At 34.9% G+C, this 144,179-nt stretch overlaps 6 protein-coding genes and 2 pseudogenes across 18 annotated transcripts in view; 7 read left to right on the plus strand and 1 right to left on the minus strand.

The window, feature by feature from the left end:
* Positions 1-2,181: 2,181 nt before the first annotated feature.
* Positions 2,182-3,369, plus strand: LOC148252949 (uncharacterized). Its single transcript, XM_088208492.1, has 5 exons — positions 2,182-2,241; positions 2,344-2,415; positions 2,825-2,932; positions 3,018-3,086; positions 3,310-3,369. The coding sequence occupies exons 1-5, from the start codon at positions 2,182-2,184 to the stop codon at positions 3,367-3,369; spliced, it is 369 nt and encodes a 122-aa protein (XP_088064618.1).
* A 1,512-nt stretch (positions 3,370-4,881) lies between these two features.
* On the minus strand, positions 4,882-19,459 carry BUG22 (cilia/flagella-associated protein). Of its 2 annotated transcripts, XM_022038698.2 has the most exons (7): positions 19,284-19,458; positions 18,793-18,892; positions 18,652-18,721; positions 18,502-18,533; positions 8,881-9,122; positions 5,330-5,566; positions 4,882-5,232 (listed from the first exon to the last, which is right to left on the minus strand). In XM_022038698.2, exons 3-7 carry the CDS (start codon positions 18,702-18,704, stop codon positions 5,224-5,226), a joined length of 573 nt encoding a protein of 190 aa, XP_021894390.1. In that variant the 5' UTR covers positions 18,705-18,721; positions 18,793-18,892; positions 19,284-19,458; the 3' UTR covers positions 4,882-5,223. The 2 variants fall into 2 exon arrangements, with proteins under 2 accessions (XP_021894390.1, XP_021894391.1); XM_022038699.2 differs by lacking the exon at positions 18,793-18,892 and having other exon boundaries at positions 19,284-19,459.
* A 16,203-nt stretch (positions 19,460-35,662) lies between these two features.
* LOC110812016 (3beta-hydroxysteroid-dehydrogenase/decarboxylase) lies at positions 35,663-47,511 on the plus strand. 8 transcript variants are annotated; one of them, XR_015813216.1, is made up of 15 exons: positions 35,663-36,053; positions 36,171-36,268; positions 36,409-36,649; positions 36,772-36,861; positions 36,966-37,099; positions 37,588-37,758; positions 38,729-38,854; positions 39,066-39,145; positions 39,667-39,865; positions 40,668-40,773; positions 41,430-41,604; positions 42,078-42,234; positions 42,663-42,729; positions 43,799-44,023; positions 47,026-47,144. XR_015813216.1 is itself a non-coding variant. In XM_088207190.1 (14 exons), exons 3-14 carry the CDS (start codon positions 36,421-36,423, stop codon positions 47,169-47,171), a joined length of 1,680 nt encoding a protein of 559 aa, XP_088063316.1. In that variant the 5' UTR covers positions 35,664-36,053; positions 36,147-36,268; positions 36,409-36,420; the 3' UTR covers positions 47,172-47,511. The 8 variants fall into 8 exon arrangements, 6 of the variants coding, with proteins under 6 accessions (XP_088063316.1, XP_088063318.1, XP_088063315.1 ...); XR_015813217.1 differs by having other exon boundaries at positions 45,017-47,120; XM_088207190.1 differs by lacking the exon at positions 43,799-44,023 and having other exon boundaries at positions 35,664-36,053; positions 36,147-36,268; positions 47,026-47,511.
* LOC148252950 (peroxiredoxin-2E, chloroplastic-like) lies at positions 45,318-47,120 on the plus strand (annotated as a pseudogene).
* Positions 47,512-54,279: 6,768 nt separating the features above from the next.
* LOC110812022 (BRCT domain DNA repair protein) lies at positions 54,280-88,197 on the plus strand. Of its 2 annotated transcripts, none has more exons than XM_088207787.1 (10): positions 54,280-55,146; positions 55,587-55,675; positions 55,870-55,972; positions 74,984-75,246; positions 75,461-75,592; positions 75,853-75,975; positions 76,159-76,287; positions 77,797-78,014; positions 85,422-85,575; positions 87,710-88,197. In XM_088207787.1, exons 1-10 carry the CDS (start codon positions 54,939-54,941, stop codon positions 87,926-87,928), a joined length of 1,638 nt encoding a protein of 545 aa, XP_088063913.1. In that variant the 5' UTR covers positions 54,280-54,938; the 3' UTR covers positions 87,929-88,197. The 2 variants fall into 2 exon arrangements, with proteins under 2 accessions (XP_088063913.1, XP_021894373.2); XM_022038681.2 differs by having other exon boundaries at positions 54,281-55,146; positions 55,584-55,675.
* Positions 88,198-103,690: 15,493 nt separating this feature from the next.
* On the plus strand, positions 103,691-105,171 carry LOC110826173 (cytosolic sulfotransferase 15-like). The gene has a single exon (XM_022056775.2). The coding sequence runs from the start codon at positions 103,761-103,763 to the stop codon at positions 104,835-104,837; it is 1,077 nt and encodes a 358-aa protein (XP_021912467.2). The 5' UTR covers positions 103,691-103,760; the 3' UTR covers positions 104,838-105,171.
* Positions 105,172-108,316: 3,145 nt separating this feature from the next.
* Positions 108,317-116,716, plus strand: LOC148252951 (cytosolic sulfotransferase 15 pseudogene; annotated as a pseudogene).
* A 19,486-nt stretch (positions 116,717-136,202) lies between these two features.
* Positions 136,203-144,179, plus strand: part of LOC110826172 (sterile alpha motif (SAM) domain-containing protein) — a 12,222-nt gene continuing 4,245 nt past the window's right edge. For all 4 annotated transcript variants that reach the window (XM_088207958.1, XM_088207960.1, XM_088207959.1 and 1 more), the window contains exons 1-4: positions 136,203-136,997; positions 141,208-141,396; positions 141,738-142,115; positions 142,454-142,517. In XM_088207958.1, coding sequence (XP_088064084.1) covers positions 136,263-136,997; positions 141,208-141,396; positions 141,738-142,115; positions 142,454-142,517 — 1,366 coding nt within the window. In that variant the 5' untranslated portion in view covers positions 136,203-136,262. The remainder of the gene's footprint in view (positions 136,998-141,207; positions 141,397-141,737; positions 142,116-142,453; positions 142,518-144,179) is intronic.

Genomic DNA, 144,179 nt, shown 5'->3' on the forward strand with positions numbered 1-144,179 from the left:
GCGACGGCGCCACCGCAAGCGGCGGTGATTCACCTCGGGTTGGCCGTTTTTGGCCGTTTCCAGCCGAATTCAGCCACACTTGCATCGGTCCCTGCGATAAAACAAGCCTAGGGCCCTCGGGGGGCTAAAAAATACGAAAAACCGAAGCTTATCGGCGGCGGTGTTCTTGGGTGCGGCGGCTCTCCGACGGGGTTCGTGTTTTGGTAATTTGGCTCCGATCAACCTGTAGAGAAAAGAATGGTGATCACGGTGATATAAAAATTGTATCAAACGGAGGCCGGGAAGGGCCTCATCAGAGGCAAAAATCGAGGAGGGGCGCGGCGGCGCCGCTGGGTTTCGGCCGTGTTTTCCGGCTGTTTGGCCGAGAGTTTGGCTTTGATTTGGCCACAGGGGAACTCAGCATTGAAAAACGAGCTGGGGGTATGAAATTTACCTCGATCGGCAGTCAGAAAACTCCCCGGTGCGGCGGCGGGTGGCGGCGGCGGCTGGCTCCTCCGGCGTCTGGTTCGTCTTCTCCGGCGAGGGCTGGCGGCTAGGGTTTTTGTGGTCAGGTGTGGGGGGTTTATTTATACCCTTTGCCTTTTAATCACAGCCGTCCATCTTGATTTAATCTGGGCCGTCCATCGCGATTAAATCTGGGCCGTCCGTACTTGATTGAATCTGAGCCGTTCGTGCGTGTGCATCTGGGCCGTCCGTGCGCGTGCATCTTGGCCGTCCATGCGCACGCTTGATCTGGGCCATCCGTGTGCGCGGGGATGCATCTGGGCCATCCGATCGCGCGCACGCGGATCGCCCACGTGGCCCGTTCCCGGGTCGGCGTGGCCTTGCCACGCGGCAGGTCCTGGTTGGCCAGGGCTGCTGACTGGGCCGCTGACGTGGCTGCTGACGTGGCGCTGAAGGGGTACAATTTTCCTAAATTGCGTTTTGACCCCCGTTTTCCGATTTTCTTTTCAAAAATACCCCCATAATCTAAATTTTCACATTTTTTTTCTAAAATCAAATTCAATTAAATCCAAATAATATTTTTACCCAATTTTATCATTATTATTATTTTTTTTTTATTAAATTAAATTAAATTAAATTAAATAAATCAATTAAAATTCAAAAATTATAAAATAAACTAAATAAAATAAATTAAAAATTAATTATAATAATAATAAAAATGATAAAATTAGTGGGTGTTACAAAGGGCCTCATCGGAGGCAAAAACTGAGACAACCCGCGGCGGCACCGCTGGGTTTCGACAGCGTTTTTCGGCCAATTGGTAGGTGTTTTGGCTCCGATTTGACCACATGTGGGTTTAAAATCGAATTCTGAGCCAAGGGGAGAATTTTTATCTCGTTTGGCGGCCGAAAAGTGCTCCGGTGCGGCAGCGGGTGGCGGCAGTCGGCTCCCCGGCGGCTGGGCTGTCTTCTCCAGCGAGGGCTCTGACGGCTAAGGTTAGGGTTTGGGTGTGGATGAGATTATTTATAACATTCCGCTTTTAATCTAAGCCGTCCATCGCAATTTAATATGGACCATTCAATCGCGATTAAAAAGAAAATGAATCTAGACCGTTCATCGTGATACAATCTGAACCGTCCGTGCGCGATTCAATCTGAACCATCCATGCGCGTGCAATCTGGGCCGTCCGTGCGCGCGGGAACGGATCTCAGCCGTTCGATCGCGCGCACGCGGATCGCCCACTTGGCTCTCTTCCACGTGGCTTCCCCGCGTCAGCGTCTCTGCCACGCGGCGCGTTCTGGTTGGCCGGGGCTGCTGACCGGGCAGTTGACGTGGCGCAATTTTTCTAAATTGTATTTTGACATCCGGTTTTCAAATTTTCTTTTAAAAATACTTCCAGAATCCAAATTTTCACCATTTTTTTCCAAAATTATTTTCAATTAAATCCATAAGAATTTTTTCTCATTTTTATTGTTTTTATTATTATTTTTTTTATTAAAATAAATTAAATTATATTAATACTTAATTATATTTATTTAGAATTAATTAAAAATAGTACAATAAAATAATAATAATAAAAATAAAAATAAAAATTCTTGGGTATTACAAATGAAGTTTTTGATTTTCTAACCATTTTCTTTTCTTCTTGTTAAATTGTGTCTGGTCGGATAAGTAGAAAGATTAGAAAGTTTATGTTTCTACTTATCTGACCAGACACAATTATTAGAAAGCTTACTAATGAAAGATTATGGAGGTTCTGGAGAAGCTCTTCTTGGGGAGTTGCAATTTACGTTTCTGGTATGCACATGCCAATATAACCTTTTCCAAGTTTAAAAATATTTTACCTTTTTCCAAATTCATTCAGTAATTTACAGATTATAGAATGTAGTAATTATGCAGATGGGGCAGTCACTTGAAGCATTTCTGCAGTGGAAGTCTTTGGTTAGCCTTTTATTTGGCTCTACTGCAGTAGTAAGTAATAATGTTTTTAGATTTCCTCATCATATCTATTATTATATTTGGCATTATATATTAAGCCTTAGAAAATTTTGTTGGTCTCTTTGGGTGCACATGCATATATATACCTGCAGACAGCTGCTTCATTTATTTATGCCGGTATGTATAAGTATTAAAAAAAAAAGTTTCTGTTGATCACAAGATATTGAAAGCTTCTGAGCTTCTATTCGGTTTGGTTCCATATGGTCAAGGATTGAATGCTGACATGGCTAGGAGAAGTATAATCTGGAAATTTAGTATCTTGGAGACATGTAAAAAAAATTTATTTCTTGGTCCCAATGGTTTATAATTAAATGGTAATCGAAACAATCTTATAGACAGAACGACCATTGATATTGGACGATTCATGGGTTACCACTGACAGCTTTCTTCACCACCTTTGCAAGGTATTGGCTCTGCTGCTTTCAGCATGGTTTCTTTGCTTAACAGTTTGTTCAGTAGATTCGATTACCTATTTGATGACTTACTATTTGTTTCCTTAGACTAATATTTAGTTACTTTAAAGTTGCAGCCAATAAACAAACACTCTATTGCATTATGCATGGAATAATCATTAGATTAGGTTGCAGGATTTCTCTGCACCAGTAGAAGATGCTTCTGCTGTTAATGGAGATCTTCTATCATCGGTATAGTGCCCTAAGTTGCTGTTTTAAGTTATCAAGACTTGTTGTTCTTCTGGGGAAGCCTGCCCTGGCTAGGCCCTCCATCCAGCTTAAAATCCTCGTTCATCTGGCAAATAAAAGTGTAAAACATTTGGTTTTCTTTAAGCTAGTACAGAGAAGTGAATTGCCTTAAAACTTCCTGTAGATATAATATGTTTTATATCTTAGACTCTGTCATGTTGAACAGTTTGCTCCTGTGGTTGAGATGCTTGATGATACAAATTATGAAGAAGCATCTCCAGCTTGAACTAACACTCTGAAGTCAGTCCACTTTTTTAGTTAGAGAAATATCAGAGTGATATGAAAAACATTTGGACTTTGCACCTTCATCATTTTGTAATGAAGATACTGCAACGATTAGTAGAGACAGTAACTATGGAAACTTTTTGTGTAATTTTTGGAACCCAAAAAAGAAGTGTATGGTAGAGAAAAATGCTGTATAAAATAAAATAGGCTCGGAAAAAATAATGTAGTAATAAAAATATTAAAAAATCAAATGTAAATATTATCATTCTCTTTTTTTTTTTTTTTTCGTCATTGAAAAATTATTTACAAAATGCCAAAACTTTGATGATGAAATTCATTACATTACATTACAAGATTATGAAGTAAAAACGTGTTTGGTTTAATCTAATTTGTTTGATAATAATTTGTGAAAAACTTGTTTCGTAATGACAAAAGTATATCGCATTATTTATTAGTGAATTTTTAAACATATGATCAAATGATTTTTTATCACCATTGGTCTTTTAGAATCTTTCAGAAACTTGTATTTATGAGTTCATGGATTGTATACTGAAATAAATAATAATTTTGTAAAATAAAGAGATGAAAGAGTTGTGTAGAGTTAAATTTGAGGCTTTAACTTATATACAATATAAAAACTACAGACACTCTCTTAGATTCTTGACAAAATATGTGTAGATTCGACATTTATCTCTATTAACATGACAAATGTTAGATATGTATATACAGGATAAATATATATATATAATGTGGAGTTTATATGTTATTTTTTAAGAATCAAAGTATGCGTTTGATTAAGTGCATTTTCTCTTTCTTTTTTTTTTTTTTTTTCCCCTTCTACTTTTATATTTCTTTTATTCTGCTTGTTTGCGTATGCATGCACCTTAGACTGCCATCTGTCTTTGTCTATGATTACCTGATGCTGCTTTTAGGATTCCTTATTATAAGGGCATCTTTAAGGTACCAATTGCCGCTTGGAAGGTTGTAGCTTGAAGATTCAAATTCTTACTGAGACATTGTTCCTGGGAATGGGATGACGAACCTGACAGCATATCCATATTCTATATAGAGCATGTCCATTTGTTTAATATACTTCAAATGGTTGGATCTAGGAATACTCATGTCTCTTAATTACTGACACTAGTGCTAAAGTATCCCATATGTAGGTAGGATTTAGAGGTTGGAGTTCCTATTAATTTCCTTTCCCAACATGACACAAGTTCCTTAGAAAAGGCAAATCCAGCTATGCAGTCACTACTTCTAGGATCTACGATTCTACCAACTTCAAGCATACTATTTTACCATAATTGTATCGTGATTATTTTATATCAATCCAAAGGCACCAACAAACATTCGTTTTTCCTTGTATTTTCTCTGCTGTCAAACTACATTAACTTTGAAGAGGGCCAATTTTCATCTGACTTTATTACTCAAAACATAACTTGTGTATGGCAAGAATGTTCTCAGCAAGGTGCCAAAAGTTTGATAATGAACCGAATGAACTCTGAGACCATAGGCAATCAGAAAATCATGGTCATTAGCCATCTTGAATCTTGGCCAAACCATTCAAAGATTCATATAAACAGTTAGCTAACACATAATTTCAATCCTGGCCTCTTGGCCAAGTGGTCATCACTCCCACCAGTTTCCGACTGGAGAGAAAGTGATTTCAACTTTACCACTACCAAAAAGAACTTAGGTTCAAGAAATTCCATCTCATGACATTAGAATACTACATGGTCCTACAAAACGACTCAAATGGAAATGTTTAACTGACAGAGAATATAAAAGACACGAATCCAAGATTTTCCTGAAGTACAGAATTATAACAACAATCCTCATATAGTGAAATTCGTCATGCTTTCTGCAATCAAAAGATTGGATAAAACGAGAATTAGCTTGTCATGCAAGATGGAAATATCTAGCAACAAATTTTAACTTGACTGAGTCATCACTCTTACCTGCACTGGAAGGTAGAGCTTAAATTCAGGGGGGAGTTCCTCCTCTGAGTATAGACGTTCTGAGAAATAAATTCTTCTCAGGCGGCAGTTTGCATGAACCTGAACTCGCAATGTCTCGACGTAGTTGGTTCCATATGCCCTTCTAGTAAAATCAGACAGATTCAACTGGATTTGATTCCAACCTTCATCCATCCTCAATGGCATGGTACATATATATGGCTTAGCTCGAGTGACAGCCTACAATTAATTGATTTATTTTTCATTAAAGGAATTACATAGGTGCTCAATATTGTTCTTTATAGAAAATATTTTTATGAAAAAATAGGAAATACAATAAATAGGAGAATAATCTACCATCCAAAGAAGAGAAACATACAAAATATAACAAGAGAATAAACAAATGTGCCAATACAAGATTGCCACCCAAATCCTTTTGTAGCATGGAAAGGGGAAACCACCAAAGAAACTGTGCACTTTTTGCCCAAAGAAAAGCAATGCACGCAGTCCTCTCAAGAATGTCATTAACAGAACAAGGGCACTGATTGAAAACTCTCGTGTTTCTCTCCAACAAAGCACCCATAATCCAAGCAAATAAAGCCCCTAACCCCCAAAAAGAAAATGTTCCTTACTCCTCCCAAGCCATACAAAGTTGAAATGAAATTCTCCAAATTGTTGGAACGAACCAACCCAGGTCAAAGAAAGAGAAAATTCACTCCGAACCTTCCGAGCTATCTCCAAAAGAGAAATCCATTCTGACCCTTCCGAGCTATTTCCCAACGGAAAACAAGTGACTGTTTGAACTATTAAAGCAAGTGAAGCAGACATTAGAGGAAAGAGCAATATAGGGGGTGCACCTTGGCAGCTAGGGATGGCAATTTAGCCCCACCCCATCGGGTACTTGATGAAATCTTCCCAATAAGGGTTGGTCAAATTGTTCTTAAATGAGACAGAAAAATTCTCAGATCTGTTCCAAATTGGGATTTGGGTAGGACTCCCCACCCTGCCCCATCCCTGACCCCAGTAAATAAAATGATATTTTAAATAGTATACCATATATAACATTTTTTATATTTATGGAGTCACTACAGTAAATATATGTCTATATACATACATGCAAGTTAAAAACTCAAATTTAACACTAAAGCATTCTCTCTAGACACTTCTAACCTTCACCACCTTCTCCCTTAACCCCAGCCCCAACCATAAATATACTGCAGACACATCTGGTCAATTTTTTCCTTCTTCTTCCCCTTCTTCTTCAAGCTTTCTTCTTCTTCGGTATGTTATTTTTCTTCTTCCGATTCAACTTGCTGGCTGCCGCCTCTTCTTCAGCACAGCCAACTCTTCATGATATCCTGCATCACTTCTTCCCCTCTTCATCAGCTTCAAATTCAACCATGGAATATCTCAGTCATACGAGTACAAGAAAACTAACAACCAAGCTTCCATTAGCAACACTACTTTTTGCAAACAAGTGAGTCCCATCTTCAAGCTTTGTTCAATGAACAAGTGCAGAACTAATCATCAGCTGTTAATCCCAAACACTACCATCACTGGCGCTGCTCTACCTGGATCTAGCAAAAACAAACAGATCTGCTTTTTTCTTAGAGAAAAACATATTGTGTCTTTCTGCTAGTTTTAATGTCGCTAGATCTGGTAAAAATTGATGTCGTTGGTGAAAGGCACAACAGATCTAAAAGATGGAGCTCTGTTCTCTATCTTGATATAAATGTTTGCCTTCTTTGTAATGTTTTCCTTACTTCCTACTTTCTTCTTGTTGTGGATTGAGAATATAAAATCAAAATTATTTCTTTAAAATTGGCTCGTTCAATTTTCTGTATCTAATAATATTAATTCATCATTTCTATGTGATTAAGTTAATTTAGAATGTAAACAATCAAAGAAAGAACTGAGAAAAAAAAAATTCATTTATTAGCAAAGAATCCCCATTAGTATATGGGACATACAGGTAAGGAGAAAATCCCTGTTGGTGAATCAGGGTCAAGCTCGGGAGAAACATTGGAAAGTCAGGGTCTGGGACCAGGAGGTTGGTCTGCTCCCAAACTCTTTTCAGTTCCTACCTGAAGCAAATTTTTTGTATTAAATGTATGAAGTCTACTGCCCAAATAAAAACTCAATTTAGAGGGGACTTTCAATTTCTAAAAGGTAGACAGAAGAACTGTTATGTGATTGCACTAAGACAACCAAAGAAGGATTTACAAGTACAAGCCTCTGAAGAATCAAGGTACCAAATTCCATAATCAGGAATAGATGTAGCTCGAAAAGGTTCCAGCGAAGCTACCACAGAAATAAGATGAAGAGTTTCTTAGTAATTCAAATTTCTAAGAAGGCAGGGTCTCCAAGAAATATGATTCTCATGAGCAGTGATCAATAAGGGAGCACTGGCTAATACGTAAAATGTGAGCAAAAAGACATGTAAGTGGTGTATCCTCACCCTTATCTTCCCTCAGTTGTTTATTTTTCAGTGAGGGCAGGAACTAACTGTGCACCAATCAAGTCAATATGTCATCTGGTGATGTTACCATTAAGTGTTAAGCTATTCTGCAATTTCCTGAAGAAGAAGGTAATCACCATCTATGGTACCCTCTAAAAGGATGCATAAAAACATTGACAAATTTGCAACATTAAACAACAATAAATAAAATAAATTTGACTCCCTTCTCATTATCTTCTCAGCCACTTCTTCCGATTCATCACAGAATTCTCCAATAGCAGCCTACATCCTTAGTTTTTCTGACAAAGTAAACCAAAGCTTGCCAACTTGATATCATCTCATCTCATCTGTTTAGGCTTACCTAATGGTTTTTTGCTTAAATTAACTATGAGCTCAGGCAAATAGCGGTATATATTTTCTTCAAAATTAGGTATGGAAACCAATTCTTGTGGATAGAGCAAGTTTTGTAGAAATTCACATTGTATCTCACTTATCAAACACACCCAACATTTGATGAGAAATGACTCTAACAAGGGTGGTAGGCAATCAATCCAGGCTGTGATTTGTCCATGTTGAAGCACCAGCCAAAGTCATGCGACTTTCACCACAACAGATAAGGAGACTAACTTTGAACTTGATCATTTATTTTGAAAAATAAAATCTGACTTACTTGAAAATAAATGTGTTCCTCAGAGAAAAATAAAGAATAAGTGAGCCAACAAAAAAGATGAATCTATGCAACATTATAACCTGGAAAACAGAGCACAGACTTTTCCATTTTGTAATCAGATCTAGTCTGATAGCTACAAGTTACATGCATAAAAATATTCATAGCTAATGCCCAAAAAGGACAGAGTGCCTTAAGATCCTAGGCATGAAAACAAATGGTCTTTAATGCTCAATCAATTAGAAGTCACAATGAAACCAGCAATGTGATAATTCATTCCTAGGGAACAGGCATAAACCATACGCAAAAGAACATATTCCTCACTTACCATTTACAAACTTCCAAGGGGACATATGCAAGAAATCAAAATAAAAATACAACTCAAGAATTAAGGATAAATACCAAAGAAACATGGTCAAACTTACAGACTTGAAAGTTAGAAGCGCGAAAACGCCGTCGCACGTTCTTATCATCCAGAATCTGAACCTCAAATGTGAAATATTTTGCCAGATTCTTCACTATCATGACCAAAAATGGGAGTTTTATACCAAGAGTTGCGGATGGATCAGCAGGACATGTAATGTATGTAGACTGAATATTGGATCCAACTATTTCAAGTACATTGGATTGAATGTCTTCATCATGAGGTCGCTTTATATGACCATTGACAACTGCAAGAAACTCGGAACAGAAGAAAGACAGCACATTCAATAGGCATAGAACAAACAGTTGCTCCATGTCATATCAAGTAACATAAAGATATTATCAAAAAGCACCTTTCATCTCTAATAATATAATATACTCCATAAAGAAAGGACTAGTTGGATGTACACTCACCAACTTGGAAATTTGCAACTTCCAACATGAGTACCCCAGTAAGAATGGGATACTTTTAACTCAGAGTTCTTTGAACAGTTGTGGAAGTTAAAAAGTTTGCCAAGATGGTACTATTTATCGTGTGCTGTACTGGATATACATGTGCAGCACAAAGCAATTAACGTGTGGGAGAAAAGAAAGACAAGACAGAATTTAATATGATCCCACATGAGTACATCCGTGGATCAACATGTGAAGTTTTCACTATGAGGAACTTGAATTCTACAACTAAGGTTTTTCTTTCATACAGTGGATGAAGGAAAAATCCAAAAATACAGGAACACCTTCTCTATGCCAAAAGTACCACATCTATTAATGTATGAGCTCAGAACTCCTCGTTCTGCAAAAAAGCATGGTACCATCTAAAAATCTCTGGAAAAGTTCAACTCACAAATGCTACAAAGCACACAATGTACAGGGCCAGTAAGGAGCCGTGGTTCAGGCTTATGGAAGTGGATCAGAGTTGGCAAGGAGGATAATTTTAGATGCATCCAGTTTAGAGTGCAGCCTAGACGAGCAATGAGGTTTTAGAAGAACTCCGGGGGAGGCTCCTCTTTCTGCTTGTTTCAAATCCGTTCGGTATTGCTAGATATAAAGGAGATACCACATAGTGCTTCTGAATGAGATTCAGTTATTTCTATGGGATATCTGGTACTAATAGTTTGTCTGACAAGTTAATTGTATGAGATACAACTAAAATGTTATATAATAATTAATTACAAAGTTATCACAATTATTATTTCACAATGATAAAAAAGTAGATTTATTCAACTTTATCATTTGCAGCTACATGTCAATGTTCAAATTCATAAAATGATAAATGTCCCATAAGCTTTACAATAAAAGTATGATTATGATGAGTTTATAATAATGAAACTTTCTTCTAAATACTATTTATAAAATCTGTCATAACATTAATGTGACTACAGATTATAATGGACATTGTATCAGGATAGACTAGTACGAAATATCATATTCAACCAAATTGAAATTTTGCACCTCTTCTTTGCCGATGACACTATTTTTTTGTCAACCTGACATCAACTCAATTTTAAGTCTGAGATGTATCCTCCTCTGTTTCGAAGCTGTCTCCAGCTTGAGAATTAACTATGATAAATCTGAACTTGCGGAATTTGGTCATGATTGTCCAGAGCCATCGTTTGCCTTGGTGTTGGGATGTAAAGCTACTAACTTGCCCATTAAATACATGGGTACACCCCTCGAAATTAAGCACAAAGACAGCAGCTGCTAGGAGCCAATCATTGCCATCTTCCACAACAAACTGACCAACTGGAAAAGGAAATTTCTTTCCAAAGGAGGTAGGCTGACTCTCATTCAAAGCACTCTCTCCAATCTTCCCATCTACTATCTCTCAGTGCTCAAAATTCCGGTCAATGTGGAAAAAAAACTGGAAGCTATCCAAAGGCGTTTTCTTTGAGGCGATACTGACAATAGTCATAAATACCATCTGGTAAATTGGGATGAAGTTAAACAGCCTAACAAGATAGGTGGACTGGGCCTCAGATATCTCTTAGCTCTTAATAAAGCTCTTCATGGCAAATGGGTCTGGAAATTCTGGAATGACAAAAACATCCTCTGGAAAAACATTATTGAATGTAAGTGGTTCAGTAACGGCCTACATAACCTGACCAAATAAGAAAACAGCCTTTTGGAAGGAGTATATGGAAAAACTTCATGCAATATAGCCACATCATTGAGAACTGCTCTACTTGGGTCATTGGCAGAGGAAACAAAGTCCGATTCTGGCAAGATACATGGTTTGGAAATACCAACTTCCAAACCCATTTTCCTAGCATCTTTGCTATTGCAAGAGATAAATATCCGCTGGTCGAGAGCGCCTTTGAGGGGAATCTATCCTTTACCGGGAATGTGGTGGTTAGTCGTAATTTACAAGACAGGGGATTAGAGGAATACATGGAATTAAATCAGATCCTTAGCACCATTCAATTGCGCAACAGAGATGATAGACTCAACGAGAAGCTGAACAAAAAAGTACTTTTTCTGTCACTTCTATGTATAAGTATCTGGAGGATTTCTCTGCTGAAAATCAAACTCTTTTCCCCTATAAAATGATTTGGAAGACCGCAGCACCACCCAGAATTTCTTTCTTCGCTTGAGAAGCAGCCAAGGAACGCATTTTGACTTTAGACAATCTAATGAAGAGAGGTTTTCACTTGGCCAACAGATGTACACTATGCAAAGTCAGCTCAGAAACATGTAGACACCTATTACTATGGTGTCCTATCACCTATGGACTCTGGAATGATATCTTCAGCCTTATGGGGATTCAATGGGTTATTGCTGGTTCTGTGAAGGCTGAGCTCCTTGCTTGGGAGGGTATTGCTGCGTTGAACAAACATTACAGCCTAATACCGCTATCAATTTTCTGGGTTGAATGAAAAGAAAGAAACAAGAGTTTTTGAGTCTTGAAAGGAATTTTGCCAACATCAAGAATAAATGGTTACATCTCTTCGGTTCCATTATTTTGGGGCACAACCTTGATAGTTTGGATGAATTTGGTGTCATTGTATATATTCTTACTGATTTGTAAATTCACATTTTGTCCATGGGCAGCGCCCCCTTGGCTCCCACATCAATACATTTCATACTTTTCTCTAAAAAAACGTCATATTATCAGGGAGTGTGTATTCACATTAAACATTACCATGGATGACATGATTGTAGTTGTATATATGTTTGCTTCACGAACAAGTTCACTGGACTAACTCGAATACTAGCTTCTTCAAATATTTACTACATGACAAGAATCTAATTATAAATAGTCATATAGAAATTATTTCTTTGACTCAACTCTACCACAGTTGACTTATACAAAAGAGTCATGTTTGGTACTATGAAGTTTTGGATCACTTGCAAAGGCCTTAATCAGAATAGTCATTGGGAATTTGAAATAGAATCATACGAGCAGTAGTTTCTCAGAATATTATCCTCCAGTAGAATCTTCTAGAGAATTCAAGAAATACACAGCCATGCTAAATTGAAGCAGGAGTTTCAAAGAATAAATTGATCTAAATAACATATTATCATATAGATTGACCATTAGGTTTTGACACTGTACATCTATGTCCTTCTAAGATAAAGGAGCTGGAAGGAATGTATCTGCACAGAAATTATTATGGAGAAGTACTTTTTCTACCATACCATTTCAAATCTTCTAAGGGCTATGATATATTGCCAGACGTAACTCATGGATCAATATAATCATGTTGACATCAAAAAAGTTGATTGATAAACCTAATGTCAGCTAGATGATTGAATATGGATCATACACTTTTTTTTGAAATAAAAGCAAAGTATTATTACGCACAAAGTAGCAAAGGGGTACCACCTGTATACAAAATAGTTACAAGTCTACCAATTGGTCAATGACTACACCCATATCATCCCGATCTTTAATATCATAACCCAGCAAAATAGATCCAAATGTGCGAATCCATCTATCTCTAATGTTATCAAGGTTAGTCTCTACCGCCTCAAAAGCCCTAGCATTTCTTTCTTTCCAAATCACCCAAAAAATAGTAAGTAGTACAAGAAATAAATGCTTCCCTTTTTTTATACACAAACCCTCCTAAGCACAAAATTCATTACTTACACTACCCGCCATAACTAATAACACCTGTTTATCAGCACATTCTCTGTTCTTCTAAGCATGTCAATTATTAAAATCCGCTCTTTAGCCGCTTCCCAAGCAAAAAAACAAATTCTAGGAGGTGCTTTAGATTTTCATATTTGCTTGAAAGGGGCTGTTTGGTTGTTGTTCTCTCTCATAGTAAGAAATTCATGGTATGATTATACAGAGAAGCCCCTCTTTTTGTCTAACTTCCATACTCTTTAATCTTATAGAATTCATCCTAATTATGAAATGGAGAAATTTTGGAATATTGTATCAAGAAGAATCTTGCAATTAATGATATGATTAATTAATTTTCAAGATGAAACAATATGATTAAAGAAGATATGCTGAAAAATTAAGTAAAAGTTATCTGATTAGATTTGGGTCTTACATTAAAATTATTTAAGTGGACTAGACCCTTTTAAGACAAGCCCAGAGAATGATATAGTGTCTTCAATCACTTGGACCCAATATTCCTTAACTAGACATAACCTAAAATATAGAATTAATTTTTCTTTTTAAATAAAAGAGAGAAAATATATTAAGAGGTGGCACCAAGGGAGTGCTGCCCATGTACAAAAGCTTTACAAGAGGGGTATGTTGAGAATTGTACAACAACATGGCTGACCACCCCAAGGGTCTCTTTAAATACTGTTTGTCACTATGGAACTAGGATTTTGAGAATAATCTAGTAATAGCCATGTTTAAATAATTAAAGAGAACAGATCAAATTATACTCTTAATGTGATAAGTTTCTGGAATTTGATTCAATCTCTTAGTCTTGAATTTGAAGAATTAAATGGTCCACGCAAGAGGGGTATGTTGAGAATTGTACAACAACATGGCTGACCACCCCAAGGGAGAGACTCTCTTTAAATACTATTTGTCACTATGCAGCTAGGACTTTGAGAATAATCTAGTTATAGCCATATTTAAATAATTAAAGAGAACAGATCAAATTATACTCTTAATGTGATAAGTTTCTGGAATTTGGTTCAATCTCTTAGTCTTGAGTTTGAAGAATTAAATGGCTTTGAGTCCAGACATACGAGTAAACCAAATTAAGAATTTGATTTAGCAAGAAAATGAAGAACACGACTCTTAGAGAAACTTTTTCTCCTAGCCGATTGGCTTGCTTTTGGGAGAGATTTTCCCACAAAATGATTGCCTCGAATAATTTTATCCTGGGGGAGTTTTCTAACTTTAACTTGATTCCAACCTCTCCCACTTGATGCCTAAAAGTAGGTCTTTAATCTTCACTTTCAGCATTTTTGAAGAATCAAGGAATCAACAAAAGATTCTCACAAATTTTCAAGAGTACGTTCTTAAAAAACTTGGTAAATTTGGGATTGTGTAACATAAAAGCGGGGCTTTGCTTAGGCTGCTGAAAAGTTAGCTTGAAAGAAATGTTAGTTTCAACCAAAAACAAGAGAAAAGTTCTCTAAACTCAACCCACAGCTACGAGGGAGGAAGGAAAAATTCTCCAAAAGCTCCAGTTTTCTCCCTGAGGTTCTTTTCAAACTCTCTATTAAAAGGTATGAACACATTTATTTAATTAGATTAAGTTTTGTGTATTCAAATATATGCATGATTCGACAAGTATAGTCATCCCTAGTAAATGCATTTTAAGGTTTTTAATGAAAACAAAAACTTGATTTAAGTTTAATATGACCCAAAAGAAAAATCAAGAAAAATCTTGAATTCCACTACCCCTATCATGTGGCATTATTTACTTACAATACCGATCTTATAGAAAATGTTCATAACTAGGGAGGTAGTTCACTATCTTATCAATGCTTAGTTACTTCCAAAGTAGATCTTGAAACTAATGACCATCCTACAAGGAAATTAGGAAGGGTTTTTAGTGTTTAGTCCTTCCATCTTGAGTGCGGATCCCTTACTCATGAGTAGTTTCCTCGGGAACAAGTTTTGAAAAGCAATGCCACTGTCTAATTGCTTTTTTTCATGACTGGCAGCTTGGAGAAGGATTTTTACAATTTAAAATCTTAGGAAGAGAAGGAAGGTTATTGTTATTAGGTGCTAGATGTTAAATGAACTGAGACCCCTACTCACTTGTTTTGTGCTCTCTCCTATTTCTCATTTTTAAGAATAAACATGAGAGGCTAAGATATCCTTTTTAAAAAAAATAAGAGAGGCTAAGATATCTTATTGAAGCCTTTGTTAGAAAAAACCAAAATAAAAAAAAAATGAAAAGGACCAAAATGAAACACATGGATGATCACTAGCTAATTTCCTTCCAATCCCTATGAAGGAAAATAAGAGAAATATTTGAGAATGTTCCATGTGCCCGTGCCCATAGGGAGACCAAAAAGGTCGTCTTTGCCCATAGGATAGCATCCTGGAAGTATCAATTACCAAACACCCGATGATTTTTTTCTAACCAAATTGTCCATAACCCTGTGAACAATGCACCTTGTCAGAATGGCTTTGCTTTCTTGCATACTCCCACCCCACCAACACTGGAATTCATAAAGCATTTCAAAGGAGGGAGATATTGTCCAAGATATGCTATATATGTCAAACAACCTTGGCCATAGTTTTCAAGCCATCTCACATGAAAGAATAAATGGTTATGTGTTTCCTTTCCTCTTAGACACATCACATAGATATCTAGAAATAGAGCTCGATTAGACGTAATTTGCAACAGCTCATTGTTGTTTAACCGATTTAGAATTATTGTCCACATAAGCACCTTCATCTTACAAGGAACCTGAAATTGTCATAATGTCGCTGGTAAAACAGCTATGGTAACAATCAGGGTCTGATAATATGGTCAAAAAAGGATTTACAAGTGTATGTATATGAAGATTCTAATATCCATACCGCACAATCTGGCTGTTGGGACAGCTAGAAAGATTCTAATAATCTCAAAGGACTGAGGAGCTCATCGATTTCTCTATCATTCAGGCTGAAAAATGGAAATTCTAGGTGGTAATACCTTTAATGAGGCATATAAAGTAATTAATTAGTGCCTGATGGCACAAGGAAATATGAAATAGGTGATGCAATTGTGTAGTCAAGGGCAGTGACCCATCCAATGTTTCTCCCATAATAAAACTTTGTAACCATCTCCCACTTTACCTTACCCAGGAATAGGTATAACAAACTAGAGATAGCTCTCATGAGCTTTGGTGCTAGATGGAGCTCATGGCCACCATATCCCATCCACTCCACTGACTCCTATTGGTACTTTTTAATCACTCTGTGTCACAAGGAGTTTGGTTCACATGGAAAACGCCATAAACACTTAAACAATAATGACAAATTCTTCCCAATACCCAAATCTCCAAAAGGTTTAGATTTACAACATACCTCCCAACTCAGAAAATAACTGCCCCCCTCTTCTCCAGCTTGCCCACAGGAATTTCCTCATCATCTCAGCGATCTTTATTGATATTTTAAACAATGACAGGTAGTATAATGGAATATTAGATAAACAATCCTGGATTAGCGTTACAACCCTCTCACTTGGCCCAGCTAATGTTGCCACAGTCGATTGCCACAATTGGGATGCTCACAGTACCATCCACCACATTTATTATTACCAATCTACTTTTAGTCATATTAATCAGAAGCCTTAAATTATGCTCAAACACCTTCACCAACATGAGCTTAGTAACAATCAATTTATTATCATCTAACAGGAATAAGACTGTTGTAATCCACGATTGGAGGTATGACATCTCCACTCTTTCATTTTCAAACATAAAACCTTCTATTACCTATCTTTTCTAACCTCTAGCCAACAGTTAGCTCGGAACATCTACTACTAAGGACAAAGAATCATAGAGAGAAGATCTCCTTATCTTATACCCTAAGTGGCCCGAAACCACTCTTGGGTTTTCCATTCACTAGGGTTGCAAAGGACACAGATGACAAACAAAACTGTATCCATATTCTCCACCTATTTCCAAACCCTTTCGAGACCATTACCAACTTCAAAGACCCCATTTCAACCTATCATAGAGCTTCTCAAAATCTAATTTTACAACCGACCTTTCCTTTTTCACTCTATGCAGATGTTCCACCGCTTCATTAGCTACGAGGGACACACCCAAAATTTTCTCTCCTCCCCACATGCACTCTGGTTTGCTTAGATTGTATCATCCAAAACGTCGTAAATCATAAGGATAATGCCTTAGTTATGACCTCGGATATGAGATAAATAAAGATTGAGTTCATACTTCCATAAATTCTCCCATTCAAATAGAACTCTTCAAACCCTTCAATCAAATCATCTTTTGTAAGGTCCACACATGATTGGAAAAATGCACCCATAGACCTATCCAAGCCAGGAGCTTTTTTTTGTACTCATTATCCAAATAGCTTCACTAATTCTTTCATCACTGAATGGATTCTCTAATTGTCCTGCTTGGGCTACAACAACAGGCACCAATTGATGCCTTCTAGAAACGGCCAAGATACTTCATGTTTTGTATATGGATTCCGATAAAAGCTAGTGATTTCTCGCCCGATTACTACTTTATCTCGTTGTACACCACTCCCTTCTAGTCTAACTCCTTGATCTCACTCCTCCATCTTCACCAATTTACTACCCTGTGGTACAACCTAGTGTTAGTGTCTCATTCTTTAACCACTTTACCTAATTTTTTGCCTCCAACTTTGCTCCTCTTTGAATATTACCTCCTCAAGCTCATTTCAGAGCTTGGAAAAACGTCTCATTTGGCTTTAAATACGTTACTCTCTGATATCATTTTGTCCAATCCCTTTATTTCCTCCAGGATTTCTTTCTTCCGCAATCCTATATCTCCAAACACCTCCTTATTCCAATTCCTAAGTTTATCCTTCAGAAATTTCAACCTTTGGATTTGAATTTCTTAATCTTTAGTGGATTATAGGGCGTATGGTGGCAACTGAATTGAGGGTGTGGCAAGTTATGAAGGCTAATAGATGCCAGAAGAAGTTGATATCCCTTATTCTATTGTCTACCCTTTGGGATATATGGAAAGAGGAACACTTTTAAGGATCTTTCTGCCTCTTTTCATAAAAGCATAGATTGCTACTTTCAGACTCCGATGCTCTTTTTAGGAAACCTGGAGATCTCATTGATATTTTTGACTAACTTGTAATCTATCTTTTCCTAAATGAGAAATAGCCCCCCGTGCCTTGTTGATATAATTTTCTTTAAAAGGAAAAAAGGAAATTGTAGACAATCATCCAAGCACATCTCACACACTTCTGTTGACATCGATCAAGATAAGGTTCAGAAGGTTCTTACTTTATCCACGTTAAGAAGAAACAACCTTAATAAAAAAGCAGTAAAAAAACCTTGGTTAAAAACCTAGATGACGATCAAATATAGATGAATGCACACTATGAAAAGTTCATAACGTCATTTCAATATTTCAAAAAATTAAAAATGTTTCTTTGCATTCACACCATATCATAGAACATCTAAATAGAAAAAGGAGCAGTACACTTCTGCTCCAAAAGCCAGCACAATAAACAACAAAATACAAGCAAAGAAAAAAAATCACCTTCTTTATCCCATATCTGCAATGGTTTGCTCCTACAAAAATCCAAAAAATATATCTATATATAAATAAAAAGGACGCATACAAACTTGATAATCAACTGAAAATATCCCAAAAAATAAATAAAAAGAGAAAAAATAAAAGGAAAAGTACCCAAGACTGTATAAAATGGACAGGAACCCAGACTGAAAAGTGTTCTTGAACATATTCAGCAGTGATAAACCTGGGGTGAAAATCCTCAATAAGTCGTCTCATAAACAAAAGCAAAGCAAAGCAACTCATTGTATCACTCACGTTTATATGTTTTACCGATAGAACTCCAATTAATTAATTTAACCAGATGCCTATCTTGTCTCTTTCACTGATGCTTGCGAATTTGGATGTAGTATTTACCCTGGTTAGAGACATTAGAATAGATTATAGGATTGCAACATGTAAATTTTACGAAATCATTGAGAATAGCTCCAAGAGAAAGATTTTAGAGAGGAAAAAATTCTGTAGATTTTCTAAATTTTCTGACAACTTCATCCGATCCCGAAATTTTACACGCATAGTTCCTGCTTCGCGTTTGAAGTAAATTTATCAGGTGAAATAAAGTAAAAAGGAAATATAATTCAAATAAGACCAAAAAGGAAAAAAAGAAAAAAGCGTCTTATGAGAACCCTAGGCGATGTTTCTACCCAGAAACAGCTCTCATAATTCAACTCGATCAGATGTTTCTAACCAAAACCAGGAAGAAGAAACAAATAGAAATCGTAAATGACTTTCAGTCCATATCCCCATACCAGTTTGTTTATCTTGAAACGAATTTGAGCTTTGTCGATGAGACTTTTGTTTCACAGTTTCCTATCTTTCCTGGCCCGAAAACTGTTCTAGTCTTCACAAGTTTAAGAACCTGGCGTTTCCACTCCAACACGATCCATTTAGGAAAAATTTTTACGCAGGAGGCAGTTTCTTCAAAAAAAAAAAAAAAAAAAAAAAAAATTTATCGTATTTGCCACCACCCCTATAATATAATTTATTATTATATTTAAAAAATAGTATAAATATTATTTTATATAAATAGAAATTAAATAAAAATAAAAATAATTATTTTATTATCATATTTTATCTTAATTTTTAGTAAAAAAATTATACAATAAATAACATAAACGAAATATTATAGTTTATACAGTTTATAATTCAGAGTTTGTATTCGATTAAAAATTTCACTACATAATATACTATCGTATTAATTTTATTTTTATATTTAAAATTTATTAAGTATATAATTTATAATCAATTAGAAATAAAATTACATTTTTCTATTTAATAAATTTAAATAAATACTTATTTTATGTTAATATATTTAAAATTTATATTTTTATATATCAAATTTTTAAATAAATACTTATTATATATTATTATATTAAATATAAAATTATTTTAAATAAACAAAATTGCCACACATTAATTTTCAAGTTTTTAATATAATGTTATATTTATATTAAATAATCGTAATGTTTTATTTTTTTATTTGTACATAACTCACAGTAGTTTATAATTTTCTAAAAAATAATTCTATTGTATAATATTAAATTTGATTATAATATAAAACGAGTAAACATAATTTTCTTTGAGAACCATTTTACCACAAAATTGATGGAGAATAATTTTCTAAGCTATCATAGATGGGAATGAAGAAGATACTCCTCACTTAAACCACCACATTATAACTTAGTTAGCATTTTATTTGGTATTCTAAGAGATGCCAATGCTCAATACTTAAACCCTTTAATTTCTCAGTGTAGTTAAATAACTTTCCATATAGTATTTTCTTGTTAAAGCCACATGCATCATAAAACTTATCAAATGACTACAATCTTCTACCATCATTATTCCACTTTAGCAATTTTGTCTGTCTCTCTCTAATTTTTAAGTTTTCAATATTTTGCACTACTAAATTTATTTATTCAAACATCTAATTATACCGTAATATTTTATCTGTTTATGTTTTCCGTTTTTTTTTTTTTTTTTTGTGTTGGTAATTTTCTTTTCTTTTTTGGATTTGTATATATTTTTCCTCTAATTTAAGAGATATTTACAAAGAAATATCTGAAAAGTTGAAAACATGATAGAGTTTTAAGAGAGAGATTTAGAATATGGGTTCTTATTCTTCTTATTCACTATGATTTAGAAACTTGAGGAGAGAAATAAAGGGATGCAAGATTGAGAGGGAGAAAAGCTTGCGGTGAAGAGCATTTCTTTAGGGGAGCTTGCTAAAAGTTGGAAATAAAACCAAAAAAAAAATGGTCTCAAGAAAAATCGAAGGTGATGAAATGATTCATAACAAATATAATTATGGACTTATGATCATATAGTTACAAAATATTGTTTTCATTTTATTTTCTTTTCCCTATAAAAGAGTTATGAGTTCTCAAACATATATATGTGGAATGGGCATGAATATTTAACTAAGAATTAAAAGCTTAAAAAATACAAAGCCTCAACTCAAAAAACGAATGATGTGCCATATAGTTCTACTTGATGTGCTCTTTGTACAAAATATTAGTATTCTTTCATTACATATGAATAATCCTTGTTGTTATGGAATCGAAAATAAGGGTGGAATATAATCTTTTTAGTAGGATATAAGACAAGATATGAGAACTGGAGGACCATCATATTAGGGACAATGCAATTAATTAATACCATGAATTTATTTTATTTTATCCTTATATTTTATGTAATACCCGGACTCGAAATTTGACTTAAAATTAATTTTAAAATTAAAAAAATATATAAAAATATAATTTTTATATTTATAAATTTTTATTTAATGTAAAATTAGGAAAAAAAAAATAGGTGGATAATAATATTGAAAATAATTTTAAGAAAAATAGGTGAAATTTAGGTTCTGATAATATTTTTGAAAGAAAAATTGAAAATTAGGGTCAAAACACAATTAAAAAAATTGCGTCATGTAGGACCGCCCAGTCAACACCCCCGACAAACCGGAGCGCGCCGCGTGGTAAGGCACACTGGAAATCTGCATGGTAAGGCACACTGGCAATCCGCGTGCCCGCGATCGAACGGCCCGGATGCATTCCCGCGCGAGTGGACGGTCTGGATCCGTTCAGTCCTCAGGCACGATTGGACGATCGCGATTAAATGCGATGAACGGTTCATATTGGTTTTCTCTTTAAATGCGATCATACGGTCGAGATTAAATTGTAATAAACGGTTCAGATTTATTTCTTCTTTAAACGCGACTGAATGGTCGAGATTAAATACGATGAACGGTCCAAATTTAAGGGAGACGGGTATAAATATCTTGCATCACACCAAACCCAAACCCTAGCCGCCAACCCCCCCCCCGCAGAGAAGAAGAACCAGTCGCCGGAGAACTGACCGTCGACCACTGCCCGCTGCCGCGCCGGAGCCACCTCCGACCGCCGTAGGCAAAACCTGAAATCGCCTCTGATGAGCCCATTCTCGTTTCCCGTTTCGTACAATTTTTCCACCATTGTGTTCACCATTCTGTTTTCTAAATGTTGACCAAAGAAAAACACCCAGCAGCAAAGGTGAGCCGACGGAGCCACTGCACTGAAAAATTTTACTGCCGGTAAATTTTTGTTTTTTGACTTTTTTGGCCAACCGGTGCCCCCTAACATGTTTTCTCAACATGATACGTATAAAACCGACTGAAAACGATCAGGTCGAGGTAAATCACTGTCGTGGACAACGGTGTCGTCGTCGGAGCACGGCAGTGCCGCCATACTAGAACTCTGAAATTGGCTAAGAAAAGTTTTTAGTACCAATTTTGGATTTTTTTGGGTATTTTTAGGTACGTGAAGCATGTTTTAATCTCCGCATGAAAATTCAAGAAATTTGGGAACCGTTAGTAGGTGCAGTAGAAAGTTCGGTATCTCGGACACCAATTCAGGTAAGAATCTTTCACCTTATTCTCTGTTATGAAATTGAAGTTTAATTATCAATAATACGGTATTTTGCGTAATTTAGAAAATTTTGAGAATTAATTACAGGTTACTAATAGAGCGAGAATCATTTATTTATTATTGTTTATCATATTTGACCGATTGTTTGATTTTGCAGCTTTAAATGCATGATAATATACTCGAATTGGTAAAATAATTCAGTTGTACTTCCTTAATGAATGTATTGTTTATCTTGCGTTGATTTATGATTAAATTGTGAAACTGAAAATTAAATATAAATGAAAAATTGATTGGTTAAGTGAATGAATGAATGATAGCCTTACTGGATATCTTAGAAAATGGTGGACGGACCGAGTATATAGAGAACTCTACCGTGAACGTCGCCTCATACGAAATGGGGTATCGAAGATTGGTATTTTCGGTACTCATATCGGACGAGATATGGGACAACCTATTTCACCCTCATACCGGACAGAGTATTAATAGATATTATTTTTAGCACTCATACTGGACATGGTATGAGAACCGCCGGTTAGTTGACAAGGTTAGATGTTGCTCCACGCGTAGTGGTACATCCCTATAGATCCCCATGGATACCAGTAGACAAATAAAAAGAGAAAGTTGTTATTCTTGCTTACTTCAATATGAGATTATAATGTTCTTCAAACTGTTATCTCTATTGGTTGGTTTTTGAAATCTCGCAACGATAAGTATGCAATAAATAATTTTATTTATTATAATTAAATTTACTTAAATTAAAAGCTCTATTAGTTGTTTTTATAATTTTTACCAACCTTTATTTTCTATATCGGTGAGTAGTGTGATATTCTTACTGGGCTAGTGTAGCGTACCCCTTCATTAACTATTTCAGATCCAGAGGATCAGGACCCAAATCCTGATCAACAAGAGGGTTGAGAATAGTTCACCATCTAAACTCATTCAAAAGCTAGTGAAGGTCATCCTAAGATGCTCAGTTGTCTATTTTTCGTTTATTTCTTTAATTTTCGTTTGTTCTTTTAGAAGGGATATTCTCGTAACCCTATTGGATATTTAAAACTATTGTGTAAGGAATGTAAATCCTAACTCTATTATTCCGCTTCTCAATTTATGATTTTATTTTCTTTTAAGTTCTGAACTGTTACAGTTGGTATCAGAGTCGCATTCCTCGGAACCATTCATTACACAAAAACCTTATGAAACACCAAAAATAATGAATTATCACTCAACCATTCCTTATGAAATGCAGGTATAAATAGATGAAAAGAGGAAGACCCTCACTAAACCGAGCAACCCGGGAAGATTCACTTCGAGAGGATATTGACTGACTATTTGAAATGCTGAAGAGACTCATTGCTACCCAGCAGATCCGGGAGGAAAGGAGGGAGCTACCTGACCCTCTCCGGCTGCCACAGTTTGAGCCACCACTGCAGCGGGAGGATCCTGAGCCACCCCAGTACGATCTTTCTCATTCACAGTACTATCTGGCACCACTACAGTATAGGCCGGTGTCCCAACCGCATCACCCCGAACTGTAACAGTACAATCTGGTGCCTCTGTCGTATCATCCAGTACCACTACAAGGTCATTCAGTCCATTCTCAACACAATCCAGTCCCTCTTCTACGGGACCCAGTTCCTCTCATGATGGACCCAGGCTATATTGAGATGTATAAAATACTAAATCCATCTACTTTTGTAGGGGTATCCTCCTTTGAAGAGGTCGAGTACTGATTAGCTGAAACAGAGAAGACCTTTACGACTTTTGGGGTGATTCCCAAACAGAGATTCATACTTGCTACCTATATACTGGTGGGAGACGTAGGCCACTGGTGGCAACTCAAGCAGGCTACCATGCCCGTTCCATTAACTTAGAAACAGTTCTTGATAACCTTCAATGCAGAGTACCTCCCAGAGCATCTCCGATATCTGAAGGAAATAGAGTTTGCACACCTGGTCTAAGGTGATATGACTGTATCAGAATATGCTTGAAAGTTCCTAGAATTAGGTCGGTATTCCCCTGAGAGCATGATGGATGAGGGCAGAAAGGCAAGAAAGTTCAAGTGGGGCCTCCGTCCTGAGATTAGACAACAGTTGTAAGTGTTCAAACTTAGTACTTACTTAGTCGTTCTAGCCAAGGCACAACTAGTGGAGAGGAACATTCACATTTTTTCTCCAGCATTAGGGAACCTCAAGCCCTCGGTTTCACACCACAGAAGCACCCATTGTACCTGTTCAGGAGAACAAGAGACCTAGGCCAGTGACTAAGGCTCCTCCTCAAATTCTGACAATAAGACGCGGTAGGACTTACCAGCACTGTGACAAGGATCATGGGAATCGACCTTGCTATCACCTCAACAATACTTGCCGTATATGCGGAAGTGCCCAACATTACGCGAGAGAGTGTCCGAGGAATCAGAATCAGGCTAGACCTCCTATTTAGGATAGGGCTTATAACCTCACTCAACAAGATGTAAAAGCCAACCCATATATAATACATGGTACGTACACTATCTGTAATCATCTTGCACACGTTTTGATTGATACTGGTGTCTCACATTCATTTATTTCACATACGTTTACACCAAACTTGAATGTATTACTTGAAAGACTTGATTCTATGTTGTTTGTGTCTACTCCTGGGTATGTTATATACAGAGCCTGTATAATAGATATAGCAGATAGAAAATTAAATGTGGACTTTGTAGAGATTGACATGGGGGACTTTGATATAATCCTATGAATGAACTTGCTAGCGTCGTATCACGCCACCATATATTATTTTCATAAGAGACTTGTATTCAACCATTCTAATGAAGAGTATCTATAAATTAATAAAGTTTTTTTAACATTATTCCCTCATGACAATTTTTCTATTACTAAGTGTTTTAACTCAGCTGTTTTCTCTAACTAGACAAACCTAAGAAAGAAATTTGTATTCAAGAGATTCTGGTAGTTCGAGACTTCCCAGATATGTTCCCGAATGACCTACCCAGACTGCTAGTGGACATAAAAATTGAATTTACTATAGATCTTCAGCCAGAAACCTAACTTATTTCAATTGTCCCTTACCGCATGAGTCGTGTGGAGATGGATGAGTTGAGGAAACAAAGCAATAAATTGCAGGATAATGGATTCATCCAACATAGTGTGTCATCTTGGGGTGTTGGAGTCACATTTGCAAGGAATGGGGATGGGACGTTAAGGTTATGTATTGGGTACAGATGACTGAACAGAGTTACGATCAAGAATAAATACCCCATCCCCAGGATTGATGACCTTTTTGATCAATTGCAGGGTGCCTAGGTCTTCTCCAAATAGACTTGCGTATAGGTTACCATAAGGTAAAGATCAAGGCAGAAGATATTTCCAAAACAGCTTTTCGAACCAGGTACGGACACTATGAGTTCTTGGTCATGCCATTTTGGACTAACCAACACACCGCCATTTTCATGGATTTGATGAATAGGATTTTCAAACAATTTCTGGATCAGTTTGTCATCATATCTATCGGTGATATGCTGATCTATTTAAAAAGTAAAGAGGAACACGCTCATCATCTGACTCAGGTTTTGCAGGTTTTCAGAGAAAAAAGTTGTATGCAAAGTTGAGTAAGTGTGGGTTCTAGTTCGAGCAGACTACCTTGTTAGGGCACATCATATCAAGGAATGGAATGTTAGTGAACCCTGAAAAAATTGAGGCAGTGCTCGGTTGGAAGAAATTGACCTCGACTAAGGAGATTTGTAGCTTTCTAGGGGATGACAGATTATTAACGCAGGTTTGTGGAAGGATTTTCTAGCCTAACTGCTCATTTGACTCAGCTCACAAAGAAGAACATCAAGTTTGAGTGGGACGAGAACTATGAAAGGAGTTTTTCAGAACTAAATAAGCAGTTGACTACCGCACCTATGTTGGCCTTGTCGAGCGGGACATGTAGATATAAAGTTTATAATGATGCCTCCTACCTAGGGTTGAGTTTTATTCTGATGCAACATAGAAAAGTCATAGCTTATGGGTCAGACAGTTGAAGAGTCATGAGATAAACTACCCCACCCATGACTTAGAACTTGTTGCGATTATCCACACCTTGAAAACTTGACACTATTACTTGTATGAAGAGACTTTTCAGATCTTTACCCCATAAGAGCTTGAAATACATATTCACTCAAAAAGGATCTCAACATGCATAAGAGACGATAGATAGAACTCCTCAAGTACTATGATTGCAATATCTTGTATCACCCAAGTAAGGGCAACGTGGTAGCCGATGCACTCAACAAAAAAAGTACAGATATATTAGCTCACATAATGGTTTCAGAATATAGGGTAATAGGGGCTGCATAACAGGTATGACTTCAGGACCTGAAGAGAGTTATATGTTTGGCCTACCTGACTGTTCAACCTGAGTTGATTTAGAGAATAAAGAAAGTTCAATCTGTCAATTCCACCTTAACAGCCCTCAAGAAAGATGCAGAACATGGAGTAAATTTAGAATTTTGAGTCTTTGCTGATAGGTTGCTTATATTTCAGGACAGGGTGTATGTTTCATGTGACAATGAGTTAAAAATGGACATCATGGCGGAGGCTCATAGCTCAAAATTTTCCATACATCCTGGAAGTACTAAGATGTATCAAAGTATTTGACCCTAATTTTGGTGGAACGGGGTGAGAAGAGAGGTGGTCGACTTTATTTTCAAGTGTCTGGTGTGTTAGTAAGTCAAGGAAGAGCATCAACGCCTAGGCGAGCTACTTCAACCATTATCAATTTCAGAGTGGACGTGGGAACACATCACAATAGATTTTGTGACAAGATTGCCTAGGGCACGTTTGAGACATGATGTCATTTGCATAATTATTGACCGGCTCACCAAGTCTTCTCACTTCTTGGCCATCAAGATAACCGACCCTTTGAACAAGTTAGCAAAAATGTATATCCGGGATATAGTAAGGTTACATATAGTGCCAATGACAGTAATATCTGACAGGAACCCTAGGTTCACTTCTCGATTCTGATCTAGTTTTCAACAAGCCATGGGAACGAAACTATCCTTTAGTACCGTATTCCACCCTAAGACCAATAGACAATCAGAAAGGACGATCCACACACTGAAAAATATGTTTCGAGCTTGTGTTCTTGACTTCGGGGACCATTGGGATAATCATTTACCTTTAATAGAGTTCACTTACAATAACAGCTACCAAGCAAATATTGGCATGGCTCTGTACGAGGTGTTTTATGGTCGCTCATGCAGATTATCGATCTGTTGGAAAGACGTGGGTGATAAAAAATTCTTCAACCCAGATATTGTGGAGGAGACTACAACCAAAATAGTTAAGATTAGGAAGAACATCCAGACGGCTTAGAGCAGACAGAAGAATTGCGCAGTCACCCAGAGAAGGGATTTGGAATTTGAGAAAGGTGATTAAGTGTTTCTTAAAGTCACTTCTTTTAAGGGAATCAGTAGGTTTGGTAAGAGGGAGAAATTAAATCTCTAGTTTATTGGGTAATTTAAAATTTTAGACAGAATTAGTATCATCACCTACAGACTAACACTACCTCAAGAATTATTTAGGATCCATAATGTATTTCATGTGTCCATGCTACGTAGGTACAACCCGGACCCCTCTTACGTCTTGGCCCACGACCTCCTTTCACTTTAGAAAGATCTGTCATATAAGGAGGTACCAGTGGGTATTGTTGACTGAAAGAACAAAGTACTTCACAACCGAAAAATTTCATTTGTTAAGGTCTTATGGCAGAATCACACATAGAGAGAGGTCACATGGGAGCTAGAATCAGATTTCAGAGCCCAGTATCCCCAACTTGTAACACCCACAAAATTTTTTGTTTTAATTAAATAATTAATAAATATAATTTTTATTAATTTATTTCATTTCATTGTATTTTATTTTATTTAATTTGGGGTAAAAATGAAATAAAATTGATGGAAGATTAAATCGAAAATAATTTTGGAAAAAATGGGTGAAAATTTGGGTTCTGGATATTTTTGAAAAAAAAATTAGAAAACAGGGGTCAAAGTACAATTTAAAGAAGTTTCGCCACGTCAGACGCCCGGTTAGCAGTCCTGACAAACCAAGACGCACTAAGTGGCAGAGGCACTGATGCGGTGCCACGCGGGTGATCTGCGTGCCCGCGATCGAACGGTCCACGTCCATTCCCCCGCGCACGGACGACCTGCATGCGCTCCCTCCCAAATGCGATCGAACAGCAAGATTCAAACACGATCAGACGGACTAGATTTAATCGCGATAGATGGCCCAGATTAGATTACGATGAACGACCCAGATTCACTCTCTTTTTAATCGTAATCGGACAGTCTAGATCAAACGCGATGGACGACCCAGATCAAAAGTGGATAGATATAAATAATCCCAATCCGCACCAAATCCTAATCCTACCTGCCAGAACCCCTCACTGGAGAAGACGACCCAGCCGTCGGGGAGCCGACCGCCACCACCCGCTGCCGCACCAGAACCTTTTCCGACCGCTAAAAAAGGTAAAAAACTTCTCTTTTTCCACGAAATTCAATTTTAAGCTCACCTATGGCCAAATCGGAGGAAAAAGACTGGCCAATTAGCCAAAAAAATACCAGTGAAGCCCGATGGCACCACTGTAGAGAATTTCATAAAATGCCTCCGATGAGGCCATTCTCGATTCCCGTTTCAAGTACTTTTTCAACTGTTGTGATCACTGTTTTCTTCTCTACAAGTTGACTGATACAAAACACCCAATCACAACGTGAGACAGAGGAGCCACCGCACCGGAAAGTCCCACCGTCAGTGAGTTTTAATTTTTCATATTTTTTCGGCCAACCGATGCCCTTTAACTTGTTTTCTCACAGGAATCGATGTAAAATTGATCGAATTCGGCCAAAAATGACTAAAAACGGATGACCTGAGGCGGACCGCTGCCGTGCCAAAATTCTGCAATTGGCTGAGTGGGCCCCAGGGACTGATTTTGGTTTTGTTTGGAATATTTGTAGGTATTATTAGTGCATTTTGATTCCCAAAAAAAAATTTAGGGAAACTAGGGACCGCCCGTAGGCGCGATAAACAGCTTAGCTTTTTGGACTTCAAATCAAATAAGGATCTCTCACCCTATTCTCTATCATAGAACTTAAGTTTAAATAAATAATAATACAGTATTTTGTGTGATTTTATCAAACATGCATAATTAATTACGGATTGCTAATGGGCTGGAATTGGAAATTATATACTGTTGTTGTTGATTGTTTTTACAGTTTACCTGCATGATGGTATCTTATTTTTTTATTTTATGGCTTTGAACGCATGTATGGTTTATTTACGTGTTTACTGTTGAATAAAAAAATGAAGTTTAAACGATAAAGATATTATATGATTAAATGATTAGATGAAACGATACTCTTACTGGATATCCTGGGAGATGGTGGACGGACCCGGTACATAGAAAACCCTACCGTGAATGTTGTCTCATACCGGACAGGGTATGGAGACTTGATAATTTGGCGCTCATACTGGACGAGGTATGGAGTCAGCCCGCTTCACCCCCATACTGGATGGGGTATTGAGGTTTGGTAAATTGGTGCTCATACCGGACGGGGTATGGGGACGACCCATAATTGAGAATGATAAATAAAAGGATTCATGTGTAGCATGAGCATCCCTATGAACTCCCATGGATACCAGCAGGCTAGTGAAAAGAGTGGTAGTTATTGTTGGATTTATTGATAATGGATATGCATTTATAATATGTACTATGATGGCTGATCATGCATGAAATATTGGTCTGTATGATATTATTGTTCTTATAGGTTTTTTTCCATAAATTCCATTATGGTAAGTGAACGAGAAATGATTTTATGATTGATAAATGAATTTGCTATATTTAATTCTCAATTAGTGGTTTTCGATTTTATACAAATCTTTACTTCTGTATTGGTGATGTAGTATGATATCTTTACTGGGATAGTGTAGCTCATCCTTTATTTAACCATTTAAGATCAAGAGGACCAGGTCCCAGAGCCCGATCCGCAAGAAGATTGTGAGTAGATGCTAAATATTTTCTATTTTCTGTTTGTTTCCTTATTTCTCGTGTTTCTTTCAAAGAACGAATTCTGTAATATTGTTTAGTACTTTTAAGTTATTGTGTAAGAAATGTAAACCTTAAATTTTTATTTTACTTCCGCACTTAAATTATTATCTATTTCCTTTATATATTTTCGGGGCCGCTACCAACTGTTTGATTGAATGAGAGAGAGATAAGTTTAAGAGATCAAATTTCTTTTAAGGGGGGAGAGTTGTAATACCTGGGCCCAAAATTTGGTACGAGATTAATTTTAAAATTAAAAAAATATATAAAAATATAAATTTTAAATTTATAAATTTTTATTTAATATAAAATTAGGAAAAAAAATAGGTGGATGATGAAATTAAAAATAATTTTGGGAAAAAATGGTGAAATTTTGGGTTTAGAGTGTATTTTTAAAAGAAAAATAAAAAATTGGAGGTCAAAACACAGTTAAAAAAAATTGCGCCATGTAGGACTGCCCAGTCAGCAGCCCCGATGAACTGAACGCGTCGTGTGACAAGTCTTACTGACTCGGTGCCACGCGAGAGGCCACACTGGCAATCTACGGGACTGCGATCGGACGGCCTTGATACATTTCTGCGCGCGTGAACGGTCTGGATCCATTCCCTCCTCAGGTGCAATCGGACGATCGCGATTAAATACGATGAACAGTCCATATTCGTTCTCTCTTTAAACACGATCGTACGGTCGAGATCAAATTGCGATGAACTGTTCAGATTCATTTTCTCTTTAAACGCGATTGGATGGTCGAGATCAAACCTAATGAATAGCTCAAATTTAAGGGAGATGGATATAGATATCTCACATCAAACTGAACCCAAACCTTAGCCGCTAGCCTTCCTCATTTCTCCTTAGAGTAGAAGAACCAGTCGCTGGAGAAGGGAGCCGATCGTCGCCCGCTGTTGCGCCGGAGCCACCTCCGACTGAAAAAAAAAAGTAAAAATTCTCCTATCAGCTCGGAATTTGATTTCGAACACCCCCATGGCCAAGTCGGAGCAAAACAAACAGCAGATGAGCTGAAAATCGCAGGTAAAGCCCGACGACACCTCTGCAGGCAAAACTCGAGTCACCTCCGATGAACCCCTTTCTGTTTCTCATTTCGTGCTATTTTTTCACCACTGTGTTCATGATTCTATTTTCTACAAGTTGACTGAAGAAAAACATCTAGCCGCGAAGGTGATCCAGCGGAGTCGCCGCACCAAAAAATTCTGCCACTGGTAAGTTTTTATTTTTTGACTTTTTTCGGCCAATCGAGACCCCCTAACGTATTTTTCCATAGGGATAAATATATAACTGGCTGAAAATAGCCAGGCCGAGGCAAACTACCGCCACAGGCGGCAGTGCCATTGCCAAAGCACAAGGATGCCGCCATACTAAAATTTCGAAATTGGCTAGGAAAGGTTTTTAACACTGATTTTTAGTTTTTTTAGGTATTTTTAAATACGTGAAGCGTGTTTTAATTTTTGCAGAAAAATTCAAAAAACTCGGAGATTGCTAGTAGGTGTAGTAGAAAGTTCGGTGTTTTGGACACCGACTCGGGTAAAAATCTCTCACCTTATTCCCTGTTATGAAATTAAAATTTAATTATCAATAATACGGTATTGTATGTAATTTAAAAAATTTTGAGAATTAATTACAGGTTACTAATGGAGGCAGAACCAGTTATTTATTATTGTTTGTCTTATTTGACCGATTGTTTGATTTTACAGCTTTGAATGTATGATAATATACTGGAATTGGTAAAATAATTCAGTTGTGTTTCCTTGATGCATGTATTATTTTTCTTGCGTTGATTTACGGTTAAATCGTGAAACTGAAAATTAAATGTAAATAAAAAATTGATTAGTTAAGTGAACGAATGAATGATATCCTTATTGGATATCCTAGGAGATGGTGGACAGACTAGGTACATAGGGAACCCTTCCATGAACGTCGTCTCATACCGGACGGGATATCAAAGATTGATATTTGTGGCGTTCATACCGGACGGGTATAGGGACGGCCCGTTTCACCCTCATACTAGACGAGATATTGAAGGATGATATTTTTGACGCTCATACCAGACGGGATATGAGGACGGCCGGTTAGTTGATAAGGTTGAATGTTAGTCCACGCATAGTAGGACATCTCTATGAACCCCCTTGAATACCAATAGGTAAATAAAAAAGGAAAGTTATTATTCTTATTTACTTGAATATGAGATTATGATGTTGTTTAACTATTGTCTCTATAAGTCGGTTTTGAAAATCTCGTAACGGTAAGTATGCAATAAATAATTTTACTTATGATAAATAAATTTATTTAAATTAAGAGGTCCATTGATTGTTTTTTTTTTTTTACCAACTTTTATTTTCTGTATAGGTGAGTAATGTGATATTCTTACTAAGATAGTGTAACTCACTAATTCATTAACTATTTCGGATCAAGACTCAGATCCCGATCAATAAGAGGGTTGTGAATAGTTCACTACCCGGACTCTTTCAAAAGCTAGTGAACTTATGATGCTCAGTTGTCTATTTTTCGTTTATTTTTTTTATTTTCGTTTGTTCTTTTAGATTGGACATTCTCGTATCCTTATTGAGTATTTAAAACTATTGTGTAAAGAATGTAAACCCTAATTTTATTATTCTGTTTTTGCATTCAATTGTTTCTTTTTAAGTTCCGAACTTCTACATTTAAAATACTACAAGATTTTTTTTTCTTTGGGGGCATTTCAAACATAATGAGTTTTTTTTTTTTATATTAAGTCTCTATATATTTTATGTTGAGAAATTTCTAATTGTGGCTTTATACATTAACATCAATTGTAAAATATGGCTTTTGTTTAAATATTATCTATTCAAAAGTAATCAATTAAATTATTAATGTTATTGGACTTTTAAATTATCTCTTTTAATAGCATGAGCTTTGTCCGTATAAAAATCTAATATTTTTATTTTATTTTTGTTATAATATTTTAAAATAAAATAAAATAAAATTATATAAGTAGATTATAGTTTTTAACCTAATTGAATTCATGCTTCATGATTGAGTGAAGTAAGAGGTTCTTTATGTGAGGGAAGAAAATTTTAAATGTGGAAGACTATTAACCCAATCTACAGTGTACATATCACAACAAATTCAAAGTTTTTGTATTATATATTATTATTAGTTGCTGATGATTTAACATGAGATTTTGGGATTATGGTTCTTCAAAGTTTTTCAATAATTTATTTCCATTATGAATATTTTTTTTTATAGGCTTTTTAAGACATTTCACATTATGTTTTATGAGCTTTTGAGTGTCTATTCATTATAATTTAAATATAATAGTGTAAGCAACAAATTAATTACATGGAATCTAATTATAAAATTATTAACATAAATTAATAAAATAGTTATATAAGGATATTTAATTTACTTATGGCGTAACTTTATTCGAATAATTAAATACTGATAATTATTATTTTTTATTACACATACATCTAGTATTAATTATACCATTTCTAGAATAGCCAAAGGAAAAAAAGTTATCATAATGTCAAAGAACACACCATCTTATATTCTTACACAGCAACCTTAGAAGTTATTTTCTAATGAATATGTAGAGAGAGAGACACACAAAATATAACTAGTCATCTAGCACATATATCACCTTGTACGTTATTATTAATGAAGTTGTAGTAGTAATAATAAATAGATGGATAGTTATGGGGGACATGAAGCATTGACGTTAAGTGAAAAACCAAGATTGACAAAGCAGGCCGCTTGGATTCTCGCAGAAGCATCACCCTGAAAAAACTTTCGTATAGCACCGTCCGCCGACGGCCGTGACCAGCTGCTAGAAGATTTACGGACGCATTGACAAGTGAAAGAAGGTTTCAGAAACGTGTTAAGTGTTTGGAGAAATCTTAGACCGATGCAGCATGTTAGTGGCGGAGGTGGACAAAAAAATAAGCGACGACAATTAAGAGAATCTGCACATGACTGGACGCTGCTAGCCACCAGAAAACACTTGGGATCTCTGACAGCTTTACTTCTTGTTGCTGAAAAAACCAACATCAAGAAAACCATCAACATCATCTTGTACTTCATCTTTTCTGGTTAATTATCGAAGTAAATCCCCGTACATATATATATAACTCATTTCTAACACACACACACACATATATATATACACATACATACTCACCGCCGTATAATTCCCTCACGAGTACCACACTATCTTGGATAGAGGTTTGGTTGAATTGAAAGCTTAACTAGCTTACTCTATAAACTTATGTACAGCTAGCTCTCTAATATTGGAGTTGTATTAGGATCTTAATTAGTTTCTTTCATTTATTGACAAGGAGTTAGGCTGGGTCTTTATTGCATGGTTGATTATGAGCTAAAAACTGAAATCATAGGCTCTTTCCTTTTGTATAATACTATATGGTAAATCTATTAATGTCATTTTGACTTGTTTACTCAAAAAAAAAAATCGTATGAAATTTAGATAATATTGTAGAAAAAAATATATCATTTCAAATGATATTTTAATAATAAAATAAATTTTATAAAATTGTATTTGGACTTTTAAAGATTGTTGGTGCATATTTTGGATGAAAGAACATAAAATTGAATAATAAAAAGTAACGTGTTTGATATGTATAGATTTGGATGGAATGAATTATATGTTTGATTACTTGATTGTATTTATGATATAAGTCTTTTTTAGAATATTGCAAAATTATACTATTGATTGAAAATTAATTATTGTAATATTAATATTTTTTAGAATCAATATTCAATAGATAATAAGATATCACTAAAAAAAAAAATAGTTAAATTTAAATTTTGAATTAGAAGAAAATATAATGAAAAAACAAAAGACAATTTTTTTTTTATTTAATGCTAATCGATTTTAAATGTTAAATGGCAAAATGCTTCATGCCCAATTAATATGAGAGCAAGATATATATATATATATATATATATATATATATGTATGCACACATAATTATGGTGTTTGTGGATGGAGAGGAAAAAAAAGATATTTTTAAAATTTTATCAAATTAAATTAATGTATTTTAATGGATCAAATTAGTTACTTGGAACTTTTTAAAGAAATAAAAGTTTAATGTACTTGATCCTTTTTTTTTTTTTTAATGGAAAAGTTCTGTAATTCACTTGTTCCCAAATGCTGCGGAAAGACCGTCTGATTCACGGACTGTGGTTTTCTGAGTCTCGGTTTTAGTTTGTTTGATTTGCCAAATTTCCAGAAAGAGAAAAAATAAATAAATAAAAACAACCGTACAGCTAATGCAAACAAAGCGCCCGGAGTCCGATGGCGAAACAGAAAACCAGTTAACCTCTGCCGTTTTGCATTTTCCTCACATGGCTAGCTCATCTCTCCAATCCGATCTCTCTTTCTGACAACTCTGTAAACTCAGAGAACGCCTTCGTCTCTTATTCTCGCTCTCTCAGTCAACCCAAGTCCCGTCCCGGTTCTCTCCCCTCTCTCTCTCTCTGTCAATCCGCTGCTACCGGAATTATCTCACTGCCATTCAGGTTTGTTGGGCTACCGTTCCTCTTTAGTTCATATATAGTGTTAATGGCATTATTTGGTAAATCCATTCAATTCATGATGGCAACTTCTTGTAGTTTCTCTTCTTAATTTCCTTGTAGGTACTTGCTCAAGTATTAATTGCCAGCTCTAGTATATCCTGTTTGTTGATCGGGATCCATTATCGCAGAGCACGAGAGTAAAAAGAACACAAGAAAAGGTAGGCATATAAAATGAACATTGTTATCACATCGACTAAGAAGATTAATGGATTATGAAGAGATCAATATCGTACACCATTTTTTTGCACCTGCTTTTATCACAAGCGATTTCGAATTTCTTATTTCCTGATTTGCACAGCTCAGTGAAGCAATGTCGGAGGAGAGATGGTGCGTTGTAACTGGTGGGAGAGGTTTTGCAGCGCGGCATTTGGTGGAGATGCTCATTCAATACAACATGTTTTCTGTTCGCATTGCCGATTTGAGCCCTACCATCCAGCTCAGCCCTAACGAAGAGGGAGGAATCCTTGATGAAGCTCTGAAATCTGGCCGTGCTCAGTACACATGCACTGATCTTCGAAACAAAGCCCAAGTCCTGAAAGGTCAAATCCTTCGTCAAAGTCTATTCATGCTTAAAATGCAGTGCCTGTGTTTATGTACTTGTGTAGTGTTTTTCGATGCATCTGTTGCTTTTGTTCATTTTATGTTGGTTCTTGTTCTACAGCATGTCAGGGAGCTGAGGTTGTGTTCCACATGGCCGCTCCAGATTCGTCCATCAACAATTACCAACTCCATTACTCTGTTAATGTGCAAGGTAGATGATCTGGAATTGTGGCTGTTACCTTTGGGGAATGATTTTGGTGTTTAGTCTTTAGATTTTGCTTTCAAATTTTGACTATCTACTACTCTTTTTTGTAGGGACAAAGAATGTCATTGATGCTTGCATTGAACTTAAAGTAAAGAGGCTTATCTATACAAGCTCTGCAAGTGTGGTTTTTGATGGGATTCATGGTATTTTTAATGGCAATGAATCATTGCCATACCCGCCCAAGGTCAGTGAACTCATCAATCTTCAAGCTCAATTACTTCTACTTACTTTTAGCAGTGTTTTGATGCTTGGGCTTTTGTTTGTTTTAGATGCACTTGGAAGAGATTAAAACTCCTCTAGTTGTTTCTTGTTATTGCTTGAATTATATAGTCAAATCAAGCACGCTAGTGATTCATTCTCTTCCATTACTAGGGATCTGCTCTTTAATATTATCCATCCCATAAAGAATGTAACCCTTGCAGGTATTTTAGTTTCTTCATATGATGTCAATACTTAAAATAATTCATTGGCTTGCTCATCTCGTGAAGTTGTATTGATTTACAATGCATCCATGCACCCTGGCATAAACATGAACAATAACTATCAATTCAACATCTTCTTAAATAAAGAACAAGACTACCAATTCTCAATATCTTCCTTCACTAGTGACATTAAGATTGTTACCACGTTTCTTTTTATTCTTTTTAATTTTATTTTTGCCTACTGTTTCAGCACTATGATTCATATTCTACTACCAAAGCTGAAGGAGAGACACTGGTTATCAAGTCGAATGGTATTAATGGGCTCCTAACTTGCTGCTTACGACCTAGTGGCATTTTTGGTCCTGGTGATAAGCTATTAGTTCCATCTTTGGTTGCTGCAGCAAGGGCTGGGAAATCTAAGGCACATATTCACTCTTTGTTCAGTTCGTTTCTTTTCTCCTTTTTAGTTATAGTCTTAAACAAACTTCCTTAGTCTATTGTGTTAATTATCCTAATGTCTTTAACTCTGTCATAATTATCAAAATTTAAGATCATCAGAGCTTGTTGGAACTCTCTAGTGTTTATCAGATGATCATTAGACCATTCTGCCTTGAATCCTATAAGTCATGTCAAATCTTGGGGTTGTGTATTCTCTGTCAATATACATGACCAGTTTTATCAATGAAAAAGAACCATTCTCAAGGATTCAGAAATTGCATCTCTGCCGATGCATTCTAACATTTGGTTCTATCTCTATCATTTCAATGTTTTCACATTTTCTTTATTCATTGGTAAGAACGGCGATCTTTTTCTAAAAATGGTCTAATCTCTATCAATATGTCTGAAGTTTTATCAACGGAAAGAACTATTCTGAAGGATTCACATATTGCAACTCTGCCGATGCATTCTAACATTGGGTTCTATTTCTGTTATTTCAATGTGTTCGCATTTTCTTTATTGACCAGTAAAAGTGATGACTTTTCTTCTGAAGTTTCAGATAAAGTTTATTCCTTAGGTGACATATGGTAACCGAAATGGTGGGCATAGAATAGTTACTCGAATTTTTGTTGGTAACATAATTAGCATGTCTTTTGCATGGTTATGAACTCCATAGTTAAAGGAGCTTATATCAGCAACTTGTTGTTGGTCTTGTGAAATCTTTCACCATTTAGCTTTATTTATAGTCAAATATGTTTATTAAATAATTTATTCTTAAACTGCACTTTAAAACTTCAATGTTCTGTAAGCACTCCTCTGAGTATGATGCTAACATCTAGAATACATATATTATTGTAAATGTTGTGGGTCCATGGATACCCACTTTATATTTTGTTCATAGATCCTTTTCCTAAAAAAAAACTCATTTGTACTATTTTATGTTTTAATGGCAGTTTATAATAGGTGATGGAAATAATATTTATGATTTTACTTACGTTCAAAATGTGGCACATGCCCATATATGTGCTGAAAGAGCTCTCGCTTCAGATGGCATAGTATCAGAGAAAGCTGCAGGGCAGGTACTAATTTTAGTCACTTGCATATTCTTTTGAACTCTTTACTTTTCTATTGAAAGAATGAGTATTATTGTATCTGAAAATTATATTGATTATTTCTAAAAGACTTGGTTTTTGAATGCAATATAATTGGCATATTTAGAGCTAAGAGATATATATTCTCTACCTGTATTGAACAATTTAGTTGACAGGCATACTATTCTCTCTCATGCAGGCTTTTTTTCTTACGAATATGGAGCCAATTAAGTTTTGGGAGTTTGTCTCACAAATTCTTGAAGGACTTGGATTTGAGAGGTCTTCTATTTCTTTCCCCTTTCGATTCATATGCATGTATCTAGCTCTGGATATGTTTACCTCCTTTCTTGCTACTTCATGCTATTTTTTATGCTAGGTGTTCATACTGATTGGTAATACATCTACTGTTTATCTCTTTTTTCCCTTTTTAGGGGAACTTCTCTTTTTTTCCCCCTAAAATTTCTGAGTTCCACTTTTTCACTGGAGATGATGAAAATAAAGGTGTGCCCTAAGCAAAATAAACTTCAAAAGTTTAAATGATGATTGTATCTTCCCAATTATAGCTTTCTTTTCTTTTTCCTTTAACATGTAAGTGTGACTTGGACTTTCACATATAACAGATAAACTTGGCACTTTTTCCAATTCAGATGAATATGACTGATGGTTATATTGCTCAATACAGAGGATTCTTGGCCCAACCTGCAGTCCTTTTCTTTTTCTTGCTTTGATACGGTAGATAAGATAGGCTATGCAACTGTTCTTCCTCATTCTCATTCTGTCTAGATTGGTGTGATTTTCAGGCCAAGAATAAAGATCCCTGCCTTTGTCATGATGCCAATTGCGCATTTGGTAGAATGGACATATAGGCTGTTGGGCCCGTACGGAATGAAGGTTCCGCAGTTGACACCATCAAGAATTAGACTTCTCTCTTGCAGTAGATCTTTTGATTCATCAAAAGCCAAAGATCAGATCGGTTATATGCCCATTGTGTCTCTTCAGGTTTTATAAAGTTTTTGGAAATGATTGGAGATACGTTTACTGCCTTGATATTCTATGATGTTTAAGGTTGTAATAGGTTGATATTTTGGTAATTGACGAGCTCTTTAGGGATATTTTATTTTTTTTTCAAATATGTTATGTTAGATCTGCTGACATTCTGAGGGTTGAGGACCTGTCTCTGTGGTTCAAAATTGTTGTCTGAGAGGTAGTCCTCATGAGATATGGTCCTTCCTAATGAGTAAGTTGCACTGTTAAGTATATCTAATGACAGGTAGTCCTCATGACATCCTAATGTGATCCCTTTAACAGTTTTTAGGTTTTATGGAAAGAAATGAATAATAGAGTTTTTGAGTGTGAGGAAAGTAGTTTTAGGTTAAAAGATAGGTGACTGAATTATTAGGTCACGACATTATTAGTCATGAAAATTTTGGGAATGTCGTTGAGACACTAACTTTATTGTAAATCTTTTGTACATGGGTGGTACGATGTTAATATACAGCTTTTTATTTTTTTAAAAAAAAGTTGCACTGTTAAGCAGACATATTGACAGGTCAGGACAAAGATCTGTAACGTAATGTTGTTCAATGATCATTTTAGTTTTTATTTAGTACAATTAGAAGTAAGATTGCATTTACATCAGCCTAATAGTGTTGGCTGATGAGCAGTTCCATCAACTCAAGTCGCTTCACAGGAAAACTAGTCTAGGCACCAAAACTATACTCTGAATTTCTATTAAGTATTAACAAATTGTAAAGTCACGATTGATTATTTATTTGGGGTAACTTGATATGTTAATCTGCAGGAGGGTATAAAGAGGACAGTTGAATCTTATTCACACTTGAGAGCTGAAAATCAACCTAAGAGAGAAGGTCCATCTAAAGCTTTGATATGCCTTGGGAGTGGTCAGAGTATGAATCTATATTTCTTCCTCACTACTTTATGTTATCATGCCTTTTTTTTGGCTCTGTTGCATCCATAGAGCACATAATGGAATTCAGAGTTGTACAACTGTTTGATCAGTAGGTTTGTGGACTCCATTACAACAAAAATATCATATAACTAAAAGATGCATTAACAGGTGTAAAAAGATTAACTGGTTAACAATGATCATCCAATTGGGTTAATGGGGTCAGAAATTTTCCTAGAGGGTTTGGCCAAGCTGTAAACTAATTTAGTTCCACCTACTGGTATGTTTCCACCAACTTGTCCTGAGATGGTGCTATGAGATGACACAAAGAGGATTAGGAATGGTCAATCTCAGAGGAATCTTAATATTATACTTATGGGAGGCTACCTCCTTTTACATACAAAATTGAAATAAAACAGCCAATTGTTGGTTGTAACCACCTCTGCAGTAAGTTTTACTCTGCCATAACATAAGTGAGTATGGTTTGGCTGATAAGATTTATTGATTCAGCATTAGAAGTACTTACATGGCACAATTTAAATCATCCTATACATGTCACTGTCACTATCCATTTTAGAAGAAAACACTACATTATTTTTATTCATTTATTTGTATCAATCCAGTCATCTGTATCTTATTGCTGATGCCTTTTTGCAGTTGCTGACATGCTTCTCTGGAAGAACAAAAAGCAGACTCTGACAGCAGCATTGGCTTTGATCATAGTTTATTATAACTTTGTTGCATCTGGTTATACAATTATTACTGCATTTTCAAAGCTTCTCTTGGCAACATCAATCTTCTTGTTTATCCATGGCATCTTACCCGATAAATTGTATGTGTGGGCCATCCCTCCTTTGAACTATTAATATGTGAAAGTGCAGTTTTCTCGTAAAGTTGTAGAGCTCTTATTTAACCTAACGTCTAGTCCTATTTGATAAATGTATCTGTCTAACAAATTACCAAAAACTTTCTTCTAAAAACAAATCCAAATTGGTTCCTTTGGTTCTCGACCTAGAGAAATTGTCAATTTTGTGTAGTTTCATTTAACACTAGGTGTATCAATGAAGGATACATAAAAGTATCTTGATATTGGTCCTGGCTCTATAAAAAATGAGATGCTTTCAGATTGCAAGCATCATTGAGCTTTTTTATTCTTTGGGTAGATAATCCTCTTAAAAACTGAATTATAAACTTATTTAAAAAGAAAAAAGAAAACTGAATTATAAATTGTCCCACTTAGCAGAAGTAAATTGAAGTATGGAGTTCGTAATTTCTGTTTTATGACAAAATTTGATACTGGTGCAGATTTGGATATACAATTGAGAAAATTCCCATCTCTCATTTCCACTTATCAGAAGATTCATCACACCAATTTGCTCTATCAGTGGCCTCTTCATGGAATACTGGTGTTCAAGTTTTACAATCTCTTTGCAAAGGGAATAATTGGACTCTATTCCTCAAGGTTTTTATCATAATCTCTTACTCTTTATTTGCATTCTTGGAGTTATTTATTTGGATAAATTAACAGAAGTCCTTTGACAGTAAATATGTCTGAGTAACAATTTCTAAAAAGAAATATAAAGCATAATATTTTCATTATTTTTCCAATGCAAAAAATTTAAAAGAAAAAACCACAATAGGATCATGTACACTCTGTATTTTATGTACACTTGCTGTTGCATTTTTTTGTCATGTTAGTTAAAACCATAATGCTTTTATTTTTTATCAAGCAGAATTGGTTATTACATTACTGGTTTTCTTTTTATTACGTGATAGTTATATGACTGTCACAGGGTACATATTAATCTGCTGAAACTTTCCAATTCAATTTGCAAAATGATGTATAATGTTTGTATTTAATCCGCTGAAACTTTCTTGGAAATGGAGCAGGTTGTGTTCTCTCTTTTGGTTCTGAGTTTCCTAGGAGCTATATCATTTCGCAGCTTATTTATTATAGGTTTGTTCTCTCTCTCTCTCTCTCTCTCTCTCTCTCTCAAAACAGACATGCACACAGAATAACCCAAATCTCTCATTCACCAGTACTATGAGCAGAGGTTCACTAGTACTTTTCCTTTTGGGTCAGACTCACGCATTGTGGGCAGTCTTTGGGATTTAGCAGAAACTCTTAAATGTACAGAAAATCAATTTAATCCATTCGGAAACAAAAGCCGTTTGTAAACAAATTCAAAGAAGATGCTAGAATTACAATCATTTTCCGGAGAAAAATTAACTAAAAGAAACCAAATCTTAAAAAGTAGTTTTTATCGTTTTGATTCCTTTTCCTACTCTTTTTTGGTTGGTTTTGGCCTAAACATAGGTGGCACTCATGTTCCTAATACATTTATGGATTTCCTGTAGACCTCCAAGTTTTGAAATGATTCTTATCCGTGAGAATATCTAGCAACAGATGAGTCTTGTTGAGGTTTAGAGAATGTTATTTAGATTATAAGAATATCTTAATGCTGATTGATGTAGGACAAGTAGCTCCTCTACTAACCTAGAAATAAGGAAATAGGTGAGAGTCAAGAATAAAAACAGACTAAAGGGCATTGATAAGGAAAAAACATAGGAAGTAGCATATTGAACAAGTTAGATTAGACAAAATAATGACAAAAAGAATAGACACAGAGAGATAACAAGCCCTAAAACAAGAATTCTTAACTCGTCCTTATCTCATATTTGTTGTTGATAGTTACTGGGCCTTTTGTAGGCATTTTTTACTGTTAAAGAATATATCATATGTAATTAAGAGAATTAGGTTAAAGGGAGCTAGAGGAAGATACGTCTATGTAATTAATTGTTTATTTCTTTTTCTATTATTGAAAATCTCTATATATAGGTTCATGATATTTAATAAAATACACATTTAATCATTCTTAACATGGTATTAGAGTTTTAGAAGAAAACTGTAACCCTCTTGTACAAACTCTAATCGGTCTTCATTGCCAAAATAAAAAAAGAAAAAAAAAAATAAGGGGGTAGCCTATATTGTCGGCCACCACAACCCTAACTGCTGGCCACCACAGACCGACCACTAGCTACGAAGATCGGCTTTTATTGTTGGCTCCAGCCCCTCCACCACGTCTCCGCCATGCAACCAGCTGTGATCCGTGTGCTAGCCGTGACCACCATCTCTTGCAGCGCATAGCCTTAGCCGCTACTCCCTGCAGCCGCATCACCCCAACTGCATGCCGCCTGTGCGCCGCCACTGCTCCTCTTTGCCCAGCCACGCCACAGCCGCTGTCCAATTGGTAATCTCCTCCATTTGGTTTATTTAATCAGCATATATTGCTCAAACTTTTAAAATCCTGTTGGAGATTATGTCTCAAATTACTAGAACAAATCTCCCCATGGAAAATTCAGCACGAATTTTAATCAATCCAGGCAATCTATCGCTTTGACGGTAAGAACTATTTAGATTGGTCCCCAGTGATTCGAACCATCCTAAAGGGAACAGGAAAAATCACTTAGTGGGGTAGCTGTGTGTGGCTGGAGCTTTCAGGCGCCTTCCCTTTTGGAGAGGGAAGTAGTCCTTTCGAAGGCATAGGGTGATTAAAAGCTAGCTTTTGGGGTGTGGTTGGTGGGGGATTTAAGGACGTGGTAGTGTGTTGTTGGTTCATGCTTAAGGAGCATATGGTTTTTGCTCTTAGGTTTGGTAGCTGAGCACTGTTTTCATCCAGTTTAGAGTCGAGGGTGCTGTATATTTCAGACGTAAAATCTTGCATCCATTGGTCTAGGCTCTTTATGGATTCTTCAATCTGGCTACCTTTTGTGAGTCCATCACTACTGTCTTCCTTTTGTCTTTGCCAGCTTCACCAGTGGTGAGGGTGCATCACCAAGTTCAGTTGACTCTAATAGCAAGTTATCAGACTTGTGATTCATTAGTTGGCCAATGGGCCTGAGTATGATAGTCAAGGGAAAAAGAGATAGAAGAGGGAAATAGAGAGTAGAAGACTATAGAGGGAAAAGGGGGAAGAAGGATAGATAAATAGAGAGAATGGAATTTGTTTAGATATTTCTTATGCTTCCTTTAGTCACAAGGACAGGTATTTAAGGCAGTTATTTAAGGAATACCTTAGGTACATTCTGTTAGGACAGCTGGTATTCCAGCCTAAATTTGCTTTTTTTTTCCTGCGGCTTCTGGTCTTGACTTTTTTTTAATTTTTTTTTTTTGTGGAGAGAGGATTTTTTTTCTGCTTAATAGCATGACATAGAAAACTGGACTCTCTTTCTTATATGTGCAGAAGGTGGGGAAAAAAAGGAGGGCTTGTACTAATTAATGTAAGCTAATAATAATTTAGTTTATGTACTATTTATTTTTGTTGAAATTAGTCTATACTTTTATTTTAATTCAAATTAGTCCTTATAGTTTTAAAAAAATTTTGATTTAATCTTATTAACTGTTAACACTGTTAATTAAGTCATCACGTAAGGCATTTGACATAACATTTAAAAGATTTATATATAGATCGGCTCATACTAGTCCATAAGCTAAAAAAAAATCTATCAAATTCCTACCCTAATTTTCCCAAATCCCCATGACACATCCTGACCCTTCTTCTTCCTCTTCCCACCCTCTCTTTCTCCTGCTCTGCGACCGCTTCCTTCCTTGTCTCCTTTAAGTCTCTCTCATCTAGGTTCTCCCTCTCTCCTCTCTCTCTCAAGATCTCCCCTCACTGTAGCCAATCTAAGCCCCGCTCTTTCTCAACCAAATCCCCCGGTGTCTTTGCTGCCATCTCCGTCGATGACAAGCTCCTCCACCACTCTCTCCCACTTTAACTCATCTGGGGAACTTCAAACCATGATCGTCTCTGCCCTCACAGCTGGAAACAAGGCCATTTTTATCCGCAGTGTTGGGCACATTCAACCCCACATGCCCCCAGATGTGGGGTGGACACCATTGCCTGCGTCTCTATGAACAATGCATTCATAATGGAGGCATGGAAGGAGAACCTAGGGATCAACGACACGGTGTTGCTATTGTCATATGGAACAGGGAATTCATGAAGAAGATCAGGTGCGAGCTAGACTTAAGCGTTAAACTAGTGGGACTGGGGGTCAAGTGAAGGAGGTATGCGCTGTTGGCGGAGGATGGAATGGTGAAGGTCCTGAATTTGGAGGAAGGGGGGACGATGGGAGGAGTAAGAAGGAGAAGAAGAAAGGTAGGGGTGTGTCTTGGGGATTTGGGAAAATTAGGTTTAAGGGATTAGATGGTTCTTTTTGTTTAATTTGGGGATTAGTGTAAACCGGTCCACATAAATTTTTTTAATGTCATGTTAGATGTCACGTGACATTTAACATGATCTTTAACTTATAAATAAAGTAATTAAAAGGTGTTATGTGTCGATAAATTTGACATGTGATACTTTAATTAGTAGTGTTAACCATTAGTAACATGAGAGATTAAATTAAAAAAAATTTAAAAGTAAAGAAACTAATTTGAACCAAATATGAACTAATTTGAATAAAAATAAATAATATAGGAACTAAATTATTATTTTAGCCAACTAATGTCGGGCAAGTAGCTCCAATACTATCTTGTAGTGGAGGTAATTTAGAATAAAAGAAATCTTGGTGAAAAACAGAAAAATAGAGAAAGATGAGAGAAATTTGGTGATTAAGGTGACAGAAATATAAAAGTAGTAGGCTGCACAGGATAAGTTATAACAAGCAGAATAAACAAAAGAGATAATTGGTACTAATCCTAGCTCAAGAATTTTCGGTTCATCATTGTCTCTTATTTATTGTTAATAGTTAAATAATTGAAGAGGAAATCAATTGCAACCGCTATTATTTTTTTATTTCAAAAAAAATATTAAAGAGGAAATCAAAGGATTCCATTGCTTAACATCTAGCCTAAGTTTCTAATAACTTAAAAAGTCTACCTAAATAGGTTAAATCAATTAAAGATACTAAATTTTCAATAAAAAAATAGAGGATTCTGAATAATAATAAACAATATAATTAAAATGTTTCTAGACAATTTATTCTAAATTAGAATCTTCTTGTTCTATATCACTAGTTGTGTGTCAGGTTTGTTTACCCAATAAATTATTAATGTCGCCATCTTCCCTCTTATCTGAGCCATTGGTACGGAGGTGAGGTTCTTCCTGCCTGCCTTGTCTATTTTCTTCTTATTGCAGCCAGCTTTGTCTACTTTCTTTTCATTGCACCAATTGATTGACTTACATACTGTCTTTGATTTAATTCTTTAGAATTAATGAGAGGTGTGTGTGGGTGCATAATAATGCAGGATTTCCGATTGCGTTTTTAGGCTTCTACTTGTACGAGAAAAAAGAGCAAGAAATTGATGCTATGGTCTTGAATGTCCTCACATTGGGATGCAAATTGAAATCTGATGCTGCTAGAAAATTCACTTCTTTCAAGAAGAATGACTGATAACTAGAACTTCCATAGTAGATCATGACAAGCATTACAACAATTGGGTGCAAATGTTTGGAGCCTTTCAACTGCCTGAAGCTGTAAGCGAATATTATGTATTCTACCAGCAGATGAAGTTTGATTCAGTTTTTTTTTTTTTTTTTTTTTTTTTTTATCTTCACATTGTACATTGACTTTTCTTCTGTCTCAATCTCTTCTTGCTTTAATTAATGAATTAGCAAGCATGTGTTTACCTTTTGGGTAATTGTTTGTACAAGAAATGATGGAAATATTATGAAAGAATAATTACATTTGACAATATGATTTATTTCATTAATAAATAATTTTTTTGAACAGAGTTTGCTAGGATTCAAATTCAAACCATTAGCTCTATATTATACCATTTGAGCAACAACTCCAGTTTGTGATTGATTTGGACTTTACTGGCGATCAATGTGATTTACAGAGGAGATGCAGTCTCTGCATCTGTCTTGACATTGTTAAGTGTAGGTATACTTATCTGGCAATACGGTGAACAAATTTTTTTGCATTAAAAATAATGTAGCAGACCTTACAGTGTGAGCGTCTGATTCAGTCCCGTGCCAAACCATATAACCAAATATACACTTTTATGTCAAATAAAAATTACACCTCTTTCTAATTTTCCCAACTCATGAATTAAATTTTATCGAATAATAATCAAAATTTTAAAACAAATATGAAATATAGAATTTGTTAATTTTAATATGTGTAATTATTTATTTATTTTTTTAATAAAAAAAATGTTAATATAGAAAGAGCATCCTAGTATTCTCAGGAGATTGCGTCTCCTTCACCCGACGCTCTACTTCTCTGTTGTAAAGAAACCAGATGCATATGCATTCCAAGCATTTGCTCATAACGGTGTCGTTTGCACCAAGAATTTAATAAAATGGGGCCCAAGAAGAAAGAAAGGAAATTGTTTAGGGCTATAATTTAAATCTAGAACAAAGGAAGAGATGGGCTTGGGTTGGGAGGTTAATTCGATTTTTTATGAATTTATTTAATGAAATTCATTTTTTAAATTAATTTTTCCAATAAAAGTAAATAAAATAAAATATCAGGATAAACTTGAGGTATGACACCATCTTATCTTGTGTAGCCCAGGGAAGGAAATTGACAAAAACAAGTAATAATTCCTTATGTCATGGAAATAGACATGTATGTGCCAAGACATTTTTCCTTAATCTGTAATCCGCACTACACTCTATATTGATTCAAACACACAAAAAAAAAATACATAATCTGTAAATAATAAATATGTATACATATATAAGATGAGAAACGTGGCTTCTAATTTAGCTATCTCATCAAGTAGAGTCAATATATCAATGAAACTTCTTTGTATTTGATCACAATGTTTGAATAACTTACGTATAACTTTTGGAAAAATATAGAATTATAAGAAAACTATATGTCATATATATATATATATATATATATATATCTCCCTAATTACAGATAACTGTTTATCAAAATATTATTTAATGCATGGAGATGCATGCATCTCTGTCATGGTAGTAACTAATTATCATTGCTGTCTTATTTTTGTATAATTAATTATTTGATTTGGAAGTAGCTTACGGACAAAGTGGGGTCTATTCTATTAGTTCACAGATAAGAGTCGTTTTCAAGAATTACATACTGAAGTTGACTCCTATATATATATATATATATATATATATATATATATATATGTTACTCTATTTTTATTGTAAAAACACAGGGACCCATTTATAAATATGCTATAGTTGACTTGGTATATTAAGCAATCAAATAAAATATTACATACTTTTTTAAAGAGATTTTAATGCTTTGTTTAATAACTTTGATCTATATATGTTGACTATTTCTATATTTATACCTATATAGAAAATTGCATGTTAAGAAAATGATGTCAAGTGAAAGTTTAAAGTAAAAAAAAAATTAATTTTTTTACATGTTAAATAAGTAATATCAAAATAATTACAAATAATAATATAAAACTTTTTTTGGAAAAAATTATGAGTCATATTTTTTGGCCAACATACATACATTTACAATCAATTCTGATTTCTAATTATTGTTATATTTAATGCTTAAATTAATTCAACAGAAAAAATTGGTTCTGAGTCCCATCAAAATAAATCGTACGAGAGACCCTCAATAAAATGTATTCATCACAATCATTTTCGTTAAAGTAAGAACGTGATCACCCTTTTTCATATGTGTGTGTGTGTATATATATATATTTATTGATGATTTGTGTTATTGTATTTCAGTATAGTATAATCTAATTCAATCCTATCGATGCAATAATTACAGACAAAAAAATGTTATGTAAATATGACAATAATTATCAAAAATAAATTATTACATTATTTATCATTATTTTAAAACGTCACTTGAGATTTTTTTAGCATTTATTTCTAATAATTATGATCTCCATATATATATATATATACACAAACTGTGTTGCCATACAAAATAATTTAATGATTTTTAATGCCAGTTTCATAATCAAAATGTCATTAGGATTAAAGAATTAGTTGCTTTGCTAGAGAGATTTGAGCAATTATACAATAATGTCCTTCCAATTGGGTATAAATCAGGCAATTTTATGAAGAACTGAATTCAAAAAATTTTAAAGGTTGCAGTATTAAGCTTAAGAAATTTAGATATATTAGTTGTTAAGCTGTTCTCTTGGAGGGTAAGGTTCCTTGTATGGTGGCTTTTGTTTTTTTCTAGGCTTTGTTTGCATTTTTCAACTTAAGTTGTTATTGCTTAAAAGAAAAGGAATATTCTTTTACTAATTGGTAAAGCCAATACACATTAGTTTATATACAACCACATAGACATGGAAATTAAATAACATACAAAATTAAACTGTCCTGTAATTTTCCTCATTAATATATACTTTTAACAGTCATCTTCGATCATATGAAAAGTAAAAGAATAGAATATAGAATTTTGGTAAATATATTTGTAAGTTGATATTGAGAATAGACAAGCATGAGCTTGATGATCCCATGCGAATCTGATCTATAATAAAATGATAATTTATTTCAATGTGTTTACCATATTTATGAAAAACTAAATTAGATTCAATATGAATTGTAGTGTGGTTATCACAAAAAAGAAGTGCAGGAGAAGAAATATCTACTTTAAAATCTTAAAGTAGTTAGTAAATCCTTATTCATTCACTCATTGTAGAAGTCATACTTCTATATTCGATCTCAATAGTTGAATGTGAAGCATAGATCAATTTTTGATTTCCCAAGATAATAGTGAGTAGTGAGGAAAATGAAAAACTTAGAAATAGATATTTGAAAATCTAAGCAAGTTGCCCAATCTGTATAAACAAATACTCTAAGTTTTAACAAATTTATGGACGAGAAAGGTATACCTTGGCCCCAGTTTAATTTTAAATGGCGGAGAAGATGATGGACAATAGAAGATGAGGAATCCTAGATTGAAAAATATATTGACTCAACCTACGAACAACATAAGCAATATTTGGCCGAGGAAGCACAAGATATAAGAGCCATTCAATAAGTCTTTTATAACTTGTAATTTAGCTTTCATGGTTTTATACCAATGAGAATTAGTAATTGCTTGCTTGTAAGATTGAGACTCCAAATTGTTAATTACTGCCATGACAAAAGTTTTGGTTGATAAAGAAAGATGGTTATACCTAAGATGATAAGATAATTGATATAAAGTAGAAAATTTAAAAATTTCAGATGATCTTTGTAAAATAAAATTACAACGATAATCTTCCAAATAAGAAGAGACATGTACTGATATGGAAGATTGTCTCACGAACAATCTTGCTTCCTAGATGGTGCATTATTTTTGTTGTTTGTATCATGAAGAAGACCAATTATGGTTACTAGTTTCTACCAAGTGATTGACAAGTAATAAGAAATCATTTACATTCTTACTTAAAGCTAGATTTGAAAAATTATCTACCCAAACATCTTCACAAGAATTTGAAAAGGGAAATAATTTTCATGATAAATTACATCTTTTGAAACAAAGATTTGTTTTATTTGAAAACAAATAATTTATACCCTTTCACCTCCTTTGAAAATCCAGGAAAAACACATATTTTAGCTCTTGGATCATATTTGGTTATATAATTCAACAAAGTTAAAGTAAAAGCTAAACAACCACAAACTCAAAAATAAAAATAATCCACAAATTTATTATACAATGGTTCATATGAGAATTTACTATATATAAAAGACATGAGAGTTCTAATAATAAAAAATACTATAGTAAAAATGCATTTAGTTTATAAACAAATTGGAATCTTAAATTGAAAATAAAGAGCTCAAGCATAATTTAATAAATACTGATGCTTTTGTTCAACTACAGAATTATGTCATGGTGTATCTACATAAAAAAATTGATGCACAACTCCCTTTTCATATAGAAAACCAGTGAAGGCCACGTCTTTAGCATTATCGGATCTAATTACTTTAACAAAAGTCTTAAATTGATTACTAACCGTATTAAATAAATCATGGATAACATCAAGTACATAAAATTTATTACAAAGTAGATATATCCATGTGAATCTAGAGCAAATTTGTTATGAAGTACCATAATGAATTCTTAAAGCTTAAAGAAATAAAGAGATAAATACATACACATGAGACATGTGTTGTTCAATTGCTCAGAATTCTGTACAGTTATAGCCAAAATCCCTTGACAACACCACAATTAGCTTTTAATATTGAGAAGAATCAAGATTATGAATAAAATACCAATATCATGTTGTTTATCCTCATGATGCGCCATAGTTTGGTTAGTATTTTCAATTCCTCGCTTTTGTTTGTACTTGTAACGAGGTGGATATTAGTGTATTTCATAACATCTTACTATTGTGTATATGTGAATTTTATAGTTAGTGCAACGAATCGTTCCTTTTTATGATTTTTGACAACATCAAAACCTTCTTTCTTGAAGTCATTAACTTTTATCATAAATGCCATTTTAATAACTGGAGTCAACTTTATTAACTTCAAGTTTACAGCTCGCTAAGGTCTTTTTAGATCATAAGGAAATACCTACTTTATTGGTGGAATCAGGTTCAACATAAGTAATTTTTTACAAAAATGAGAAAAAGAATCATTAAGTTCTATGAGAAATGATATAATTTTTTCCATTTGAAAGTAATTGTTCAACTCATTGACTTCATTGCATATACATTTTCTACGTGAATAACTTGACCTAAATTTACTCAGTTCTTCCCATAATATTTTCAACTTTTTTGAAATACATGCTAATTGAGTCTTGATTTTGAATGTTATTGATTAAACCATGTCCCAACTGAAAAAATTTGAGGATCTTTACTTTACTAAAAATGATTTCAAATACCACTCTGTATTTCACGAAATAATTCGGGCAATAATACTTGTTGAAATTTCTTTAAAAATAGACTTCAAAATCTAATGAATTATTATATTGTTGTTACGAATCCAAGAATTAAGGAGATTTAAGTCCAAATAATTTGGTTTAAAAAAATAAGGATTGAATGGATCCTTGATGGTTGACTTAATGTTTTATATTTAAAAAATGATTCCTTGTTTCTTTTGAGAAGAAAGGAAATTTTTTCCCCGAGATATAGACACAATTAATGCTTTAACATTATATTGCTTAAAAGAGAGAATATTTTTATTAATTGGTAAAGTGAATACAAGGTAATTTATATAGCTACGTAGACATCAACTAATAAAGTATAGAGAATTAAATAAAGTGCAAAGCTAAATTATCCTCTAATAAATATTTTTTTTATATGTAGATTTGTATTAGTTCTTTATATAATATGTTCTTGAAAATAAGCTTCGCCAAGAAGTGAAGACTGAGAGATGAATCAAATAGAAAGAGAGTTGCCTCTTCTTCTTGAAAAAGAAACTAGGAGATGGGAGGAAAAAAAATACTAGAGGGACATAAAAAAAAAATATTTTTAAAGAAAATGATACGCTGAGTATCTTAATAAATTTAAACATATTAATTTAATATATTTTACAATAAATATTAGAATTAAGGATGATAAGAAGATTAGTCTAGTATGAATCTTATCGAACTCAATTTAACTTTCCTTAATAAAAAGTAAATCCAAACTTTCTTTGACCTCATACGAGTTTGAATTTTTTTAATTTTTTAGACCGTATCAAGTTTATTAACTATCCGATTCGAATCCAATCTGGTTATTTTGTTATATTAATATAAATATAATTATATCTATATTAATAAATAATTAAAAATATATTTTTAAATATATATAATAATATATAAAAATTATCTTTATCAATATAAATAAAATTATATTTATTAATATAATATATTTTATTTATTAATATAGATATAAATATGTTTGTACTAATAAAAAAATAAAGAATACATATACATGACAGATTGAGTTTGAACAAGTTTTGAAAGGTTAATCCGAATTTACTCCAATATACTCTTCTCTTCTTGCCAATTGAAATTCGAGCTGACTCGAACAATTTAGCAAAAAAAAAATTATATGAGGTTAAATTCGAAAGAGTCAGATTAAACAGATTCAGTACAAAAATATTATTTTTACCTTGAGAAATAAAGTTTTTATAATGTAATTTGGAATCTCAATAAAATAAATTGTATTTTTTGTAATATTCAAATGCAATCACAATTTTTTTTAGAATAACACAAATCTAAGTAATGTTTGAATAATTTGTTATATTTAAAAGAATAAAAGAGTTCCTTTAAAAAATAAGTAAAATATTTATAAGCTCTCAAAAGTTCTTTTTTAAATAATTTTTAAAGTAATTGTCCTAAAAGTATAAATTAATTTTAAAACGTTGTTTATATTAAATTTATACTTAAATGACTTATAAGAAAAAGCTTTTTTAGAATTAAAATAAATCAAAATCATCCGCCTAAAAAATGGTGTTAGTGCAAGAGCGTCCTTGAGGTGCGATGCAGATGTTGACCGACTTAGGTACAACATTGTCCTAAATTTGAACACGTGTCATGGTACATTCGTAATTCCATCAAAAGCAGATACCCATTTTGGAGATTATAGAAGAAAAAGGAAAATAAAAGAAAGCTTTTGATTTGAAGTTGAGCACGGGATTCATTCACTGCTGAAAAAGAAGAGAAAAGAAAGCACAAAAACTGCCTGTGCTCATTTTGCCATTGTTCTCTGCTCCTCTCTTCTCTGCAACTTTAAATCCATGGTGGCGATTCTTGTTTTCTATTTTTGAACGCCTCAATAAAGCCAAACCCAAAAACCCAAAAGCATAAACCAAACTACTCTCGTTCTCTCTCTCTGAGTCAAACAGACAGAGAAAAGAAAAGAGTGCCTTGTTCAAAAAAATTCGACTTTTCTCGGAGCCTTTTGTGTTGAAGATCTTCAAAATTCTCAATTTGTCTCTAATCCGTCTCTCAATTCTCCTTTTTCTTCTTTTACCCTCTCTTTGGTCTTCAATTAATTCCTTTTGCTCATAAAAGTTTCTTCTTCTTATTCTCTCTGACTCTCTTTGCTCGTTTTCTTTCTTCACTTGCATTTGCGTACACTGCCATTTGTTTATGCCGTTAAACTCTCGTCCTCGTTTTGATTAATTTTGCTCACTTTTTTCATTTTCGAAATGTTCTTCCTGCCTATTAATTGTCCGCTTTTAATATTTATGTGATGATTCTGTTCTCTCCCTACTGAATGATGGTTAAGTGGGTTTGTGTAAACTCTAGCGCTCGCGATTTTAGCAGGAACCAAAAATGGGTGGTCTTAGGAGAGTAGAGATAATTGAAAGCAAAGGTTGTTCGAGGCTTTTTGTTGGGTTATCTTCTTCGGTTCCTTCTTTCAGGGGTCTGCAATCTTTTGAACCGATGACTCCTGCTCCTTCATCTGTTGAGTCTGAGTCGGTGGTTCGTTTCAACGGTCCGTTTTCTGATTTGGTTATATGTGTCACCGGTCTATCCAAAGGTATAGATATATATCACACCTCTGTTTATTTTCTTTTGAGATTTTGATTCTGTTCTAATATAGGTTCCTTTTTTCCTTTTTACACTTTAGGTCAATTTCTTTACTATTCATTATACACTTTATTCCTTGGTGTGTCTTAGGTGTCAAATAAAAAAGGGTCAAGAAGATAAGCTTTGTAATTGGAATTATTTGAGATTTTTGTTTGTGAATCCATGAAATTTTTATGGAGATAGGTGCTTAGTCTCTGACATCTAATGACCTCAAGCCTAGCTGTTTTTATGCTGTTGTAGTACGAGTTGTTTCGTTTTATGTTCTGTAAAAATGCTTTGAGGTAGCTTACGAGAAGGGAAGTACTATAAGTTGTTTCATTTTGTGAAATAATGAGCACGCATTATGCAAGCCTGTTTTTATCTTCTTATATTCTGATTTTCTTTCAGAAGCGAGGGCACAGGTCAAGGAAGCGACAGAAAGATTAGGTGGTAAATACAGTCCCAATCTTCATCCCCAATGTACCCATTTGGTGGTTCAGATATCCTTATAACACTTGCTAAAAGTTATATAAATTTTAGTATCTTGTCATGTAGTGTGTGTGATGTCTTATACGGATCTTATTTATTTCACGAAGCATATTACAGTGGAGGCTTCTCACCATCCTGAACAGATTTTGCTTGCGTGATCTTCTTGTTGGTGCAAGATTTTTGTGAATTCTTAATCCTTATTTACAGCTTTGCTGGACGCAAGTTCGAGCATGCTTTGAAACATGGAGCAAGGAATGGTCTCTTTGTTGTTACACTGGGATGGTTTGTGGATAGCGTCAAGAGAAATGGTAAATGCAAAGTAAATTTTTTTTGTGGATGATAAAGATAGCTTGTAGAATTTTTAAGCTTGGAAATAATGCTGGTTGACACATGTTGGCTGCTTACTATCCTTGGTGCTTGTGCTATTCATAGAAATATTATGTTATTGGAATGAGTTTGTTTTAGAATATAATTCACGAGTGGATTTTGATGGCAAACGAGAAGATCTTAAAATGGATATACTTAATTAGTGTAGGACAAAGAGAGTTTGAAGATAAAACTTAGAGAGCTCAATAATAAAAACGAATAGTTGGTTTAATAACTAGGATAGAACACCTTATTTATCGGCACCAAAATAGAATCAAAATAGGAAATGTAGAAAATTGATGGCATCACAGGCATTAAAGGAATTTATTTAGGAAATTTACTGTTGGGTTATTTTGCAGTTTATTATTTAATAAGAGTTAAGAGTTTATTCTTATCAGCATTATTTTCTACTTGTAACAGGATTAGTATTCTTAGTTCTACTAATATACTATTTTCTAGTTTAATTCTATTTAAGAAAAATTACTTAAAGATTATATAAATAACTTTGTAATTTTACTTATTGATCATTCAAATATTTAATAATATTTTTGAGAATTTCTCATAATTCATTGTGTTACTCAATCAACTCTTAGGTTTGAAACGTGAGAACTTAAGTGTGATATCTAGGTTTTTTTCCAATTTCTTAGTAGGTAAATTAACTGTAATTTGTCCTACTTCAGTTTGGAACCAAAGTTAAAAGAATCCTAAATCCAGATTCTCCAACCCTATACCCAAACAGCCCCAAACCCATTTAGAAAAATAAATCGCAAATAAAAAAAAAAACCCTTAAACAGCCGTTAGCACTGTTCACTAGCCAACTGGTGGTCATGGTGGTGTCCTGTTGGAGGTGGTTGACACCACCATGACCACCAGCTCAAGAAGGTCCTGGTTGGCTGACCCTTGAAGTCCCGCTGTGAAATTCCAATGGAAACCACCACACTCGCGAGTACAAGCTCACACGGTCGCAATCTCTCGCGAATCCAGACTTCTGCACCATCATGCTCTACTCTGGCCTCCAATCTGCGATCAACTCCTCTAGTTGAGTTGCTTGCTAAACGGTCGCCGCTTTTCAATGACTGGAAACCAACGTGTGAAGCTACGTGCGACCAACCGCGAATAAACCTTGTGCAATCTGTTCGCTTTTGGCTTTTGCTCATTTCCTGTCTCAATCAGACTTTTTTTTAAAGGAGAAATTCTGCTTCAGCAGTGGTGTCTAACATTGAATTAAATGCTAAATTTAAAACACTTGAGGTAACCATTACAGAGAAGGTAGATGTCAAAGTCCCTGATTCTGATAGAAGAGAAGATCCTGATTTCTTTCTCGATTGGCTTAATTCAATGAAAGAATACTTCAACTGGTATAAACATGTTAGATGCACAACTAGTTTGATTTGGCGAGATAGAATTGGTTGGACTTGCAAAAATATGACGGTACACTATTGATGAAAATATAACAAGAAGGAGACAACCAACAATTGAAACATGAGATTAAATGAAAAATATTCTTTGTGAAACTATTTACCTCCAAACTATTTTGACAAACTCCGTGACCAAGTTTATAGTTTAATTCAAGGCAATATGTTAGCAACTGAGATTAAAATCATGATGTATGGGCAATTGACACCCAAAAGTTTGAAGGCCTTAAAATTTGGTCAGTTGGTGGAAGATAATAGTCAAGCAATCTCTTGATTCAAATCATGATTAAGAGCTGAGATGAATAAAGAACTCATCCTACAATTGCGTGTAACTGGATCCTGAACTTATCAAGCTGTCTTTTGGATATAGAAGCTTACTTGAAATATCCAACTTAAAAAAAACTTGAAACCTTCCCTTGAAGGAACTTTAGAATAGATGATGATGTATGGGCAGGTTCTGCACAATGAACTTTAAATAGAGAAAAGTCAATTCCTAATAAAAGAGGTAAGGAATAACATACTTCAGGTGTGGGAAGGCAATGCCCTTAGAAGAATAGCTTGCATATTGGAATTGAGAAAGAGGAAGAAGATGATACAACAAATCAGGGTGATGGTGTTTCTGTTGATGATGATGACTTAATTGATGATGATAGTTGAGTGGATATTTCCCTTGTGTCTATAGTTGGGCGTATCCTTGCAGCACCCAAAATTGAGGATGAAGATTGGGGTCGTACTACTATATTCCAAACTCTTATCGTTTATGGACTAAAAGCTAAAAACTTGTCATCAACAGAGGAAGTTGCATGAATGTAGTGTCAGCTTCAATCATAGAGCGTCTCAAGCTTCTCACAAAAACACATCCACAACCATACTAGGGAGCATGGATTGATGACACAATAATTTCAGTAACTTAACAATATCTTGTCTATTCTCCATGTGGTAAGTATAAAGATACCATCTTATGTGATGTTGTTTCCATGAAAGTAACTCATATTCTTCTTGGTCCCCCTTGCCTACGATTGCAATGTACACCATAATGGAAGAGAAAACACATATTCTTTTTCCATCATAAACAGAGGCATTCTCTTGCAACTTATGAACATAGAAGTTACTAGAAGCTTTAAAACCAAGAAGACTGCAAAATTTGCAACGGCTGATCAAAAGAAACAACTTCGCCTTTTATCAAGAAAGTAGTTTGAAGCGGAAAGTAAATAATCAAAAGTTGTATGCTATTGGAAATCAGGAGGTAAAGGAACTAGTAGCTTGTTCAACAGAAATGACATCATCATAAGTGACGAAGCTACCGTATGACTTTTCTGATATCACTCCAGTAAACTTGCAGAATGAACTTCCTCCACTTTATAGCACTAAACATGCAATTGACTTAGTTCTTGAATCTCAATTGCCTAATCTACCAGTACATTGTATGAATCTAATTGAACATGTTGAGCTTAAGCGACAAGTTGATGACTTATCGTCTGAAGGACATATATTATAAAGTTTAAGTTTGTGTGTTGTGGCAACATTTTTCACACCTAAGAAAGACGGGACCTGGATGGTGTGTTGGTAGTTGTGCAATCAACAAGATCATCGCCAAGTATAGATTTTCCATACTTCATCTTGGTGATATGTTAAATTTTATGGCAGGATTCACGCACTCTTTGAACATATATTTGAAGAGCAGTGTTAGAAGCCTTAGACATGACTCTGATATGTGAAAAAGTAATGAAGCAGAAGAAGAAGAAGATAGAGAAGAGGAAGAAGGTTGAAGAGAGGCAAACAAAGGTATTTTATGGATTCTTTATTTCGATGATTACAGAAAAACAAAAATTAGTATTTTATAGGCTTAAAAGCAATAAAGGAGACGTATTCAACGTCTAGAATCATGCTTGCCGGTATCGCGCAATGAGCTTGAGGTCGGCTAGCGGCCGAAGCTCACGAAAACAAGGGCATCCTGCGTCTGTCCTAACTAGCTCTATCCTTTTACCAATTTGCCTTTAAGGTGAATTTCTTATTTTACTCCTTTTATTACACTCTAAATGGTTTCTTGGCAATACTCTCCCCTTGAGCATCAACCTTGTCCGCAAGGTTGAATTATAGAAATTTTTTCTTCAAGAGTCTTTTCAATTTCCTCCTTGACCATTATTATTTTATTTGCACAATGATATTATAGGAAATAGCTATCTCCACATTTGTAACAGGCTGCTGATCTTCTAGGTTATGCTCCATTTCCTATGTTCCTGAGGGTCTATCATTATATCGATCTTTTTCTGATAAGAGAGCATCATTGCTGGGAAGATAGGGATTCAAAGACAACTCTATTACTAATTGTTCCTACAGTACGACATGTTCGGATACTTGATTAAACGTTTGTGGCTTGAGGAGTCTTATCGTGAGTTGTAACTGCGACTTGAGGCCATTGGTAAAGGTAGATATGAAAAACCTTTATGGAAGTGTTGGTTTATTTGCATTCATTAGATAATGTAAATATTCAAATTGTTCTACATACTCAAGAACGGTACTTGTTTGGTGTAGTTTGGTAAACTTCTCTATGAAGTCTTTCTGTGAGGGTCATTCGAATCGTCGGTAGAGCTCTTCCACAAAATATTCCCAATCTAGGGTATCAACTTTGGCTAGCTACCCATAGTACCATATATTGATGAGTTCTCCTAAATATAGCGACGCAATCTCCACCTTCTATTCATCAAGAGTATTAGGATTATAAAATATTTTTCACATTTTCGAATCCACTTGTTGGGGTTTACCCCTTCAAAAAGAGGAATTTCTACTTTCGGAAGTGCGAAATTGTGGGTCAAACCTCATTGTTGTGGGTGGTCCAATACGGTCCAAAGGCTCCATCGGACTAGTTCGGTTCAAACTGGTTCAGATGGGTTCGAATTGGTCTGTTTCTTCAATTGGTTCGGTGCGATTTTCTCAGTAGAATCGGGTATAAAAAACCTTAACTTGATTCTACCCCCTTATGTAGGCATGCCGTTCGAGAGAGGCAGGACACCCCTGCTTTCGTAAGCTTGGTCGAGGCACGCTGAGCTTCCTTTGGCCTGGCCGACGGAATTTCTGTGGAGCAGATCCAAGATCTAGGTGAGTTGTTGATGCATGACGGAATTTGTTCATTTCGTCCATGAATGCGGAGAGTTTCCGGTCAACCTCCTTCATTGTGATCGTTTTAGGGCTCTCTAGTTTGACGATTGCGACCTTCCCTTTGGACTGAGTTTGTGTGGCAACACCAGCGTAGGATTCGGCCGGTTCGGGCTCTGATCCTACCTAAAACCTTAGACATGATTTTGATATGTGAAAAAGTAAGGAAGAAGAAGATGAAGAAGATAGAGAAGACGAATAAGGTTGAAGAGAGGCAAATAGAGGTATTTTATTGATTCTTTATTTCGATGATTACAGAACAACGAAGATGGGTCTTTTATAGGCTTAAAAGCAATAAAGAAAATGTCTTCAATGGTTGGAATCATGCTTGCCGGAATCGTGCGATGAGCTTGATGTCGGCTGCGGGATGAAATGATGATACTAGGGTGTCAACTGCAGGATGAACTGATGAGCTAGTTAGAGTTTGTCAACCCTAACCCTAATTGGCGCTATCCTTTTACCAATTTGCCCTTAAGTGAATTTCTTAGTTTACCTATATTTTTATTACACCCTAAATGGTTTCCTGGCAAGTGAATATCACTAAATCCGCGTAAGACCAAGAGATGGATGGAAAACAACATCTAAAACTAAATATGGTTTATATGAGTGGTTAGTCATACCATATGAACTGTCTAATGCCCCAAGTACCTTCATGAATCAAGTTTTCTAAGCTTTTAATGAGAAATTTCTTCCTGTCTATTTTGATAATATTCTTATCTTTTTAAAATGAAAGTAAATCAAGGTATTAAAGAAGAAATAAATCAGGATGTTAAAGAGAAAGTAAATCAGAATATTGAAAAGGAAATAAATCAAGGTATTGAAGGGGAAGAAAATCAGGATATAATCAATTACATATCTGTAATTAATTGTGATTAATTGTTTATTTCATTTTCTATCCTAGAAAACCTGTATATATAGGGGTATAATATTTAACAAAATACATCAATAAAAAAAATCATTTTTAACATATTATCAATACTTTAGGTTAATAAGTTCTTAAACTCTTTCACAAACTCGATTAAGCTTTCATTGTCGAAATAGAAAAGCTTGAAAGGGGTCAATCTTAATAGTTGGCCACCACTCTCTTGTCGCCAAACATCACCAACCAACCTTTATAGTCGGCCCTAGAACCAACCGTTGCTCCCTGCAGTCGCTAGTCTCCAACAGTCCACAAGGTATTAAAGAAGAAATAAATCAGGATGTCAAAGAGAAAGTAAATCAGAATATTGAAAAGGAAATAAATCAAGGTATTGAAGGGGAAGAAAATCAGGATATAATCAATTACATATCTGTAATTAATTGTGATTAATTGTTTATTTTATTTTCTATTCTAGAAAACCTGTATATATAGGGGTATAATATTTAACAAAATACATCAATAAAAAAAATCATTTTTAACATATTATCAATACTTTAGGTTAATAAGTTCTTAAACTCTTTTACAAACTCGATTAAGCTTTCATTGTCGAAATAGAAAAGCTTAAAAGGGGTCAATCTTAATAGTTGGCCACCACTCTCTTGTCGCCAAACATCACCAACCAACCTTTATAGTCGGCCCTAGAACCAACCGTTGCTCCCTGCAGTCGCTAGTCTCCAACAGTCCACAAGCACGCACTGACATGCGCAGCTCTCTTTGTTGCCTCCATCGCGATCAAACACAAACGACTTCACGCAGTTAGCCGAGTAAAATTCTTGCAGCAATTTTTTTCTTTGATAATTAATTTCTATTAAATTTTTAAAGGATGTTGGAGAGTAAATCCTAAGTTATGGAAGCAAATTCCAACGTGACAACTTAGATCTTAGTAAATCCAAAGTGGAGGTTGAAAAACTAAGAGTTCAACTTGAATCATTGGAGAAACAAACAGGTACCGATTCATTGACAAACTCAAGTATGAGTTCTACCTCACAGGAACTAAATGTCTCAGATAAATTCTTGAAGAATTCTTGGATTCTTGACTCAGGAGCCGGAGATCATATAACCAATGCTTTCAAATATTTTTGTACATATGTTCCATGTTCGAGTAATAAAAATATTATCACTGCAGATGGTTCTCTCACTACTGTTGCAGGCCAGGGCGACATTAAGCTTAGCCCGACCCTTATCTTGAAAAATGTATTACATGTCCCTAAATTGTGTGCCAATCTTGTGTCAGTAAGTAAACTATCACAAGACTCGAATTGTAAAGTTATATTTGACTCTTCTCATTGTGATTTTGAGGACCGGAATTCAGGGGAAATAATTGGACATGCTGAAGCTAGAAATGGACTCTACTATTTGGATGCATATGAGGGATCTTTCTCTACTATTACTACAAACTTCACAAACAAGATTTAGTTTCGTCATAAGAGATTTGGGCACTCATTATTCTCTATCTCAAAAGTTAATGTTTTCATCATTATTTAAGAATTCGGAATATGGAAGTTTACACTGTGATATCTGTGAGTTTTTTAAAATGTAAACGTGTGATACTTTCCATTAGTAATAAACGAAGTTTAGTTCTGTTTTCATTAATTTATAGTGATATTTGGGAGCCATCATATATACCTAATATTTATGAGGATTGATTGTTTGTGTCATTTGTTAATGATTGCATTAAAGTTACCAAACAATTTTTACTTAAGCTAGATATGATGTTAGCCATGTCATATCTCATTATGATAAAAAACTCAATTTGGAACATCCATAAAAAATTATGTATTGACAATGCCAAATATTTTTTCAATCATACAGTTTCATCATTCTTTCACTGAGAAAGAATTCTTCATGAATCATTTTACGTCCACACTTCACAACGGAACGGAGTAGCAGAATGTAAGAATAGTTACATTTTAACCACCAATAGGGTTTTTCTCTTTCAAAAAAAAAATCTCAAAAAAATATTGGGGCAAAACTATTTTTACTGTCACCTACATTATTAATCGTGTGCCTATGTTTTTGATTTTAAAGTTCTTTTTAAACATTTCAATAGTTTTATCTAACAGTATGTGTCACAAACCATATGTTCTCTCGAATATTTGAGTGTGTTGCCTTTGTTCATATTCATTCTTATCAAAGAGGAAAAGTGGATCTCTCGAACTTAAAATGTGAATCTATAGGATATTTCTCTACTTAGAAAGGGTACAAACGTTACAATGCCTATCAAAAACTTCTGTATGTGAATGTCATATTTATTGAACAAAAATTTTAATTTATCTAATTTTATCTTTAGGGGGAGCTTATATTGGAAAATAAAGATGTAAAATTTATAATGTATTTTAACATACCACCATTGCCACACACCTCAAATCTATCACTATAAGAGAATGTTTAGAATCTATCAGAAAACTCACTATCACAAGAAAACCTTCAAAAATTTATCATCTCAAAAGGTCGCAATAGATTTTAGGTTTTTTCAATACAATGAGACAGATGCCGAATACTAAGGCAAAGCAACTCCAAGAATCTAACATTGATCCTAGAACTGAAGTAAATATCAAAATATTTATACAATTATCTAATAATAATATATCTATTGCATTTAGTAAAAGTACAAGAGAATGCACTGAACATCCTTTATATACTATCTCACAATTTGTATAATTTGATAAATGCTCATCAATTCATAGAAAATTTCTCACAAGTTTAAACAATGAGTATATCCTTAAAATAATATTTGAGACATTATCCTTTAAAATGGAAGAATATTATAAGTGTAGAAATGCAAACACTTGAAAGAACCATACTTAGAAAATGGTGAATCTATCAAAAAGGTAAGAAACCGGTGGTATACAAATGAATTTTCTCAATCAAATAAAAGACGACACGATCAAAATATATAAAGCGACATTGGTGGCAAGAGGCTATACATAGACATATGAAATATACTACCAGGAAACATTCGCACCAGTAACCAAGATGAATGCTGTGTGAATTTTGTTGTCATTAGCTGCCCACTTTGATTTGCAATTACAACGTTTGATATGAAAAATACATTTTTGTATAGAGATTTAGAAGAAGAAATCTACATGGATATTCCATCTGATTTTAACAGAGGAGCAGAATAAAATAAGGTATATAAACAACAAAAAGCTTTGTACATAAATAAGTAATAAGAAAGAGCATAGTTTGGCAGGTTTACAAAGGTAATGATAAATATGAGATTTAAGTAGACTCAAGAAGATCAAGTTCTTTTCATCAAACACTCAGAGACAAGAAGAGTTACAATTCTTCTAGCGTACATTGATGATATTATAATAATAAAAAATAACGAGAAAGAACAACAAATACTAAAATAATGTCTAGTGAAAGAATTCGAAATCAAAGAATTAAGTAAATTAGAATAGTTTTTAGGAATTGAAGTTGTCTACTCCAAATTTGAAATTTTTATTTCTCAACAGAAATACATCAATGATTTGTTAAAAGACACTAACAAGTTAGTATGCAAACAAACTAGCACTCCCATTAATTCTAATCACTAACTAAAAATAATAGAGGAGGATACACCAATAAATAAGAAAATGTATCAGAGATTAGTTGGGAGATTGATCTACATATCCTATATAAGACCAAACATCAACTATATAGTAAGTGTTATAAGTCAATTCATGCACAATTTAAAAGAAGTGAACCTACAAGCGGCTTATAAAGTACTGGAATACTTAAAATGGTTATTAGGAAAATGAATTATGTTCAAGAGGAATGATAAATTGCTCATAAAAGTCTATATTGATGTAGATTATGGAAGACTAGTTATAGATAGAATATCTACTACAGGCTACTGTATTTTCTTTAGAAACAACCTAGTCATATGGAGAAGTAAGAAATAAAATATAATTGCGAGATCAAGTGCAGAATCAGAGTTTTGTGCAATGGCACAAGGGATATAAACTACTATGGATAAAAAGAATTTTAGAAGATCTTAAAATCAAGTAGAACAAGCCTATGTGCCTATATTGTGACAACAAGTCGGCCATAAGTATCGCTAACAATCTGGTGCAACACGACTGGACCAAACATATTGAAATTGATAAACATTTCATGAAGAAGAATTTAACAACTAATCTAATATGTAGCCCATACGTGTCCACTAATTCTCAATTAGCAGATGTGTTAATGAAAGATATAAATAATTCAACATTTCAAACTTTTATTGGGAAGTTGAGAATGGTCAACATATATTCTCCAGCTTGAGGAGAAGTGTTAAAGATAAGAGTAAATTAGGGTATTAAAAAGGAAATAAGTCAGAGCATTAAAGAAGAAAATGTTAAAGATGAGAGTAAATCAGGGTATTAAAAAGAAAGTAAGTCAGAGTATTAAAGAGGAAATAAATCAGGATATTAAAGAAGAGGTAAATCAGGATATTATCTAAGAATAAGTAAATTAGAATATTAAAAAGGAAACAAATTAGAGTATTAAAGAGAAAACAAATCAAGGTATAATAATTACACATTTGAATTAATTATAAGTAATTGTCTATTTTTTTTATCCAAAAAAATCTATATATATAAAGTTGTAATATTTAAAAAAAATACATTAATAAAAAAATTGTTCTTAATATTATCTTCAATAAGTCTAGGGACGAATACACTTTTCACGTACAACAAGTTATGAAAGTATTTTGCCAAGAGAAACTCTATATTTATTGACCAATAGGTTTCATGACAACTAATGTTGTAGTCTTGGATTTATAGTCTCTTCTAAAGCAGTAATTAAAGCTATCCAAGAATCACCAACTCCCAAGATCTTACGTGAAGTGCAAAGTTTCCACAACTTGGGATCTTTTTACATAAAGTTTATTGAAGGCTTTAACACTTTAATGACATCCATTATAAACTGCACGAAGAGTGAAAAATTTGTTTGGAATGAAACAATGTCTAGAACTTTTGAGATGGTCGACAGGAAATTGATAGAAGCACCAGTATTACATCTTATGGACTTCTCCAAGATATTTGAAATAGCTTGTGATGCATCTCAAGTGGTTATTGATACTGACATTATTATCTATTTCTAAAAGAGTTTGTCCTCGACTCTGACCATGAGGCTCTTAAAAGTATCAACTCCCAGAGGAATCTTAGCCATCATTATACAAGCTAGGTAGCTTTTCTGTAAGAGTACACTTCTGTAATCAAACATAAGCAAGAAGTAGAGAATCAAGCAGCAGATAGACTTAGCCAAATGACCATAATACTCACTTCTATGGTTGTCCAAGTTGGGATTTGACTTGGTTAAGACGAATTATTCATCCTGCAAAAATTTTGGCATAAATTTGTTAAAAGGAGTTTTTGATTGATGTGTATTTCATTTGTTACAAAATTATAAAATATATTACAGAATATTTTCATGTATATTTAATTAATTTCTCATATATATTAGTATAATCATAGGTGACAAATTAATAGGGTGATTTATGTTGTTACAATATATAGATCACTTTTCTATGTATATATATCCCTAACTCATTGGAATAAAAGGTAAGAAATATTCTTCCTATTTTTTATGTTATTTTGCATAGTATTATAATGAGGTTTGGGAGAATGCACTATTGAAGAAAGAAAACATATATAGCAGCCATTCCCTGACTGCCACCTGAAGGAAAAATAGAGGCGGAGGTGCCATCGGAGAAGACGTGTGACGGATTTTCGCAATTTGAAACCAGAAACATGGCAGAAGAGAAGCGACCATTCTAGATCGACTAGTGGCGATTTCTAGCCGATGTAGATTGACCTGTGGCAATCTAGCCGATGTAGATCGAGTTCTTGCAACAATTTTCAGAACAATGGTGTGAGGTGCGATTCGGCTGGGATCTGGGCATGAGATCGAGATTTGGAGGTCTATTCAACTGGATCGGGGCACGAAACCAAGATCTATTTGTGCTAAGAGCTAAATCGACTAGTGGAGTGTCGAAGAAGAAGACACGCGATGGCTGCTTGTGCGATTTTGTAGATTTGTTGTGTTTTTGGGTTGTGATTTTACGAGATCCGTGTTGGATCCAAGTGTGCACGCATTTCTGTGGTGATTTTCAGTCAGCCCAAGGCAACACGTGGTGATCCGGAGGTGGAGCGTGCGACAGCATGTGGTGGCTCGTGGGGTTGTTCGCTAGTTACGCGCGATGTTCTATTTGCCTAGCGGTGTTTCCCAGTGAGTGATTGTTTATTTCTAACAGTGGTAATTCTCTTTATTTAGTTTTTTGTTTGTTTCAGGTGTGTCTACTTCAGGTGTTTTTAGTTGTTGGGTTTCTAGCTTTTTCCGGTGATTTTTTTATCTTCAGTTTAATTTTGGAATTAAAACAAGTGGCGATATTATCTGGTACTACTTTTGTGAATAAGGAGATATAAAACGGTATTGTAAGAAATTATAGAATTGCAATCAGAGAACACAAACCACTAATATTGTTGTTACTATTGTTAACTCATCTTATGAGAGAACGGTTATGATTTCAGCTGATGAATATGTTAAATTATCTTAGTATAAAAAATTTTTGAAGAAATTTTCTATCCTTACTAAATTAGAGAAAAAATGTTTTATCTCCTTTTCAAACAGATGAATGATTGATTATGGTGTTACAGATCATATAACAAGTAATATTGATATTTTTTTTAGTTTTCGACTACACAAAATATATTTTCTTATAACCATTGCTCATGAGTCATCCTATAACATTGTAGGTTTTGGGACAACAAAACCAATCTCATCTATTGCCCTGTCATCTGTATTAAATATATCTAAGTTGCTTTCAATATGATTTATGTGAGTAGGATTACTAAAGATCTTAATTGCTGTATCACATTCTTTTCCGAACATTATCTTTTTCAAGATCTTTTGACGAAACATATTATTGGTAAATGATATATATCAGATGGTTTTTATATTCTTAATACTTGAGTGCTTCGATCGGTTGCCTGCTTTAGTGTCATCTCTCCATTTGAAGTACATTGTCAATTGGGACATCCTTCTTTCTCTGTGTTGAAAAGTTATGTCTTTAATTTCATGATTTACTTTCATTAGATTGCGAATTATGTCGATTTGCGAAACATTATCGTAGTCCGTCTAGTCCAAGAGTTAATAAATGAGTCGAGTCTGCTTGTGAGTTAATTTATTTTGATATTTGGGGCTCTATCTTCTTCTGTCTAGAAAAGGTTTTAAGTATTTCGTTATCTTTGTGAATGATTTTTCTCGAATGATTTGAATGTATTTTATGAAAAATTGTTCTGAAGTGTTTCCCCACTTTTATGCTTTTTGTATTGAAGTTAAAACCCAATTTAATGTTTATGTGGATATATTGAGAAGATGATAATGTTAAAGAATATATGTCAGACTCATTTCATAATTATATAACTCAACATGTGATTCTTCACCAATCTTTTTGTGTTGAAACACCTTCTCAAAATGAAGTCATTGAAAGGAAGAACAAACATTTATTTGAAACAGTTTGAGCCTTTTTGTTCCAAACGCAGGTTCCTAAACACTTCTGGGCTGATGCTGTTTAAACGACTTGTTTTTTGATTAAATTATTTGTCATCTACAGTACTTGATGAAGATATTCCTTACAATGTTCTTTTTTCAATTAAGTTTTTGTTTTTAGTGCAACTTAGGGTATTTTATAGTACCTGTTATGTTTGAGATGTGCGTCCTAATATTATAAAGTTGAGCTCAAAGGTCATGAAGTGTGTCTTTTTGGGATATTCTTGTTAGAAGGGATACCGGTGCTATTTTTCAGATCTTAATAAATATTTGGTATCAACTGATGTGGTCATTTCGAAAAATATACCGTTATTCTTCTCATTGTCCAAGTCTACAAGTCAGGAGGAAAACGATGAGTGGCTCACCTATAGATTCACATCAAGTGCATCAATTGAGTAAAAAGATAATAGTGTTTCTCTAGATGATGTGTCTGCAGCTCTAGTTGAGCAAGCTGATGATGGCATTGGTGTGCCTCCGACCCAAGTACCACCACCAATTGTTCATGTTTATTGTAGAAGACAATAGACTAATAATATATGTTCTGTACTAGTCCCTCATTATCTGATTTTGGCTTACATGACATTGATCTTCCTATTAGTCTTAGCAAAGGTAAACGACAGTGCACTATCCCTAAACCTACTTATTTCATTGCTAATTTTATTTCATATGATTATTTGTCTTTTTCATCTAGATGTTTAATTGTTTCCATAGATTTAATTTTCATACCTAAGACGGTTAAGGAGACTATGCATCATCCTAGTTGGTATAATACAATGTCTGAGAAAATAAATGGTCTTGACGAAAATCATACGTAGGATTTGGTGGATTTACCCAAAGGCAAGAAGACCGTGGGGTACAAATGAATCTTTTCAGTCAAAATGAACCCATATGGCTCTATGACAACACTTAAAGTTAGACTTGTAGTAAAATGTTATGTTCAGACTTATGGGGTGAATTATTCTGATACTTTCTCTTTGGCAACCAAACTTACACATGTCTGTTTATTCATCTCTATTGCGGTATCTTGAAATTAGCCATTACACCAGTTGGATATCAAGAATACATTCCTTCATGGCGATCTCTTAAAATAAGTGTATATGAAGCAACCACCTAAGTTTATTGTTCAGAAGGAGTATGAGAAAGTTTATCATTTGAAAATTTTTTCGTATGATTTGAAGCAGAGTTCCTGCGTGGTTTGGTAAATTAAGTGTGGTAGTTTTGAAATATGGGTTAAAGAAGGGGAAGTTTGATCACTCGGTCTTTTATAGACAATCAATAACTGGTCTTATACTTATTATTTATGTTAATGATATTATCATTACAGAAGATGATTGTACGGGAATATCCTATTTCAAGTTATTCTTACATACCAAGTTTCACACTAAAGATCTTGGGTTAGCTAAAATATTTCTTGAAAGTAAAAGTAACAAGAAGCAAGATAGGTTTTTTGTCCTAGAGGAAGTATGTACTTGTTTTACTTACATACCAAGTTTCACACTAAAGATCTTGGATTAGCTAAAATACTTCTTGAAAGTAAAAATAACAAGAAGCAAGATAGGTTTTTTGTCATAGAGGAAGTATGTACTTGTTTTACTTACAGAAATCGGAAAGTTAGGAGTTTAAGTCATGTAACACACTAATGGTATCAAATATACATCTTACAAAAGATGATAGTGACCCCTTTGATGATTCAGAAAAGTACAGACAATTAGTTGGGAGACTGAATTACCTCATTGTGATTCGTTCAAATGTTGTATATTCTGTCAGTGCTGCTAGTCAGTTTATGTTTATACCTACAATTAAACATTAGAAAGCTTTGAAATAGATTTTGTACTACTTAAAGGGTGCTCTGGGACTTGACATATTGTTTAGCAAGAATGAACATACTCACATTGAATACTTTGCAGATATTGATTGGACTGTATCTAAAATTGACAGACGGTCTACTACAAGCTATTATGTTTTTGTTGGTGGGAATCTGATATTATGGAGAAGTAAGAAGCAAACTGTTGTGTTCCGATTCAGTGCAGAGTCCGAATACAGAGTTATGATGCAATTCACATGTGAAGTCTTATGGATGCAACACCTCTTAGTTAAAGTGGGTTTTAAGCTAATATCACTTGCTAAACTCTGGTGTGATAATCAAACCACCCTTCATATTGCTTCTAATTCGGTGTACAATGAAAAAACCAAATATATTGAGATTGATTCACTTTATCTGTGATAAGATTAGGAAAATTTGATTTTTCCTGGTTATGTAAAAATATAGGAACAATTAGGTGATATATTCACCAACACTCTAAATGGAACTCGAACTGAATATTTTCGTAACAAGTTGGATATGAATATCTATGCTTTAGTTTAGAAGGGAGTGTTATAAGATTACAAAATATTCTCATGTATATTTAGTTGATTTCTCATATATATTAGTATAATTATAGGCAACAAATTAATAGGGTAATTTATGTTGTTACCATCTATAGATCACTCTTCTGTGTATATATATCCTAATCTATTGGAATTAAAAGAACTGAAATATTCTTCCAATTGTTTTTTACATTGAATATAACAACTCTATATATACATATTTTATAGAACAACAAAGAAAATAGACAATTAATTACAAATAATATAATTTTACCTTTTAATTTGATTTGTTTCATTTTTAATACCTTACTTTATTTAATATTTTGAACTCAGATTTTCTTCCTTTTTAATATCATGATTTATTTTCTCTTTAGCATATTGAGTTACTTAGTTTTTAATATCATGATTTTCTTTATCTTTAATATCTAGAGTTACTTCCACTTTAATACTATGATTTCTTCTCTTTACTTCTCTTCAAGCCGAGAAATAAATGTTGTCTGTTTCCAACTTGCTAATAAGAGTTTGGAACATTGAATTATTTATATCTTTAGTTAATATGTCTGCCAATTGAGAATTGATGGGCATATATGACGTACATATTAAGTTGTTATCAAGTTTTTCTTTGATAAGTGTTGCTTCTATGGATGTGGATGGAAGGTTAGTAATAGATAGAAGGTTTGTCATAGGTTACTATATCTCTTTTTGGAGTAACTTGATCACTTAGAGGAGTAAGAAGAAGAATGTAGTTGCAAGGTCGAGTGTAAAATCAGAATTCTGAGTAATGACTCAAAAATTTAAAAAATTCTAAGAGTTGCTGTCGATCCTATTGTCAGTGGGATCAAACTCTAATAAATATATACGAGCTTAATTTTACAGATTTCTAATTTAGAAATGACATAGGGTAGGAAGGTGGAAAGCAACTACTCTATGATGCAAGCCAATTATTGATTTAGTTTTGCATGTGAAATTAAAATCTTATCTATAGTGCAAATATGTGTTAATGTTCATAGCATTAATAATAAAGTTTCACTAAATATAATATTTTGCAACCTGTAGGAATGGGACATCATATAAAAAAGAAAATAAAAATAAAAATAAATGAGAAAAGTAAATAAAACCAAGTACAAGTGAATATCCTGTAACAGTTTCCGCATTGTCAATGCTTCTACCTTTTTGGCAAATTTTTGTGCCTTGTCAACATAATTAATCTGCGGATCCTTTTTATTTTTTTTTTGGAACTTTTTTAATGTTATTATATTTCCTCATTTTTTATTATTAAAGCCAAACATAAACAAACACAAAAGGATAAGATATATAAAGTAATTCATAAAGGTTTTTATACAATAAGTAATGAAGAAAACTTAAAAAATAGTTATATTTTTATCAATCCTAATGAAAGTAACTAATGTACAACTAAGCCTCAAGAAAACCTGAAAGTCTAAGTAGAATTTCGTGAGGTGAAGGAAAGAAAGAGTCCCCCCCGCATGGGATCTCTCTCCCCCATGAAGAGTCCATGCCCAAAACATTGAATTTCATGAAGAATTCCATACTAAGGAGAAGTCTACTTGTGGTTAAGACGAAGAGTCCTAGAAGAGAACTAAGAAAGCATCCTAAAAAGAAAAGAATTCACAAGAAGAGTTCTAGAGGGGAAAGAATTCCCACCTGTGCGAGAATCCTACCCGAGGGAGAATTCTTACTTTTCTTCTTTTTGGTGACCGAGCTAAAGACAAATTGGGATTCCTTTTTTAATAGAGTTTTAACTAAATTAATGAACTATAGGAATTCTACTTCAAATGGATTGACAAATCATCAAGTAATGAAGTAAGAAGAATTCAAGGTGAATTTGGCTGAAAGATTCCTAGCCAAATTTTCATCCTTAATTTTCTCGTGGATAATGTTGGATTATTTTTTAGATCTTTTTTCATGGATTATGTTTTATATTTTTTTCCCAGATTTCACTTAGATTGTTTTCTATATTTTCTCCTAGATTTTTTCCTAGATTTTCCTTTGGATTTTCTTATTGATTTTCTCATGAAAGAAGAATTGTTTTATACTTCAACATGGAAGCTTTCCAAGCATCTATAAGCTCAACTTTTATCACGAGAATTAATTAAATATTAAAAATCAAATCCAAGTCAAATAAAGCATGGAGAATTCAACCATGATACTCTTTCATCTCAAGACATAAGAGTTTATGTTTTAATAATTTGCTTATTTTAATTCTTTCCTAAATTAAGTTAAATTAAGAAATTTAATTAGGATTCTAGTTTTTTAGTTTTATTCAAATATTTAAGGTGAATGCTTATATAGGACACCACTCTTAAGTTGTAATTAATTCATCAATTATACCAAATTAATAAAAGTAAAGTTTGCTTTAGTTTATGCTATAATGATTACTCTTTGAGAAAATTTTTTAACCATCTTGTTGAGTGGATGATTGATTTAACTTATCAAGATAACTTTTTGTGGTGTTTTATCAATATTTTTTTAGAATTGATTTCTAACTTATCAAGTTCGTACTTGTGGTGTTTTTAATCGATTCAAATTATCTCAATTTTTTTTGTTTATAATTTTCGATAAATTGATGGGTTAAGTTGGAAGGATTTGTTGAGTGTTTTATAGTTCTAAATATTAATGTTATATGCAGGATTTTTTATCACAATATTTGATTCTGGGTTCCACATCAGTAACAGTACCACATCATATGAGTATTGAAGATTCCTAAAGGAAATATAGCTAAGTGGCATATGAATTTTAATATAAATACTTAAATACTAATCACGTAACAAAGCAAAAAAAAATGGAAAGTATCAGAATGAAAATAACAGCAAACTAGAGTCCTTAATCCAACCAACTATCATCATCATGCATAAATAGACAGCAAACTATTTCTTTTTCCTTAGGAATCTTCAACAGTATCATCCACATCAATCATCATTTCTATCCATTTCTTTCCCAAGTTGTTACATATTCTAGCATTCTTCTATCATGCTTTAGGCATCCAACGAGTAAATCAAGAATTTATCTCAAGCAATGACAAGCAACAGGAGAATAAAGAGTCAAGAAGAGAGAAACACTCATCTCTGTCTAATATCCAAATCCAAACGGAACTCTCATGAATTCCACATTCATTAACCATCAACATCAAATCTAAGTGATAATTCTTGCTTTCTCTAGCTGCCGAGGTGGCTGATTGTGAGGAATAGGTAGAACTAATGCTGTAGCAGTCATAACATGAAACCAATATTCTTTTGCATTGGGAACTATTGCTCCTAACATTTCAATATTCCCAATTCATATAACTTTTACATTTTGGGATAAAATTTATTAGTGCAGAAAATAATTTATCGACTGCAACTGCTGGATTCCATTTCTAAAATTTCCTTGATCATTTACCTGAGAGCAGTGCTGTCTTCTAAGGAGTATTGTGGATGAACAAACAGAGTTTACATAAGCTCTTTGTTATACAGCTTTAAAAGGACAATATTGTGTTGTTTAGTTTTTAAAATAATGGAAATTCAAGCATTTAATGAGTCAATTACTAAGAATTGGAACTGTTGTGTCATTTATTCCAGTTAGGTTGAGTGAATCTCTGTATGCTGTCAAGAATGTTGGAGAAAATGGTATGCATATGGATGAGCTAAATCAGTTGGTTGGGTTCGGCGGTAGTGATTATTCATGTCTTCCTAGTGGTATTCATGAAGCCAAACAAGTTGACATGATGGAGAAATCGCATCTACGATTTTCTGGAAAAGAATCCAGTATAAGTAAGGATTTAACTTTGTCTGGAAAATCTCTATATGTGGATTCAGATATTTCAGATGAATTGCAGTGTAAGGTAATATTGAATTCCTTGCCAGAAATTTATTGTTTCCTTCTGAAACTTTAGTGCTGAAAACGTGGTGCCTTCTGTTGTGGTACTGAACACCAGTAAAATTATATTCGTCTGGAATTTTCATTTGAGGAGTTACATGATTCATAGTTGTTTAAGCTCACTTGGAAGCCAGTTCTTGGAGTGCTATTCTGAAGCAATTTATTAATTTCTTTTGTAGGTTTTGGAGGCTGCTGCTAAGGAAGGTGCGAAGCTTGTGGATCAATGGTCTGTGGGCTGCAGTGTGAGTTATATAGTTTGTGAAGGGACTTCTGTCCAAAGATATCTTGGCCACACCAGCTATCTTGTTACAGTGAGTGCTTCTGCATTGGATTATGTTTGTGCATTGGATTATGTTTTCATGCATGCTTCTCAGGGGCATATGAGTCTTATGAAAGGGCTAATTTTGGGTGTCCAATGATGATAAATTTTGGTATGCATAGTGCTTTGTATTTGTTTCACTATTGTCACTTCTAACAGAAAAGATAATGTTGCATGTGATTGAGATCAAGCAGTTGCCTGTTTTATTTTTTTTATTACTGTGGATTTATTGGAAATGGTGGTGTTTTTAAGCCACTCTGGGTTCTGAAAACGGTGAAAGAGAGGTATGCACGGAGGCTTGTTCACATATCTGCTGATCTGGCAAGGCAGGTCGGAATGAAGCTTGAAAATCTTCAAAGTTGCACTATTGAGGAGGTAGCTTTTGATGCTTTGCTTTTGCGAATATATGTTTGGTTATAATCTATCCTAATTGTTTAGTGAAGTAGGATATTTCAATTGCAAGCTAAATTTTCCAGTTGCATTGATTAGTCAGATAATTACCAATTATATGTATTCTTTATGATCTTCTACTGTGTTTATTATTCTTTATTTTTCCAGGAGGTTAGTGGGGAGAATGTCCCTCAAGATGCAAAGAGCTTTATGACCAAAGCAACCCATGAAGAAAGGCAACATATTGTAAATTTTGCAAAAATTGGGGTTAGAAACCGTCGTGGTCGTCGAATGCAGGCAAGTTAGTGAACTTGGTTGTTCTTATTATTAGGGATTGATATTATCCGTGCGCTTGATTCATATATTTAAAAATTTTCATATTATGCTCTTCAATATTGTTTTATCCTTGCCTCATTTGCGACTAAAAAGGGTTTTGCTACGTAGTTCAGAAATTTTTCTGTTTGTAGTTTAAGTTGAATATGAAATAAATGAAAACATGATTTTGGAGAGGGAAATAATTTCTTTTAATCTCCCAAGCATGCAATTTGATGGTTGGACTTTTGATATCAAATCTAGTAGGTGTAATATAAAACATTGGCGTTGTTGCTTACGCTGATTTATATTTCCTTTGGCCATATGTTGTGATGCGGAATCCCAAGACCCTTACTTGAACCTTAAAATTTTTCAATTGGTTTATAACAGAATTTAGATTACAAGTAAAAAAGAATCAAATTCGTTCAATCACCCAAATGGTAGAAATTAAATATAACCTAAGAAAGATAAATGATATCCCTTGAACCCAATCCAAACAAGCATCAAGAACAATTGAAATAGGAAATCAAAATTGAAATACAAGTGATAACAATTGTATTCCAAATCAACACCTTGTGCATAAAGTGAAAAGAAAGCCAAAACACTCTTAACTCAATTATGAGATATTTGATTACGACTCTTGATGTCCACAAAGAAGAGTTCTTTTGGTATTTATAGCCAAAAAAATCAATGATAAATTACAACACAATAAGTACAATTGTAACTCCTACAATAAATAGGCTAATTATGTGATAATTACAATTGTAACTCCAACAATAAGTAGACTAATTATAGGCATGTAATTGTTATGTAACTCCTTGTAACTCTAATATTCTTAACCAACACCATTAATTGTTTGTGACACCATATAGTTATGGACTCATTCTTCTAATAATACTAATACAAGACTTAATCCCAAATGAGTTACACTTGACTATATGAGCTTAATTAACTCAAAATAAAATAAAAGAATCCAAAATATTTAAAACAATTCAACTAATACAGCCCATACATAAGGCTTATTCACCCATTACCAATAAGACTCAAACAAGTTCAAATTATCCCAAATCATTTAAAGGCAATTAAAGTTACGAATTTGGGCTGTTCAAAAAGTTCATATTTGAACTTTCCACAATTGGCCAGCCTATCATCTACATGTTTTTGAATAAAAACTTGGAGCAACTTTTTAAGTTTCTTTGCCTTTGATCTTATTACTAGTTCGCTGAAACTTTTTAGGTTTGGAACTCTATTTGTGTTTATGTCATTTGAAATTTGCTCTAAATCACTTTTTGATGTTCTTTAAGTATATTGAGTGTTTTTAGCCTTGATTGTATCATGTTGTCTTGACCTATGAATTCCCAATTTGATTGTCTTATTTATAGTAGGAGAATTTTGCAGTGGAAAGATCTTTAGCAATGCTGCTTGTATCAGGTGAGGTTATATTTATAACACTGTACAATGGGCTGACTACTTTGTGATGATGTTGTTCTACAGACTTGTCAGACCCCAATTCGACCAATAACCCCAAGCAGTCTTCTGGATTCTATCTGCTGGACAGTATCTGAGCCAGCTTCAACTGCTTCTATCTACACAGATTCTCTCAGTAATGATGGTGCAAGTGAACATCATACATCTATATTCTTTGATGCAAAAGGGGATGGGAGGGATTCAGAAGCGTCATTTGCAAACTTAACCAGGCGACTCACTGAAAGGTTCTTTCTCTCTCTCTCTCTCTATATATATATATATATCTATTTATTTATCTATCTATTTATCTCTTTTTGAGATTTTTTTTTGGTGCTGGACGTGAATTTTAGTTGTTTGACCATAGTTTTTAATTGGATAAATTGCATTACCCCTGAATTTTTCTACATTATGTAGAAACCTTTTCATTTTTTTAATTGGTAGAGAAGTTTTATGTAATAACAAATAATAAATTTTCTGCGATATGTTCCAACTAGTTTCCTTTCACCATGTCACAATGTTGCTTCTCAATACTAAAAGAGATTATCATTTTCTAAAATACTTCAAACGTTTCCTGCAAACGTAATTAACTCATGCTGATCAAATGCTAGCAGAGAGCCATGAATGTAGTCCTCGTTTTGCCATCTGATGCCCTGCAGCCATTCTCTTTCCACTAATTAGCTTGCTGTCATTTGGTTTCCTGATGCTTAAGGTGATTAAGTGCATAATTTCTGGTAAAATTGGACTCTCTGTGCAGTTTTAAAATATCGACAGATTTATGCATAATCTGAAAAACCTCGGTGCTTTAAATGCAATTCTCTATGCTAATTCTTAATTCAAACTTGGCTTCTATTATCAGTTGATCATTGATTCTCTTCGGGTAACTTATAATCAATATATTGCTATCACCTGATCTGTGGAACTATTTCTTTTTGGTTAGAAAAAAACAGAAACATTATTGAGAAAGGGGTAAAGAAGAAAGGTACAAACATGAGGATAAGAAATCCTCACAAAAGAAAAAAAAGGTCGACTTATGTTTTGACAGAATAGCTAACTGGTGTAAACCTCTCTCTCTCTCTATCTCTCTCTATCTTTCTATCTACCTAGCTGTGCTGATGCTATGTCCCTTCTTTCTCCACAGGAAGTTCCTGGTGATTGAGGGGAATCCTTCAATGTAGTTTAGAGGAGAAATTCAAGATATTCTCAGAATCACCAAGAATGATGTTAATAAAAATTTTTCCTTCCTTTTTCTTGACCAAGAGATCAGGTGATTCTTCTTTAAGTTCTCGTGAATAGTTTTGGATTAGAAGTCATAAGTATTGGAAAAGGATTTTCAAGAGAGCTGATCATTCCATCTTCATCAAGCTGGGAATGAAGAGATAGATCCCTAAGGCTCAAGTAGAAGAATACAGAGGGTTACCGGGACTGCTCATCCCTGAAGGAACCAAATCTGTGGAGATTCTTTTTGGAAGTCAGTTCAATTTGTAACCTAGATATCATTGAGGAAGAAAGGAAGTGATGGCAAGTCCTTGCTGGTCAAATGACGAGGCAGCAAATCTTCAGAGTGGTGGAGTTGATGCTCCGCTGGAGGGAGATGCAGTTACTCTAGTGAAGATGGAAATCATGGCAGCCATGGCAACTAACAGCTCTCTCGGCGGTGCAGTTGGCGTCAAGAGTGTCTTCTCTTGCTTCTGCTGTCATTGAATATTAGTCATTAGTCTGATTGTAAGGAGGAGAAGGTAGATGGTAAATATTTCGTACTAGTGGTATCCCGACTGCTATTGTACGATTTAACAAGGAGAGATTTAAAAATCAAAATAGGATGGGCAACCAAATGGCTCATCTGCAGGCTGAAGTTGGGCTGTCCAGACGGAGCTTACCGAGACCCACAATCAAAGCCTCCTTTTTGAGAAGATCTAATGGATCCTCAGGTCCATCGACAAGTCTCTCCTTGTAAACCTTAGCCAAGGGCATTATAGGAATGACAAGAAAGATAGAAGCTCAACGCCACCTGACTCATGGGACATACCCTAACTTATCGGGGGTAATTTTAATATGGTCCTTGATATGTTTGAGAGATTTGTTGGGAGAGTATTAATACCTGGATTAGAGAATCTAGGGATTTTATGAACAAGTTAAGCCTCTTCTACCTTCCTTTAGTAGGTGGTAAATAGACTTAGTCAAATCTTAGAGAGAATTGAATTTTCTCCAAAATTAGTGGGTTCGTGGTGAACTCCAAATTTAAAGGTAAGGTGCTGAATATAGCCTAAAAGCCATGCCTTTGTTATCTATGATTATTTTTCTATTTGTCTTGATATTCATAGTATTCAAAGGGGGCTCTCTTTATTTCAGTTTGAGAACAAATAGTTTTAAGAGGAGAGTTTTGGTCATACGATACATGCATGTTTTGATAGACTAATTCTGAAGGCTTCACTAGATCCAAAGTGGCCAAAAAACTTGTCTTTGTTCAGCAAAACTTGAAGGCTGAGGGTAGACAACTTGTGAGATCAAGGAGCTTGAGATAAAGGAGTCTTCTTCAGGGCTATTAGAAGGTTAAAGGGAGAGAAGTAAACTTGCAAAAATGGAGGGGAGGGGTGTCATTCTAGAATTTTTTGGAATAAGTAAGGAGGTAAGAATATTAAATTTTTCCATGGAATGACTATCACTGGTTGAACAACTTCATGGATAAGTTTCGTGTAATAGCATAGAACTTTACATCAAGTATGGCTTAAGAAATACAATCAAGGCCTTCCGTAGCAACTTGTACTTAGAGAAGGCAATAAAGTGTACAAGAGACTAAAGGCAATAAAATGGCCCTAGTACTATCTTCTTCTATTATCTGAGTCGATTTGTCAAAGATCTTGACTCCTGGCAAGGTGATTTTCTTACCTTCCAATTTACTGCTCTTGTTTGACTCTGCAAAGTCAAAGATAATTGGATTGTACATTTTCATCCAGTTCATCCCAAGTATCATGTCACAGTTGCTAAGAGAAAATATTATGAGATTATAACAAATCTCATAGTTCTGCATTCTCCATTGAACTCCCGCACATTCTCCCTCATTGGTTACTTTATGACTGTTAGGCCACCAGTATAGTGAAAGGCTTGTTGTAAACCACCATCTTCCCTCACACACACCCGCCGCCCTCGCCCACCCAAAGTATTCATAAAAGAATAATGATTTCTCACTATCTAACAGTATCATGATGACTTTATTGTTAAGTAAGTCTCTGATCTTCATTGTACCACCTGAGGAACACATTGCAATCGCTTGTCATAGGGTTTCTCCTCACATTTTTCAATGGCCATCATTGTTTTTAGTTTACACTAATGCTTAGGGAAATATTTTTCCCAACAACAGTAACATAATTTGCTACGTTTATTTTCATAATGAATTTGGGTTCTCCCTGGTTGAATTTTCTATAGATTAGAAGCTTTGGATAGCTGATCAGTATTCACAATGAACCCTTTTAGATTCAGGCTTGGGTATTGGGGTTTTGAAATGTTTGGTTAAGTGGTCATTTGCCTATTTCTATTGCTGCTAATAGCTTCAACAGCCTGTTCTTGGCACAAAACTAGCTCAAAGGCATGATCCAAATTAAGTGGCTTGTGCATTCTTACTACTGGTCGAAGCTCTTCCCTTAATCCACTGATGAAACTGGAGATAAAATATCTCTCTGAGAGTCTCGACTTCTCAATGAAAAGCAATTATCGGCATCTCCGAATTTTTCTTTTTCTAATATTTGATTACTGTGTCCTCTTATGTTAATTTGTTAAACTCCTTTATAATATCAATTCTTGTTAGACCCCCGAATCTTCTATAAAGTTCTTCAATAAATATTTCACATTCCAACATCCTAAAGTTGTTAGCTACCCCATGAAATCAAATTTCTGCCTTGTCTCTTAAGTATAGAGATGCTGTTTCTACTTTATTTTCCTCTACTATGTTTTGTACATTGAAATATTTTGCATATTGTCTAATACAAGTTCTGAGGTTTTGATCATTGAATATAGGAATATCCACCTTCGATGTAGGATTCCCCGATGGATTACCTGCAAGCTTTGCATGCAACTATCCTCAACATTTTTTTGCATGTGTGTGGGAAAAACCCCTATCCGTAGCCTGTACATAGGAGGAATATGTTACTTTTAGTTGATGACTCACCCAAACGTGCACCTCCTCGCAACATCTTTGTTAGCTGGTTGAACCGTTGGTCGAAGAGTGCTAACCTTTGGTGGAAGAATGCCCTAGTCTGCCATTGAGAGTTATATATCTCAGACATGAAGTCCAAGAGTTTGTGGTTGACCTCTCTCATATTATCTTTTAAGGTTTGCAGCTTTTATGATTCGCTCACCATGGCCGTCCCCTTATTTTTCTCCATAGCCACAAAGCTCTCAAATTTTTCTTGATATTTGATTATAATGCCCTCTAGTATTAATTAGTTAAACCCCTCTATAATATTAGTTCCTACTAGACCTCCAAATTTTTTACATAGTTCTTCAACAAATACTTCCCATTCTAACATCCCATGGTTGTTAGCTACCCCATGAAACCAAGTTTTTGCTTGGTCTCTGAAGTTTAGAGATGTTGTTTCTCCTTTATTTTCCTCTACTATGTTGTATACATAAGAATATTTTTTACATCGTCTAATCCAAGTTCAAAGGTTTTGACCCTCAAAGATAGAAACATCCACCTTCGGTGTAGGGTTCCCCAATGAATTACCCCGCGAGCTTTGCATGCAAGCGCCCCCAACATCTCTTGGCTTAGGAGTGAGAAGCAAACACTTATCCGTATTCTGTATAGAGGAGAAATGGCTCACCTTTAGTGATGACTGACCCAGTAGTACATCTCTTCGAAACATATCTGTTGGTTGAACCTTTATTCAAAGGGCGCCAACCTTTGGTCAAAGAATGCCCTAGTGTGCCATTGAGAGTCGTACATCTCAAACATGAAGTCCAAGAGTTTCTGATCGATAGCTCTTACATTATCTTTTAGGGTTTGCAGCTTCTGTGGTTCGTTTAACACAACCTTCCTTTGCTTTTCGCCATAGCCACAAAGCTTGTAAGGGTTTCCTCGAGATCGATATGCTTTGACACCTAGTTGTCAGGTACTTGTGACATGTACTCGATTATTAAGTACCAAATGAAGAAGAATGTTAGATCAGAAAGAAATGAGAGATAAAGAGATAAGGAAGATGAAAGATGCCTAGAGGAAAAGAGATATGATGAAAATATACTCAATATCCATGCTGAAATTTACATGATATAGATATTTAAACTTGACAGGAATAAAATCGCCATAAATTGCCTGAGATGCACCAGAGAACCTGAGAGGCAGAATAAACCCTAGATGATGAGTGAGGTTCTAGCCCCATTCTTTTAACCTAACCTAATCGTTTCCCCTTAAATATGCTTCCTGATCTTTTGCCACGTATCCTTATTGACTCACATATCACAAATACAGACTTTTTTACCCTCTTCACTCGATGGCCGATGCATGCCTCTTTTTCTCTTCATATGTTGACGCATGTTTGGCTCACTGTTTGTAAACCCTAAGTAGTGCCGATATTTTGTTTCTTGTTTCACTTTCTTCCCCTGAGCCCAATATGATTCCTTGTTGCCAGCACTATCTTTCTTACTGCGCTCCTACCCTGATCTCTTACTTTCCTTGCTTATTTTCCCTTTGGTGAGCTAGCTTCCTAACACAATTATTAGACAAAGGCTATGTGCTTTAGATCAAAGGGAAGCTAAGAAAGATAACTTTCTCGAAAAGATTATATTGGTGAGAGTAATTCTTAAAAAGTTTTGCACTTTTCTCAAGTCAAATAACCCATATCCCATAAAAGAAAGCATTGCACCAAAGAGCTTTTTTTATCTTTTCTTTTTTGATTTGGAACCAAAAATACAAATGAAAGGAGGCCCTAAATTGTATTTAGTGAAGCTCAAGAAACAGCAAAAGTATAAAACAAGAGGTAACAAATTCTCCAAGCCGTATTATAAAGAAAAAACAATAATTGAGGAGATTTCTCCCATTGACAACTCTTGATTACCATATTTTATTATTTTTTTATGATGTAATTAGAGTTCTAATATAATAGTAATATCATGTAATTAGACTTTAGTATAATAGTAATTTTCTTATTAATAGGTTAAAAATTTTTTATAAATATTTTAGGTGTAAAAATTTCAAGGGTGAGAAATAAAATTATGTTTTTTCTTCAAAATCAACATGATATCAGAGCTAAATAAAATTATTTTAAATATCTAATTTCAAGATTTTTTTCAAACCTTAAAATAGGACAATAGGTTGGGTTGGTACCTATTTATCCAGATCTAGTGTCGGAGACTCACCACCATCCTCCTCCCAACTTGGGTTAGAGAGAATCATATCAGAGGAAGAGAGGTGTTGTCTGTTCAACACCAGAATTGGTCTCTCCCTTAACACCAGAAGCAGCAGTGTCTGGCGGCGGAAGACGAAACGACTGCTTTGTCCGGAGGAGGCGAATCGTGCGGTGATTCACAGGGGCCAAAGACAATAGCCGATTCCGTGAACAATGACTAGATTTGCATGTGGCAGAAGACTAGATGAAGAGTGCAATCTGGTTGCAGGTGCATGCCGGCGTGAAAGAAAACAAACCGTGCGGCAGAAAACCCTATCTGCTTGTGCCCGCACGTAGCGAGATCTAAAGAAGCCCTAGCCGTGTGGAGCCAGAAAACGAGTGGTCAAGCAGGCCGGAGAAGCTTGGTGGAGAGGTGGAAGAAGGCAGAGTGGTGCACGACTGGGACCAATCCGATCTGGTCCGTCTGTGCCTGACTGAGTCGAGCCGATATGAATTAAGCCTGAGCCGAGGTCGAGCTGTTTTTGAGTCGAGTTTGTGCCATTTTCAAGTTTTTTTTTGAGCTAAGCTTGAGATTTTATTTTAGCGTAGTCTGAACTTTTTTGAGCTTAACCCAAGCTGTTTTATGCCGATCCGAGCCATTTTAAGCCGACCCAAGCTGAGTTGCTGTCTGACAGATCTGATTCCAGTTTGCAGCACTTTTTGGGCATCCATTGGTATTGTTAAATTGCAGAATGACTCTTTAGAACTTGGTTTGCAAGTTGGGACACGTGTGATATTCCTGCACCAACTTAAGCTGGGGTGTTGACTATTATATGTTATTATTTAATTATTTTATTAATTTATTATGATGTAATTAAAATTCTTCTATAATAGTAATATTATGTAATTGGAATTTAGTAAAATAGTAATTTCTTTATTAATAAATTAAGAATTTTATAAATATATTAGGTGTACCAACTTAAAGGGTGAGAAATAATATTTTTTTCCTTCAAAATCAACAACAATATAATATAGCTCATCGATAAGCCCTTAACGATGATCAATTACTTATCCTGTCTTTTCTTAAAAATATTTAGAGGAGTTGCTGATTTAAAGAAGAGATTAGTTGGTTTCAAGAATCTAAAACGAAATGGATCTTCAGGATCATGTTATCCAGAAAACAAGTTTAATGGCAAAATCTTACTTGGTTTATGTTGTTTCTTTGTCATGCTGTTTTGTTATCTGCTAGAATGAAATAATGTCCTACATCAGTAATTGTTTTTATCTGATGGAGCCAACCTCATTGCCTATAGTTTTTACGGTGCTTGCTTGCAGTGAGAAAACTGAATTGATATTCAAAAACCACTTTCTGACAATATTGTTTCCCACTGATCGATTTGCTGAGATGGGGCCTTCTTCACGAACATATTTCAGCGACAATGGTTTTACATGCTTCCAGGTGTTAGATTACATCTACACATTTTATCAGGTATGATTTAATAATTGTTTTGTCTGTTGATTTTAATAATTTCTATTTTAATTTAACTCGCAGGTTTTTAATGTTTGTGCTACTACTGGATTTTTTTTGGTTACGAGGGCATGCATTTTTTTATATGCTTGTAGACCAACAAGATACTGTCTAATAATTGGTTAGATGGCCAGTACAAAAAATTTGGAGCAAATTCTTGTTTGGTTCCTTGTAGATTAGCCTTCTTTGAAGTTAAATTCCATAGTTCTCTTTTCTTTTTTTTAATATTACAGTATCCTGAAGTTTCTCAGTAAGTTACGCTAAGTAATGCCAATAGTTTTTCAGAAAGTTGCATTTTATTATAGAGCAAATTACAGTTAATAGTTTGATTATTTAAAGTCAAATTTTGTGACTTTTTCAATATTCTCCTAGCGGTGAGATTTTGATTATCTTAATTTTTTATAAAGCATTTATGATTAATAGTGTAAGACAGTATAATTTAACTATAAATCTCACAGTAGTGGCATATTACAGAAAGCTGTAGTGTTTTTGCTGGGCTTTGGGTAATTTAGCTTGATTAAAACACTAGAAACTTTAAAAGAGTAATCTTTTTTTTTTGTTTGTATAGAAATTTGTTAGCCATTCTTTCTGCAGAATAGTTAGCATTTTTGCTTGTTTGTATTAGAGTTTTTATTTCAGTGAGGATATCTAATCTTCCTTATTTGTATCATTCTTCATTTTTTCCTTACTGATATATTTCTTCTTCTATAAAGAAAAGAAGAATTCCACAAATAAATTTCTTTTCTTCCAAACATGGCCTTGATAGCATAGAAACAGAACATGTAAATTTGCAGATATCTTGATGTAGGAAAAACCAACAAATAATAGTAGGTAAGTGTTAACAACCACCCCCAAAGAAGGCTATTGTTGAATGAGATACTTTGGGGCTTATGATTTATACCTTTTTTAGGTTATACTTGAAAAACTTCTTGTTAATAATACAGTAAAACAATTTTTTTCAAAAGTTGTACTTGATAAAGATATTAAATCTATTATTTATACATTTTCTTTTGAAATAAAAAGTGTAAAAATATATTAACATAGTACCAAACAACCGGAAGTACCACCTTTATACAAAAGTTTTACAATGTTGTTAGTGAATCAATGACATGCTTAAAATCCACATTACTAATCATTTCAATACCCTAATAATAAAAACTCAAAATAATGCATTCATCTATTTATCAATCTATACAAATCATTTATTTTACCCTCAAAAGCTTTAGAATTTCTCTCCTTTCATAGAATCCAAAACAAGGATAACGAAATGAGATTTTTCAAATTTCTTTGTAATTGAATCATTTCCAAGCCCACAATTCCTCCCTAATAGACCCAGCCATCACCCAACTAACTCCAATCATACTATAAAGAGCACTCCACAACCCAAAAGCCACAGGACACCACAACAGAACATGCACACAGCTTTCCTCATTAGCCATACACAAATACCAACAGAACATCTATTATTTATACATTGGCACTGACAAACAACTAGAAACCAATCTTTTACAACCAAGAGAGTTGGGACCCACTACAGGCTGGTTTTATAGGTATCAAAGTGAAAAGTAGGGAATGAATGTAAAAAACCAAATGAGGGAAATGAAGGGAAGAAAGGAAGAACCAAAAAACCCAGGGAGAGTGTAGAGAGAAAGGAGACAAAAGGATTTAAAAGAGGTGGGAGGGATGGTTGAAGGAAACCATCGAGTATTAAATATATGAATTCTACTGGAAAAGAAGTGGGTCGTATATACGCCCGTGTTTTAGACTTCTGCTTCACTTTCTCTTAGCTGCTCAATGACATTGTTCCTTTCTTTTTTAATTTCATTTTAACTTACCCCCGAGGATGCTTGTAATTGTACCATTGAAAGAATGATTAAGCTATTATCACATCAGACTTCAAATGCCTCAAGAAGAAATGCATGGGAGACAAGTTCAAGCAACTATGTAACTTCATTCTGATATGCTGCTTTTTTCAATAGACATAAGAAAGACTGTTGAATCAAACAATTTGTTTGCATTTGGGTGATTTGTAGAGCTTATCCTTTGTTTTATGAAGAATAATTTATCTTACTTCTGTCCATGTGTACTCATGAAGGAGAACATGACTACTCATGAAATAGAGGCTGCTATTCACACCGACTCAAGGCATGCTGATCGTCTTCGAGCAATGTACAGCAGTAAAGAGACAGCAGTGTCCAGACATGTGACTTTCAAACGAATAGACTTCTTGGGAAGTCGGAAGAGCTTTGAAATGTTGAAGCGCGTTAGTGGGGATAACAATAGTAACGTGTATGAGCTTGTGATAAGAGCATAAATATATGTTTCTATCTTTGGGATGTTTCCACAGTAGCAATTTTTAGATAATTGGTGGAAGGAGTTTTCCAAGACAGAAATATTTGCCTTACCAAGCTGTAAATATGGAGTTTTGAATGAGGGAAGTCCCAAAAATGGAGAAAAAAAAGAGAAAAAAGGAAGCATGGCGTATTTTTTTCTTGAACTTGTATAAATTTAACAACTCAAATCATTGAGGACTGGCTGTAAATTGGATTGTAAGTTTGGAATTTAATACCCTTCTTTGCTTTTTGTACTCTCTCCTATTTTGTTTGGCAGCATGTTGGAAATTAAAAAGGTTAATCTCATATAATATATTTTTAAATTTTAGTTTTTACATTTATTTTTAACATTAAAACATGAAAATTTAATTTGAATTAGATTAAAATGGTAGTTTAAAAAGAATTAGAAGTACAATCACATGGGAGTTCTTGGGGTTTCTCTGCAACCAAGCCATTAAACAGCCCAAACCATTATTAAGCCAGCTCATCCCACACAGCTACAGATCTCCAGTTCTCTAAGGATTCCATTGATTATTCCATTGAACTTCAAACCTCTAGCCTGCACGAACCCTGGTCCCAAGGATTTCAATGCAGACATGCCAATCAATGATGTCTCAGCGAAGAAGAGAGGTTAGCATCAAATTACCAGAATGGATAAGGTGAGCCCACCGGAAACCATTATTCCAGAAACTGTGGGGAAAACGAAGAGGATCAGCTGGTCAGAAGAGATTCGGGAAAAAGGAGGAAATCTGCTTAGGATGGTGGTGATAGCCTAGCCCAAGAAAACGCGGATTTGCTTCTCCCTCAGCATGCTGATTGGAATGTACGTTTGATCGCAACAATATTTACACAAGACTGCCTAAATTGATAGAAATTGTTTCTTTGAATTTGGGTATGCATACCTTGATATAATTTGGTTTAATTTCGGGAGGATGTTAAATTGTTATCTAGTACTTTTCAGGACTTTACATCTCGTCGATTACTTAAACGTTTTAATCAGATTAGATTATATTAGCACCTAATAGTTTGTTATTGTATCCCGGAGCTACCTCGTTAATTAACTTGGTTGCTGCTGTAATGATATTTATATAGTTCCTGAAATAGATTTCAATGAGTTTTTTCTTACATTAATTAATTCATGATGCGAATTAAATTTGTTTTTAATTCTTTACATCTAAAATTAAATTAAGAAATTACAAAATATATAAATTTTAATTTGATTATTTATATTGATTAATTCAGTACGCTTGAGGTTAACGAAGATAAAAAAAAGGCAATCATAAAATGCGAACAACTTCATCTTGGTGGAACTCTCAACTCATCCAACTTCTTTTTAAAATCTTATCCAACTTCATTATACGAAAAATCTTTATTCATTTAAGTCTTTCAAAGATAGTAGTGTTCTTATCAAATCAATATTATTATAAGAGTTTGATTCAGTTCTCTGTCCAGAGTCTAGAGTAATATATATCTACATATGTACAGAGTAATTTCAGTATATACATATATAATGCACATTATAGACCGGACCGGGTCCGTTAACAGAACAGAAATGTATGTTATACACTGTACACTCCCTCTCTCTCTCTCTCTATATATATATACATATACACACACACACACACTAATTTCTTGATTCGCGTAAGAAGATAACAGAGGGACCAAAGACGAAAAAGAGAGGCGGCGTTGGAAGAGAAAAAAAGCTTTCTTCTTCCTTATGAGTTGTGTTTTGTTCTTTTTAAATTTGAAGTCACCACCTGAATTCTTTCTTCTCACTTGGAATCTTCTATTTCTTTCTTGTGTTGTGTTTTCTTTTTTAGTTCTGAATTTGGATAAGGACGCATATTTCATCCAAAACCTATATATATAAATATATTACTGTATTGATTGATAGATGTGCGTGTCTATAAGGATGCATTTTTATCTTCTTATCCATTAAAAAGCTATATATATATATAAATATAAATATAAAGTATATGTACGTAAAGTAAAAAGATAGAATTAAAATAGCGAATTTAAAGTTTTCTTCTTGTTCATACCAGATCAAACTAAAGTAGAAGTAGGAAACAGTCTAATCTTTAATCCAGTTTTTTTCTTAAATTTAGCTTCATCAGACTGGGTCTCAAATCAGTATAACACCCTTAAATAATATTATAATATATCTTTTTTATTAAATTTCATTTACTTCTTTGGAACAAGTAGAATTTTTAATTCTTTTTTAGATCCAAGTCATCTTTTCTTTTTACATAGTTTGTTTAATTATTAAATAATAATAATAAAGCAGAGTTGATAACATTTATAATTATAAAAAAAAATAAAAAAATAAAAAAAACCCACGTTGACTTTTCATCTAAGATATAAATTTAATATTTAACATTTTTATTTACTCTTAAAAACATAAACTGAAAACTTGATATGACACTCATTTATCAGAAGATGGTCTTACACCCTAAATCCTCGATGACTTGCTTACTGGTTGTGAAAAAATGGTCATTGGGTTAAAGCTCGTGTAAATCTCTTCTATCATTCATTGACTGCCATGTCGACCCAAGTTTATTAGAACCCACAACTTCTACACCAGTGATGTTTTTTTTTTTCCCTTTGTCTCTAACTCAGCTACTGAGTTTCTGATCTTGACATCTGGTTTCTCAACATTCTTTTTCCATGGATAGCATTTAGTGATCTTTTGTACCATTAGATCTCATTGAAAAACCAAAAAATTGTTTGGCTTCCTAACGTTGGTCTCATGTCTTTGGTAATTCTTTTTTCTCTTTAAACACTGAAGTAAAAAATGTTTAATTCTCATAACTTAATCACTAATGAGCATATAATGTGTATTATTTATATGTATATATCACTATCAATAACTAACCAACAATTAATTATCAACTAATCAACAAATTAACAACATAAAAAGTAACTAATGAGAAACTAATTAATTAATTAACTAACTAAAACTCTCCCTTATGATGGAGTAAATATGTTTTTGATTCCTATATTAGATAACATATGACATATTATGAAAAGATAGAGTTTTGGTTAAAACATCTGTAAGTCGATGATGAGAGTAAACAGAAAAAAGCTTGATGTGTCTGGTTAGAGCGTGATTGCAAACAAAGTGATAATCAATCTCAATATATTTAATTTGTTCGTGAAAGACTAGATTGAAAGATATATGAATGGTCGCTTGACTGTCATAAAAAACTAATACATGTTGTGAAACAATTGTTTTATCTAGAGTAATTCACTAGTTGTTGGAGTTGGGGCACGATACTCAGCTTCCGTCAAAAACCTAGAAGCTATGGACTGGTTTTTAGCTCTCCAAGATATTATAGAATTTCTAACAAATATATAATATTCAAAGATAAATTTTCTACAGGAAAAGGCCTCCAACTGCAAAAAACTCAAGGAATAAAAAAAGAAATATCTTGTTTAGATGTGATCTTAAAATTATGAATAATCTGTATGCTGCTTATAGATGAGGAAGTCATGGTTGAGAGACAAATTGGCTACTCTTATGTACATCAAAATAAATGTCAGGTTAAAAAATGATTAAATACAATAACTTATTAATGAGTCTCTGACAAGAAAAAGCATCAGATAATAATTCACTCTCATGAAGACTTAGTTGAGATTTATGATCTATGAAGTTGAGCGTTGGTTTAGATGACAAGAAACTAATATCTTCCAATAAATATAAAGTATAATGTTTTTGAGATATAAATATACTAGTAAAAGATTTGGCAATTTCCAACGCTAAAAGAATATTTCAAATATCCTAAATCTTTTAATGCGAACTAAATATGTAAAAATTATTTGAGGGAATTGATGGCATCTACAAAGAAACAAACAATCACAATATCATCAATACAGGCCAATAAAACAATGAACGAGGAACCGATACCTTTGGTGAAAAAAGAGTAATTTGACTTGGACTGATAAAATCTAAACTGAAGTAGTGTATCAATAAATTTTGAATACCATTATCTTGATGTCTATTTAAAACCAAAAATGGACTTGTGAAACTTGTAAACACATGAACCAAAATTTATATGTTCCACCTTATTATGATAGCCAATATGGGATTCCATGTTTCCTCATGTAAGTATACGTTCAAAAAAACATCATCGGCATCAACTTGAGTTAAATGCCAATGTTGAGTTGATGCTAATGCTAGTAATAATTTGATTGTTACTAGCTTAATAATCGAAGAAAATGTCTTACTGAATTCAACTCCCGCCTATTACGTGTAGTCTTTTGCAACTAGACGGGCTTTATATCGTTCTATAAAATTATTAGACTTGTACTCAATCTTGTTTACCCATATGCATTCAATGACATCTTTTTCAGGTATTAATTGAACTATAAACCAAGTATGATTATGTTCTGTAAACTCTAATTCAGTTGTTTTTCTCTATATTGTTAACACTTGACAGTTTTATGATAAAGAAAAAAAATAACTAACATGTTTATCTAGAAAGAAAATCAAATGTAATCATTTAGAAAAAGAAAGAAAAAGAGTGAGAAAAAGAAAAGAAATCTTATAGCATATAAGAAATCATACAGTAAAAGGAAGGATATTGATGGCTCATTTGAGATGATAAACTAGAGAGAAAAATGAAGGAAAGATGAGCAAGTGGAGATCTAAAAGACGAAAGAAGAAAAGTGGAAGATTATGAAGAAGCATGTAAACCAGGGATTTAGTTTCCCCCTCTTGCCAAATCTATTGATTTTCTTGAAAAGAGTGACTTTAAGGAATACCTGATCACCTTTTTCAAATTTCAAATCCCTCCTCCGGGTGTCCGCATAACTCTTCTGCCTGCTCTGAGCCGTCTGAATATTTTATCTGATCTTAACTATTTTAGTTGTAGTCTCCTCTACGAGATCTGCATCGAATAGTTTCCTATCACCCCACTTGTTCCCAACATATCGATGATTTGCATGGGAGGCCATACAACGCCTTATACGGAGTCATGTCAATACTTACTTGGTAGCTGTTGTTGTAGACAAACCCTATCAGGGGTAGATGGTCATCCCAATGGCCCCCGAAATCAAGAACATAAGCTCGGAGTATATCCTCAAGTGTGCGGATTGTCCTTTCTGACTATCTATCGGTCTGATGGTGGAATTAAGTACTAAGGGACAGTTTCATTTCCATGGTTTGCTGAAAGCTCGACCAAAACCGAGAAGTGAACATGAAGTCTTTATCGGACACTACTGTCATTGATACTCCATGTAATTTGACTATCTCTTAGATATATATTCTTGCTAACTTGTCCGAGGCATCGGTCATCTTGATGGCCAAGAAGTGGGAAGACTTGGTAAGCCGGTCAATAATTACCCAAAAAGCATCATGTCCTGAGCGTATCCTAGGCAATCCTGTCACAAAATCCATGGTGATATGTTTTCACTTCCACTCCGAAATTGGTAGTGGCTGAAGTAGCCCACCTAGGCGTTGATGTTCTACTTTAACCTGCTGACATACCAAATACTTAGAAATAAAGTTACCTACATCTCTTTTCATCTCGTTCCACCAAAATTGGAGTCGTGTACTCTGATACATCTTAGTGTTTCTGGGATGCATGACAAATTTTGAGCTATAGACCTCTCTCATAATATCTATTTTCAACTCACTGTCACCTGGAATACACACTTTGTCCTAGAACCTGAGTAACCCATCGGCAGAGACTCAGAATTCTGAGTTAACTCCCTGTTCTGCATCTTTCTTGAGTGCTGTTAAGGTGGAATCGGTGGACTGAGCTTCCTTTATTCTCCGAATTAACTCAGGCTGAACAGTCAGGTGGCCAAAACTTGTGACTCTCTTCAGTTCTGAAGTTGTACTTGTTGTGCGACCCCTATCTGCCTGCATTCTGAAACCATCAAATAAGAGAATTTGTCATTAGAGAAACAAATGTTAGAGAATTTTATTAATATGTAAATAACTCCTCATTAGAAGGGTTGAATACAACCTTCTTACTAAAACAATCTATAGTGGCGTGATATGCCGCTAACCAGTTCATTCCTAAGATTACATCAAAGTTTCCTATGTCAATCTCTATTAGGTCCATACTCAATTTTCTATCTGCTATATCTATGACACAGGCTCTATGTACAACTTCTCCCAGTAGTGTCGTACTCCTAGGAATATACACAAACAACACAAAATTAAGTTTTTCAGATAATACATTTAATTTTGATGCAAAAACATATGAAATAAATGAATGCGATACATCAGTATCAATCAAAACCTGAGTATGATGGTTACAGATAGTGTACGTACCATGTACCACGTTCGGGTCGGCTTCGACATCCTACTGTGTGAGGTTGTAAGCTTTACCCTAGGTAGGAGGTCTAGTCTGGTTCTGGTTCTTCAGGCACTCCCTATATAATGTTGGGCACTATCGCATATGCGGTAGGTATTGTTGAGGCGATAATAAGATTGGTCCCCATAATCCTTGCTACAGTGCTGACAGGTCTTACCGCACCCTGTTGTTAGAACCTGAGGAGGAGCCTGAGTCATCGATCTGGGTCTCTTGTTCTGTAGGTGCTAGTCTGCGGTGTGGAGCCAAGGGACTGAGGGGCCTGAGGTTCCCTAGAGGGAAGGTGCAGAGATTCCTCTCCACCAACTGTGTCTTGACCAGGACAACCGAATAAGTGCTGAGCTCGAGCACAAACAACTACTATCTAATCTCAGGACAAAGACCCCACTCGAACCTTTTAGCCTTCCTGCCTTCATCTGTCATACTCTCCAGGGAATACCGCCCCAACTCTAGGAGCTTGTGAGCATTTTCTGATACAGTCATGTTCCCCTAGACCAAGTGCGCAAACTTCATCTTCTTCAGATATCTGAGATGCTCTATAAGGTACTCTGCATGAAGGGCCGTTAAGAACTATTCCCAAGTGACTGGAAAGGGCACGGTGGCCTACTTGAGTTGCCACCAACGGCCTGCTTCTCCCACCAGCATGTAGGTAGCAAGGATGACTTTCTGTTCGGGAGTCACCCCAAGCATCATGAAAGTCTTCTCTGTCTCAACTAATTAGTACTCAATCTCTTCAAAAGAGGATCCCCCTGCAAAAGTAAATGAATTTAGTCTTTTATACCTCTCAATGTAGCCCAGGTCCATCATGGGAGGAGTTGGGTTCCGTGGAAGAGGGACTGGACTGCGCTGAGGATGGACTGGGTGGCCCTGCGGTGGTACTGGATGATACGATGGAGGCACCGAATTGTATTATGGTAGTGCCGGGTGATGTGGTTGGGGCACCGGGCCATATTGTGGTGGTGCCGAGTGGTACTGTGGCTGAGGTACCAGATCATACTGTGGTGGTATCGGGTGGTACTGTGGAGGAGCAGGGTCATACCAGGGTAGCTCGGGATCCTCTCGCTGCAGGGGTGGCTCAACCTGTAGTAGCGGGGGAGGGTCAGGTAGCTCCCTCCTTTCCTTACTGGCCTACTGGGCAACAATGAGTCTCTCCAGCATCTCAAATAACCGGTCGACATCCTCTTTAAGCGAACCCTCCCGGCCTGCTCGGTTTAGTGGGGGTCTTCCTATCCTCATCTATCTGTACTTGCATTTCACAAGGAATAGTTGAGTGATAATTCATTGTTTTTGGTGTTTTTTAAGGGTTTTGTGTAAGGAAGTAGTCCGAGGAACACGGCTTTGATACTAACTGTAACTACCTCGGAATTTCAAAATAAATAAATCATAAATTAAATACGAAAGCGAAATAATTAGTTAGGGTTTACATTCCTTACACAACGACTTAAAGTACCGAGTAGTGCTACAGGAATTATCCTTTGAAGGAAATACAAAAAAATTAAGGAAACAAATAGAAAATAAAATAAAATTAGCATCATACTCGCAGCCCTCTTGTGGATCGGGCTCCGAATCCTGGTGCTCTTGATCTGAAATGGTTAAATAAGAAATGAGCTACACTAGCCCAGTAAAAATATCACGCTACTCACCGACACAGAAATGAAAGTTGGTAGAAAAATAAAAAATAACTAATGGAGCACTTAATTAAGCAAGTTCATTTATTAATAATAAAATTATTTACCATCCACTTATGTAGCGAGATTTACAAAAACAACCTATAGAGACAATAATATAACACTTATCATGATTTCATATTCAATCGATAATATGCACATCTTATAATTCCATATTCAATTAATCAAAACAACAACTGTCTCTTTTCATCAGTTTGTTGGTATCCATGGGGGTCCACAGGGATGTCCCCACTACGCGTGAACCCCTTTCTTTTAATATTCTCAATTAATGGGTAGTCCCCATACCCCGTCCATTATGGGCACTAAATTACTAAACCTCAATACCCCGTCTAGTATGAGGGTGAAACGAACTGTCCCCATACCCCGTCTGGTATGAGCACCAAATTACCAAGTCTCGATACCCCGTCCAGTATGAGACAATGTTCGCGGTAGGGTTCCCAAATAGACCCGGTCCATCCACCATCTCTCAGGATATCCAGTGAGACTGTCATTTCATCCATTTACTTAATCACACAATTTTTCGTTTACCTTTAACCTCCAATTCCCCAATTCAACCGTAACCATACAAAACAAACAATACATGCATTTAAAACTATAAAATCGATCAATAAAATACTATCATGCATTTAAACCGTAAAATAAATCAACAAAATTAGCAATGAATAGTTTCCAGTTCTTGCTCCATTAGTAACCCGTAATTAATTATGAATATTTTGTAAATAGCATAATTTACCGTATTATTGTTAATTATACTTCAATTCTGTAACAGAGAATATGTTGAGGGATTCTTACTCAATTTGATGTCTGAAAAGCTAAACTGTTGACTACACCTACTAGCGGTTCCTTGATTCTCTGAATTTTTCTTCGGGGATTAAAACGCACTACAAGTACCTGCAAATATCCTAAAAAACTTAAAAACAGTGTTAGGATCCCGTTTTGGCCAATTCTGAAATTCCGGCACAGTGGCTCCGCCGGTGGTCCGCTTCGGGTTGGCTGTTTTCGGCTATTTTCGGCTGAATTCGGCCGGTTTTGTATCAATCCTTGCGAGAAAACATATTAAGGGGTCTCGATTGGCCCAAAAAATTAAAAAATCAAAACTCACCAGCGGTAGGGTTCTCTTGTGCAGCGGCTCTGCCGGCTCACTTTGCAATTGGGTGTTTTGCTCTGGTCAACTTGTAGAGATGGAAACGGTGATCAAAATGGTAGAAAAATTATGTAAAACGGGAATTGAAAAGGGTCTCATCGGAGACAGTTTTTATAATTCCCCGTAGGGGCGCCGCTGGACTTTGCCTGCAGTTTCTGGTCAATCCGTCGGTCTTTTTGCTCTGATTTGGCCATGCAGGTGTTTAAAATTGAATTCCAAACAAAGAAAATTTTTTTTACCTCTTCTGGCGGTCGGAAAGGACTCCGGCACGGCAGCGGGTGGTGACGGCTTCCTTTCCGGTGGCTGAGTCTTCTTCTCTGGCGGAGGGGGGAGAGGAGGGGGGGTCTAGCTGCTAGAGTTAGGGTTTAGTGTGAAAAAAGTTATTTATATCTGTCCTCATTTAATTTGGACCGTCCATTGCATTTGATCTGAACCGTTCAATCACGATTAAATAGAGAGTGAATCTACACCATTCATCGTGATTTAATCTGCACTGTCTGATTACATTTAAATAGGAAGTAGATCTAAACTATTGATCGCGTTTAAATCTGACCATCCGATCGTGTTTGGAGAGGGAACGCTTATGTCATCTTCGAGTGGATGCTTCTCCTAATTCTTTTTACTCTTTATTTCTTGTTCTCCGATCATTAGTTGAGATTACTTCGTTTTTTCTCATCATTTTTTCAAGAGTCAAACTTCAGTATTTCATAATTTTGTAAATAAAATATATATCTAACTTCCAGGAATAAACAATAAAAAACGGTTTCATATACCAATAAAATATGAAACTAGTACAAATTTTTCTTGGTTGAATAAGGATGGTGAATTTTGTGATGTCGGCAAAGGGAAGTAGTAGAGATGTCAGGGACGAATAAGATAAGAAACATGGAAACGATATTATTAAATATTTCTTTTAATTGTTAAGAAAAAAAAAAAAAAGAAAGATGCATGTATATATATATGTGTGTGTATTTTTTAGAGTAGAAATAATTTATTCATGAATTAAATGTCGGCATATTTAATTCTGGCAGGACAACAAACAACTTCCACGCCTCCAGCCTCCTCACATTTTGCGGCACGTCAATGCTAAAATCCGCCCCTACATGCCATGAGACCATGTCCAAAAATCACTCCTACATGATTACAACTACTCCAGTATCCCAACTACCGCTTTCATATATACATATATATATATATATATCCACGTTTACATTAAAAAAAAAAAAAAAAACCATTTATAACATTTTTAAAATTGAGCGTATTGGTAATTCAAGTGGGTTACTGTTTTTTCTTACTTTACAAAGTTTAAATTTATAAGATGAGCTTAATTATTTTAATTCATTCATTTTCTCCTTATAATTTGACATGTGGCTTTGTGTTTAGGAGTGTTTAATTAGATACATTGATCTACTTTTACTTAATTTAACATTCGTATTAGTGAATCAACGATCCTATTATTAGGAACAAATAAGGTTTTGTTTTTTTTTTTTAATTTAATCATAAAATGTGGTGTGGAGGATATAATTTTGAACAGTTAATTTAAATATGTCTCATAATTTTTTTTTTTTAAATTATTGGAGAATGAAATAAAAATGAGAGAGAGATTGTGTCCCTGCTTTGCAAAATTTGTAACGATTCTTTATATTTATGTTATGTTATGTATTACGTAAGTTTAAAAAAATAATAATAATATTTATATTTAAAAAAATTTTCATTTAATTTGAATTAGGATTTGAGGTAAGAATTAAATTAAATATTATTTACTCAGAATCATTCAGCACACTCCTGTCTAATTTTTTGGTACATATCAAATTATGTCCGCTTTTACACTGTAATGAGTTAAATAAGTCATATCTGAGTTTTTCTAATTTGGTCAATAAGACCGTTCATATGTTTATTATTATATCAAATCATGGTAATTTCAGAGATGGTATTTTGTACCTAAATTTGTTTAATTTGAATTGTCCGAATCTGATTCAATATAATTTTCTAATCATTAAAATTGAGTTCGGATTAGTAGAAAAAATGAGCAGATTGGGTAAGTTCAGTTTCAACTTCTAAAACATGTTCGAACTTGATTCACTACATATATATATATTATATAAATCTTTTTAATATTATAAACATATTTATGTAAATAAATAAAATATATTATATTAATAAATACAAATTACACGCAGAAATAACAATAACTTAAAATGTAATACCTGTAATTAATTTTAAAAAATGTATAAAATATAATTTTTAAATTTTTATTTAATGTAAAAATTAAAAAAAATAGGTGAATGATGAAATTAAAAATAATTTTAGGAAAAATATGTGAAAATTTAGATTCTGACGGTGTTTTTGAAATAAAAATTAGAAACTGAAAGTCAAAACGCAATTTAAGAAAAATATGTCACGTAGGACCATTCAGTCAACAGTCCCGACGAACTGGACTGCGCCACGTGATAAGGCACGCTGACTCGGTATTACGCAGGAGGTCACGCTGGGAATCTGCGTACCCGCGATCGGACAGTCCGGATTTGTCCCCACACACGTAAATGGTGCGGATCCGTTCCCTCCTCAAGTACGATCGGACAGTCGCGATTAAACACGATGAACAATACAGATTCATTCTCTTTTTAAATGCGATCGTACGGTCCAGATCAAATTGCGATGAACGTGCAGATTTATTTTCTCTTTAAATTCGGATGGTCGAGATCAAACACGATGAATAACCCATATTAAAATGAGACGGATATAAATATATCACTTCACACTGAACTCTAACCCTAGCCGCCAGCCCTCCACTGAAGAAGAAGAACCAATCGCCGAAGAAGGGAGCCGACTGCCGCCCCCCGCCGCGCCGGAGCCACCTCCGCTGCCAAAAAAGGTAAAAAAAAATTCATTCGCTCAAAATTTAATTTTGAATACCCCTATGGCCAAATGGAGCAAAACGACTGGCAGATAAGGCAAAAACCGCGAGTAAAGCCCAGCGGTGCTGTCGTGAAAAAATTAAAAATCGCCTCCGATAAGCCCTTTTTCAATTCATGTTTCGTACGATTTTTCTACCATTGTAATCATTATTCTGTTTTACAAGTTGAACGAAGAAAAACACCCAACTGTGAAGGTGAGCCGGCAGAGCCGCCGAACCGGAAAATTATGTCGTCGGTGAGTTTTTATTTTTTGACTTTTTTTTTGCTAACTGAGGTCCCTTAACGTATTTTTTTGCAGGGATGGGTATAAAACCGGTCAAAATTGACCAAAACTGTCTGAAAACGGCCAGTTCGAGGCAAACTGCTACTGTGGACGACGGTGCCATCGTCGAAGCACGACGGTACCGCCGTGCCGAAATTCTGAAATTGGCCAAAAAAAGTTTTTAACACCGATTTTAGATTTTTTTGGGTATTTTTAGATACTTGAAGCGTATTTTAATTTTTAAAGGAAAATTCAGGGAACTTAGGGATCGCCAGTAGGCGCAACTGAAAGTTTAGTGTTTCGGACATCAATTCAGGTAAAAATCTCTCACCTTATTCCCTGTTACGAAATTAAAGTTTAATTATAAATAATACGATATTTTGCGTAATTTAAAAAATATCGATAATTAATTACAGATTACTAATGGAGTCGAAACCGGTTATTTATTACTGTTTGTCGTATTCTAACTAATTATTTGATCTTACAGTTTTGAATGAATAATAATACACTGGAATTTGTAAGATGATCAATTACATTTTCTGAATGCATGTATTGCTTATTTTGCGTAATTTACTATTAAATTGTGAAACTAAAAATTAAACGAAAAATTATTTGATTAAGTGAATGAATGAATGATAGCCTTACTGGATATCCTGAGATATGGTGAACGGACCGGGTATATAAAGAACCCTGCCGTGAACGTTCCTTATACCGGACGGGGTATCGAGGATTAGTATTTTGGTGCTCATATCAGATGGGGTATGGGGACGGCTCGTTTCACCTTCATACCGAATGGGGTATTGAGAGATGATATTTTTGGCGCTCATACCAAACGGGGTATGGGGACGGTCCGTTTTACCCTCATACCGAACAGGGTATTGAGGGATGACATTTTTAACACTCATACCGAACGGAGTATGAGAACGGCCAGTTGGTTGATAATATTGAATAAGGGTTTACGTGTAGTGGAGACATCCCTATGGACCCAAATGGATACCAGTAGATAGATAAAAAAGAAAAGTTGTTGTTCTGCCTAATTGAAAATAAGATTATGATGTTGTTTATGTTATTATTTCTATATATCGGTTTTGAAAATCTCACTACGGTAAGTATATAATAAATAATTTTATTTATGACAAATGAATTTACTTAAATTAAAAGCTCCATTAGTTGTTTTTATAATTTTTTACAACCTTCATTTCTGTATCGGTGAGTAGTGTGATATTCTTACTGCGGTAGTGTAGCTCACTTTTTCATTAATTATTTCAGATCAAGAGGACCAATATCTATATCTCGATCTATAAAAGGGTTGCGAATAATATGCTCAGTTATTTATTTTCTATTTATTTTTTTGATTTTTCATTTGTTTTTTTAGAATGACCATTTCTGTAATTCTATTGGGTATTCTCAATTATTGTATAAAGAATGTAAATCTTAATTTTATTATTTTGTTTCCGCATTCAATTTATAATTCATTTTCTTTTATGTTGCGGACCGTTATATAAAAAGATAATTTTCATAAATATATGGATTGGAAAGACTATTTTAGTATGCTAAAAAAAAAAATTATACTTTTATAGAAAAAAAAAATTAAAACTTTAAATTATCAAATGCTCCTGTAAATTTCTGAAATTCTATTCAAACTAAACTATTTTATTTTAAATTAATAATTTAATCTTAAATAAAAATATAGGAGGGCGGTCACCAATAAATTATTGACACCAAGAAAGTAAAATTGTATTTTAAACGGTTTCACAACAAAATATCAATAAGCATACGACTGAAATTGCGTACCTAACAAATATTATTTCTAAAAAAGCCACGGTTTTATCATGCAACAAAAATATGAGTTTATTTCAAATTTTATCAGGTTCAAGAATCATGCTTTCTGGGATTTTATAAAATTCTCTTGGTAATTCTGAGATATTTTAGATTTTATGTGAAATGTATTTTTACTAAATAATAATTTTCTGGGTTTTAAGGTAATAATATTTTATATAATTATTTTTATTGAATATAATATAAACTTTTATGTAAAATAATATTTTTACGAATCATAACATATGCATCAAATAAGCCCCTATACAGAAATCTATATTTACATTCACCTTCAAAAAAAAAAAATCAGCAAAAATATAATGTAGAATAATGCTTAGACACCACTTTTCACCACAAAATAATCAACAATACATACGAAGTCTTTAAGAAAAACCTTTAATCCTTCTATACGTGAAATCTAATAAGAATAAAAGACTGGAAACAAATACTCATAACATTTATTAATTTTAGAAAAATTACATTTTGAATTAAAAAAGTATAAAAAAAATTCATAAAATATTTCTGAAAAAAGAAAAAAAAATGAATATTTGGGGTACTTCATAAAATTTCGTTCTCAAGATTTTAATTTAAAAGCTGGTCGTGGACTTTTTGTTATTTAGACTTATTGAAAAAGGAAAAAAATATTTTTCTTATTTGTGTAAAATGGTCAAATTATATTAGGTGGCAGAGGTGAATGCATTAATTAATAATATTTCAATATAAAATTCACGTGGAATGCATGTTAAAGGATAAAAAATTAGGTTTTTTTTTTTTTTTTTTTTTTTTTTCTTTTAAGGAAACCTCAGATATTTATATAGATTGTTTACATTAATATGTAATTACTCGACTTTATTTATCCTTAAGAGTAGATTTACAATCATCAAAAACTTTGTACATATATAGATACAGAGAGAGTCTTAATTTTATTTATAGAAATTGAAGAACATAATTTACTCACGGATCTGAATGTTGTAAGCCAAGAGTAATTATTATGACGAGAAAAGTTTATGTGTTTATAAGTAATTATTTCTTTATATATACATATATAAATAAGAAACAAATGTAACTATCAAATGTATGCCGTCGTCTCTGCGTCACGCCTTGTTATGTTTCGTCTGTGCTCACCTGTTGCGGGCCAGATTTGAGCTTTACACTTTCGGGGTGGCGGGGGATGTACATATTGTTGTTGTTTTGTATAGTTTTGGGGGCTGTAAGCCGGTGGTCCAGCCTGTATTTATTGTTCGCCGCTATATATATACACATACATACATATAAGCGGTGAGATTCTATAAATATAGTTTTAATGTTTTATTTAAAAAATTATAAAAATAAAATTGATTATTTAGGTAAAATACCTGAGAGATATGTTGTTTAAAGAAGGGCCCAATAAGTAGCCGACTTGCTACTTCACATGCAGTTTCCACAAGGAAGCAAATAAAAAATGTGTAGAGGTAAAGAAACGTGAGAAATTAAAATGATCACAGATCACCATATTCCACTTTTTTTTTTCTAAAAATAAAAAAATTATTAAATAAAGTGTTACCCAGAAGTCATTATTGCATGCAAATAGTATTTATAAGGACATAGTGGTCACGAGAATTTCAATCATCTTCTAGCTTGAGAAATTATATCTTTAAGCAGAAAAGAGGAAGAGATAAGAAAAATGCAAAGCTGTGCAACCAGATTTATTCCCACGGCAATCCCTGGTTTAACAAAGAACCAGTCTAATGGGAAGGTAAGATCATCTAAAAAAGATGATGATCATGAGAAAGGAGGAGGAGAAGAAGTTATTGATATAAACAGTGAGTGTAAGGAATTGTTGGCTAGTTTACCTAAAGAGAAAGGATGGAGAACTCCATATCTTTACAAGCTTCAAGGTTTCTGGTGCCAGCCAAAAGAGATTCAGGCCATCTTGTCTTACCAGAAGCATTTCAAATCAGTGGAGGGTGATCTGATTCTAGCCACCATTCCAAAATCAGGCACTACATGGTTAAAAGCCTTGACTTTTGCCATAATTAATCGCTCCAATCTCTTCTCTGAAAATTTTGTTAATCATCCTCTGTTCAATTCAAATCCTCATGACCTTGTTCCTTTCTTTGAATACAAGCTCTACGCCAACAATCAAGTTCCTGATCTCTCTAATCTTCCCCACCCAAGACTCTTCGCCACCCACATACCCTTTCCTTCTGTGAACATCAATGGCGGAACTCGAATAGTTTATCTTTGCCGAAACCCTTTCGACACGTTTATCTCTTCATGGCATTACACGAACAAGATAAAGCCGCAGTGTGTTGCTCCGCTGGAGCTAGAGGAAGCCTTTGAAATGTACTGCAAAGGAGTTGTTGGGTTCGGGCCTTTCTGGGAACATATGCTGGGTTACTGGAAGGAAAGCCGGGAGAGACCTGATAAGGTGTTGTTCTTGAAGTACGAGGATATGAAAGAAAACATGGTGTGTCAGTTGAAGAAGCTGGCTTCGTTCTTGGGATTTCCTTTTACCATGGAAGAGGAAGAAGAAGGTGTGGTGGAAGAGATTGTAAAGCTGTGTAGCTTTGAGAACCTGAAAAGGTTGGAGGTGAATAAATCTGGGAAATCAATCAAGAATTTTGAGAACAAACACCTGTTTAGAAAAGCAGAAGTGGGTGACTGGAGGAATTATTTTTCTCCTTCCATGGTGAAGAAGCTGTCTCAGGTGATGGACGAAAACTTGGGTGGCTCAGGTCTTACGTTCAAGCTGTATTGATGCTTCTGAGAGAGAGAGAGAGAGATATATATATATATATATACCTATATATGTATACACAATACATGGTGACTTTTCTCATCAGTTTTCATGTCAGCAGTATGATCAATATTTCCGTTTTGGTAATTTATTTAATTCATATGATCAATTCTGTTTGGTTTTCTTACAATATTTCTTCACTTATTAAGCGGTCAACTGAGTTCAGAAAAACTGAGTTTGTGAAGTCATTGTTTAAATAGTATTTGTTTGTTTGATTACTATGCTTGTAGACGACTTTGCTCGTGAAGTTTGATTACTATACTTAATAAAGAATGTCAAATCTTTGGTGTGTTTATTTATTTATTTATTTTTTTGTGTGTAGAAAAGTAATATTATTTTAAAAAAAACAATTTCATCCAACACTTATCCATTCATTTCTATAAAGTTTGATAAGTCATGGAGAAATAACAAAACATTTCTAGAGGTAGCTCGAACAATTTAGTCAAGATATTATATTGACATCCGTCTTTTTCATCAATACTCACACATCTATCTCTGAATTTATTCTTTAAAAAGACAAATATCTTTTCAGTTAAGTGAGTATTTTAAATTTTAAAAAATAATTTTAATTAGATATATGTAAATGTTTTACGTTAATATCAATGTAATTTAGTAGAGGGATGGTTAGTTCTATGATAGAGGTTTAATTCAGTGCTGTTAGAAAATATACGTTAGTTTTGATGAAATAACAAATATTTAATTTATACTAACATTGTTTTAAACTATATATTAAAAAAATAATTTTAATAAAAGCTAAAGCAATAAAATTAGAACTTGAAGAATTCTTCAATACAAGTAAAAAAGAGAGAGAGAAAAAAAAATGAAAGATGTAATATTTAGAGATTGCAATAGTACACTTGGAAGAGAAGAAAGTAACATATGTAATTCTCTTATATATATATATATATATATATATATATATATATATATATATTATTCTCTAGAGTAAGTAGATGTTTTTTTCTTTTTTTTTTTCGCTCAAAATTTACCTTTAAAGAATAATGAAATTGAATTTGATGTTTTTAAATTTATTATTTATAATAATGATAACGATAAATTTGATAATAAAATTGGCTAGATGATAATTAAAAATTTAACAAAATTGAATTTATTATGATTATAAGGATTATCATCATTGTTTTAATTTTCTCTGCTTTTTCATCAAATTCTAATTCTAATTCTAAATTTATTTTATCTTAGTTGTGTTTTAGTGAGAATGAAATTTAATATATATATTTATATCGAAAAAATGCTGAGGATGAAATGAAAAAATAAGAATAAAAAAAGAAGAAGCGGGTCCAAGACACCCAAAGCCTTAAAGAAGCTAGTCCAGTTCAGCTTAATTAAGAAGCCCATTTCAATCGACGCCCAGATGCAGGACCCAACAGTGAAGTCCAACTGAGCCTCTCCCGACTGACACAAACGGCATCGTTTCAGGTCAAGGGTAAAACCCATTTATGGTTTCTTCTTCCAAACCGGGGGGGGGGGGGGGGGCTGCTTTGTTCCTGTCTATTCCAGACGCCACTGGCAGGAGGGGACAGTCCAGCTTCTCTTTCTTGATCTTCTAGGGTGTGACCTATTGGAATGATTATGGTCCTAGTCTGTCTCTTAAGTGGGTTATTTGTTAGAGTTATATATTCCAGTTAGTGTTAGATTTTATTTCTAAGAGGAAGATAAAGGGGATTAAGTAGTAAAGAATGAAGTTTAGTAAATGTTTGGATAAAAATACATTTATAAACGATTTTTTGATGCATTTGAATATGTTTTTCTATATTCGTAATGATTAAATATTTTAAATTATCACTAAAGTAAAAATTTTGTAAAAATTTTATTTAAGAACAGAAGTCACAATCGATTATATTAAAAGTGAAATTATATATTAAAATTCTATTGTATGGATCAATTTTCAAATATTTTATGTTAAAATAGTACAAAATTAAAATATATAAAAAAAACTTATTTTATAATGTATTTAAATTAATACAATTAGCAAAAATTACTTCATCTTTTTCCCTTTTTGTTTTTTTGTTATTTTATTTTATTTATTCATTTTTTTAAAAAAAATGTTCTCTTTTTTTTGGCCTTTCACTATTTGTCTTCTTATAATTAGACATTCTCTCCCTTTTAACGAAAAATCTCATAGACTTTTAAAAAGTGTCGTTTTGCTTGTAGACCCGGATTTAAAGCTCATATGGGATTCGTATTTTTCTTCCTTTCTTTTTTCTTTTCTTTTTTTTTCCTCCCGTTCGGGCTGGCCTTGTTAGGCTTCGAGTTGTTGGGCTCTCCTTCTTTTTTTCTTTTCCTTTAATTCATTTATTTTTTTTTTCATTTTTATCTCAAATACAATACTTATAATCAAAGAAATAAAAATAATGATAAAATACTATAATAATAATAAGTGTAAATTTAATATATTGAAATTTTCAATTATCATGTGAGTATATTGGTATCATTACTATTAATTTCATTGTCATTAATATTTAATTATATTATTATTATTTTGCTTAGACAAAATTGGAGTTTGAAACAAAATAAAATCTGTAAAGTAATTCATTTATTCCAAATACATCTTTAATATTTAAATCCAATAGTAACTTTTAGTTATGTTAAATAGGATATGTATATTCTATGGTAATTACGATAACCATTTTATATAATATTTACATTGACTTTCATCTCAAGATGGAATATACTATTTGTAAATGTGTTTTATCAATAATTTACTAAGTGGAGTTGTTCTAAAAATTTACATAATACTAAAAGCTTCCTCCTTACTACCATTTTTCTTGACATGGTTTGCTACCTCATTAAACAAAAATAGAGCCTTAGGCAAATTGAACAATACCTAATGATCAAATGCATGTCTGACTTCTTTAACTAATATTTCAATTTAATAACACACAAAAAGTGAACATCTTAAATCTATTTTGGAGGACTATTTTCATAGCAGTGAAGTGTGTTTTTCTTACATTTATGAAATTGTTTATCCATGGTTTTTAGTTGTATTTAAATTTCTCACATATGTTCATTGCTTATTTTGTTAGAGAACTTTGAGTGGAAAAAAATATTTTCTTTTAATAAAGAGTTCCATTATAGATGAAAAATACAATTCCCTTTTTAACTCCAAAATTAGCTAAAATGTCATATACAAATTCTCACCCATAGTTGATATATTTTAATTAAGGAAAGATTAAAAGATTTATAAAGATAGGAAACAGTTATGAAGGTTGTTCAAAGTATGAAATCTGTTGATTTTAATAATAAATATGTTAATTTTAAGTGTGAAATCTGTTTAATTTTAAGTATAAAGTCTATTAACTTTAATAATAGAATCTCATAAGAAAAGAGTGTTGGAACATACAAAGTGTATTTATGCAAGATTGCTGGTAGGCAAATTTTTATCATATTATATTTTTAGACAGAAAATAAAAAAAAATAAAATGCAAAGCTTTGATACTAAGAAGGTAAGATCAACTGAAGAAGTTATTGATGTAAGTAGTGAGTGTAAGGAATTGTTAGATAGTTTACCTAAAGAGAAAGGATGAAGAACTCCATATCATTACAAGCTTCATGGTTTCTAGTGCCAGCCAAAAGAGATTCAAGCCATCTTATCTTACCATAAACATTTCAAATCAATGGAGGGTGATTTAATTCTTGCCACCATTTCAAAATCAAGCACTACGGGGTTAAATCCCTTGGCTTTTGCCATCATTAATCGCTGCAAGCTCTTCTCTGAAAATTTTTTTAATCATCATCTTTTCAATTCAAATCCTTATGGCCTTGTTCCTTTTTTTGAATACAAGCTTTACGCTAACAATCAAGTTCCTGATCTCTCAAATCTTCCCTACCCAAGACTCTTCGCCATCCACATACCCTTTCCTTCCTTGAACATCAATGGTGGCTCTGGAACTCGAATAGTTTATCTTTACTGAAACCCTTTTGACACCTTTATCTCTTCATAGCATTACACGAACAAGATAAAATCGCAGTGTGTGGTTCCACTAGAGCTAGAGGAAGCCTTTGAAATGTAGTGCAATAGAGGTATTGAAGAGAAGCACTTGAATGAATCTATAATGAGTGATAACTAAGTCAAAATCAAGAAACACTTGAATGAATCTACGAGGAGTGACAACTAAATAAAAATCGAAAAGCACTTTGATGAATCTATGAGAAGTGACAACTAAGTAAAAATTAAGAAGCACTTGAATGAATCTATGATGAGCGAAAACTAAGTAAAAATTCAACTAAATAAATATGGTAAAATATGTCCCAAGATGCTCAAAAACAATCATACAAAGACATCATGATTTTTAATGTAGAAAATCCATTCAATGTAAAGGATAAAAACCACAGGACCTCTTCTAGTCCAAGTAAAAGAGCTCTGTTATCAAAATTAGTGTTTACAGCAACTACAAGCTACCACAATAATCCTCAAGTAAAGTTTCAATAACAAATCAACCTAAATAATAAGAGATAAACAAAGGAATAGAGAAATATCACCAAAAAAATAGCTATTATTCATACAAAACAAATGTGTTCTGATTATTTAAATATGATCTCCACCATTCAGATCAAAAAATAACTTATCTCAAACACGCTCACTAAATTTCAGCCTCATCAGACCACAATAACTGTTCTATCGTTGGAGAAAGTCAAACTGGTTGTTGTAGAGAAGAAAAAAAATGTGAATAGTAATTTCGAACTAAAAATATCAGAAATTCAACCTTCCAAAATCGATCTCCACCGTTAGAATGAAGAACAACAAGTCTTCTAAAAATTCACCAAATTTCGGCCTGATTCGGATAAAGATGATCATCTGATCGTGGAAAGAACTGAAACAGGTTGGATGTAATTTTTCAGCAAAAATTTCCTTTTTTTGTTCTCTTTATTTTTCATGGTTGAAAACTTATTTTTTTTTATTGCTTCTTAGAGTTAAAGTGGTATACTATAAAAATCCTAATAGCTCTAATGGGCAAAAAATAAGTAGGCTAAAAAAGATTTGGGATTTTCCACATAGGAGGGAACCCAAAACCTAACAATTCTCCCCCTCCCGACTATGTGGAGGTGTTTGTCAAACCGACAACCATTTGACATGCTTCAAATTTCACTCTTGGTAAAGCCTTTATGTATATATCAGAACCACTTATCATCAATGTGTATCTTCAACTTCAAGATGCTTAAAATCCAAAACATCACAAATCTAATTATACCTCACATCAATATGTTTGAATCTCTCATGAAAAATAAGATTCTTACCAAGATGAATAGTACTCTGACTATCACAAAATAAGACATATCTCATTTGTGTAAAGCCTACCTCACTCACAAACTTCTTCATCTAAAGTAATTCTTTATATGTTTTAGTCGCTGCAATGAATTCAACTTCTATAATAGACAATGCAATACATTTCTGCAATATAGATTGTCATACTACAGCTCCCCCTATAAAAGTAATCAAATACCCAGAAGTATACTTTCTTGAATCTGTATCCCCTGCCAAATCAAAATTTATATAACCACTGAGAATAAGTTTTTCAATCCCAAAACACAACTTCAAACTAGCAGTACCATGAAGATATCTCAAAATCCACTTCACAGCATTCCAATGCTCTTTTCATGGATTAGATAGAAATCTATTAACAGTACCAACTGCATGAGCTACATCTGATCTAGTACAAACCATAACATACATCAAGCTACCTACTATAGATGCATAAGGAATTTTCTGCATGCCTTTTTTTTCTTACTCACTAGAAGGAGACTGTTTGACACTCAATCTGAAAGACATGGTAAGAGGTGTACTTGTAGTTTTAAATCTGGCCATATTAAATTTCTATAGTACCTTCTTAATGTACTTTTCTTGAGATAGCCACAACTTCTTACATTTTCTATTGCGAGTGATTTTTATGTCAAGAATGTGCTTTACTGGCCCTAAATCTTTCATTGCAAAAAGATTTGCTCAACTCTTTATTCAAGCGATCAATTCTGAAAGAACTAGAACCTAATAATCGTATCATCAACATATAGCAACAAGATTATAAAATTACTATAAAAAAATCTCTACATAAAAACACAACAATTAAAAGTAGTCTTCTTATAGCATTGTTGAATCATAACTGACTCAAACTTTTTATACCATTACCTAGGTGCTTGTTTCAACCCATACAAACTCTTTTTTAATTTACAGATATAATTTTCTTTTCCTTTCGCCACAAAAATTTCATGTTATTCCATGTAGATTACTTCCTCTAAGTAACCATGAAGGAAGGCTATTTTAACATCTATTTATTCAACCTTTAAATCAAGACTAGCATCTAACCCCAAAATAACACGAATTGATGACATATTGACCATTGATGAGAAAATCTCCTCAAAATCAACTCCACATTTCTGACTGAAGCCCTTGACAACTAATCTAGCTTTGTATCGTGGAGATAAAAAATTTTCTTCTTGCTTTACTCTATAGACCCACCTAATTTTCAAGTATTTTCTATCTTTATGAAGCTTCATCAATTCAAAAGTGTGATTATTAGCTAAAGATTGCATTTCATCTTTCATAACTGCAATCTATTCTACCTTTTGCTCACTCTTAATTGCATCTTCATAACATTCAGGTTCTTCTTCATCTTTCAAGAGTATGTACTCATTAGCGAATACCTAGGAGAATGCATTCAATCTCTAGTACACTTCCTAAGTGGAACTTTAAGTTCCTCAATATGTACCTCTTGTTAAACATTAACTACTTCATATTTAGTAACACCAATCTTATTCGTATTATGATTATCATTTTGCACATCATGATTTTGAACCTTAACTGCATCAAGCATATGAGTTGTAAGAGATGAGTCTAAGTTAATCAAACCACTAATCTGAGACTTAGATTTCTCTACCTTGTCAATATCTTCAAAGTATGATCTTTTATAAAGATTACATTCAAACTTTTAACAAATTCCTTTTGAACTGGGTCATAACATATATAACTAAACTCATCTTACCTATAGCCAATGAAGATATACTGCCTAGTCTTGGCATCTAACTTGGACCTCTCACCTTTAGGAACATGTACAAAACATTTGGAATAAAACACTCGTAGGTGTTCATAAGAAACATCTTTACCATACCAAAACCTATTTAAGAACATCATTTCCTCATGCAACAGTGGGAGTTAGATTAATCATATGTGTGACAGTATACAAAGCTCTACTCCAAAAAATGTTAGACAATTTAATCTCTAAAAACATGCATCTGACTCTCTCCATCAATATTATGTTCATCCTTTCTGCCAAACCATTCAAGTGAGGAGTTTTAGGAGGTGTTTTCTGATATTTGATACCTTGACCTCTGCAATATGCATCAAAAGACCCATAATACTTACCACCATTATCAGTGCAAATATGTTTCAACTTCTTTCTAGTTTATCTCTCAGTATAGGCTTGAAATTCTTTAAAGGCACCAAACACTTGATCTTTTGACTTTAAAGTACGAATCCAAAGTCTCCTTGAATGATCATCAATAAAAGTCACAAAGTAAAGTACACCACCAAATGACTTATCCTTTAAAGGACCACAAACATCTGAATGTACCAGCTCAACTAAATCATCTTTCCTAGAAGAGAATGATGTTTGAAAGAAACCCTATTTTGTTTCCTAGTCAAGCAATGAACACACATGTCTAAACTTGCACCTTTTAATCTTGAAAGTAAATTTTTTTAGCTAGACAATCAAGTCCCTTCTCACTAATATGATTCAGCTTCTTGTGCCATAATTCTGAGGAGTTATCACTTTCAACTGTATTAAAAAGATATGTAGAGATTGAAACTTGCAACCAATATAAGCCCGAAGCCTTCTTTCCTCTACCCACAACTAAGGAACCTTTGTTGAGTTTACATGACCCATCATCAAAAGTGTTGTAATAGCCATCATCATCAAGCTTACTAGTGGAGATCAAATGCAACCTAATGTTTGGAGCATGTCTAATATTTTTGAGTTCTAACTTTGTTCCATTTTGGGTCTCTAAATAAATAGTTCCAATGCCTATCACCTTTGACACACCATCATTAACCATCTTGAAAACCCCAAAATTACCCGAGTATAAGATGTAAAGAATTCTTTTCTTGATGTAACATGAAAGCATGCACCACTGTCAAGAACACAAACAATGTCATCATAGGCTATATTAATCATATTCTCTTAATAAATTATAGTGAAATCATCATCTAAAATGGTAATGGCAACAGATCAGTATTGTTGTCATTTTCCTTATATTATTGCTTTACTTTGTTTGCCTTATTCTCTTTCTTTCACCTATAATAATATTTCTTGATATGCCTTTTTTACCACAATGATGACATTCAAGATTCTTGTACCTTGATTTTGATTTACTCCTGATCTTGCTACCATTATGATCTTGATCCTTACTTTTACTTCTCCCCCCTGGTTTCAGTAACCAAGATTTCTAGCTGTGAACTAGATGTCCCCTGAATTATTCTTCTTATCTCTTCATTTAAAATGCCAATCTTCGCATACTTCAAGGTTACAACACCATTAGGAGCAGAATTAGTCAAAGATACACGAAAGTTTTCCATTGAGTCATGAAGTGTAGTCAACAACCAAAGTCCAATAACATCTTCATCAAATTTGACACCCATACCAAACAGTTGATTAAAGGTACATTAAAATTCATTCACATAATCAAGTATAAAACTACTTTCTCTATATTATAAACGTATAGCTTTTTTAAGCAAGAGTAACTTATTGTTTCTAGTATTTGAAGCATAAAAAGTCTCAAGCTTTCACCAAAAACTTTGGTATTTCTTTCATTAGCAATATGATTCAACACATTATCTTCTACCCATTGTCGAATAAAACCACATACTTGTAAATTCTCAAATTCCTAATCTTCATCGGATTTAGATTCAAGTTTTTGAAAAGCAAACATAGGTAAATACAACTTTTTCATAACAAGAAGATCCTTCATTTTTCCTTTACACTTGTAATAATTTGTGTCATCCAAATAGACTATTTCACTCACATTCACCTCCAACATTCAAACAAGCAGGAAAAAAACTCCACAATCAACAAATGAATTAGTGACGTGATACCCGCAGACAACACGCCTAAACCAGATGAGTGCAAGAAGTGAGCAAGTATCGAAGAGCTTTCAGGATATGAGAGAAAGTAATTGCGAGCTGACGATACTCCAAGTTACGCTATTCCTGACCAAGTATCAAAAGCGAGGTTGAATCCATCAGACATAGTTCTCGGTCTAAAAAAAAACGAGACCAGAAGGTACTAGAAACTTGAAGGGTAACAGACCTTACTGCTAAAGAACGACTCGGCCCGAAAATTCTAACCCAAGACAAAAGCCCAAATGTAGTATGGTTTTGGGTACCCGTGGGGTATACATGCATTATAATGTACATACAGGATATTTGGCTCGCACATCCATTGGTGTTCCCCAGTCCCGTGGTAAGGCAGTCAGGGCTATCTTATACTCCATAGGAAAACTCGAGATAAGAAACCTTTTCGAAACAGGGAACTGGAGGCCCACACATAGGCAAGGAGGGTCACATGTGGGCCGAACATATGGCCTAGCCCGCACAGTCCCTGAACATGCACAAATCGCAAGAACGAGAGCCCAAAAGCGCCCATGCATGCGGCCCTCTAGGCCCACGCAGAACCAACCGCGCGCACGCAGGCCCAAGGGCCAAACATGCGCATTCCGCACAGACAAGCCTGTGGACGACCCACCAAAACGGCCCAAGCCACTAGCCTGTGACTCCCGCAGGGACCGGCCAGCCTGTCCATTTGGGTAGCCCAATTGGTCGGCCTTCTCTTCCTTTATTTTGAAATATTATTTAAATATTTATTTTATTTTAAAGCATTTTTTAAAAAAGGCTTGAGACCCACTTTTAAATACTTGTGTGTTAAAATTAATTTTTACATATTTTTTTAATGAATTTCACATGGGATAAACATAAATTTGAATTAAATATTATTTTAATTATAACTCTATTCTTAGAATTAGTTAATTAATATTTATTTGGGACATAATAATTATTTTATTTTGTATTTATCCTAGATTAAAATAGAATTTTATCTAGGTTATTATTTTATTAATTATCTTAAGATTTTTATACTCATCTAGATTGCCCGAAAAATATTATAAATAGACATTTGGCCCTAGGATGTAAAACACACATTTGAGAATAAATTTGAAAGAATTTTTGAGAGGTTTAGTTTTTTTCTTTAAACATTTTTTTTCTAAAATTAGCTTCTTCAAGTTCTTTGGGAAGCAGGAGTCTTCAGAAGTCTTGCCGAGCCAAGGAGCGAGGATCAACTTATTAGTAAATTCGTGACGTTTTTTCTGTCATTGTTTTATTTTCTTAGTCTTTGTTTTGTATTTTCCTTTAGGATCGTAGATTCAATTAGAGGGATGAGTTTTATTCTAGGTGGTTATTATTTCGATATTACATACGTTGAGTGAGTTTCATGAGTAAATTTGATCCTCCTCATACCCTCTTGTGTCAATTAGTGAACCAAACTCTGATACCACTTGAAGAAAAATACTTGAATGAATCTATAAGGAGTGGAAACTAAATAAAAATCCAACCAAATAAATATAGTAAAATTTGCCTCAAGATGCTCAAAATGATCACACAAAAATACTAAAAGTTTTAACGTGAAAAACCCCTTCAATGTGAAGGATAAAAACCACGGGACCTCTCCTGTCCCAAGTAAAAGAGCTCCACTATAAAAATTAGTATTTATACCAACTACAAGCTACCATAATAATCTTCAAGCAAAGTCTCAACAACAAATCAATCAAAACAACAAGAGATAAACAAAGGAATGGAGAAATATCACCAAAACACAGCTACTGTTCATGCGAAATGGATGCATTCTAATTATTCAAATTCGACCTCCACCATTCAGATTAAAGAACAACTTATCTCAAACATGCTCACCAAATTTCAGCCTCATCAGACCACAATGATCATCCAATTGTAGGAGAAAATCAAATTGGTTGTTATAGAGAAAAAAAAAACGTAAACAGTAATTTCGAACTGAGAATATTAAAAATCCAACCATTCAAAATCAATTTCACTATTCATAATAAAGAGCAATGATTCTTCTAAATACACACCAAATTTCAGCCTAATCCGAGTAAAGATGACCCTCTGATCGTGGGAAGAACTGAAATAGATTTGATGTAATTTTTCAACAAAAATTTCTTCTTTTTTTGTTCTCTTTCTTTTTTGTGGCTTAAAACTTTTTTTTTTATTGTTCCTTAGGGTTAAAGTGTTATACTATAAAACTTATAATAGCCCTAATAGGCCAAAAATAAGTGGACTAAAAAAGATTTGGGTTTTTCCATATATAAGGGAACCTAAAAGCCAATAGTTGTTGGGTTCGGTCCTTTCTTGGAATATATGTTGGGTTACCAGAAGGAAAGCTAGGAGAGACCTGATAATGTGTTGTTATTAAAGTACAAGGATATGAAAGAAGACATGGTGTGTCAATTGAAGAAGCTGACTTCATTCTTGGGATTTCATTTTACCATGGAAGAGAAAGAAGAAGGTGTGGTGGAAGAGATTGTAAAGCTATGTAACTTTGAGAACCTGAAGCGGTTGGAGGTGAATAAATCTAGGAAATCAATAAATAATTTTGAGAACAAACACCTGTTTAGAAAAAGGAGAAATGGATGACTGGAGGAATTATTTTTCTCCTTCCATGGTGAAGTTATCGCAAGTTATGGATGAATACTTGGGCAGTTTAGGTGTAACGATCCCGAAAATTCTAAAGAAAATAAATTATGAATTTAGTGCGGAAGCAAAATAAATAATTAAGGTTTACATTCCTTACACATAAACTTAAAGTCCCAAATCATGCTACAGGAATTACCATTTTGAAGGAAATATAAAAAAAATTAAGAAAATAAACAGAAAATAAATAAAATTAGTATCTTACTTGCAACTCTCTTGTGAATTGGGCTCTGGATCCTAGTTCTCTTGATCTGAAATAGTTAAATAAGAAATGAACTATACTAGCCCAGTAAAAATATCACGCTACTCACCAACACAGAAATGAAAGTTGGTAGAAAATCAAAACAACTAATGGAGTACTTAATTAAACAAATATATTTATTAATAATAAAACTATTTACCGTCCACTTACCGCAGCGAGATTTATAAAAATAACCTATAGAGACAATAACATAGCACTTATCATTATTCCATATGCAATTAGTAACAGGCACACATTATAAATTTATATTCAATAAATCAAACAACAACCTTCCCTTTTATAAGCTTATTGGAATCCATGGGGATTCATATGGATGTTCCTGCTATGCGTGAATCATTTTCTTTAACATTCTCTATTAGAGAGTCGTCCCCATACCCTGTCTGGTATGAGCGCCAAACCATTAAACCTCAATACCCCGTCCGATATGAGAGTGAAATGTATCGTCCCCATATCCCGTCCAGTATGAGCACCAAATTACAAAGTCTCGATACCCCGTCTGATATGAGACAACGTTCATGGTAGGTTTTTCTATATTACCCGGTCTGTCCACCATCTCCCAAGATATCTAGTAAGGCTGTCGTTTCATCCATTTACTTAATCAGATAATTTCTTATTTCTCTTTAGTTTTCATTTTTAAATTCAACTGTAATCACATAAACAAACAAACATGCATCAAGGAATGCAATCATACCTCAGTTTTCCAATTTAACAATAGTCATGTATGGCAGCAACACATGCATTCAAACCATAAAATTGATAAATCAGATATTATTATGCATTCAAATTGTAAAATAAGTCAACAGAAATTAACAGAGAATAATTTTTTATTCTGCCTCCATTAGTAACCCATAATTAATTATAGATATTTTTTAAAGGGTACAAAATACTGTATTATTGTTAATTTGGCTTTAATTCCATAACAGAGGATAGGATGAGACATTCTTACTCAATTTGATGCCCGAAAAGCTAAACTATTGACTACGCCTACCGGCAGTCCCCGAATTTCTTAAATTTTTTTTGGGAATTAAAACGAGCTATTACAAATGTCCCAAAAAATCCAAAATCAGTCTCAAGACTCATTTTGGCCAATTTTGGGATTCCAGCACGGCAGCAGTCTGCCTAAGGTTGGCTATGTTCAACCGTTTTTGGCCGAATTCGGTCAATTTTGCATCAATCCCTGCGAGAAAATATGTTAAGGGGTCTCAGTTGACCGAAAAAATACAAAAAATTAAAACTCACAGGCGGCGGGGCTCTCTGGTGTGGTGGCTCCTCCAGCTCATGTTGCGGATGAGTGTTTTGCTCTGACCAATCTGTAGAGAAAGAAACTGTAGCACCCGGAAAGGAGGAAAAAAAAAAAAAAAAAGGGGGGGGCCACGTCAGCAGCCACGTCAGCAGGCCCGGTCAGCAGTCCCGGCCAACCGGGGCCTGCCACGTGGCAAGATCGCGTCACTCCAAAAGGAGCCACGTTGGCGATCCGCGTGGGTGCGATCCGACGGCCCAGATCAATCGCGCGATCGGACGGTCCAGATTCAAACGCACGGACGGCCCAGATTCAATCAAAAAACGAACGGCCCAGATTAAAACGAAATGAACGGCTGTGATCAAAAGGCAAGGGGTTATAAATAGAACCCCCACACCAGACCACAAACCCTAGCCGCCAGCCGCTCGCCGGAGAAGACGAACCAGAGGCCGACCGCCGCCACCCGCCGCCACTCGCCGCCGCACCGGGGAAATTTCCGACCGCCGATCGAGGTAAATTTCATACCTCCGACTCGTTTTTCCCCACTGATTCCTCCTATGGCCAAATCGAAGCCGAAATCCCGGCCAAACGGCCAGAATACGCGGCCGAAGCCCAGCGGCGCCGCCGCGCCCCCTCTCGGTTTTTGCCTCCGACGAGGCCCTTCCCGGCCTCCGTTCGATGCAATTTTTATATCACCGTGATCACCATTATTTTCTCTACAGGTTGACCGAAGCCAAATCACCAAAACACGAACCTCGCCGGAGAGTCGTCGTACCCGAGAGCGCCGCCGCCGGTAAGCTCCGCTTTTCCGTGATTTTTTGGCCCCCCGAGGGCCCTAGGGTTGTTTTCTGACAAGGACCAATGCGAGTGTGGCCGAATTCGGCCAAAAACGGCCGAAAACAGTCAACCCGAGGCGACTCGCCGCCGCCAGCGGCGGCACCGTCGCCGGAGCACGGCGGAGCCGCCGTGCCGGAGTTGCGATTTGGGCCGAAAGAGGCCCTGGGCCTAATTTGGATTTTTTTTTGGAACACGTGCAGGTACTGTTAGTGTGTTTCAGTTCCCCGGGAAAAATTCAGGGAAAATTAGGGACAGCCTGCAGGCGCACTGTGAATCGTATTCGGATCCTGAAAACAAGTAAGGACCCCTCACCCTATTTCCTATCACGGTATTAAAGTTCAAAATGATAAAACGGTATTTCTTGAATTAACGCAAGTGTGAAATTGCTTAAGGTTGCTAATGGAGCCCGAGTCTAGTGTGATTGATGATTTACTGTTATTTGGCCTGTTTTACAGCTTTAAATGCATTATGGGGTTTGATGTGTTCATTTTATAGTTTCGAATGCATATATTACTGTTTTATTAATTATGGGTTGAATGACTGAAGAACTGATACTGTATGTTGTCTGTTCGGCATGAATTACGATTTGCTTGTTTAAATGTGAATTGATGATGCTTATTGAGGAAAAGGAAAATGAAAGATTGTGTAGACTGATAATTGTATGATGGGGTTAGCCTGACTAGATATCCTGGGAGATGGTGGACGGACCGGGTCCGTAGGGAACCCTACCGGGATTGTGGTCTCACATGCCGGACGGGGTATGGAGATCTTATGGTTTTGGCGCCCATACCGGACGGGGTATGGGGACGGCCCGTTTCACCCTCATACCGGACGGGGTATTGAGGTTCATGGTTTTGGCGCCCATACCGGACGGGGTATGGGGACGGCCCTGGAAACTGATTATGAATGTTAAAGATTAACGGGTAGCGGAACCCCTATGGACCCCCACGGATACTAGTAGGCTGGTAAATGAGAAAAGAGATATGTTGTACAATGATTGAATTACAAGAGGCGTGATAAGTGTTATGTTTTACAGCTTAGATTATTCAATGATTATGATGATGTTATTGTTTTTCTCATATTGTTTTCATGAATTCCACCAAGGTAAGTGGATGGTAAAGGTTTTCATGTTAATAAACGAGTTTGTTGTAAATTATGCTCCATTGGTCTTTTTGTGGTTTTCTACCCACCTTTATCTCCGTGACGGTGAGATATCGTGATGTTCTTACTGGGCTAGTGTAGCTCACTCCTTAATTAACCATTTTAGATCAGGAAGACATGGTTCCCGAGCCCGTTCCGCAGGAGGACGACGAAGGGGATGCCTAGAGACTCTGTAGTCATACGCATAGTTTATTTTCGAGTTTTCTTTCTTAGTTAGTTTAACCTTTTATATTTTAAGTACGTTTTTTTTTTGGTTTTTCGTGTAAGGGATGTTAACTGAAATTTTGATCTCGCTTCCGCATTCGATATATTTAAATACTCATTTCTTTTTTAATATTTTCCGGGGCCGTTACAGAAACGGTGATCATAATGGTGGAAATATTACGCAAAATGGGAATCGAGAAGGGCCTCATCGGAGGCATTTTGTGAAATTCCTTATGGTGGCAATGTCGGGCTTTGCCCGCAGTTTCTGGCCAATTCACCAGTTTTTTTGCTTCGATTTGACCAAATGGGGTGTTTAAAATTGAATTCCGAGAAAAGAGGAAAATTTTTACCTCTTTTGGCGTTCGGAAGTAGCTATAGCGCGGGGTCGGATGGCGACAACTCACCTTTCTAGTGGCTGGGTCTTCTTCTCCGACGAGGGTATCTGGCAGCTAGGGTTAGGGTTTGGTGTGAAGAGGGTTATTTATATCCATTTTCATTTAATCTGGCTTGTCTATCATGTTTGATCTGGACCGTTCGATCACAATTAAATAAGGAGTGAATCTGGACCGTCCATCGTGATCTAATCTGCACTATCTGATTGCATTTAAATAAGAAGTAGATCTGGACCGTTGATCGCATTTAAATATGACCGTCTGATCTCGTTTGCGATAGAACACATCTAGGCTATCCGTGCGCTTGGGAATAGGTTTGGGCCGTTCGATCACGGGCACGTGGGTCGCCCGCGTGGCATTGTGTTAGCGTCCCTTGCCACGCAGTGCATTATGGTTCATCGGGGCTGCTGACCGGGCATCTACATGGCACAAATTTTTTAAATTGTATTTTGACCACCATTTTCCGATTTTTCTTTCAAAAATGCCCTGAGAACCCAAATTTTCACCCATTTTTCCCAAAATCGTTTTCAATTTCATCCTCTATCAAATTTTCTTCATTTTTACACTAAATTAAAATTAAAAAATTACAATTACAAATTAATTTAATTTATTATAAATTAAATTTGGGCATTACAACTCTCCCTCCTTTAAAAGAAATTTGGTCCATCAAATTTATCTCACTCACTCATAATCAAATAGCTAGAGATATTGGGCTTTGAAGTCTGATTCTAACTCCCATGTGGCCTCTCTTGGTGTGTGATTTTATCATATGACCTTAATAAAGGAAATTTTTCGGTTGTAGAGAAATCTGCTCTTTTGGTCCACAATACCGACCGGTACTTCCTCGTAGGATAGATCCTCCTGAAGTGGAAAAGGATCATGGGCCAAGATGTGAGAGGGGTATAGGATGTACTTTCGTAGCATGGACACATGAAACACATTATGGATCTTGCAAAGTTCTGGAGGCAGTGCCAGTCTGTAGGCAGCGGTACCAATTCTGTCTAAAATCTCGAATGGCCCAATAAACCGAGGGCTTAGTTTCCCCCTCCTGCCAAATCTACTGATTCTCTTGAAAAGAGTGATTTTAAGGAACACCCGATCGCCTTTCTCAAACTCTAACTCCATCCTCCGGGTGTCCGCATAACTCTTCTGTCTGTTCTGAGTCATCTAAATGTTCTTCCTGATCTTAACTACTTTGGTTGTAGTCTCCTCTATAAGGTCGAAGCCGAATAGTTTTCTATCACTCACTTTTTTCTAACAGATCGATGATCTGCATGGGCGGCTGTACAATGCCTCGTATAGAGCCATGCCAATACTTGCTTGTAGCTGTTGTTGTAGGTGAACTCTATCAGGGATAGATGGTCATTCCAATGACCCCTGAAGTCAAGAATATAAGCTCGAAGCATATCCTCAAGGGTGCGGATTGTCCTTTCTGATTATCCATCGGTTTGAGGGTGGAATGCAGTACTAAAGGACATTTTTGTTCTCATGGCTTTCTGAAAGCTAGACTAGAATCGAGAAGTGAATCTGGGGTCCAAGTCGAACACTACCTTTACTGGCACTCCATGTAATCTGACTATTTTCCGGATGTACATTTTCACCAACTTGTTCAAGGGATCGGTCATCCTGATGGTCAAGAAGTGGGAACACTTGGTAAGCCGATCAACGATTACTCAGATAGCATCATGTCCTAAGCGTGCCTTAGGTAATCCTGTCACAAAATCCATGGTGATATGTTCCCACTTCTACTCTGGAATTGGTAATGGCTGAAGTAGTCCACCTAGGCATTGATACTCTGTCTTAACCTACTGACATACCAAACACTTAGAAATAAAGTCAGCTATATCTCTTTTCATCCCGGTCCACCAAAATCGGGGTCGCATACTTTGATACATCTTAGTGCTTCTAAGATGCATGGAAAACTTTGAGCTATGAGCTTATGTTATGATGTCCCTTTTCAACTCACTGTCACCTAGAACACACACTTTGTTATGAAATTTGAGCAATCCATCAGCAGAGACTTGGAATTCTGAGTTAACTCCCTATTCTGCATCTTTCTTGAGGGCTGCTAGGGTGGAATTGGTAGACTGAGCTTCTTTTATTCTCCGGATTAAGTCCGGCTGAACAGTCAGGTGGCCTAAACATGTGATTCTCTTTAAGTCCTGAAGCCGTACCTGTTGTGCGACCCCCTATCTGCCTGCATTCTAAAACCATCAGATGAACTAATATACCTGCGTTTTTCCTGCTGAGTACATTGGCTACCACGTTGCCCTTATCTGAGTGATACATGATGTCACAATCATAATATTTGAGGAGTTCTATCCAGCTTCTCTGACGCATGTTGAGATCCTTTTGAGTGAATATATGTTTCAACCTCTTATGATCGATATAGATCTAAAAGGTCTCCCCATACAAATAGTAGCGTCAAGTCTTCAAGGCATGGGTAATTGCGGCAAGTTCTAAATCATGGGTGGGGTAGTTTTTCTCATGACTCTTTAATTGCCTGGACTCATAGGCTATGACCTTCCCATACTGCATCAAAACACAACCCAACCCTAGGTAGGAGGCATCACTATAAACTATATATCCACCCGATCCGCTCGGCAAGGCCAACACAGGTGCGGTAGTTAACCGTTTCTTTAGTTCTGAAAAGCTTCTCTCACAGTTCTCGTTCCACTCAAACTTGAAGTTCTTCTTTATGAGCCGAGTCAGAGGAGCAGCTATACTAAAAAACCCTTCCACAAACCTGCGGTAATAACCTGCCATCCCTAGAAAGCTATGGATCTCCTTAACCAAGGTCAATGTTTACCAGCCAAGCACTGCTTCAATTTTTTTAAGATTCACTGACACTCCATTCTTTGATATGATGTGTCCCAAGAAGGTAGTTTACTTAAGCCAGAACCCACAGTTACTCAACTTTGCATACAGTTTCTTTTCTCTAAGAACCTGCAAAACCTGAGTCAGATGGTGAGAGTGTTCCTCTCTACTTTTTGAATAAATCAAGATATCTCGATGAACACAGTGACAAGTTGATCTAGGAATTGTCTGAACACTCGGTTCATCAAGTCCATGAAGATGACTAGAGCATTGGTTAGTCCAAATTATATGACCAGGAAGTCATAGTGTCCGTATCTAGTTCAAAAGGTTGTTTTGGGAATGTCTTCTATCTTGATTTTTAACCTGATGGTAACCTGAACGCAGGTCTATTTTGGAGAAGATCTGGGCACCTTGCAACTAATCAAAGAGGTCATCGATCTGGGGAGGGGATACTTATTCTTGATCATGACCCTGTTCAGAACTCTGTAATCAATACATAACCTCAACGTCTCATCTCCCTTTCTTGCAAATGTGACTCCGGTACCCCAATGGGACACTATGTCGGATGAATCCACTGTCCTGCAATTCAGTGATCTGTTTCCTCAGTTCTTCCATCTCAAAATAACTCATACGGTAAGGAGCAACCGAAATAGACTGGGTGCCTGGCAAGGTCCTGCAATTCAGTGATCTGTTTCTTCAGTTCTTCTATCTCAAAACAGCTCATACGGTAAGGAGCAACCGAAATAGACTGAGTGCCTAGCTGAAGGTCTATGATGAATTTGACTTCTCTGTCCACTGGCAGTCTAGGTAGTTCATCCAGGAACACATCTAAAATGTCTCAGACTATCAAAATCTTTTGAATACAAATTTCTTTATTGGGTTTGCCCTGTACTACGTCCGGGTTGGCTTTTGTATCCTGTTGAGTGAGATTGTAAGCCATGTCCTGGATAGGAGGTATGGCCTGCTTCTGGTTCCTCGGACATTCTCTTGCATAATGTTGAGCGCTACCACATATACAGCAGGTGTTGTTAAGGTGATAATAGGATCGATCCCCATAATCCTTGCCACAATGCTAACAGATCTTGCTGCGTCCTGCTGCTGGAACCTGAGGAGGAGCCTGAGTCATCGGCTTGGGTCTCTTGTTCTGTTGAACAGCTGCAGTAGGTGCTGGGCTGCAGTGTGGGGCTAAGGACCTGAGGCTCCTTACTGCTTGAGGGAAGGTGTGAAGGCTCATCTCCACTAACTGTGCCTTGGCCAGAATAACCGAATAAGTATTGAGCTCGAGCACAAACAACTGTTGTCTGATCTTAGGACGGAGACCCCACTCGAACCTTCTAGTCTTCCTACCTTTATCCATCATGCTCTCAGGAAAATATCGACCCAACTCTAGGAACTTGTGAGCATATTCTGATACAGTCATGTTCCCCTGGACCAAGTGTGCAAACTCCATCTCCTTCAGATATCAGAGATACTCTGGGAGGTATTCTGCATGAAAAGTCGTCAGGAACTATTCTCAAGTGAGTGAAAAGGGCAGGGTGGTCTTCTTGAGTTGCCACCAGCGGTCTGCTTCTCCCACTAGCATGTAGGTAGCAAGGATGACCTTCCGTTCGAGAATCACCCCGATGGTCTTAAAGGTCTTCTCTGTTTCAGCTAACCAGAACTCGACCTCTTCAAAGGAGGATCCCCCTGCAAAAGTAGATTAATTTAGTATTTTATACCTTTCTATGTAGCTTGGGTCCATCATGAGAAGAGTTGAGTCTCATGGATGAGGGACTGGATTGTGCTAAGGATGGACTGGATGGCCCTGCAGTAATACTTGATGATACGGTGGAGGCACCGAATTGTACTGTGCGGTGTCGGGTGATGCGGTGGCTGGGGTACCTGATCATATTGTGGTGTTGTCGGGTGGTACTGTGGAGGAGTATGGTCATATCAGGGTGGCTTGAGATCCTCCCGCTACAGGGGTGGCTCAACTTGTGGCAGCGGGAGAGGGTCAGGTAGTTCTCTCCTTTCCTCTCAGGCCTATTGGGTAGCAATGAGTGTCTCCACCATCTCAAATAACCGGTCAACATCCTCTCTAAGTGAACCTTCCCGGGCTATTCGGTTTAGTGGGGGTCTTCCTCTCCTCATATGTCAGTACCTGCATTTCACAAGGAATGGTTGAGTGATAATTCATTATTTTTTATGTTTCCTAAGGGTTTTGTGTAAGAAATGGGTCCGAGAAACGCGTCTATGATACCAATTGAACGACCTCAAAAATTTTAAAGGAAATAAATTATGAATTTAGTGTGGAAGCGAAATAAATAATTAAGGTTTACATTCCTTACACATAAACTTAACGTTCCAAATAGTGCTACGGGAATTACCATTTTGAAGAAAATACAAAAAAAAGTAAGGAAATAAATGGAAAATAAATAAAACTGGTATCCTACTCGCAAACCTCTTATGGATCGGGCTCTAGATCCTGGTCCTCTTGATCTGAAATGGTTAAATAAGAAATGAGCTACACTAGCCCAGTAAGAATATCATACTACTCACCGACACAGAAATAAAGGTTGATAGAAAACTAAAACAACTAATAGAGCATTTAATTAAATAAATACATTTATTAATAATAAAACTATTTACCGTCCACTTACCACAGCGAGATTTATAAAAACAACTTATAGAGATAGTAACATAGCACTTATCATGATTTCATATGCAATCAGTAACAGGCACACATTATAAATCCATATTCAATAAATCAAAAACAACCTTCCTTTTATCGGACTAGTGGTATCTATGGGGGTTCATACAGATGTCCTTGATACGCGTGAATCATTTCCTTTAACATTCTCTATTAAAGGGTCATCCCCATACCCTGTCCGGTATAAGTGACAAACCACTAAACCTCAATACTCCGTCCGGTATGAGGGTAAAATGGGCTGTCCCCATACCCCGTCCGGTATGAGACAACATTTACGGTAGGATTTTCTGTTGTACCCGGTCCGTCCACCATCTCTCAAGATATCCAGTAAGGCTATCGTTTCATCTATTCACTTAATCACACAATTTATTATTTTTCTTTAGTTTCCATTTTTCAATTCAATCGTAATCACATAAAAAAACAAACATATATCAGGGAATGCAATCATATCTTAGTTTTCTAATTTAACAGTAGTCATGTAAGGTAGCAATTCCTTCCAGGTTTATTGGTGATTTTTGATCTCCAGTACAACGACTTAGTCGGGCTCCATCGTTCCTTCCTCGCGATTTGCGGCTGTTTTTGGCTAATCTATATAAAAAAAACGTCTTAGGGATTAAAAAGCGAATGAACAAGAAGAATAGGAAGAAAAATTGCACTCACTGGCACAATTTGGGTCTCCGATGTAGCAATGCTGGTGGCTGGGCTTCTCCTCCGACCAGCTTTCTTCTTCTTCTCCAGCGAGCGAGCATAAGACTAGGGTTAGGGTTTTAGTGGAATAAGCGTTTAAATACTCCCATTCCCTTGATCCGGGCTGTCCATCCAGGTCTGCGTAGTGCCTCCTCAGCCGTCTGATTGTGCCTAATAGGAGAATAAATCTGAGCCATTCGATCAAAGACGTGTAGACCGTCTGATCGCACTTATCCGGGAAGTTAATTCGTACTATTTGTGCGTGCAGGAGTGAGCACTGGCCGTTGGATCGTCCAGGCACACAGATCGCCTGTTTAGCTCCCGTGTGGAGCTTGTGCCAACGTGTTTGCCACGCGGCACATTGTGACTCGTCGTGCTGCTAATGTGACCGTCCCACGTGGCAGCGTTTCTCTTTTTTGCAATTTGGGCCCTGTTTCAAATTTTTCTTTTAAATACATCCTCATTTTATTTACAATTTTGCCCTATTTTTTAAAATTATTTTTAAATTCATCCAAAATTCATATTTCTAAAAAAAACTAAAAAATTAAAATTAACTATTATTATTATTATTAAAAATTAAATTATGCCATCCTTAGTCTAAATTCTGGGCTCAGAGTATTACAACTCTTCCCCCTTAAGAAAATTTGGTCCTTTAAATTGCTGCCCCCTAGTCAAACAATTGAGGATATCTGGCCCTGAAGTTTGATTCCAACTCCTAGGTGGCCTTGTCATCCGAGTGATTTTGTCATAGGACTTTGATAAAAGGGATTTCTTTATTATGAAGTACTCTGCTCTTTCAGTTCAAAATTCTAATTGGTACCTCCTCATAAGATAAATCTTCCTGACGTAGAAGTGACTTGTAGAACAAAACATGTGAGGCGTCAGGGTTATACTTACGTAACCATCGACACGTGAAAGATGTTATAGATTTTGGATAGTTCTGGAGGCAGTGGTAGTCTGTAGATGGATATCCCAATTCTGTCCAAAATTTCAAATGGTCCGATGAATTGGAGATTCAATTTTTTCTTATTCCCAAACCTAGTGATACCCTTAAAGGGGACAATTTTAAGGAATACTTGATCGCCTTTCCCAAATTTCAAATCTCTCATTTGGGTTTCCACATAATTTTTCTATCTACTCTGAGTCGTTTGAATGTTTTTTCTGATCTTGACAATCTTCACTGTGGTCTTATCTTCTACAAAATCTGGGCCAATTAGTTTTCTATCACCCAGCTCTTTTTACTAGATCGGTGACTTATAGGGTTGGCCATATAATGGCTCATACGGAGTCATACCAATATTTGTCTGATAACTGTTATTGTAGGCGAACTCTACCAGAGGTAGGTACCATTCTAGTGCCCTCCAAGATCTAGAACATAAACCCTGAGCATATCTTTTAATGTGCGAATAGTTCATTATGATTTTCCATCTGTCTTAGGGTGGAAGACTGTACTAAGAGATAATTTTATTCACATTGCTCGTTGAAGGCTTGTCCAAAACCTAGAGGTGAATCTGGGGTCTTTATATGATATCACTATCACTGAATCTCCTTGCAGTCTGACTATCTTTTGAATATAGATTCTAGCTAACTTGTGCAAGGGATCTATTATTCTAATGGCCAAAAAATGGGAGAACTTAGTGAGTCGATCAATAATCATCCAGATTGCATTGTGTCCCAAACGTGCCTTAGGCAATCCTGTTATAAAGTTCATAGTGATATATTCTCATTTCCATTATGGGATTGACAACAGCTGAAGTAACCCTCCTAAGTGTTGATGCTCTATTTTGACCTGTTGATATATAAGACATTTGGAGATGAAATCAACAATTTTTCCTTTCATTGTGCTCCACCAGAATATGGGCTGCATGCTTTGGTATATCTTGGTACTCCCCGGATGTATGGTGAACTTCGAACTGTGAGCTTTTGTCATGATATCTCTCTTCAAGTCACTATCACTAGGAACACACAACCTATTTTGGAACATGAGTAACCCATTTGTAAAGACTCAAAATTTTAAATTTAAACCATGTTCTATGTTCTTTCTAAGAGTTTGTAGAGTGGAATCGGCCAGTTGAGCCTCCCTTATATTCCGAATTAACTCGAGTTAGACTGCTAAGTGAGCTAGACATGTGGCCCTTTTCAAGTATTGGAGTTGTATCTGTTATGTGACCTTTATCATCCTACACTCAGAGACCATTATGTAAGCTAACATACCTACATTCTTCCTACTGAGTGCATCAACTAACACATTACACTTACCAGTGTGGTACAAAATCTTACAATTGTAATCCTTAAAGAGTTCTATCCAACATTTATGACGCATGTTGATGTCTTTCTGGATGAATATATGCTTTAAGCTCTTATAGTCCGTATAGATTTCAAATGTTTTCCCATACAAGTAATGACACTAGGTCTTCAAGACATAGATAATAGCGATAAGCTCCAAGTCATGGGTGGAGTAATTCTTTTCATGAAGTTTTAAATGTCTGAACCCATAAGTTATGACTTTCTTGTGCTGCATCAGAACGCAACTCAATCCTTAGTAGGATGCATCACTGTATATTGTATACCCACATGATCCATTCGGCAGGACCAATACTATTGCAGTAGTCAGTCATTCTTTAAGTTCTGTAAAGCTCTTTTCGCATTCTTCATTCCATTCGAACTTGACATTTTTCTTCGTAATTCATGTTAGGGAGGTTGCTATACTTGAGAATTCTTTTACAAACATGTAGTAATAACCTGTCATACCTAACAAGCTTCTAATTTTCTTGACTGAGGTTAACTGCTTCCAACCCATCACTGCATCAATCTTGTAAGGATTTACTGACACTCCATCTTTTGATATTATTTATCCTAGGAAGGAAGTTTGTTGAAGCCAAAACCCACACTTATTTAGCTTTGCATATAGTTTTTTTTCCTGAGAACCTATAAGACCTAAGTCAGATGTTGAGAGTGTTCCTCTATGCTTTTAGAGTAAATTCGGATATCATTGATGAAAACTATTACAAACTGATCCAATAAAGATTTGAAGATCATGTTCATCAAATTCATAAAAATTGTAGGCACGATAATCAATCCAAATGACATAACAAAAAACTCATAATGCTCATACCGGGTCTTAAAAATCGTCTTAAGAACGTCTTATGCCTTGATCTTCACTTGATGGTATCATGAACACAGGTCGATCTTAGAGAAAATTTTGACACTCTATGACTGATCAAAAAGATCATCAATCCTAGAAATGGGGTACTTGTTCTTGATTGTGATTCTATTCAGTTATATGTAGTCTATACACAATCTCAAGGACCCATCACTATTTTTTACGACTGTGACTTGGACACCCCAAAGGTATCTGCTATGTCGGATGAATGCGTTATCTTGTAACTCTTTGATATGTTTCCTCAGTTTTTTATTTCGACACGACTCATTTGGTATGGAGTAACCGAGATGGGTTGGGTGATAGAATGAAGGTATATGGCGAATTCAACTTCTCGGTCTACTAGTAGCCTTAGGAGTTCATTAGGGAACATGTTTGGAAAGTTTCGGACAATAGGGATATCTTAAATATAAATCTTTTCCTTAGGCTTACCTAACATGGAAAAGAATAGTTAAGTTAATTCATTTGATAAACATGTAGTTACCAATTATCAACAATATCTAAGACTTTATTAATTAGTGAAAGACTATTCATTTGGGATGGTTAATACAAGCTTCTTGTGATAACAGTCCACTGTAGTGTGATACGCTGCCAACCAATTCATCCCCAGAATTATATCAAAATCCTCCATGTCAAGTGCTACCAGATCTACATTCAATTCCCTACCTACCATCTCTATGATACAAGTTTTGTATATAACATTCTCCTATAATGTCTCGTTTCCAAGTGTAGACATACACAGTACAGAATCAAGACTTTTATGTAACATATTTAAATTTTGAATAATAACATGTGAAACAAAAAAATGTGAAGCACTACTATCAATTAAAACATGTGCAAGGTGGTTGCAGATAGTATACGTACCTTCTATCACATTCGAGTTAGCTTTAGCATCTTGCTGGGTGACTGTGTAGACTCTGCCCTGCACTGTGGGTCTGACCTGATTCTGATTCTGCAGACACTCTCTCGCGTAGTGTTGGGCACTTTGTATATACGATAGGTGTTGTTGAGGCGATAGTAAGGTCAGTTTCCATGATCCTTGCCACAGTGCTGACAAACCTTGTCATGTCCTACTATCAGGGCTTGGGGAAAAACTTGAGTTGTGGCCTTGATCTCTAATTCTGTTGGTTCAGTGTAGTAGGTGCTAGTCTACAATGCGAAGCTGGGGGCCAGGAGTTGCCACTGCTAGGGAAAAAATGTAGAGATTTCTCTCTATTAACTGTACCTTGACCAAGACTGATGAATAAGTGCCAAGCTTGAAGATATACAACTGTTGTCCGATCTCAAGACGAATGCCCCATTCAAACATTCTTTTATTTTTGCCTTCGTCTGTCATGCTCTCAGGGGAGTACCGGCCTAACTTTAGAAATTTCTAAGCATATTACGATATGACAAATTTCCCTAAAACAGGTGTGCAAACTCTATTTCTTTTAGATGTCAGAGATATTCTAGAAGATACTCAGCATTGAAAGCTGTCAAAAATTGTTCCTAAGTGATTGGAGTGGGTAGAGTAGCCTGCTTCAGTTACCACCGATGCCTTACCTCACCTACAAGCATATAAGTGGTAAGGACAACCTTCTGCTCAGGAACTTCTCCAAGGGTTATAAAAGCTTTTTCTGTCTCTGCTAACTGTACTCAGCTTCTTCAAAAGTGGATGTCCCTTTAAAAGTAGATGGATTGAGTCTCTTGTACCTCTCGATGTAGCCCCAGTCCATCATGGACAGAGCTGGGTCCTGTTGAAAAGGAACTGGGTTATGTTGGGAAGGGACCGGTTGGCTCTATGGCGGCACTGGGTTGTATGGAAAAGGCACCAAATTATACTACGGTGGTGCCAGATGATACTATAGAGGAGCAAGGTTGTACCGTGGGGGTATTAGATCCTCTCGATATGGAGGTGGCTCATACTGTGACAGGGGTGGATGGGGATCAGGCAACTCACTTCTCTCCTCCCTAGTCTACTGGGCAGAAATAAGTCTCCTAAATATCTCAAAGAGTCGATCAACATCCTCTTGAAGTGATTCCTCTCGAGCTGCTTTATTTAGTGGGGGTCTTCCTCTCCTCATGTTATTTTACCTACATTTCATAATAATAGTTTGAGATTTGGGTTTGCATTAATTTATCCTAACATTATGTGCAAGGAATAGTTTCAAGGAATGCAGTTCTGATACCAACTATAAAAGCCCAAACTTATACTTGGAATTCCGATAATATAACCTAGAAATAACGGGATAAAATAATATTGAAATTTATAGCTTAGTAAAAGAAATTTAGAGTTTAGGGCTACATTTCTTACACAATTTACTTAAAATATACAATAAAACTACGGAAATGCCCTTGAAAAACTTAAATAAAAAATAATAATAAAAAAATAAATATGGTCGACCTCTGCTCGAACCTGAAGAAGCAGAGAGAGAATCTCTTAGCTAGTTTTCTTATTGTTCAGAATCTGGGTCTTAGTCATCATGATCTGAAATGATTAATAATAAAAGGTGAGTTACACCAACTTAGTAAAAATATCAATGCCTTACCACTGGTACGAAAAATCAAAGAGTTGTAGAAAATTGAAACCAACCAATGGAGTTCATTTTAATAAAACTCATTTAACTGAAAAATGTTGATTTTTTCAACTCATCTGTAAGATCTTAAATATCATTTATTGAAGTAAATATCAGGACAACAATCTATAACACACATTTTAAAGACATATAACAATTAATCTTTCATTATTTCCTATAATTGGATTCATATCGCATTCATCTTTATCATTTTACCCTGTCTACCAGTGTCGCTCGGGATCCATAAGGGTCCCCACTACATGTGGATATAAGTATTCATTCTATAATCAAATGGTCATCCCATATCCCGTCTAATAATGGGCACCAAAATACACAACTACCTCAATACCCTGTTTGGTATGAGCATAAGTAAAATAATTCACAACCCCTTCCGGTATGGGACTTTTCAGCCCTGTTCGACTGAGGATTATATCCAAAGTAGGATTTACCCTATGTACCAAGTCCTTACACTCTTTCCTAAGACACTTGGTAAACCCTCTTATGAGACAACATTAATTGAAACATATCTTATTTATTTATTTATTATTTAAGAGACACATATATCTGTATCCCAACAACACATGAGTAATAAATTCATATTTTATGGTAAATACATGAAATAAGAATGCATTATACCGATAGAAACCTATTAAACACACAATTGAATAACAGGACAACATGTATAGAGAAGCCTTACCACGTTCGCTGTAAAATTTAAAACAACATATCAAAGTAAACAGTATAGTGAACAAAATAGTATAATAAACAATTATAGGGATTATTACTGCAATTAAAACACAAACAGAGATAAACTGACCGATTATTTGCTACATTGGCAACTTGTACTTTAATCAATTAGAGGATTGCATATTAACTAAAATTTTTTTATTTATTTATCAGTTTAGCTTCAATTTTACCAAACAGGAAAAAAAGGGTGAGAGTTTCTTACACTGGGTCGGCGTCCGGAATACGAGCTTTTTCACTACACTTCCCGATGGCTCTCAATTCTTGAATTTCTTGAATTTTTCTGCTAGAATCAAAATTTACGTCAAAATAGCGTGAAAATACGTGAAAATGGTCAAAAGGATAAAATTCTCACCAGGGGTCAGTTTTGGGATTCTGGTGTGGTGGCATCACCATGCTCCACCGCTAGTTCCTCTTTCTCCGACGGCTCCCCTCGGTCAAGTCGTTTTTGGCCAGTTCTCGATAAAAACCTATTTAAATCATTATTAAGGGGTGTCTATCGGCACAAAAATGGAAAAACTGATGCTTACCAATGATTTTTGGTCTCTAGTATGGGGGCTCAGTCGGGCTTTGTTGTTCCTTCCTCGGGGTTTGTGTTTATTTTCGGCTAATCTCCATAAAAAAATGTATTAAGGTTTAATGGGCGGAGGAAGTAGAAGAAAGGGAAGAAAAATCGCACTCACCGGTTGGATTTAGGTCTACGGTGCAGCGGTGCCGGTGGCTGGGCTTCTCCTTCGACTATCTTTCTTATTCTTCTCCAGCGAGCAAGTGTGCTGCTAGAGTTAGGGTTTCGGTGGAAGAGGCATTTAAATACTCCTCTTCTCTCGATTTGAGCTGTCAATCTGGGTTCGTGTAATGCCTCATCAGCCATCCGATCGCGCCTAATAGAGGAATAGATCTGGGCTGTTCGATCGAATACGTGTGGACCGTCCGATCACGCTTATCCAAGAAGTTAATCCAGACAGTTCGTGCGCGTGGGAGGGAGCACAGGCTGTTGGATCGCCTAGACATGCGGATCACTTGCATCCTCCTGTGTGGAGCTCGTGTCAGCATGTCTGCCACACAATGCATTCTGACTAGTCGTGCTGCTGATGCGGTCATCCCACAGGGCCGTGTTTCTTCTTTTTGTGATTTGGCCATTTTTTTCAAACTTTTCTTTCAAATACACAATCTTTTTATTTATAACTTTGCCATTTTTTCTAAAATTATTTTCAAATTCATTCAAAATCCATATCTCTCAAAAAAACCAAAAAATTAAAATTAACTATTGTTATTATTATTATTAAAAATTAAATTATGTTATCCTGAGCCTAAATTTCGATCTCGGGATATTATAGAAACACTTCTCTTCTATTGTCACTAATTATTGATGTACTTATCATCAATCTTCAATTATTGATGCATTTTTTTTAATTGTTGATACACTTCTCACAAATTACAAATTATTTATGTACTTATCATCAATCTTTAATTATTGATGCACTTCTTATTGACCTCCAATTATTGATACACTTCTCCCCAAAATTTATTAATAATTCTTTTAGAGCACTCCTCTCTAATTTTTGAATAAGGTATTCTTTTTCTTGATCAAAATTTGCTTGCTCATTTTTAAACCTATAATTTTTTTTGTATATGTCTAAATTTTTTACAATCAAAATATTGTTGTTTATCTTTATACTAACAATTTTTTTCCATCATAGTTGTCTTTCTTACATATTATGCATGGTGAAAATTTTCTATTTATTGATGTTTTGGTGATGAAGGATTCCTTCATTATTATTTTTTTTATCTCTCATTACTCTTTTTTGCTCCATGGCTTGCAAAACATTGATTAATTTTGCAGCTATAGTTTTTTAGAGATCTTTGGAATATTCAAGTGATGAAAACTTTAACTCAAACTTTTTAAACAAACTTACAAGAATTTTTTCAACAATTCTATTATCTAGAATTCTTTATCGAATAATCTAATTTTATTAAAAAATTTCATGAGCTTGTTAACATACTTCTTGATTCGTTCCCATTCTTTCATATTTTAAATCTTAAATTCTCTCTTAAGATTTAAAACTTATATCAATTTAGTTTAGTTATTGCTTAAGTACTCAATTGTAAGCAAATCTTTTTCTTTTTTTAGCTTCACAAGTCATAATTTAGTAAAAATTACTTTAGAAACTGAAAAGTACATACAAGATTTTGCTTTGAACTTCGTATATTTTTTTTCATTACGACTCTTTAGTTAAGTCATAGTTGAATGAGGTGGTTATGGTGGGAATTTGTCATTTTCAACCATGTTTCACAAATTAAAGGATTTTGAATATATTTGCATTTTTACAACTCATAATTGATAATTTTTTCTATGAAAATGAAAGGTGAAGATAAAAGAAAAGTGATTAAAGTTATATTTAATATAAATAATTTACTTATTTTATACTTATTTTTTTTCCCATAGACCCATAACCAAAAAAAATTATGATATTATTTGTTAGAATTTTTCTAAGCGACGAAAACTTAAATTTTCATTAACTCCAATTAGACTATATTTGCAATATATTAAAATTTTTGTAAGATTTATTTTAAAATATATATTTAATTTAACTTGAAAATTAGAGTTTTATTTAAAATTATAAAAATTGAGTTGATATTAAATTGAAAAAAATAACCTTACATGTTGATAAAATTTAGAATATAATGTTTAAATTTCACGAAGAAAATCTATATGTAATTTTTTTAATAATTCTAATACAATTTTTATGTTGTCTTAATTAAAATATGTGTGAATTTGTAAATAAATTTCATATTATTTATAAATTTGAGTGAGGCTCTGTAAAATCCTCCATTCCCTCCATTTTCCACTGCTCCAGAAGAATTCAAAACGAAATGGTTCTCCGTAAATCAAAACCCCAGATCAGCGTGTCTCAGCCTTCCTTTCTCGGATCGCCAATTTTATTCGATGAAGATGATGATTTCCAGATCGCTCCTTTCACCCAGACATCGCAGAGAAAACCCCTCAGGCCTTCCAACAATGGCACCCCCCAACCCCCACTAAAGAAACCCAAACGTTCTGTCAATCCCGGAAAGGAAAACCTGGATCCCGGCTCGGCTTTCAGTCAGAAAAGCAAAATCCATGACTCATTGGAGAATCAAAGCCACTGCGGGAAGCAGAGTCCTGGGTTGGATGATTTGGATGCTGAAAATTTCAGCTTGGATTTTATAGAGTCAAGCATCGCTTGTACCCATAAGGTTCATGAGTCACATTCCTTGTCAGTAGAGAGTATTAACAAGTATGATAAGGAAGAGGGTTTGTTGAAAGTCAACGAGGGTTATCTCTGCAATTCGGGTGAAGCTAGGTTAATGGGCTCGAGGATGGATACCGGGTTCGATTTTGCAGCCAATGGGGTGTCGAGAGAGGATGGCGAGTTGGAGGAAAATACCGAGCTTGGCGTGTTGCTCAAGCTGTGTTCTGAGGTGGAAGAAAGGGCGGGTGAATTCCGCGACGGAGGTTTGATTCAGTGTCCGCTGTGTGGGCTCGATATTTCTGCTATATGCGAAGAGCAGAGGCAGATTCATACCAATAATTGTCTTGATGCAGAAGAGAAACAAGCTAACGAGCAAGTAAGTTAATTCATTCCTCTTCCTTGGTTAGCAGAGGATTTTTTTTTTCTTTTCTTGTCGAGTGTTGTGAAAACCAGTGTGAGTGAGTGTCTTTGTTTTCCTTCGTATTCTAAGCGAGTTATTTGCTAGGGTCACGTATTCCTGTTAATGTTAGGCTCTGTTTCTGAAATTGAGATAGAGAATTAAGAAATAAGGAACGGAGCATAGTATTTGTTTGGCCGAGAAAGCAATAAAACTGAAGGCAGAATATTTAATGTTGTAGCGATGGGCAGCGAAAGAAAGGGTGGCAGAAAGTTGTTACGCCATGTTTAAAACATATTAATTATTTTTTGTTAAATTTGAAATATATTATTTGAACTCCACTTAAAAAGACATTTCTAATGATTTTTCATACTCTTGATAATTTAGTATATGTTTTACATGAAATCCATGAAATAGTTCATTTGTTGTAAACATATCTTTAATATTTAACCCGAATAGCACCTTTCTGGTCTGTTAATAGGATATATATACTGTTATATTTCTTACAACTATTTTATGTAACATTTACACAGGCTTCCACCTCAAGGTGGAGTCCACTATGTATAAATATGTTTTGTTTAATGAAACAATTTCTGAGTGAAGCTATTCTGAAAATTTACATGGTGCTAAACCTTGCTCCTCTTCCTAAAATGAGTTTCACTGCCGGGTCTTCTACTCCATCTCCTCTCCTCTCTTTGGTCCCCATGAAAAGCTTGTTTCCTTCTTTTGGAATTCCCATAAGAAACTATTTTACTGAGGTCCTCAAGATCTCCATCTTCTTAATCTGAAAGTCCTTACTGATTCCAGTCTTCTAGAATATGGTGTTCTTGACCATACCAATGATACTAGTGTATCTCTTCTTTAATCATCACTACTCATGCAGACAAAGAACAATCAAAATTCAGAAGCCTTACTTTGGACAAAAGTGGACTCAGTTATTTCTTAGGTCCATGGCCACCATTTTTCTTGACATGCTTTGCTGCTTCTTTAAACAAAAAAGCGCATAAGAATGTTGAACAACATTTCATGATCAAACATCTGACTTTTCCATCTATATCTGAATTCACTAAAACATAGAAAACTGATATGTTAAATCCACTTTGGAGGATCATCTTCAAGTGGTGAAGCGGATTCTTCCTTAATATTCCTGGAGCTTATCCATGGTTTTCAGTTGTATTCCAATTTCTCATATATGCTCACTGGTTATTCTGACATAGACCAGGTAGGTGTTTGGATACTGGTTGGTCTACCATTAGCTATTACTTTTTGCTTTGTTCTAACTTGATCTCTTGGAGGGCTAAGAAATGAACCACTGTGTCATTTCTAGTGCAGCAGAAGAGTAAAGTGCAGTGGCCTGTACAATCACTGATATAAGTTGAACTGCTAACCTACTTCATGAGTTACTTTTTTCTATGAAGGACAAATAGAACTCTATGTGATAGTGTAAGTGCTACTTACATGGCTTCTAATCCAGTTCAATGTGCCTTCTCTAAACATATTGAAGAGGATATTCAGTTTGCTTGTGAAAAAGTTCAATTTGGATATTTCGTGTTTGTCATTCCTAGTCAAGATTGATTAATGGACATATTTATAGAAGATCTTATATTATGTTCCCGAGCCCATAATCTTGTCACTGGGCAGTTTTCTAGAATTTCCGGTTCGAAAATCTGTTTCTTCTTGCTGCGATTCTTTGAGCGACTTGTTTTTATGAAAATAAATTACAACTCATCAAATAAAACTGTTATCTTATATCTCATTAGAGAGAGCTTCAATCTCGTAATTTAAAATAATATTCTGATTTGTTTATTAATAACAAGCATACCCTTTTATATAGAGGTTACAATTCTTATTTAAAAATGTTAATTTAATTTGGAATCTAAATCTAATTAGAAATTTTCTATTAAAATATTAGAAATCTTACACTATTTAGAAATCAAATATTAAATAGAAAATATATATTATTTAGAAATATAGTACTAATTAAAATTCCAACTATCTACAAATTAAATATTAATTAAAATTTCATATTTAATTGAATGTCAATTTTCTGTTCTTGTTGCGCCTTCCATATTTGCATCCATAACATTATTTTTCCTGGTTTTCAAGTTTGTTCTCAAACTTGAAATGTGGATATAGTTGTCTCGTTGGTCTTTTGTTGTTGTCTAGTATCACATTCAATATCGAGATAGAATCGTTGTTTACATTGGTGACCCGAAACAAATGGTTCATCGCAGTTATAACATAACTCTTTTAGTCTCCTTTCTATCATCTCTATCTTTGTTAATTTCTTTATAAACGGAGATGAAACATTACTACATTGTGTCATAATGTTGTTGCCATGTGGAGTTGGTATTTTTTGAACCGAATTGTTGGACTTGGTCACAAACTGAGAATGATCACTATAATTGTGTTCTCTCATAACCACAACTGTTGTTTCCTTTCAAAAGTTCTAGCCATGCTCATTGCATGTACAAGAGTGGCAGGTGATTGCATTTTGATCTCTAAGCGAAGACAATCGATCAAAACTGCTGTGAACAAACTTATATGTTGATCAACTCGAACAAATCTGTTTGTCTATGCCAATTTTTTTAGAAACTGCCTCTGATATTTCTCAACCAACTCTGTTTGTTTCAAGTTCACCAACGCCCCCAATGAGTTGCTTCTGGCTGGCGGTTCAAACCTTAGCGAGCAGTATTCCTTAAATCTAATCTAATTAATTGTGGATTGTTCGGATTCTAATTAATGATACTAAAATTGTGCTTCACCGAGCATGTGAAAGGCAGTTAATCCCACTTTATCTCCTTTTGGTGTGTGTTGACTGGTAAAGAATTTCTCATGCTGATGTAACCAGATCAGAGGATCTTCAGAACCGTTGAAGGTAGCGAGGAACAACCACATTACCTAGGTATTGGTTTGTGCCTTGCGAACAACTTCCCGAGTGAAACTCTTGAGGCGGTTGTTTTCATGGGTTATGACTACTGGCAGTTACTTTCGAAATGGTCTGCATGTTCTAGCCCATTGTGGAATACTTCTCATTGAATTGCAAGGATAATTGTTGCAGCTGACTGCCTAAGCATCTTTCGATTTCTGATGTCCGTGTTTCTTTTGTGGCAAGAGCTTCCTTTACCATCAATCTCAAATCTTCAATTGTTGCAGAATTGCCGATTGTGTTAGATTCTGATATCAATTTATTATATTCTCAAGATCATAATTTTGTCACTCGGCGATTTTTGGGAATTGCCAATTCTAAAATCTACTTTTTCTTGCTGCAATTCTTTGAGTAGCCTATTTTTGTGAAAATAAATTACAGCTCATCAAAAGGAGTTGCTATCTTGAATCTTGTTAGAGAAAGTTCAAATTTCGTAGTTTAAAATAATATTATGACTTATTTTATTAATAGCAAGCATTCTTCTTAATACAAAAATTACAACTGTTATTTAAAAATGTTAAGATAATTTAGAATATAAATCTAATTAGGAATATTTTACTAAATTATTAAAAATCCTACACTATTTAGAAATCAAATAATAATGGAGAATATATATATTATTTAAAAATTTAATACTAATTAAAATTCTAATTATTAGAAATTTACTACTAATTAGGATTACATATTTAATTGAACGTCAATTTCCTGTTCTTGCTGCGCTTTCCATATTTGCATCCATAATATCTTATTTTAAGATATTTCTTTACAAAAGGTCTTACTTGGAATATTTTCAGTTATTACAAGTCAACCTTTGCATTCTCCCATGCTTAGATCTCAGCATTGAGAAAGGGGCAGGGGGATGTTATAGAATATGTATGTTATGTTATACTTATAAACCATTTTATCTTATGTTACCATACAGCTACCTCAAGTTGGTTTTTACTATGTATAAATACCTTATCAACAGGTCACAATTCAACGAGTAAAATTTTTTAGAATAAGGATTTCAATCAACTGAGAGTGGCATCTTATAGTGGTAATAGCTTGAACTGTCTATATCAAGCAGTTCCGAATCAATAGAGAAAGAGTCTGAGCAATTCTTGCAGTATCTATTTAATTTAGAAATGTTATATTTCTTAAATGTCTGTCCTTTCAGATGATCGTTGGTAATAGTCTTTTGTTTGTGATGTTTGGAACCAAACAGGTCTGGCTGTAATGAATTTACGACTAATACATTTCTACTTTTGAGTTTGGCTACAGGTTGTTTCTTCCAATGGCCGTGGGGCATCTCATTTTTCAGAAGACCTCGATTCTATTCTGTCTCCACAGAAAGCTGTTGACACCTTTCCTGTTCTTAAATGGCTGAGAAATATTGGTTTAGCAAGATATGAAGGTGCTTTTGTCCGTGAAGAGATTGACTGGGACACGTTACAGTGGCTGACGGAAGAGGTATTCTTAGTGAGCATATTCTTGTATTTGTATAAACTAAAGAATCATATGCAATCCTGCTATTCATGGTACTTGTCCTGCAACATGGTATGTATTAGTTGGCCTTTATTCACTGTAGTTGACATTTATAAATGAAGAATAAACACTAATTTTTTAGTAACCTTTTAAGTTCATCCACATGGAGTTTGTATGTGCTTGCAGAATTTGTATGGATAAAAAAAGTCACACTCACTTTTCATTTTCTCCACTTTACTGTAACAAAATAAAATAGTTCACTTCATTATCATTTCTGGTTAATGAGTTTATTTAATGTTTGCCGCCTCTAAAATATCCTTTCACAGGACTTGGTCAATATAGGCGTTACAGCACTTGGTCCTAGGAAGAAGATCGTACGTGCTCTTAGTGAACTTAGAAAGGATAGTGCCTCTGTGATTGAGGCACATGGAGAACTGATATTAAGAAGAACAGATACAGCAGAGAATTCTATTGTCAGAGTTGATGAAATCAGTAAACCAACTGCAAACAAGTTGATTACAGATTTTTTCCCTGGGCTGATATCTGATAGGAAGAAAATCTGCACAAACCTTAACAGAAGGCCTGTGGCGGGAAATTGTCAACCAGATGCTGTTGGTAAACGTAAAGTGAAGAACTACATAAGAAATGGAAGACTAAGAGATATTCCTCCATGGTGCTGCATACCGGGGACACCATTTCGAGTGGTAATGGTTAATGAAAAAAATTATCTTCACTTTTGTACAACAGTATTCCACTATTTCCCTATAGGATGCCAACTCTTTCGTACAGCTCCAATTATGACTAGAAAGAAATGAGATACTACCAACAATGCAGTTAACAAATCTGGTCTTGAAACTTTCTCACGCTACACCAATCAAGACATCTTTTATTTCAATTTATAGGATAACTGGATTAATTTTGAAGAATTGTTATTTAGTCATGCTACCTAGTAAGGAGAGATGTAGTTGAATTATTAAGTTTCCTATTTATTTGGTGTAGTATGGCTAGTTTTTCTGAGTTCATTCCTACTTCCCATATGCAGGATGCTTTCAAGTATCTTAGAGGAGACTGCTCCCATTGGTTTCTTACCCACTTTCATATGGATCGTAAGTTGAATTTTCTTCTTGTTCAAATTTAATCTTGTCCTCTTAAGTTGAGAACTTTTAAATGATGGCAGAGCTGGCTATGACTTAAATGTACATGATGCATAATGGTTTCGTATTATATTTCCCAAGTAGATTAAAAAATTACATGATGCATAATGGTTTTGTATTATATTTCCCAAGTAGATTAAAAAACATGTATCTTTTGAATCTTAAATTGCTGTATTACTTAACTATTCTACTTTATAATTTCTATAGTAGTATGTTATGACTACAAACGAAGATCGGTTTATCGGTCAGGTTTACTAGAGAGGAAGGTGTGGTAGAAACCAACCAAAAATAGAGCAGGTTTTCTGCAAGGCAGAATGTGGGATATGATCCAGCTGGTGATTCCCTTTCTCCTTAGGATTTTAGCTAAGTTGGAAGTATAAAGGAATTTCCATTAGGATTCCTCTTTTGCTTCACATTGTTTTTGTCAAGAAGCCACCTGTGGCAGTCTAGAGCCGAAAGAAGGCCAGAAAGTGATATTCACAGACAGGGGTAAAATAATTTTTTCATTGTACGAATTAAGGTTAGGTTTGATTGATCAAATCAACCAAGAATGATAAAATCAGATCCCTTCCCTGTTGCTGCGGCATCCAGGCGGCTAATGCCACCCTTTGTCACTCTTTTTAGCAGCCATTTGTAGCCTATAAGTAGGCCTTTCTTTTATGAATAAAGATCATTGAAAAATCAAACATATTACTTCAATAAGTTTCTCTTCTTTCTCCATTTTTCTATCTTTCTTTCTCTCAAGTCCAAAACCATGAGTAAGGTTTCTGACGAGGTGGTATTAGAGCCCTTGGAGCTGGCCAGAAGTAAGCCGGGGTTGTCTCGCATAATCAATCCAAGGAGAAGGAGATGATGGAATCTGTGAAGGCAACGACAGTCGGACCCATCGTGAAGGATGTGGATCAAAGGCTTACTGAGTTCATGGACGATTTCTACGAGTTGAATTGTCTGTCCCGCTACCAGATGGATGAATTCTTCAAGATGAATCGATAGCTTTGCTAGCAGCTCAATGTGATCATGGAATGGATCCATGGAACGCAGTCGGGAGAGGGGTAGAAGCTGTTGGCGGTGAGTGCGTATGAGAGGAGAGGTACTGAAGAAATTGCCCTAAAGGCGAGTGGATGGTTAAAAAAGATGGGGTACGGTTCAAATGAAAAGCCTTGGTCCGGTTTAATGGAGGAAGTGATCTGAACCGGTCCAATGGAAGGGCTGAACCGAACCGACTGGGAACCCTTGAACAAAATCGTTTTATCTGCCACACTGAACCGAACTGTTTCAACTTAAATTTTTTTCCTTCCAAAAAATGGAGATTCTATTGTTTGAGGGAGTAAATCCCTATGCTTGGGTTGCATTCTTATCTTTCAATGTATTAGGAAAGTAATAATACTATGATTTTGCTTATAGATTTATAAAGAGTTGAACCCTGAAATAAAGAATACACATATTACTCTACCAAATTCTCCTAGATTTTCTTCTTAATCCTATTTTGGACTAGTAGAAAGTTAGGGTTTCTTAGTTTAGTTTTCTCTATATATGTTGATTTAGTTTCTTCCTCAAGTAATAAGAATAATTTTTTAAGGACCTCCCAGAAAAAAAAAACATGGTACGCAAAAT

Source organism: Carica papaya, chromosome 7 (genome assembly GCF_054855325.1).
Source record: "Carica papaya isolate Zhongbai chromosome 7, ASM5485532v1, whole genome shotgun sequence".
In the NCBI taxonomy this organism is placed as follows: domain Eukaryota; kingdom Viridiplantae; phylum Streptophyta; class Magnoliopsida; order Brassicales; family Caricaceae; genus Carica; species Carica papaya.

Excerpts from the sequence above, each read along its gene's own strand:
- LOC110812022 (XM_022038681.2), top strand. The coding sequence starts at position 54,939 with ATGGGTGGTCTTAGGAGAGTAGAGATAATTGAAAGCAAAGGTTGTTCG. Across the intron at positions 55,973-74,983 it reads GGATAGCGTCAAGAGAAATG|TTAGGTTGAGTGAATCTCTG; the intron begins GTAAATGCAAAG and ends CATTTATTCCAG. Across the intron at positions 85,576-87,709 it reads ACATCTACACATTTTATCAG|GAGAACATGACTACTCATGA; the intron begins GTATGATTTAAT and ends GTACTCATGAAG.
- LOC110812016 (XM_088207190.1), top strand. The coding sequence starts at position 36,421 with ATGTCGGAGGAGAGATGGTGCGTTGTAACTGGTGGGAGAGGTTTTGCA. Across the intron at positions 39,146-39,666 it reads GAAGGACTTGGATTTGAGAG|GCCAAGAATAAAGATCCCTG; the intron begins GTCTTCTATTTC and ends TGTGATTTTCAG. Across the intron at positions 40,774-41,429 it reads ATGCCTTGGGAGTGGTCAGA|TTGCTGACATGCTTCTCTGG; the intron begins GTATGAATCTAT and ends GCCTTTTTGCAG.
- LOC110826173 (XM_022056775.2), top strand. The coding sequence starts at position 103,761 with ATGCAAAGCTGTGCAACCAGATTTATTCCCACGGCAATCCCTGGTTTA.
- BUG22 (XM_022038699.2), bottom strand. The coding sequence starts at position 18,704 with ATGTTCAAGAACACTTTTCAGTCTGGGTTCCTGTCCATTTTATACAGT. Across the intron at positions 18,534-18,651 it reads TCCATTTTATACAGTCTTGG|GAGCAAACCATTGCAGATAT; the intron begins GTACTTTTCCTT and ends GGATTTTTGTAG. Across the intron at positions 9,123-18,501 it reads GCAGATATGGGATAAAGAAG|TTGTCAATGGTCATATAAAG; the intron begins GTGATTTTTTTT and ends AGTTTCTTGCAG.
- LOC148252949 (XM_088208492.1), top strand. The coding sequence starts at position 2,182 with ATGAAAGATTATGGAGGTTCTGGAGAAGCTCTTCTTGGGGAGTTGCAA. Across the intron at positions 2,416-2,824 it reads TATTTGGCTCTACTGCAGTA|CTTTCTTCACCACCTTTGCA; the intron begins GTAAGTAATAAT and ends TACCACTGACAG. Across the intron at positions 2,933-3,017 it reads TATTTGATGACTTACTATTT|ATTAGGTTGCAGGATTTCTC; the intron begins GTTTCCTTAGAC and ends AATAATCATTAG.